This window comes from Eupeodes corollae, chromosome 1 (assembly GCF_945859685.1).
Source record: "Eupeodes corollae chromosome 1, idEupCoro1.1, whole genome shotgun sequence".
NCBI classification, from domain to species: Eukaryota; Metazoa; Arthropoda; class Insecta; order Diptera; family Syrphidae; genus Eupeodes; species Eupeodes corollae.
The window spans coordinates 15,380,539-15,500,423 of record NC_079147.1 but is presented as its reverse complement, the minus strand read 5'-3'; the positions used below and the strand labels follow the sequence as shown (position 1 = coordinate 15,500,423).

General features: G+C 34.4%; 5 protein-coding genes across 7 annotated transcripts; 3 read left to right on the top strand and 2 right to left on the bottom strand.

Moving 5' to 3' along the window:
- Positions 1 to 22,835: 22,835 nt before the first annotated feature.
- Positions 22,836 to 25,250, top strand: LOC129952560 (actin-87E). The gene is made up of 2 exons (XM_056065197.1): positions 22,836 to 22,992; positions 23,819 to 25,250. Exon 2 carries the CDS (start codon positions 23,841 to 23,843, stop codon positions 24,969 to 24,971), a length of 1,131 nt encoding a protein of 376 aa, XP_055921172.1. The 5' UTR covers positions 22,836 to 22,992; positions 23,819 to 23,840; the 3' UTR covers positions 24,972 to 25,250.
- Positions 25,251 to 39,442: 14,192 nt separating this feature from the next.
- LOC129940379 (band 4.1-like protein 5) lies at positions 39,443 to 92,386 on the bottom strand. 3 transcript variants are annotated; one of them, XM_056048695.1, is made up of 11 exons: positions 91,514 to 92,384; positions 62,136 to 62,283; positions 61,876 to 62,052; positions 61,593 to 61,801; positions 60,746 to 61,530; positions 60,478 to 60,600; positions 52,885 to 53,004; positions 52,558 to 52,712; positions 46,920 to 47,059; positions 46,181 to 46,609; positions 39,443 to 40,111 (listed from the first exon to the last, which is right to left on the bottom strand). In XM_056048695.1, the coding sequence occupies exons 1-11, from the start codon at positions 91,682 to 91,684 to the stop codon at positions 39,980 to 39,982; spliced, it is 2,589 nt and encodes an 862-aa protein (XP_055904670.1). In that variant the 5' UTR covers positions 91,685 to 92,384; the 3' UTR covers positions 39,443 to 39,979. The 3 variants fall into 3 exon arrangements, with proteins under 3 accessions (XP_055904670.1, XP_055904673.1, XP_055904671.1); XM_056048698.1 differs by lacking the exon at positions 46,181 to 46,609 and having other exon boundaries at positions 91,514 to 92,386; XM_056048696.1 differs by lacking the exon at positions 52,885 to 53,004 and having other exon boundaries at positions 91,514 to 92,386.
- Positions 92,387 to 98,648: 6,262 nt separating this feature from the next.
- On the top strand, positions 98,649 to 110,534 carry LOC129940956 (WD repeat domain phosphoinositide-interacting protein 3). The gene is made up of 5 exons (XM_056049490.1): positions 98,649 to 99,197; positions 99,301 to 99,734; positions 99,795 to 99,983; positions 109,725 to 109,950; positions 110,016 to 110,534. The coding sequence occupies exons 1-5, from the start codon at positions 99,131 to 99,133 to the stop codon at positions 110,120 to 110,122; spliced, it is 1,023 nt and encodes a 340-aa protein (XP_055905465.1). The 5' UTR covers positions 98,649 to 99,130; the 3' UTR covers positions 110,123 to 110,534.
- Positions 110,535 to 116,688: 6,154 nt separating this feature from the next.
- LOC129938503 (signal peptidase complex subunit 1) lies at positions 116,689 to 117,279 on the top strand. Its single transcript, XM_056046115.1, has 3 exons — positions 116,689 to 116,835; positions 116,904 to 117,050; positions 117,109 to 117,279. The coding sequence occupies exons 1-3, from the start codon at positions 116,812 to 116,814 to the stop codon at positions 117,214 to 117,216; spliced, it is 279 nt and encodes a 92-aa protein (XP_055902090.1). The 5' UTR covers positions 116,689 to 116,811; the 3' UTR covers positions 117,217 to 117,279.
- On the bottom strand, positions 117,262 to 118,406 carry LOC129938502 (tRNA-uridine aminocarboxypropyltransferase 1). Its single transcript, XM_056046113.1, has one exon. The coding sequence runs from the start codon at positions 118,273 to 118,275 to the stop codon at positions 117,310 to 117,312; it is 966 nt and encodes a 321-aa protein (XP_055902088.1). The 5' UTR covers positions 118,276 to 118,406; the 3' UTR covers positions 117,262 to 117,309.
- Between the last annotated feature and the right edge of the window lie 1,479 nt (positions 118,407 to 119,885).

Genomic DNA, 119,885 nt, shown 5'->3' with positions numbered 1-119,885 from the left:
TTACTTAGTATTGAAAATAAGTTTAGTAAAGTAAGTAAGTAAGTAAGTAAAGTAAGTTTTTTTATATTGTACGCGCACTTAAGGGGATATGATACCGTTATAATGATTATACACAGTGCGAGTAATTAGGAAGGAAGGATAGGAAAGCGATGCACATTGATTTTGAATGCCTGCACATTGTAATAATTGGGAAATATTGAGTGTGGTAAAGCAATCCACATTCGTGTAGTGCGACTAAAAAAAGAATCACTGTACTTTACAGTACGACCGAAATTGGGCTCAAGGGTAGACTGATGAACACTCCTAAGAACGAGTATTACGATTGAATTATTTGAATGCAACTGGCTTGGCTATTTCGTTAGATCATTGCTTATGGAAATTGCGATTAAATAATTAGAGCCATGAAACCATACGGCGGTGCTTGAGAGATGCAAAAGTTTCAGTTAGACAGCGGTCACCTATCATTTTTAAAGCTCTCTTTCGAATTCTGTCCAAGAGACTGAAGTAGGGCACCTGTCCAAATATGGGAATTGTACTCAAGTTTTGGACGAATATAGGCTTTATAAATTATAGCCAGATCAGAAGGGATAAAAAAACACTTAGAATCTAAAAACGAATATAAAAAACTGAGTGTACTGTCATCAGCTCTTTTGTCAGAAGTTTCAGACAAAAGATCATTATAAAAATAAGGAAGAGCGTCGGAGACATGACGGAGCCCTGGGGCACACTAACGTTTATTTTGTGGATATCAGATTTGAACCCGTCCAATACCACTTGAATTGAACGGTCCGAAAGTTAATTTCTAACCCAACAAAGAAGTGATTCATCAATACCAACTGCACACATTTTCGTTGAAAGAACTTGATTCCCAATTCTATCAAATGCGTTTGAAATATCGAGTGAAATAATCTTTCGTTCTCCAAGACTATGTAAAGATTTGTTCCACTGTTCGCAGAAAAAACCATGAGATCACCAGTGGACCTATTGCAACGAAAGCCATACTGCCGGTCATTAAGAAGCTTCCGTTCTTCAAGATATTTCTTAAGCTGAAAATTGATCAGCGTTTCCATGACCTTGGAAAGAATTGATGTATCTGCAATAGGACGGTAGTTAGATGGTGAGGACGATTCGACGTTTTTAGGGACAGGCTGGACAAATACAGTTTTTCATCCACTCGGATTGTTTTTCAAAGCATTATGTTATATGGCTCTAATATTTCAGTTAAATGTGCTAACGAACTTACTTAATTTGCCATGGTACATCTCTACGATTGATCTACACGCATTGGCCAACAGGAAAAAAAAATAGAACAAAAATTTGTTCAGATCCGGCTTGAAACTGCAGGTCCACTCCATCTCTGACAGCATTACTCGCACATAGGAATGGTTGAGAATTGAAAGTTGCTAGGCCCTAGTTTTCAAAAGAATGTTGCTCCACCTAATTTCCTTATTTAGTTATTTGTTAGACATTTATGCATTTGTTTTTTAATTAGTTGTTTAACTATTAACTAATTAACTAACTTGTACAATTATTTATTTTTATAACGCTTGCTTACTTATTTGTTTATTTATTTTTATATGTATTATAATGAACTTAACAAAGGAACTTTGAAATGGTTCCGATTTGTCAAATTGAAAATTTTGACATTTCTCGAAGTTTTATGGTCTCTGAGCCGAAAGAAAAGATTTTTAGAAAGTTGTCTGTGGGTGCACGTCCGTACGTTCGCGACGTTTGTTTTGTCGTGGGTGGTTTCTTACCATAGAAGTTCAAAAACAGGTGAACATTTTGATTATACTTAAATATCTCACGAACCAATAGCGCTAGAGACTTACAATTAAATTTGATATTGTATATTGTAACGTGATACCAAATTAATATGATTTTGGAAAAAAATCCAATCCAACAAACGGTTTTTTATAAATCAAAAAAACTGAAGTAAAAAGTTTGTCACCTCGAATTTTACGAATAAAAAATGATTTCATCATTTGCATTGCAACGAAAAATAACGTTTTTAACACATGGTACAATTTTGAGAAAAATCAAATTGCAAGTTTTTTTTAATAAAAAAATAAAAACCTGAAAAAAACAGTACTAAAATATCTTTTCAAAAATGTATAATTATAGCTTCTAACTAGTTTTAACTTATAAGAAATATTATTTTCAACATTCGGAAAATGTTTGGTAAAAATCGAATTGACAGTTTTTTTTACAAAACTTTGAGATATTGGCTTCAAACTAATTTTATTTCACAGCAAATATTGTTTTCGATATTCAGTAATTTTTTTTATAAAAATCCAACAGTCCGTTTTTTCATAAAAATATAAATCTTCAAAAAATAGTACGCAAATTTGGTAAAAATTGATGATCGGTTCTTAATATCTCTCAAATTAATCTCATTCATCTAATTTGTATTTGTTTATATGAAATAAAAAATTTAAGAAATGCTACTAAGATTCCTAAAAATTTGTTTTCGACTAAAAATCTGTTTAACAAAACTAAACTATTTCATTATATGAATAATTCAACTGACAACTTTTTGTATTTATTTATTATTCATCAATTTATTTGACTTAACAATCTGCTGATAACAAAAAAGTTGGTATTTACATTAATTAAAATTTACTTATCCTACCTTAACTCAAGAATGAAATATATTTTGAACTATATTTTTGAAATAATCCCTATTCATAGAAAGGTCGACTTCACTATAGATAGAGTTTTACAATGTTAACGAACGGCTCCCGGAAATAACGCCAGAATTTTTTTTTTGGAAAAAACGCCAGAAAATGTTTTCTGCTTCAAATTGGAAAAAGAAGCAGAATTTTTTGTGGAAAATAAGCCAGAAACATTGGAAATTGTGCCAGACAGAAATGGAAAAAAAAAACAGAAACCAAAATGGAAATTAGGCCAGAAAACCAATTGATATATTCTGGCCTAACTTCCTAATATCAATTTGGAAAAAAAGCCAAAAAATGTTTTGCATTTTAAAAGTCGCTACTTGGTCAATATTGTAGACATTTTATCACAACAGGAAAAAACAGCCCCTGACATGCACCCGCGGGGAGGGGGCGGGCGCGGCTTGGCTATGGCGTTGCCGACGCGGCGCAGCTCGGCTAGCCGGCGCGCGTGGCCATGGCGTTGCGAACGCGGCAACAACACAACGACCTGACATATAATACATAATATTACATCTGCGAAAGCAACTAAACAATAATTCTTCTAGAGACAAAGAATGTGTAGTAAAACTGTTTATTTATTACAACAATTCATACAAAATACAGTTTTTTCCCAAACATGAATTATTTTTTTTCCTTTTTTCCATAGCTGTAAATGAAAAAACGCCAGAAAATTTTTAGGAAAAAATGACTGAAATTCCGAAATTTTACCAGAAAAATTTGTGATTTTTTCCTAGGAAAAAAAGCCAGAAATTCGTATGAAAAAAATCCTGGCGTAATTTCCGGGAGCCTAACGAACGAGTTACAGGATTATTTAAACCATAATTTGTACGATGAATGGGAACATAGAACAGATCATTACGAATTGTTAGATTTCTTTCTGAAGCATACTAAGAAATTAAACATACAAACATACAAGTAGTTCTACGGATTTTTTACAATTACTTAAAATGTCTTTAATAAAAAGAACGCATTGAACTTGTCTGCTGATCTAAAACTTATGAACGCATATCTTGAAAAGTAAGCAGGCATTCCTTCGGACCATATCAAATTCCTTACGGAAACAAAAATTGCATTCAAAGTATACTCATCTTTAAAAACGCTTGAAGTTCGTTTGAGGAAACCTAACATGGAATTAGCTTTCGAAACAATAAAATCGATGTGGGCAGAAAATGTGAGTTTGCAATCAAAGATGACAACAAGATCTTTCACCGCACTGACCCTTGCGAGTGATACCATTTTAAATTTATAATTAAATGTTAACGGAGTTAAGGTTCTGTAAGCACTAAAAAATTTTACATTTTGATGTGTTGAGTTCGAGATGGTTATACGAGCACCAACTTAAAAATAAATCAATATCATTTTGAAAGTTTAAAAAATCACTATCTGAAGATATTTGACTGAACAATTTAACGTCATCTGCAAACATCAAACAGTCACAAAAATAGAAATTTCTTAACACAACACGAAAAACTACAAGCTTTTAAGCAAAACAAATCGACAGACGGGATGAGAAGTTATCAGTGTGGGTCGCATCCCAGGCTCTTTTTAACATCCCATAGAAAGTTATTGTAATGGGTCCGATTTGTCAAATTGAAAATTTTGACATTTCTCGACGTTTCAAGGTCTGTGCGTTCGTGTGTACGTACGTTCGCGACGTTTTTTTCGTCTTCCATAGCTCAAGAACCAGAAGAGATATCGATTTCAAATAAATTTTATTATACAGATAATAAGGCAGAAAGATGCAGAAAGGGCTCTCAACAAAATTGCGTGGGTGGTTTTTTTATCATGGCAGTTTAAAAAAAAGGTGAAAATTTTGGTTAACCCTAAAAATCTTACGAACCAAAAACGCTAGAGACTTGAATTAAATTTTTTATAATATATTGTAACGTGATATCAAAGAAGTATATTTTTTGAAAAAATCCATTTAACGGTTTTTTGTATAAATCAAAAAAACTAAATACGACTAAAATACGATTTCATCTCCAAAACAATTTTGCGCAACGAAGAATAATGTTTTTGGCATGTGATACAATTTTGAGAAAAATCGAATTGAAAGTTTTTTTTTATAAAAAATAAAAATCAAAAAAAAAAGTTCGTAAAAATTGAAGATCGATCCAAATATCTTTTCAAAAACTTGAAATTTAGGCATCAAGCTTATTTTATCTTATAAAAAATAATGTTTTCAAAATTCTGAAAAATGTTGAGAAAAATCGAATTGACAGATTTTTTTACAAAAAATAAAAACCTAAAAAAAAATGTATAAAAGTTGGTAAAAATTGATTTTCGACTAAATATCTTTTTAAAAGTTTGAAATATTGGCTTTAACTTACTTTTATCTTTCAAAAAATCTTGTTGTCAACATTCAGTAAAAAATGTTGAAAAAAATCGAATTGACAGTTTTTTACAAAAAATTAAAAACCGATAAAAAATTAACAAAAGTTGGTAAAAAATGATTTTCGACTCAAATATCTTTTATAAACTTTGAGATAATAGCTTCTAACTAGTTTTTTCTTATAAGAAATGTTGTTTTCAACATTAGAACAGATTTAAAAAAAAAAATAAAAACCTAAAAAAAAAATGTATAAAAGTTGCTAAAAATTGATTTTCGACTCAAATATCTCTTCAAAAATTTTAAATATTGGCTTCAACCTAATTTTATCTTATAAGAAATATTGTTTTCAACAATTGGTAAAATTTAAGAAAAAATCGAATTGATAGTTTTTTTACAAGAAATAAAACTCAAAAAAAAAAAACAATACTAAAACTTGGTAAAAATTTACTTTCGGCTCAAATAGACTTTCAAAAATTAAAAATATTGGCTTCAAACTTATTTTATTTCACAGAAAATATTGTTTTCAATATTCAGTAATTTTTATATAAAAATCCCACAGTTTGTTTTTTCATAAAAAATAAAATCTAAAAAAAATAGTACGCAAATTAAAAAAATTCGCGGAATGAATATTATCATTCACGCTACATTTGCCAACTAGATTCAATGAGTGTCGATGTTTTATTAAAACAAATATATTGCTTTTTAGTGCCTCTTTAAACAAAAAAATAGTAGTAAAATATTTCAATTCGAACACCTTTAAGTCGAACATTAATTTTTAGATACACGTAATTCGCGGAAAGTTGAATTTTGCATACCGGAGGGTTTAGGAAAATTCAACTTTAAGTACGTTGTGTCGAAAAATACGATTCAATATTTCTGCGGCAAAATTCATTTCGCTATTTTTCGCTTGTTAAACTAAAAACGGACTCGTGGAAATTAGCTTTCGAGTTTGAATTTTGTGGGGCCAACTAATTTTTGGTTTTATTTTTGGAGTTTATTAGATGGTACAGTTTGAATATCGCGTTTTTACGGTTTAAATTTTGTAATGGGATGGGGCCCTCGTTTCCGTGGGGCACGGGGCTGCAGTCCCATTAGTCCCGTATTTATCCGGCACTGGTTGCAGGGGCTGCATGTCCGCCATACACACTCCACTGTTGCATACAGCTAAAATCCCGCCTACCATTATTACTATCAAAATATGACCACAACACAAACATTAATTAAATTAAAATAGTAGTTGTGGTTATTTTTAGTTTTCTCAAAAACTAAATTGCCGCTCCTATCTTAATGGGGGGATATAGACCTGAGTTATCGTAATATAATATAATTAATTATCGTAATATAATATAATTAATATATTATGTATATTATGTATGTATGTATTTTAATGTTTTATTCATTGCCTTCTTTTAAATATTTTTTTATTTGATATATTTACACGTAAGTCGTAATTAAGAATATTGTTCCAAATAAAAAATTAACAAATATAGAAGATCTAAAAATATTTGTATCTTTTTAATTTACTGAATCAATTAGAGTTGATAATTATTTTCGTGGATATTTATTTTTAAACATCAAATTTTTTCCATAGGATTTCTTCATAAGAAAAAGAAAGCAACAAAAAGTGTCACAAGTAAAAATTCGCAAAATGGACAATGCCTATTTTTGGGTACATTGCGTACCTCATGATATTGTTACCAAGTGAAAGTTGATGTATTGGTTAACACACGTTGTTAATATTTTAAAAATCTATAAAAGATATTTCAAGATATTTGAGCTCGAAGTTGAAGTAGTTAAAATCAAGAAAATTATAGTTTTTCTACCATATCAGCTCATAACTTTCGATTAATAGAATGCATTAAAACGATAACGATACCAAATGAAATATCTTAAAAATGGAACAATATTGATAGATTGTACTCGTATACCAAGAATATGTTCATATAAAAAGCTCAGACTCTGCTGGAAAAATTATTTCAGTTTCTTTTTACATACTGATATTTTTAATAATCAGTGGCGACTTATGTATATTTTTGTTTTTGTTCCAATGATTAGCCTAAATTATAATAAACGTGAAAAGAGTAAAAAAAGATGTACAAACTTATCAAATAGAAGTTTTTTTTTGCTGACATCAGCTTTCATTTGATACCAAACTAATTTGACAGGCACTTGGCCCAAATTTCTCTGAAAAGTGGTCTTTGGCTTTTATGTTAATTTGAATCAGCGTGAGGTTGGTCGCCTTAAGTTCCCATATAGCAAAAATGAATTGCTTGTTAAGTCCTTTTTACCGCATTTTAACCAAAACGATTAGACCTACAACATTAAGATGAGGTACCAGCGAAAAAGGTACGAATAACTGACTCAATATTGAGACGAGTCTAAATTGTAAGGCAAACACCAGTCACCTGTTAATAATGATTTTCAAAATATTTTTGCATACAATTTTTAAATTATAAGAACAAAAATCTAAGTTCACAAGTTTAAAAACGAAAACATATATTTTGTTCCATTTCTCATAAAAACTATTTGTTATGGTTGTACACAAAAAAAAAAGGTGAAAAAGGTGTATTTAACTTGATTTAAAGAATGCCGCCTCATCACACAAAATTTATAATTTGTTCCAACTTTAAAATTCGCTTTTCTTAGTAGATTCTTAATCTAATTTGATTTTTTTTAGAAATTTCAAAAATATTCAAAAAAAGTCCCCTAGAATCTTAACTTTCGATGTATGAATGCGCAATCGAAGTTCTCTATAACGAACTTCACTATAAAACAGTCCATTTTGGTCCCTCTCCCCTAAATAAGTATAACAGACGAATTAAGTTCTTTAAAATGAATACTAGATGAAGACTCGATTCCATTAGAGATCGTTAATAATCGAGAATAATATCAACTTTAATATAGTTTTACAAGTGATGATAATCATATTATTACATATGATGATTACGTTGCAGGATTTCCAAATGATTCTAACATGGACTTCTTTCAGACGAAACAACTGAGGAATGGCTTTTATTTGATGATAATGCTGAAATCTAATTTATTCGTAATAAAATCCAACGATAGTTAAATGAGAACTACATTTGATAATTTTCCAAGTTTTTTTGAAACAAGAGATGAAAGCTCAGCTGATGCAAAACTTCACCTTTCTTAATCGGAAGATTTTTATAATAAAATAAAAACCTAAACTGTTTATTTGTAATTCAAAATTGACATGTTTTTAATTTAAAATAAAAATGTATTGCTTTCTTTAAAATAATTCTTTTTTACTTTTTTTGAAATTTTAAAAGAACACTTGTAGCAATTTTCTATTTAACGAAGTTTTTATAAGACATCTTTAAGACGAAGCAATTTTGTATTCCCTTGAATGTTCGTTATAAAGAAGTTGGCTGTATTAAGGTTAATACATTTCAAAGGAAAACCCTTTGACATCGCCAATTTTGAAATTTAATTTTAATTTTAATGTATAATAACTACTACTAAAAATATTCTTTGAAAAAGTGAAACAAATAAAATAAGTACTTGAAATCAAGAGATCATTGTTCTTTTTTAATTAAAATAGTTTTTTAAAATGTATTTCAAAGTCAATTTCTCGATCAAGTTTCAATTTTTTTCAAAAAAATGTGCTTTTTTCAATGAAAAAAATAAACTACACTATTTAAAAATAAATCCATCATCCATATAAACTGTGGTACTGTGGTGTATACGTAATAATTTATTACTATTAAAATTTAAATTGCCATCAGATGTTCAAATAAATTGTAAATTAATTATTTCTAATGATGTCGTATGTTTTGTTTTGTCTATGGTGGTCTATTTTCGAACACTTCCAATAGTTGGACCACATCCCGTAAATTGTGGCGGTTGAAGAGAGTTAAATAATGTCAAAACAATACAAAATTAACTAAAAATTGTTCAATATAAAAAAGTTAGTAATAATCTCTTTATTCACAGCACAAAAAGCGAACAAAATATGTTGACGTCTTTGAAAAACGTAAAACAACTTATTGAAAGACATCTTTTAATGTTTAAGCTTTATTTAATATCAACGCCTTATTATATTTTTGAAGGCTAAGATAAAATACTAAAGATATTGTGATTTAGTAGTCCAAATTTAATCTGATACACAGATGCTATTCGAATTCAAAAATGCTTAAAAAAATAAACACTTAATCTCAAAAAAATATTGAAACTTAAACCGATTATGTATAACACTTTTTGTGACGTCAAATCAATTTTTTGAGGGTTAATTAGGAATGTTAAAACTTCTAAAATTATTTGCAACTACACAAATAATTCTATTAGTTTATTTATAGTATGAAGAGCATCAATATTTTTAATGAGTTTCTGTGAATATTATAATTTTAAGTTATTTTTAGACGAATATCTTATTTTCTGACCTAGTTTCGATTAAGAGTTAATATTATGTATTTATTGACTTTATTTCAGAATGTTTCTCTTTTAAAATTCGTATTGATATTTGATCATTTTAAATTAAGCACTTTTATAATTTATTAATTCGCAACACAAAATCATAAAACTTTCGTCATATTTTAAAAATACTCCTAGAAAAGAATGCAGAGTTTCTTGTTTGTACTAAATTTGTATTTTGTTTATTAATGTTGTTTCCTTCTCTTTTTTTGGTATTTTTGAATTCTGAATACGACGCCGACGTGATATTCAAACTACAGAACCACAATTCGAAAAACACACCAAGCTTTTTATGGTCAGATTAAATATAACACCGAAAATTTAGGTATATATGCAACACCAACAAAACACACAGCCTTAAACAAATAGAAAATATATCTCGCTTGAAGAAACATCAAGGAACCGTCAAAAGAACTCAAGGCAAATATTTGGGGCAAGTTAAAGAAATTTGTCAGTTTGTTTTCTTTTTTATTTTGAAATAAATGCAACAACAGGTGTCAAAAATTCGTTTAATGAGAATGTTGACAATTATAAGATTTTGCGATATTTTGATCTCAAGAATGCAATAAGTTATTTAATCTTAATTAAAATATTTGTCTTTTAATTAAAATTCAAAATAATACAAAAATAAATTCAAGTTAAGCTAAATTATTAGAAGCAATACAGATGATTTCAGACCAACGATCGACAATCAAATGGGAAGATGAACTTTAAAACAGTCCCGAAGTCAACGAAAGTTTTGAAAAATCAAACAAAAAAAAATAGACAGAAGAGTGGGGGATACGTCGTCGTTTACTACCCCTACACTTTTTAAACACCATCAAAGCCCATATGGAATATCAAAATTAAGTTTCGAAAGAAAAAACATAATTCCACCGAACAATACATTCCAAAGTTCTAAAAATATCAACCTAAAATCAATAGATACGCGGCGGTGTATCTGTCAGATACTTTTTAAAAAAGACAGAACTTAGGCATTCTCGACGATCGCTGATGCTAAGGTGTGGGAGAAATTCTTTGATTTCCAATACAAAGAATCCAAAGAACCCAACATGCGCACCAAAAACCATTACACCACCTCATCGCGTCTCGGTAGCCTGAAATGGCTTCGATGGAGATTCTCAATTCTAAAGTCAACCATCAGCGCAAGTGGAGAATGTTTTTTTTCTTTTTCAAAAATTTCAATATTTCTAAAAATATATTTTCAAAAAATTATCATCACATAGAAATCTCGCTTCTCGTTTGTATCCGAGTTTACTTATAGACGGATATTTTTATAACCACACCGATGACTTCCTTCGTGTGCTGATTTACGTTCATTTATGGTCAGATAGAAGCAGATTTTGAATGAAATCACGACCCAAGTATTTGTTGGGCGGAATTTCGCAAATCTATCTCGAATCTCACATTAAGCATTTAGAAGAAGCATCAAAATACATCAGAAGTCAAGAAGCAAGATTTTTTAGTGCGATATCCAAAACATAAAAATAGAAAACATTGCCGAATACAAACATGCCTACTATTCAAAAATATGACTAACAAATTGCATGCACTTATGTGTATTTTTAAACCGTCAAAAACGTCTTGTTTGTCTTATTATTATTATTATTTACGTTACCGGCGACGACGGGCGGTGGACGATAGAAGACGGACGACGGTATGATGTGTTTTGGCAGTGCTGGCAAAAGGTGAATGTATCCTTAAAAGGTGTGCCTGAGCCTGTGTGCGCTCTATCTCTATGAGATATTCAAATGCATAATAAACGCACTGCACTGCATTGCATTGTACTGCACTGCACTGCTGTCTCAGATGTAAAAATAAATTGTGGCAATCGCTTAAGAAGTTTGAATTATTCATAATAATTAAATTATGATGCTAGAAAATTATTATTATTATCTTTTCAAAGTAGGATGCACCTTGTGGCTTTTTTTCAGTGAGGTGCATTTCTAAGCACTTGTACATTGCATACATCAGGCTAGAAGACTGAATCTTAGAGCATAAACCATAAGTCGGTGGGAGAATTGCCAAGAAAGTATTCAGCGTGAATATGACTAAAATTGATTGGACATGTTTTTGGCGCAGTTCCGCTGGGCGTGCATTACATTAGACATTATTGCGAATGGGCTACTCTTAATAAACAATTAAACCTAATGGGATAATTTCGTGTTAGCGAATTTATCTTTTTAAAATAGTTGACAGGACAAGACAGCGAACAACAATTGATACCTTTGGGTTTAGAATTAATTTGGAAGTACATAAATGTAATAATTTATGAATATGTCTTATATTTTAGGCTCTGGGTGGTCTTGTTGATGATCAAATATGATTATTTGGGGAGTGTTTAGGGTAAATGTAAATCGAAAAATCACTTAAATTCAATTTTACAAAAATTGTGGGACATAGAAAGATTTTTGATGATTCGAATGTGTTTGAAATTCAAGTTAAATTACAGATTCTTAAGGGCAACATCATAAATAACTGAGAACAGAAAATATGTCTAACGAATTCAATGAACATTTTTTTCCCTCTATAAAGCTTCAAGGTTGCTTAACTATAAATAATATAATATATTACGTTATTTAAAGTGCTTTTCAAAAAACTAGAACACATTTTTTCAATAAAGCGCCACAGATTTCAATCATTAGCAACTTATTTCTTATTGCAAAACGGCACGTGTCATTAGTATAAAAACCCTAAGGTTATACCAGTAATGATTTTTAACGAAATAATACCACTTTAACTAAATTTGTATTGTTAAGATATAAATAATATTTAAGTATTGGTTAAATATATGGAAATAATGGAAAGTAGTACCCGTGACATTATGATAATAGCGTAGACGGTCATGCTAGAGTCCTGGCTTCAATTCCTGTCTTAATGATTTTGATCGCAGGTACTGCCTCCTCCGTTAAGTTGATAAATACTCCTAGAGTAGTCCTTGCCATAAAAAGCGCTTTCTCAAATTAGACGTTCGGAATTGACATACAAATTGTAAGTTCCCTCCAACTCTAAAACGACTCTCACACACAAATTTTTAAAAGCTGTAAGTCACTAGGCATTTGTTCTATACCACTGTTGTGCCAACTAGTTTATTTTTAATTATTTAAATACATTATCAAGGGTGTGTCTTAACGAAACGAGATATATTGATAGAAAATTTTATAAAAATAAATCTAAACAAATTCCACAAAAATTTTAAACAAAAAATTGTACTTTCGAATTGACTATATGTGCCACTTATTTATTTAAAAAAAAAAGAGTTAAGTTATTTTATTGTTTAAAGGGACGATAAAAAACGAATGGTATTCCTACATTTTTTAGCTTAGGCTTTACACTTGGTTAAACTTTATCACCCTACATATTAAACCTTAAATAATTGGAGTCAAATGTTTGGGGAAAAACAATTGCAATCTTTTCGTGATTATTAACTATTACCTTCCTTTTTCTAAGTTGTTGCAAAATGAATTCAGCCTTGGCTCCAAAGAACTTTTTCACTATACTCATATATACTCATACTTTGTGTGGGGTGCTTTCACAGCATTTGAAGTGGGAAAGTAGATGGTTTTATGTATTGTTATTGGAATAAGTCTGTTTTGGAACAACATTTTAAGTCATTGTTTTGGAGAAAGTAAGATTATTGCACTTGATATTTCAAAAGCATTTGATAAAGTTTGGTACCAAGCTGTCTAATCGAAAATGGTGCTTTTGGTATTAATGAATCTCTTATTCGTTGGATTAGAAATTACCTTTCTAACCGTTCAATACAAGTTGTATTAGATGGTTTCAAGTCCGAAATTCATAAAATAAATACTGGTGTCCCACTGTTTCGCCATTAACTTAGAAACTTCTACCTTATGTTGATTGTGCAAAAACTAAGAAAAGTATTATTGCCAACCAAAATCACTCCTCAGGCAAGCTACAAGTCCAACGCCATTTGTATTTTGTATTGTAAAGAAATATAACTTATAACTTTTCCAATTTGACAATTAACCTTTTCACACAAAACATTAAATGCAGATTCGTTTAAATAAATAATTCATAGAGTAATATAGTTCAGCTCCAAGTTAATTGAAAAATCATGATTAGCTGTAATTTTCAAATAAGTGGGCTTGACTTGATAGTTAGGGTGATTTTTCTTGACCATCTTTCCAGTCAACTTTCCAATAAAATTGCCTTAATTAGAAGGCAGTTTTTCGGCAGCTGGCCTATCGAATACTTGAAACTTGAAGTCGAAAATTAAGTTTTTTCGTTGTCGAGATGACTACAGGCTTTTAGGATACCAGTGATGGCCCAACGAAATATTAATGTCCGTCAATTGTAGTTAAAAATTTAATTTTAATAAAAATGCTCATTTTGTATGTAGACTTTTGTCAATAGTTTTTAAGTTTATAGACAATACAAGTTCAATTTCCTAAAAAAAAGTGATGGTTTTACTTGCAATGTCAACAAAATGGACAGTGTAAACGTTCCTACACTTTCGTAGGGCTCTGTATCCTTGAGATTTTATTAATATAAACCAGACTTCTTTAACTATTGCATGATAATAGCTGTCGATACAAGTAAAAAATGTCTATTATACAGCACATATACAGCACAATTGGTGCGCCACGATAAGAAATACAAATAACTTTTTTTGGAATCAGTGCAATAGTTACTCGTTTTTGGTGCAGTTCCGTCTCTTGGAGCATTTTTGGATTAGATTGACACCAAAAACGGAAATTTAGATTGCTTACATTGCCGTTGAGGGCAAAATCATAGAAAATGAAAAATGGACTATTAAATAAGAGAGATAGATATTTTTGAAGAAACTTGTTACCATTTAGTATATTGAATTTTGATTTAAATATAAAAAGAGTATTACTTAAAGAATGGTAAAAACTGAGTTTAATGTATTCCTAAAACGTTAGCTATAGGATATAAGTACATATATCCTAGTATCCTAGACTGAAGTCAGTTGAAATACGTGCTTCATTTTTAAATTCTATAAAAAGATTAAAAAAAGTGAACACATTTTAAACAAAACGATAACTCTTTTTTTTTATTTTGAAAAACGAGATTTGAAATTAATAATTTTGGCCTACAATATTTTTGCGATACAACATCTCCTAAAATTTTGAATACAATCTCCTAAAACTTTGCGATACAACATCTCCTAAAATTTTGAATACAATACTTTGATCTAGGTCTTTTTAAAAAATTATAAAGTAATGCATCTTTCTCCAGTTCAAAATTAATGCTTCAAATGCTTTTAAATATGACCAACAAAAAAACGAATTCCGAACAAATTGATGTATGGAAACTTACTTGCGAGTTGGGAAAGATACTTTTGTTTATCTTTTAAAAATGTCATTATTGTTGAATCGTTCTCTTAAGTCAAACTTATTCTAAAAAATATCGGGGTTTTAATTAGTTATAAATATTAGGTCTTTTATGATATTCTGATTTAAAAGATCATTACCTTAAAGTTTATTTTATTTATTGCTAATTTACCAATTTAAAAGAGTGTTTTCATTCGGGAGGTTACATAGTTCGTAAGGTCATCATACTTGTGACTTGTACGTTGCGTAACATGTATCTCTCTAAAAACCATTTATTTATTTATTTATTCATCAATATGAGATTTTAAAATCTACAATTAGACTACTAAATAAATATTTACATGTGTACAATTTATTAAATAAACTTAAACCAACTTAATACTTTAAATATAATTAATATGAAAAGTATATAAAAATAAAATATAAATAAAAATATATAATTAAATTTTTCATACATAATCAAAATATAAAATCAATTAAAATGAATATACAATAATAGTTTATTTTTCAAAGAAGATCTACTTAATTGAAATTCAAAATCAATACAATTTAAAATTAAGTTTGTTTCTTTGAAAGGGTTATAGGTTCATTTTTCGCGTAATTAACTCTGTGTACATCTTCTCGAAACAAACAACGTATTCGAAGTTTACGCGATGGAGCATACAAATTTATTAAAGACAACAAAAAGGGGCATTTGATATGGTATGATAAAATATTACTTATAAACATCACAGAAAATATTTTAGTCTATTTTGAAGTGATTGAATAGCTAAAAGTTTGCATCTAGTTTTGTATAATGGAGTTTCGATGTTCCACACAAATTTTTGAATAGGGAATCTTGTAATTTTTTTTTTGGACCATTTCAATTCTTTTAGATTGAATGTTATAAAAAAGGTTCCAGATTACACAACAATATTCGAAGAATGGTCTTACATATGAGTTATAAAGCGATTTGAGAATAAAAGGGTCTTTAAAGTCTATGCTATTGCATTTGATAAAACCGAGCATGGAATTTGCTTTGGTTACACTAAATTCAATGTGTTTTACAAAGTTAAGTTTAGGGTCAAAAACAACACCAAGATGTTTCTTCTCACTTACTCTTTCTAGAACTTGATTTTCAATATTGTATTCAAAGATGATTTCAGAAAAGTTGCGGCAAAAAGGAAAACTTACATTCGAATGAGCGTAACTAGATTCAAAATAGTGTGCGAAGGAATCACAAATACTTGATACATTTGAAAATGTTGACCCAAGGTAATTCATACACCTGGGAATACCAATCGATTTTTTTTACTCTTGATGTAGGACCAGAATGACTTACTATTTTTTACTTGCGACATATAGGAACTATATGGCAAGTTTTGCATTCGTGCAAAATTTCGAACTCGAGATTTTAATCAAACATGATATTACGATGGTAGAGAAGCCGAAAAAAGTGGGTCCCGCGATTCCGTCCGGTCGGTTTTGTCTGTCTGTCCACGCTCCTACAGCCTAAACCATTGGGTCAATTGACTTCAAACTTGGAAGTTAAGGTTTTCAGCAGATTCGCGTTAGGCGTTTTTTTCATTTTTTTTTAAGATCAAAACTAACAGTGGCCCCCATACAATTTTTTTGGTCAAAAAACGATAATTCAAATTTTCTCAAAAACAAACCGATAGATTTTTCTTAAATTTTCTCTAAAATTTTATTTTTTAACTTGGCTTCTTTTAATAAGAAAAACATATTTTTGTATTGCTCAGGAATGGTACCGCTCATAGAACCGTTATTTTGTTTTTTAATTTTCTCAGCAACTTATGAATTGATTTCAATAATTTTTTTTCTAAGTAAGCTCTTATATAGCCTTAACAATATGTGATTATTAAAAGTGCAATTTTTAATTGTTTGAATTTTTAAAAAAACATTGAAATTTTTTTTTCAAAACTCAATATCTCAAAAACAGGTCAACATTTTTTTACAAAATTCAAATGTAAGGCGTATATTTTTATTCTCTAAATAACTGCATACCAAAAATATTTTTAGAACAAAATTGAAAAATTTTATAAACAAAAAATTAATTTAAAAAAAACCGCTCTAACGATTTTCAAAAAAATAATTTGGAAAATCAACGGTTTTTTTACTTATAAAATGGCATTTGAATTTTTGAAGACAAACTTATTTTTCAGGTAAAATTTTGAATCTTAAAAAAAATGTTTTTTTTTAATTATTTTTACTGTATTTAAAGTAAATTATTTTGACAAAATTTTAATCACATTCATATCTTTTATCCAAATTAATGCATTTGGTTATTAATGTATTTTTATAACTACAATTACTATTGTAAATACCAACTATGGCCGTGTAGCGCCACTGCATCGGATTAACGAATATGATATGTTTAATCAACAATCTGTTTTAAAGTGTCTATCAAGAATTATAATATACTTTTGTATATTTATATGATTTTAAAATATTATTCTTTTGCTTGCCTCCGCCTAAATAAAAGAATAAATACTTAGTACAAATTAAAGAAACGGGCCACAAAGAGTATTTTCTATTAGAATCACTTTTTCAACGTGTACACATTATACCTACCTACTTATAAAGGTATTACGTACATACAACTTCTACAACTACTGCTTACGTATCACTTCATCACTAAAATCCAAAACGTCCAAGAGCCTGACTGTAAACAACACATGAATTTCTTCTACCTGATCCTATACTTGTTTCTTTTAAACTTTAACGAAAAAAATAAACTGACCTTAATAACTCCATGTTTGCGCTGAAAACTTATAGGAAATGCGAAATGGGATTGGATTGTAGTAAGAACCTTCCAATTACCAATAACATTCCTTCATTATCATCATAAACATGGCTTTATCTATCTAACCTTACTACCTAACTACTCAACCAATAGGAGGCGATCGCCTTATAATTTAAACATTCATGGTCTGCCTCTTTCTTATCTTATTTATTTTCCATCCTGGTTCTTCTTATATGAAATTACAATAAAGCTATCTAAAGGAAAAAAGCTTAGAAGGAACAAGTTCAATCTATATGAATCGCATCGTAGCTTTATACATAATAGAAACCATTTTTCATATACAAAGATCGTACCCAAGTAAAAGCAGACTTATGAATGTAAATAACAACAAATATGGGTAAAAGATCCTAAACAGCTGACGTAAGCATGCAAAAGTTTGTTTCTTCCCTTTATTAGATACAATATTAAGCCATTTTGTTTGTTATATAAAGTGCATTGATATAAATAAAACAAAAACAAATTCATAAACCTTCATATGGGTGCTCTTTATGTGAAAACATATACAAGTGTAGACTTTTTGGGTCGAAAATTAATTATCTCCCTTATTCTGCTGGCTGCTTATGGGAATGGAAATAATATTTTTCTCTCGCTCCCGCTGAATTTCTCCACATTCGATACTAACGCCAACGACTCGGTATCGGACATCGGTATCTTGTCGTCCTAAAAGTTTCGGCTCATGAGAGTACTATGGTTTTCATATACAAAGATCGCGCGGAATTTTTTGAGACAAATCAAATGGCGTTTATATCTTTGAAGACAAACTTATTTTACAGGAATATTTTAAAATCTTATATAAGTACTTTCTTAAACATACTCTTAGCATACAGGAGCAAGTTCGTGCGACCCAGTCGTGCATTTTATTTTAGGTTAGATTCAATTGATAAAATCTGATTTTAAAATAAAAATTTGTTAAGAACATCAAATTCTCGTTCCAATTTAATTTAGGCTCCAGTTATAGCTATTATTGGTTTTCATCATTGAAAAGAAACACAGGAATTTTTTTGACAGGCCCTTTATAGCCATCATTGAAAATTTTTGTCATTGAAAATTTCTGTCAGTGAAATAAATGAAATCATTTTTATTTGTTTGTTTCTTTCTAATGTTCTTAATAAATAGATTGCAACAAATATTAGAAAATAAGAAAAGAGTTTTTAAAAAATTATTAACGTACAAAAAAGAAGGAAATTATTTTTGTTTTTGGCAATATATCATGCATTCAAAAATAAAAAAAAATTACCAAGTACATTCTTTATATCGTGCCCAAAATCTACACGGAGAATATTTTACATTATCTTAGCGTTTAGAAAAATACCTAAATGAAATTTTACGAATATTTTCGCATCGCTAAAGAACAATTTTACAATTTTTATTTTAAATGAAGTGCAAGATGATATTGCACCAAAGAACAATCTTTTTCGAAAAACGATGGACTTAATAAGCTCAAAGGAAAAACATTACCTCACACTACGAAAAAAAAAACAAATTGTACGCATATTTAATTAAAAAATATTTAATTGCTTGATTTACTAACAGATTCCTCGCTACTGCAGCCAGTTTTGCTGATTTGGCACTCCGATTTTTGATGGGAAAAACAACTGTTCGAAATCGCATCATTGAAACAATTTCTGCTATCAATAATCGTCTCAAGAAAATCTATATGCCTATGTCTCAGAATCCGATGGAATGGAAAAATATAGCAGATGGCTTTTTAAAAACCTGGAACTTTTTTATTTACTTAGGAGCAGTTGATGGCAATTATATAAGAATGTTTGCTCCACAGAGCTCAGGAAGCTTCAATTTTAACAACAAAAAGTGTTTTTCGGCAAATCCTCATAGCTTAGTGGACGAAAATTACAGATTTGTAATGATTAGCTTTACAGCTCATAGGTCAAATTCAGATTCAACAGTATTTTCTTCTTGCTATTTTGAAAATCACTGTATAAATAACCCAGTTAAAATGAAGGTACCAGCTGATACTCCATTCCAGGGCACAACTGAGCCACACCCATATGTTAATATGTACTTGTTGGTAATGAACAAAAACAGCTGATTTAAATTTATAGCAATTCAGATTTAATGTATTACAAACAAATTATTTTGTAGATACAAATTACTTTGTTGTTTTCAGACATTCCAGGGCTAGAAGAATAGAAAAGAGCACATTCGGAATCCTTGCCCATACTTGGAGAATTCTCTTAAAACCCCTCGAGGTACAACCATCAGTTGCGAAGCATTTGCTATTGTGCTGTTGCATTTTGCACAATTATTTGTAAGCCAAACCCACAGCCCACGAGCATTGTGACTTGCGACCTGCCATTTGTTGATCATGAAACAAAAATGCAACAACCAGCTTCAAATGCTGTTAACATTAGAAATAAATTTGCCAACTGGATAGTTAATGAAGGAAACGTAGAGTTTTCTAAACACGAACAATTTAATCCTTTGAAAATGTGAAAATAATACAAAATACCTACTAAACATCATTACTTTTCTATTTTATTTTTTTCTTAATATCTTATAGCTAGTGATATAATTAATAGGACTTACTTAAATAATAGGAATTTCATTTTTTTTAGCCTAACTTACTTTTAAAAAATATTTTTTCTCACATAAAACTAGTAACAAAAAATTATTAACTTCATTTTCTATAAATTATTTACATATACAAAAAAATCACTTCCTGAGAAAAACACACAAAAATATCAGAGGACTTTCAGGTATTGCTCATCTTCCAGAAGCTCTTCAGCCAACAAGCGCAACATTTTTCTCTGAAAATTTATTTGTCGTCGTTTTGGTTGAAGTGTTCCACTTTGTTGAGCAATGCTCTAAAAATTTCTCCATCGGTTTCTTCTTTTCGATCGCTGTTGGGACCCACTTAACCGGTTCATTCACGGCAGCATCAGAGTATCGGTTCCTCAATTTATTTCTTTTAGAGGTCGAAGGTTCGGAATTCGAAGGACCTGGCATATTCAATGGTGCTTGAGAGCACAGGGTTTCATCATAACCGCCAACAATGTCTATCATTTCTTTGAGTGCGTTCACTTCAACCTGACTTGGATCTTCGCTGTAGTTCCCATAGTCACTTTAAAACAAAAAAAAAACTTAATATATAAAAACATCATTGAAGTGAATAAAGAAAACATACTCAGCTGGAACCTTTGGAAATGGACCCAATTAATACTGCCCGAGTAATCTGAAATATCCCATGGATCAATAACGCTAATGACTTCAATTAAATTTTAAATTATGCATTGTAACGTGATACCAAAATAATGTTTAAAAAATCAATAAACGTTTTCTTTTAATCAAAGAATCTGAAAAAAAATATTTCTCAATATTACCTTCAGAATAATTTTATGCAACGTTTTTGATAAAAAAAAAAAAAAAAAAAACAATTTGAGAAAATCGTAGCAACGGTTTTTTTTACAAATAATAAAACACTTAAAACAACACTACTAAAAGTTATTAAAAAATTATTTTCGGTTCGAATATTTCTAGAATATATAAATGTATTGACTTCAAACTTTTTCATAATGTTCTTAGAAAAATCAAATCGGTTATTTTTTTGTTAAATAAATACAAACTTTCGAAGAATGCTTCTTAGATTAGTAAACATTGGTTTTTGTTTAAAATTGTTGGAAACAAAAAAAGATATTATAATCAAAGTTAATTAATCATATGGAAAATATTGCTTCTTTTTAGTTTTAAAATTCAAGTCCATTATTCGCATTTGGAGGATTTTTTTCTGAATTTTAAAAGCGACCATAACTGCTTTAAACACATGGGCTAGGAACTTTAGCAGTTAGTTTTGTGTGCTATGGCCTCCGAACTTATCAGATATCTTAAAATGATTTTAGCAAAGGGTTACACTAAAAAGTATACATATTTGTAAGAAAACTGAGATTGATTTCAAATTTCTATCAGGATAATTAACCATGTCAAAAACTATTATAAACTAGTTATTTAATTAATTATTAAAAATGAATCTTAAATATATTTAAGTGGTCACAATTATTCACAATAATAAAAAATTAAATCTTTATAAAGTTATAGTTTCGATTGAATTAGCTTTTCTTTAAATCTTTGCCATAATATTTCAGAAGAACCTTTGTTTGTATTTCAGAATTTTTTATTATATTATTCAAAATTTTCAACTTAATTGAAACTCGTACGTACTTTATTCTTCCAAAAATAGCAATAATTTCGTTAAAGGGTAGATAATACGTCATATTTGTCATTTCATTTAATTTTACACTCTAAAAGTACACCTGCATAATTTGTTTATTTAATCTTCTATATCCAAATAAATGGGATTTAAAAATATGAATATGAAAAACACCTGAAATGACCTTTTGATTTACAATGTTGGACTCAAAAACCAAACCAAATCGATTAGGTACATTTATGTGGAAAAAAAAAACAATCGAAATTTAGTCTTCAAGTGCCTAAAAAAATTTCCATAGAACACTTAATAACCTTTTTAAAGTGTAATAATCCCAAAAACATTCAATAATGATCCATATTGCTCAATTATATAATTCAATACATAATTACGATCCCAAAATAAATCTCTATAAGCTAAGTGCAATCATTTCCAAATCTTACTTAACACACCCACATGAAAAATCAATAAACAATTTGCCCGCCTTTCCTTTTATAAACATAAAACAAACAACACCAACAAATTTCAACCCAAAAAAGTCTTTCCCTGGAACAAAATACAAAAAAAAAAATCAAGATTTTTCAAAAATGACTTCCAATAGATCTTCCCTTGCATTTTATGCAACTCTTTAAGCAACCAACCTCATTATCCTCACCTCATATAGGTATACCACTCTCAAGTCCAAAAAACCAAAGCCAAAAAAATAAATAATTACATTTTTATTTTTTTGATCATTTATATTATTTAATTCGATAAATCTTTGCAGTGGGAAAAATATCTAAATTTAATTTTTTGTATATTTTACATTTGTTTGGTTTATCTTTAATTTTGCATAAGAATTATAGATACACTAAAATAAAAAAAAAAAACGAAACTATAAAAATTTTGTATATTTTTTTCGTTCAATTTTCCACCCGATCCATGTATGGGATGCTGAAAAATTAATTTTCCCCGCCACTTGAATCCAACGGATACAAAATCTGTATCCGTCGCATATTAATTTTTTTATATTTTGTATCTTTGTGTTTGTAGGTATTGGGATATGCGCTAAGATACTTTTCTATATTTTTGTTTTTGTTGTATTCTTTTTCTATTTCAGATACACGATGCGCGCGCATCTATATTTTGAAGATGTTTAGGAAAATATAGACTGAGGAGGAGTTTTTCAAAGCTGGGTATAAATATTAGAACAACCGTGTCCAGTAATCACTCGCAGTTCTACAGCGAAAGTGTTGATTAGTCTCTTAGATTTCTTTTTTGTGAAAACGGTTAGTATATCTTAAAGATTAATTTTCAAAAAAAAATATACATTTTTAAATAAAAGTAAAGTAAAATTGTGCAAAACTGAAAAATTTTAAAACATTTTTTCTGGAAATTGGATACAAAATATAAATATTCAAACTACGCTAAAGGATTATCAGTGGATACATCTTTCGTGAATTAATCGGATTTTGATTTCAAAATTTGGATACAAAACTTACGAATTAACGTGATCAGTGAAAATTATTTTGAAAAAAAAAATCAAATTCGAACAAATTTCTTTGAATTTCACGTTTTTGAAACATTTTTGGATGAAATATTTCCAACTAAGATATTCAAATCGAATAGAAAAATCATTTTGTTATTTTAACGGTAATTTGATCCATCGTAAAAACATCCGGAAGGTGTTCAACAATTCGTATCTAATAGTGAATCAATATTTTGTTTATTTTCATTCTATCGTTTTCTGATAGATATTTTTTTTTAAATTCCTAAAATATCTTGCAATTTTTCACGGTTATTAAAATTTATATCGGTGTAATAAATTCTTGACATTCACTTTTAATAATCTTTGATATTTTCTTCCCAGAAGATTTTTACGTCATTTTATAGTTAATCATTATTCAGTCTTCATTGGCTCGACGTACTTTTTATTCTTGATTTTCACGATCAGAAAAAAAAAATATCATAGTGAAAATCTTCTCACGAGATTTTCATTTTTTTCCCACTAAAACTTTCGACGCAATTTTACGTGTACTTTAAAATACTGAATCTCTGATTGCCGTCGTATTCAATTCCTAACCGATATTTTTTTTCTTCAATTCAAAATTCCAGAAACAACACAACTCCTAACAAAATGTGTGACGATGAAGTAGCTGCATTAGTCGTAGACAACGGTTCCGGTATGTGCAAGGCCGGTTTCGCTGGTGATGACGCACCACGTGCCGTCTTCCCATCCATTGTCGGTCGCCCAAGGCATCAAGGTGTCATGGTCGGTATGGGACAAAAGGACTCCTACGTAGGAGATGAAGCCCAATCCAAGAGAGGTATCTTGACCCTCAAGTACCCAATTGAGCACGGTATCATCACCAACTGGGATGATATGGAAAAGATCTGGCATCACACTTTCTACAATGAATTGCGTGTCGCCCCAGAGGAGCACCCAGTTCTTTTGACTGAAGCCCCATTGAACCCAAAGGCTAACCGTGAGAAGATGACCCAAATCATGTTTGAAACCTTCAATGCCCCAGCCATGTATGTTGCCATCCAAGCTGTTCTCTCCTTGTACGCTTCCGGTCGTACCACCGGTATCGTTTTGGATTCCGGAGATGGTGTCTCCCACACCGTCCCAATCTACGAAGGTTACGCCCTTCCCCATGCCATCCTCCGTTTGGACTTGGCTGGTCGCGATTTGACCGACTACCTCATGAAGATCTTGACTGAACGTGGTTACTCATTCACCACCACCGCTGAGCGTGAAATCGTTCGTGACATCAAGGAAAAATTGTGCTATGTCGCTTTGGACTTCGAACAAGAAATGGCCACCGCTGCCGCTTCCACCTCATTGGAGAAGTCATACGAACTTCCCGACGGTCAAGTCATCACCATCGGTAACGAACGTTTCCGTTGCCCAGAATCCCTCTTCCAACCCTCATTCTTGGGAATGGAATCATGCGGTATCCACGAAACCGTCTACAACTCCATCATGAAGTGCGATGTTGATATCAGGAAGGACTTGTACGCCAACATTGTCATGTCCGGTGGTACCACCATGTACCCTGGTATTGCTGATCGTATGCAAAAGGAAATCACCGCCTTGGCTCCATCAACCATCAAGATCAAGATCATCGCCCCACCAGAGCGTAAATACTCCGTATGGATCGGAGGTTCCATCTTGGCTTCCCTTTCCACTTTCCAACAAATGTGGATCTCCAAGCAAGAATACGACGAATCCGGCCCAGGCATTGTCCACCGCAAGTGCTTCTAAGCATTCAATTGACTATCATTATAATAATATTATATTTTTAATAATTATTATTTTAATTTTTCTATTAAATAATAATATATAAAAGAAAACAAAACAAAAAATGTTACATAAATCAACAACAAAAGTTATATTTTTTATTATTATATAATTTTATAATTTAACAAAAATGAAAAAATAAGAAAAACACAAAAGAGAAATGAAACAACATCAATAATATCTTTGAAGAGCTAAAGAGAATAAAACAATCAACACCTTAAATTTAAAAAAACTAAACAACAACCATCTTTTTATTTGCAATTAACAATTTACAATTTTTGGGAAAGAAAATTACAGTTTTTAAACATATTCGTATATATTTTTACATATTCTTCATTAAAAATCAAATAGCAAAACATAAACACTTTAATTCTTTCCAATACCCATTTCGCCTAAAAGTTCCAAAAACTTTTCATTTCCTCAAAGGTTTCCCAACATAAGAATGTTCATTTCAGATTTCGAAAAAGTGTTTTCGAGTTCAAATCATAGCAAAGGTTATATTTTTAAAAAGTATGTTCTTGTTCCAAATTCTAAAAATTGACACAGGGGGCATTTTGGGGTCTCATATTTTTGTGTATTCAAAACTGGGGCAAGTTTTTTTCATGATTTCGAAATACATGATTCCAAAAATGATACTCTAATAATTTCGAAATAACGAAATACGGTGCGAGGAAAACATTGATTTAAATTTAAAAACACACCGTTTTTGTTTGTTGTAGTTTTAAGAAACTAAAAATAGTTCATTTTTTTGGTATTTTGAAATCTTATGGAACAATATTGAATTTCAGATTCAAATTCGGTGATGATGCCACACTGCTACTGGGTGTGTAGCGTGTTTAGTATGCTCCGAGGGAGGATTCCAAATTTAGTCTTTGTTGTTTTGGTAATTTGTTTTCTTTGTTTGTTTCGTTTTCCAAAATTAGAAGATGTTATTCGAGTATAGAGTAAATAAATGCTCCCTTGGAGAGCTCGGCGCGGCGCCGCGACTTGCCATCGGTATCGCCATCGCCTTAGCCTAACCAGCGGTTCTGATGGTTATGTTATTTTACTGCTGCCGTACATAAGACTTTTCTTTGAAGAAAATTATTTTGCAGAATACAACTTGGACTTGGATGGATTTTCTTTTTCGTATGGCAGATGTAGAATCTATTTTATAAATACCAAGAGCAATAGTTTTAAGTTTCTGAGAAATAGAAAACATTTTTGACTTCTGCTTGGTCGTTTATCTTTTTATATACCTGCGTGAAAAATAGAAGAGCGTTGGTCTGTCCATAAGATAAAAAAGTCCGGGGAGGGCAAATAGATTTGGTTTGATCTTAATGTACACTGGCTAAACAGAAAGATGTTTACTTGGCTTCTATCGTAAGTGTTTACAATAAGAGGTTACATAATATTAAAATTATATCTGATGTTTTGAAAGGGATTTAATGATTTATTTACCAAAGTACTTGATCCTTTTGAAAAAAGAACAAGAAAAATACTTGAAAAATTCTTTTTATCTTATTAATGAGCAGATAATGCTTTATTTGGAAACGTTAAAAAGGAACTATAACTCTCTATAGACAATTTTAAAAGCCCAAAGATGGAACTTGTTTCCGAAAATAGGCGCTATTTTTTAAAATTTTAAGTTTAAAAGTTGTCTTAGTTAATGGTAGTTAATAAATAACATATCAATGAATAATTTATTTTGCTTTTATTTATTTCTTAATATTTATGTATTTTTCTAAAAACTACAATCTTAAAGAAAAACTGAAACAAAAATTCCAAATTACGAGTATGTACAATGAAGAGTGGATTCATTTTAAATTGTAAATGATCATCATCAGAAAGAAACCGAAATTCATTTTTTAATCTAATTGGGGAAAAATAATTGTTGTGTGATAAGATCATGTGGCTTCAGGTACTTTATGTCAGTGTATTTTATTGGTCGACAAGGTTTTCTTACTGGCGATAAAATTGCACTATTTCAATGGGTTTTCAAAACCTTAATTCAAATCAGATTTAAAAAAATGAATGTATTATTTTTGAGATATTACTTTTTGAAATAGGAAAAACACTTATGTAGCGCTTTTTTTAGGCTATCTACATTTATGAAGTAGCTTTTTTCAATAAAAACCACGTTGGTTTTCGAAATCTATAATCCATTTCTTTAATATTAAGTTAAAATATTTATATTATTTTATATAATATTCGGAAAATCTTTCAAACAAAAAAAAACAATTCTTTTTTCTTTTTTAAATATATTTCAACAACTTTTATCAAGTTTTAAAAAATTAAGAAATATTATTATAAAATATGAAATATTATTATAAAATATGAAATATTATTATAAAATATGAAATATTATTATAAAATATGAAATATTATTATACAACAATATGTTTAAAATGGGTATTTTTAAAACTTGACCAAATAGTCAAACTTTGGATTCGATATCATCACTAAAAAATAACCCCAAAACTTGTTTTTCTCAAAACATCATATAGAGTCAACTAAAGACTCATAACTAATGAAAATTTCCGGGAACTTAGTAACATACTAAACTGATTTAATTGTAACTGTTTTTTTCAAAAATAATAATGGCCGGGAAAAACTTTAAAGTACTCAGTTTTTGAGTTTTACTCAGCTATTACAAAATTATTCATGGCATTTTTATCTACGCAAAACATTAAACGTGTTTATTTAAATACTGCATTTTGAAAGTTGACTGGACTCATAACCAAGACAATTTTGAACCGATTGGCATGGAGTTTTAAATGTTTGTAATGTATTTTCCACGATACATAGGATTTTTTTATAGTCTTTCGCTCCGCCTAAGACCTTTATTTATTTGTGTTAGATGTAATGAAAGGTTTTAAATGACTTGAGCCTAAAAACCACTTATAGCTAAAAGCACTGGTCAGCAAAATAAAGCTTTCTCTAAATATATTAACATTTTTTTGTCAGCAGAACGAATTCGTGACTATTTCAATTTATAAGGCTATCAATGTTGTTTAATTTGTCAACAAATTGGAAAATGCTTTGACAAAATTTGAGATACTAAACAACTTAGCGCAAACGGAAAGGGCTTACTAATGATTTTCAAAAAAGCCAACAGATAGGAAAAATTGCCTCTTATTGACAAACCCATTAAAATTGTAAATACTTACAAACTTTTGGGAGTGACAACAGCTAGTAATCTCACAATGGAACCGCATCCAAAGAAGAGATTAACAAAATCAAAAAATGCCATACAAAAAATTGAAATCAGCTAACTGAACATAGTGTTAAATACAAGGTTGTTCAAGCAGTATTAGAATCTGTTATGATCTACGTAGTACAAATTTAGGGATAGTATAGAGAATCTTCTCATAGATACTTCATAAAACGATAAAAATTCATTTTGTTGATAAGCTGATACTTTTGTGTTCAAAAGTGAAACGAATCGTTCCACTGATTTGAGTTCCAATTGTACACAATTTCAATCAGGAAATTTTTTTCAAGACTGAAACTTTAATCATAGCTATAAACGGCCAGTCAAGAAAATTCCAATGTTCGTTTTCAATGATGAAAGCCAATGATAGCTATAACTGGCGACTAAAGGACTAAAAGAAAGGAACAAGCTCTGGTACAGAAAAAAAAAACGAAGAGCTGGCAACACACTGCATATTTTAATTAAATTTAGCTCATGGAAACGAGGTAGGTAGGTAGAAATGGCGATCTCAAAGCAAACTAGCCTGAGATCCAATTAGCGCTGTAGTGCGCCGTTTTGATACTAAAAACTCGTTTGACCTGTGATAGAAAGGAAAAGATTTATAGAGAAGCTTCATAGTGATTATGTTAGAGCCATTTTGTCGCATTGAGAAAAAAGATTAGGTCTCTAATCTTTGTCTCAGATAGCTCATCAAATTCGTGAAAGAATGCTTTTCCAAATCATTTCATTCTAGTGTTTGCCAAAGCAGGACATTTGCAGAGTAAATGGATTATCGTTTAACTTTCTCTTTGTCCACTACAACTACGGCAAAAGGTTTTGTAAGAGATACCCAACTTCTCTGCATGAACTCCTATATGCCAAGGTCCGGTACAAACCGCAACAATCCTGGCTATGTCTTGCCTTGGCCTGCATAGAAGATCGTTTGTACGGGTTTTATTATAGGTGGGCCATATCTTCCTAGATATAATGCAGTTGGGTAAATTGGTCCACCTTCGGTTTGATTCAGTTTGGTAGATAGAAAAGATTTCACCCTTCATAGCACCAAGAGGAATGTTAACCATTTCCCCAAGTGAACTATGAAGGGCCGATCCTTGCCTGGCTAGCTCGTCAGCCCGTTCATTTCCCACGATACTGCTATGGCCCGGAACCCAAATCAGGGTGACACCGAGGTTAATATTCAGGCTCGCAAGCTCATCGCGATATTGCTGGACCAATTTAGATGAGGATGTGGCCGAGTTAATGGCTTTGACAGCTGCCTGACTGTCTGTAAAGATAGCCGCATTTCGGTTTTGGTTTGAGCTTTGTTTAAGTATCTTACATGCCTGCCTTGTTGCCAGCAGTTCAGCCTGAAAAACGCTAGCAAAGTCAGGAAGCCTAAAGGATTTAGCTACATTTAGGGACTCAGAAAAGATCCCAGAACCAACTCCCCACTCCATCTTTAAGCCGTCAGTAAAGATGGTTGTGTCGAAACCTATCGACACGATGTCATCCTCCCAATCTTCTCTGGATGGGAAAATAACCTTAAAACCCTTACTAAGGCTCAAAGTAGGAGTGCAGTAGTCAGTGTCTACTGAGATAATATCTGAGGAATCAATTTCGTTGTGTTGCCGTGACCATAAGGTTTTGACAACCAGCTGTTTGATTCCTTCAACCTAATAGCGCTGCAGGAAACTATCTATTTAATAAAAAGGTCGATTGGTAGAAGATCCAAAATAACGTTTAAGGCGTCCGTTGGGCAACTACGCATGGCCCCTGTGGTGCCCACGCAAGCTGTTCTCCGAACCTTCTTTAGCTTATCAATATTATAGGCTTTGCTAAGCGCAGGCCACCACACAATCGAACCATATGTTAAGATTGCACGTACTACGGCTGTGTACGTCCATAAAATCATCTTCGACTGTAGTCCCCACTTTTTGCCGAAAGTTTTGCTGCAGGCGTAGAAGGCAACACAGGCCTTCTTAACCCGTACTTTAATATTTAGTTTCCAGTTAAGTTTAGGGTCGAGTATAACTCCCAAATATTTTGCACTCGAAGGAAACGAGGTACTAATTGTTAAACTATAGATGAACTACACAGGTTGGATAACGTAGATATGGTTTATTATTATTAATTCATCCTTTATTTCTTGACATAGAGACAAATAATGTTCCAACATGAGCAACCAATTATAATATCCTTTGTATCTTCAAGTGTAAGGAAACTCTTTAAGAAGTAAAGCCTGCGAATTTCTTGTAAGATTGGGTACACAGCTAGAAAATGATACACGTTTTCGGTTTCATTGCGGTTGCACAAATTACATATCGGGCGGAGGTCAGTTCTATGATTTAAACAAAGCATTTTAGTCCTTGCTTTAACGGTAACACTCATTTGATGAAGAGTGAGTTTTTGGTTAAAATAATTTCGAATAAAAAGTGTGTGGTTTAATTCTTTATATAAAGCCTAGTTGTCGATGTTTGCAAATAAAGGGAATCATCTATTTTAGCTATACAGCTGTAGAATAAGTCCTGCCAATTGGTATGGGCTGTGTCTGAAAGCTAGATCATTCCATTCTTTGATAGGCGATATTTGACCTCTAAGTGCATACGTATTTTAATATCTGATTTTGAAGATTTGAGTCAGACATTTTCATAACTTTTATTATATAATCAGCATTTCATTTCAGATTCTTTAAAAATACTTGTAGCATACCGGATTCAGTATGGATTGCATATGTAGGTGTTGAGTTACTTCAAAGTTTTCTAAGTTTTGATAGCCAGCACAGGCATGTTTTAATGGTTGGATCAAACATTCTTAATTTAGCACATAAGAGTTATTGCCGTTTTGGCTGCAGTTTATTTTTCTTTCATATGTGTGCGAAAATCAAGGTTACGAGTTATCAAGATTAGATTTAGATTTAGATTAAACATTTTATTTCTTAAAATCCAAATAAAAACAATAAGATGAAACCTAAGTATTTGAGCTGATTTACTATTTCTATTGGTTCACGTTCCGAAAACTATTTCTCTTGGGATTTTGTTCTTCGAAAAATTATTTAAAAATCATCATCAAATTTTAAATAATTTTTCATTTATTTTAAAGTATCTTGCAACTCTTTCATTGAAATTGGCCCATCAAGTTCCAGGATTTTCACTAAACTTAGAGTATGTTCAAACGTTTGGTGAACCGATAACGGATTCAAAAGAACATTAAAGTGAATAGCAAGTTTTTCAACTGCCAACACTGAAGATGCCACATTTTTAAAGCCACCTAACAACCTCACCTTTGACCAAAATGTTTTTGAGTCCTTACTTGATAAGAGGCCGGATGCTACACCACTGAAATAAAGTTTCCGTTTTTGAACTAAAAGCTGTTTATATTGTTTGTTCGCATCTAAGTTAAGTGTTTTGAAAAACACGGAAATGTTCTTCCTAAAAAGGTTTAGAAGAGCTAAACCCTTTTTGCGAAGTTTCATGCATTCCCAGTCAAAACATTCAGCCACAAATATATGCCACCACCTTGGGTTTCTTTTCTCATACTAGATGCTTGTCGAACAATATCTAAAATATTTTCACTAGCCTGGTCATTACTTAAATTTTCTCGTTCAGGCAGGTAGCTTAACTGAGAATCAAGTCTTCGTCTGTACACTTCCACGCGCTCCTAATTGCTTTATTGGTCCCCATCGTCACCACTGGCAATATGAGAGAAGTTATTGTTGGCATATGACCAGAGTAATTCGCAGTTTGAACCTCGAAGTCACTGATATTACTTAGCCAATTTCCTCTCGCAAAACAATAATCGATTACTGAGCTGCCTTGACCCGATACGAAAGTGAGTTCGCCATTTTTGTCTGCTTTAGTTATTCCATTTAATACCATGAAACCAAAGCCGTCAATAAATTCTAGCAGTAGCCTCCCGCATCTATTAATTACTTCATCCATAGATTTACTTACACCTTCGAACACATGAGAAACATTTTGTACCAGTGAAGCTAGATTCTACAAAATAATAGATATGGCTTCATCATCTGTTCACTGATCTACATACACAGCCAGGTTCCCAAAATCGAAATCGAAATTGAAAATCGAGTAAAATTGTTTTCATTTTAAAATTTAAATGTGTTGTCCGTTCCCTGAACTACAAATAAGAAGCTGGAACTTCTCACGAACCAAGTGCATTACATTAAGAATTTAAGGTTTATTTGCCTTAAGTTAAAATACTATTATTTTTAAACAATTTGCTTTTGTCGAATTTAAATCACAAAAACTTAATCTGGCCAAATTAAAATCACTTCAAAATTGCAAATATCGAATGTAGAACACGAAAATTCATTTCGTTTTGAGTTCCAAACATACTTAAATTCATATCGACAAAAGTGAATTTCATCTGTTCTGAAACCTTTCAACTATTAGCGCTGTTCGAAACACAAGCCATCGGTCTTCCCTCATCAACAAAATAAGAAACAATTTTACTAAACAATGCTTTAAACAAGATCAAATTTGGTTACCCGGGAACATTGGAATAAATAGGAATGAAAAAGCAGGCATGCAACACAGACAACACAATTGATATCCTTCAACAAAATCCGGCTTCCAAAAGCTAGCTGATACTAACTTTTGGCAGAAACGCCTAATAACTTCCTAGCTGCTTTTAGCTCTAGTACCCGTGGCATAATGGTAAGTGCTTTGGACTGTCATGCTAGACGTCTTGCCTATCCCATTTAAAGCTTTTTTTCACGGGTACTGCCTCTTGTGAGGAATTGACAAATTCTCCATTCTTGTCAAGAAAACCCTTTCTCAAATAACCCGTTCGGATTCGGTTAAAAATAAACTGTAGGTACCCTCCAACCCTGACAACAATGCTCGCACACAGGAATGGTTGAGAGTTGTAAGTCACTAAGTGAGCCTTGTTTGGATTACAATTAATTAATTTGTAGAAAAATACTAATTTTACTAAATTTTGAAAAATGATCCGCATTTGCTTTTTTAAAGTTTAAACACAGTGCGAGCTTTAAAAAAATAGAGAAGAATTCTCAAAAGCCTTGAATATAAAATTGTCAGGCGTAACAGAGTTGGGTAGAGCATTCTACATTCTTGATGTGTGGTACAAAAAATGCCTATATATGACTGACAGTACGTCAGATCTTGAGCTCCAGGGTAAAGTCAAAGGCATTCCTGGAAGTACGAGTCGAGTTGGACGACTTAATTGATTGAGGACAGAAAATGGGAAAGGCTAATTGGACAGAGCATTGTTTGTTAAAATATCAGTATGGCAAGGAAAGATGTGAAGTATTGCGACCCGGCCGCGTTCAAACAATGCAAGTGTTTCTGTTTTATCGACTATCATTTGCAAAAGCTCTTGATATTCGGGGTGAGTTAAGCTTTAACGACATTGATTATCATTGATTTTGTTTAACTAAAAGAATAATAAAATTCTAACAAACAAATTACGAACATAGCTTGGATATTGCCATTTGCCGAATCGTAAAGTCACCATAGTTAACTTGAAGAGATGCGATAAAATAGAAGGTTATTACTGACTCCAAAATTATGACCATTATTATAAGCTAAATCATTTCTATTTCTCAAAATAAATATTATTGCATTACTTGACGTAATCTTGGTCATCAAAAAATGTTGCATTTTTAAATTAATAATCTTAATAATTAATAAAGAAAACTAAATAAATTCATTTTTCAAATGTGTATATTTTTTATAATAAGGCATCGTTATGGTAATAGTAGTTAATTGCTTTATCTAAGTACATTATATATATATTTTTTTCAACTAAGAAAATAAAATAAGTCATAATTAAATAAAATATTAATTTAACATTTCATAGTTAGAAATATGTAGATAGGTATAGAATAAAGAATAAACAACTTGAAGTATTAAAAAGTTTACATCATAAATATAATAAAACTTTACAAAAGAAAAGAATACGACTAAAAGTGTACATTGATAGATAAAGATACAAATAATTATTTTATTTTAAACTTAAAGAACATACTTTAAATTATTATTATTTATTTGATTCGTACAAAATGTATGTAAAAAATTTCTAATACTAAAAAGTACGATTTATAATTTATTTACTTATATTATTTTGAAAAAAAAAACGGATTTTATTTATGATATTAACACAATATTTTATTATTTGATTATTTTCTATTTTAATGGCACTACACACAAGACAACGTGAAGTGGTAGTTTTTGAATGATTTTTTAATGTGTTTTCACAGTTTTTTAAATTACTTTTTAATCAGAAACTATTTTCTTTTTTCAGTAGAGAGTTACAACATTAAATAAATTTAATTGTTAAAAAACAATAGTTTAAAGGAACATTTTGAAGTTTACAATTTTTTAAATTTAATTTCTCGGTATCATACTCCAAAAAGTGGTAAACTTAAGTCTTTTTTACATACTTCAAGTATTTTTGGAATTCCTCTCGCTTAAGTAATGTATATCTTAAGCAATTTCGAAGACAGTCAACATCATTATTGTCAATATATTCATTCGCATCATTTTCAACTCAAGATATCTACAAGAATAAATACAATCTTGAAGTCTTAGTCTTAATTTAGATTCTATAGCAATTTTTGCAGACAATTTGAATTTCTTTTCTTTTTCAGGATGAGAGGACAAATTTGCTTTTCCTCAGACTATTTTATTTATTCTTCCATCAACACAGCCATGCAATTACAATGATTTCAATTAAAATTTAAAAATAGATTTTTATGGAGGGCATGGTGTTTTACTTTTGTACAGTCAAAACTCTAGAAACTGATTTTTAACGTTTGATGACATTTTTTCGTGCAAGAGAATAAAACAAAAGTCAAGTTAAATTAGGTGCAATGGGTTCATGGAAAAATGTTCTTACTTAATTTTGTATAAGATTATTTTATGTATCAGTCTTGTTTAAAATTTTGTTATATACAAATCTGAATGTAAGTAATATAAGCAGATACATATATGGTAGCTGCATGGTGACGATAATATGTATAATTCATAATGGAAGCTACAAAATGTGAGGCACTATGTTTACAGTCTTATATAAATACATTTTGAATACAAGAATGAGACACAAGCATTATAAAACAAGTCAATTTTGAATTTAAGTTCATAAAGAAATGAATTTATAACAGGTTGTGATCTTTTTGAAACTATTTTCTTAGCTGACCTAATATTAAACCATTTACAGAGTGAAGAACTGAAGAGATTGGTGGTCACTTTTCAAAGCTTTTTTTGTACAAACATCTATATTCTTAAAAGCAGAAATAATTTATCGTTCTATTGCTGATCCATTAAATGTAGCCTCTATGTAAAATTACACAGTAACACAATTGGGAAAGTGCGATGCTTCCCACAATGAGAGATTTCACTGTTCATCCTTACAATTCTCAAATCTCCATCCATTTGGATGTTTTCTTTCGTTTCCCGTCTATTGCATACATTTTGGATAAGAACATTTATTTTTATAAATGCATGTACAAGATGCAGATATCTGTACTTTTAAAGAATGTTTGGAGTGTGTTAAGAGTTCGAATAGTTTAACCTCGGCGCGTTTTTCTTGTATGTTAGAGGTCTAATTCCGTTTTTGAACTTTTCGGCGCGCAAACTCATCGAATCCTTTCGATAGTTTCGTTTATTTATTTATTCTTCAACTTATTAAAACAGAATGCATTCATTAGATGTTTGGCAACCGTTTTTGAATTCATCATATTATACATATGTATGTATAATGCACAATGCACATGTGCTGTGATTTATTTTTAACATAGGATAAATTGGAGTTTTAAAGACATCGTCAATTAAGAAAAGAGAAGATATAAGATTGGAAATCTAAAATATTGGGTGTGGTTTTCATTCATAAAAAGATTTTGTAGAATTTGAATGTATCAGTTAGAAAGATATCTATCTATCAACCAAAATCAAGCATACAGGAGCTTTAGAAGGTTTCTAAGTTACAACGAAATGATAAATTTAAGTCATGAATTTTAAAAACATTATATATGAAGATGTAAGGCCTTGGTAGTCATTTTAGTATGGCTCCTGCTAACTTAAAATAGGAAATATATATATATATATATCCTCTAGGGTGATTGCTCTCCAAAGGTCATAATATTGATAGCCGAAGACTCTTATTATCCTTGTTTAAGTAAACCTTCACCTTAATAAGCTTAGGTTATATTAAAATTTCTTAAAGTATCACTCTGCCTAAAATGTCTAGGTCGTTTTTAAATGTATTTCACTAGTTATGTGTGAAACAGAATATGAAAATTTTATCACAGGCTTTACAAAGGTTAAGTCCATCACATCTATACTTTGACTAATATATCAGTGTTATCCTAGTTATTTTTTTACATCGTCAGAAACTTAATGTCCTCCTTTTAACTCTCAAATTCTTCGATGGATTAAAACTGATTGTCGGGCTTTATATCAAAATAGTCATAAACTATTAAACTAATAATCGGTTAAGGCCCGTAAAAAGTTGAAAAAGTAAAAGTTGAATGAATGAATCTCATAATGATTCATCGTCTTTTTTGTGGATGAATTAATTTAAATGAAATTTAAGGTACTTATCAAAATTTTAAAATAAAAAATAAATTGGGTGGCACAACAGTCCGTTGAGAACTAGAGCCTAGTGACTTACTACTCTCAACGATTCTTGGATTCGAGTAATGTTGTCAGGAATGGAGGGGACCTACAGTTTATATGCCGAATTCGAACGGCTGATTTGGGAAAGCACTTTTTTATGATAAGAGTTACTCTTGCCTCTGCAAGAGGCAGTACATGTGAAAAGACTTTAGATGCCATAGGCAAGGATCGAACCCAAGGCCTCTGACATGACAGTCCATCGCACTAACCAACATGCCACGGGTACTACTATCAAAATTTTATATTTGATTATGTTGAATTTCCAAAGAACCAATGGAAATACTTGTCTATAGAACTCATGGATGTAAGTAATCTGTTAATAACTTATTACAGTGTTGTCAAACTGCAAGTCAACTCAATAACTATTGTTTCAGTATAATTATATGCTCTTTAAGGTCCAAGATTAGGTATATTTAATAATTAATCAAAAAATCGTTTAAACTACATGTTTGGTACATTTTTTACTATCCTCGGAAGCTAGTATGCTCCCATTCTAATGGTCATACTGTCAAGGTTAAGGACTCTTTAGAAGTCCAAAATATTGGGTTAAATTATATAATGAGTTCATAAAGGTGCCTGTTATAGTTATCGTTGGGAAAGTTCAGACAACTTTATGAGCCCTTAACAGAATTCTTTGGATGCAAAATAAGACCAAGGTAGCTAAATGTAATTTTTCTGTTGTTATTTAATTTAAACTTGGATTTTAACTTGATTATCTTTTACTTGCAGAAAGTAGCAAAAACACTATTATCTACAAAAAAAAACTCTTTATACAGGTTAAAAGTCCATCTTAAGTTGTGTTTTGCTTTGCAAAGAAATGGTCCTTATTTCTTGTTCCTTTTTATTCCAATGTTACAGCTTTTGAATAAAATTTTAAAATAATTTAGGCATTAAATTTATAAATCACAAAACCATATCGCCCAAATTAAAAATGTTGTTAACATTTTGTTGTTGAACGATTTGGGCAATATTACCGAACCCTTGGGCATTAAAACTTTTTTGGGTTTTATGACTTTTCAAATAAAAAGAAGTTTTCGGTCTTATTGTCCAATTAAATAACGCCAATTAAAAAAGTCATATCGTCCAAATCTTTTTCAGAACAATTCAGAAGAAAATGTATCAAACTCCAAAATCAATGTCATATTATCCTACTCTATTTTCAAATCTCATTACATCCAAATTACTAATTGACTTATCGCTTAAGAGATGTCATGCGTTTCAACATTTGGGCATAAACGAAAAAAAGTAAGCTCGCTCTAAAACTTAACAAGTAGATTATTTCACTTTCAGAAAGCAAAATAATGCCAATTTTCAAAGTGCTTGCTCACAGTGCTAGAACTCAGCATTATGGCTTAAAAACAGTGAAGTACGTATGAAGGTATGCTGCCCCCCCCTTTGCTCCACCCCAGGAGGTTTGCAGGGGAGCAGCATGCCGGACCCACATGTCGCATTGTTGTTACGCGTCTCAAAGGCCAACCACCCAAAATGGTTACTAAATACAACAATTGGGCTTTATGACATTTCTTAATTTGGGAGTTATGAGATTAAAAGTTGGCCTGAGTGATATGTCATTTTATTTCGGCTCTTTTTGGGCTTAAGGTCAGTTTATGATCTGAGTTGGGGTACAAGACATAAGAAATGATAGAAAACAAATCGTCGTAATGCCCAAAAAAGTTTTAAAGCCTAACCCCTATGTTATAAAATTCAAACTCAAAATTCTTTTAGGAAAAATTTATTTCGGCGCTACGACATTCGCTTTGGGTTTTTTTTTGACGATTAATTATTTACTTTTTGGGCTTTCTGACAAATTTTGCGTCTTAGGACCTTTCAGCTGAATGAAAAATAAGAAATTTCATGACATTCTTATAAAGTTGCTGAAGTGGATGAGAAATATATTTTAGCAGCTTGCCAATCAGATACTAGAAATTTGCATTACCTTTAAGTCCTTTACGTTGCCCAAACTTGCTAATTAGTTTTAGATACATAACATAAGTGTTAGATACATTTTGAACAAGATTCAGTATCAGAACTATAATATTTCAAGTTGACAGCTTGAAAACATCAAAAATACAGAGTATTTCCAAAGGTTGAAAGATGCAGCAAGTTTTCAATATTCCATTACATTTAAGAAAAACGCTGAAGAGAATGATAACGTTTTATCTTTCTTTAATATTTAAAAATAAAATTATGCATTTATCCGGAACAAGCTACAGTTGTAGAACTCTTTGATTGACTTTGTATACAAATCTTGTGTAACTTTACTTTTATAATGGAGAGTTGAAAAAAATTCCAATCAAACTCTCAACAATTTGATCAGTACGATTTTTAGAGGGAAATAATTGATACATTTTGCAGTGATATGAATAAAAAAAAACATACATTTTCAAATAAGAACATTTAATTTTGTTAAAATTATATTTTTGCGAACTTGACTTTTATCTCTTTCACAAAGAAGTCGCATTTAAGTCTTTTTATTTATAAGTCCAAGAATAATCAGTATACATTTTTTTTTTAAGTTTAAGTACAAAAAGGTTTTCTTTATTCTTTTAACTATATTATATTTTTCCATATAAGGCACTGATTTTGATTATTTAGATTTTTTTTTAAAGTTCAATTTATAAATATACAGTAATAAGTTTCGCTGCAACACATTCGATGTCTTATTTAATGTATCATTTTATAAATTTTCAATTTTTTAATATTACCTAAGTATTTTTTAAAGATATTACTTTAAATACTAAACATAAGCAAACTGATTTATATTCATAAAGAAAATAATAAATGTCAGTTTTTGTTTTCGTTTTATTTATACACATGTAAATATTAACAGCCTAAATAAAATAAATATTGTATGTATATAGTATAATATGTTTTATGTATATATAAGATAAATGGATGTTTTTTTTGTTTGTAGATAAATGTAAATTTTCCCGTTCTTCTTTTATTAAATAGTAATTACTTATGTAGTATTATTATAATTTATTCATTAAAAATATTGCGAATAATATTTTGTTTTAATTTTTTCGAATTTCTTTTTTCATTTGATTGTATCTCATTTTTTTTTCGTGAATTTAGATAAAAATAATACCTTAAGTAGTTGCCGGAATAAATTATTATTAACTTTTATAGTTTTAAGTCATTTTTAATTACAATTGTGTTGTAATGACTGATTTACGTATAATTGTTGGCTCTTTACTTTTAGGAGCCGAAACAATTTCGGAGGACACTAGCCATGGTGAGACCATTTCATTGGGTGGGTTGATATGGTTAATGGAATTCTGAAAATAAAAAAAGGTGTTAATTTGTTAATAAAGTGTCTTAAATAACTGAAACGATTATAATTAAATTAAATATAATTAGTACCATGTTACATAGTCACTTTAATTGTAAATGTTAAAAGTATTATAAGCAACAATAATTAAATATACAACCCACATTGATGAAATATGTAAACAAGTGAGTGATATTAAGAACCATAGAGATTTAAAAAATCAGCAGCAAAAATAAATTATATTTGTATAAACATTGGACACATTTCTTGTTGTTCCACGCAGGCAAAGTAATGGTATGGCGATTAAATCGAAGACAAGGTAATTCTTTACATCACAGATCGAGTTCAATACTTCTTTGTATGTATATTTAAACATTAATTTAAATAAACAAATAATTCCTTTTTGCGACCTTGTTTGTAAGTAAATGTTCCTATGAGGACTTCACAACTTAAAAAAAACACAAACCATTTACCATTGGCTTGAAATACGATAAAAAAATGTATGAATGGAATCCCAATTTGATCATATGGCCACCGTGGGCACACACTAATATATTACTGTCCAATTATGCAGACATAGCGTGAGCACTAGGACCACTAGGAAAGGAAGAAAGGGTTTAAAGGAGATGCAAATTGGTTTTGAATTCCTGAATTGTAATAACTGGGAGAGACAGAGTGTGTAATTCCTAAAAGCGCCAGTATTACGTTTAAACTGGGACTGCTTAAGAGGATGAATGCAGCTGTATTTCTCTAGAATATAAACCATTCAAATAACGTTTAACAATTGTAGGTTAAGTTAGGTTAGGTTAAAGTGGCTGCGGATTTAGAATCCACACACTTAGGCCAAAAGAAAAGGCCCATTGTGATACCACATGAATCTAGAGAATTACTTCTTACTAGTCCACCCATTTTGAGCTTTTTATAAAGCGAAGAAGATATTTGATATCTTTTTTAGCTAGTTCACTGCGATTTCAAAAGAGTAGTCTCCCAGATGAAGATTGCGTCTTGGTGAAAGAGCAGGGCAAGTGCAGAGAAGGTAAGGGGTTGTTTCTTCTTCTCCTCTCCAATACATCTCCTGCAGCAGTCATTTGAAGCTACACCAAGTCGTATTGCGTGTCTGCCTATAAGACAGTGTCTCGTAATTACACCTATTAGGGAGCTAATATGAAGTCTGCTTTGAGATAACAAGTCTTTAAAGCGCTTTAGGTCCAGTGAAGGCCTTATGAATTTTGTGGCTGCGCATGTTGGTAAATTGTGCCACCTAGAATTTGCTATCGCAAAAGCTGAAGCTGTTTTAGTTTCTTCCCCCTTTCAGGTGAAATAGGCATGACGGTTCCATTTTTAGCGAATGGATACCTGGAAGTTTTTCCAAATTGAGGTTTTGGAATAGTGTAGCTTACGTACTTTGGTATAGAACCAAAGAGGTTCAAAATGATGGAATGCCCCATTTTGTTGTTGGTCCATTGAGATGAGGGGTGGAGTCTTATAGCTGTACTCGCTGCCGTTTGTTTGCTAAAGATGTCGAGGGATGTCAGATGGAGGAGAGTGTCTAACGCTGCTGAGGGTGTGGTTCTCAATGCCCCGCTTATGCAGAGACATGTAGTGCGTTGGACTCTGCTGAGTTTGTCGTAGTATGTGACTTTCTCTAGTGCAGTCCACCATACTGCAACCCCGTACATAAGTATTGGTCGGATGACCAATGTGTTTATAGCCCGCAGGTTATGTGAGGTTGAAAACTTCATTTGCTTCCTATGGCTTTCTTGCATAGGAAAAGAGCTACTGTAGCTTTCTTAACTCTTTCCTGAATATTAGGTTTCCAACATAACATGGTACACCTTTTATTGAAGGAGGTACAATTACTGGGATCTTGTATTTTCGTGTAAAAAGGACGAGGTCTGTTTTTTTGAGGATTAAGTCCCCAGTGATAAGTCTATCTAGTGAGCATATTGATTGCGTTTTGGAGGAGGCCTCTCAGTGTGTTAGGAAGTTTTCCTGTGACGGCGATAGCTACATCAACAGCATACGCAACCACTCTGTAGCCTTCCCTCTCAAGGGATATTAGTAGTTCGTTAACCACTATGTTCCACAGGAGAGGGGACAGAACATCACCTTGCGGAGTCCCTCTACCGACAGACCTTTTCGTACAAAGAAAAAAATTGTAAGACAAGAAACTTTACGGCGATGTTCAAGCGACGTAATTGAAATTATGAAATTATTATTACCAATAAATTTAAATGATCTACGTTCAATACATCTAAGAGGACATCTCTATCGACTGCCATATGTATCGACTTCGCATATGTGATGGTTCCACAAGAGGTAGTTGGTGATAAACATACCGAGATGTTCAGATGATCAGTCTCATTGATGCAAGTGCCATACATGGTAATGGCAAAGGAGGGAGGGATATTTCGATTTTATGATACAAGACAGTATTTGGGTTTCCGAAACACTAGATTCCACGCGGTTTTTATTCTCTATTGTACAATATGTGTTTTTTCGTCGTTGCAGTTTCACATCCGAAGAAGACGGATGTGAGCCTGAAAACGAATATAAAAAGCTGCTGAAAGGATCATTAATAAAGAGTGTTGGAGATAGAACAGAGCTTTGCGCCACACCAGCATTTATTTTGTGGTTTTTAGACGTGAACGTATCCAATACTAATCTTACTAAACAATTTAAAAGGAATTTCCAATGAAGGAGAGTTTCATGAAAACCAAGGGCAAGCATTTTTGTATGCTTGCTTTTGAAATATTAAGTGAAATAATCGTACTTTCTCCAAAACGATATGGAGATTTTCTTCACTGTTCGGTGCAATGAACCATAAGATCACCAGTGGTACTGCGAAAGTCGTACTGCTGGTCAATAAGAAGCTTTAGATCTTCAAGATATTTCTTGAGCTGATAATTAATCAGTTTCCATGACATGGGAAAGAACGTACGTAAGTGAAATCGGTTGATAATAAGAGGGTAAGGAAGATTCGCCTTTTTCGAGAAGCTCACGCAGTGGTTTGACCAGCATTAAAGAATACCTTTTCACAAAAATGCGATACCATCCGGGCAAAAGGATTTATGTATGTTGAGATCTCTTAGGACTCTCGCCACAGTACGAGTGCGAAAAAAGATTGGTCTCATAGAACCACCAGCGCACTCAAGGACGGATGAGTTCATAACACTCACAAGCAGCGTTAAATTAGTGGCGAACTGCTTAGCAAAGAGATTAGTTTTCTTAGAAACATATGTTCAACGTTAGTTTTGAGCTCTTTCGAAATCGTCGGCTTGTTGGCATAAGTCAATGACTTCGAATAAATGTTATTGTCATTCTCATCATCGTTTATATGTCCATAAAAGTATTCCTCAAGGAACGCTTTTTTAGACTAACGCTAAAGAAGTGACCTTCTTTTAGTTTATTTGTTAAAAAATTCTCTGATGTACCTATTAATGTCAAATGTTTCTGAAAGCATGTTCGTTTAAAAATAATTGATGAATATTATTTACAGCATGTGTGATATTGGAATATAAGCAATAACTCAACAAAGTGTCAATCAAATTGCTGAAAGAACTGAAGGGTGTATTAATTTATTGGGAAGCTGTTCTTAAAAGTTTGTCATTTTTGAGATTTTGTTATTTTGTATTTTTGTATGAAATATGACAACGAACGGTAATAATTCCCCAAGAGGTAACCCAGCTTTGGTAAATTCTTCTATAGTCACTCCGACTGAATGGCAATCGTGATGCTATCAATAATCAGAAACAAGATTAAAAAATAGTTCAGATTCAACAAAACGGACTATTGCCTACAAAACACGAACGAAGATTGGAGCATGGAATGCTTGTTCCCTGTACGCACCAGGCAGGTACGAGCAGGTAGAGCGTGAGTGATTGAAACCAAATGGAGAGGAAGAGCCGATTATACTGCAGAATCGGCAAAACGAGAATGTTGTACTCTGGCGAAGAGGAGGTAGACAGAGGTCCAAGACTCAACGGTGTGGGCATCATGTTGACTAAAGAAGCTACCAAAAGTCTTATATCCTGGAAACCGATTTCGGAAAAGATTATGACGACGAGGTTTAGCTCATAAATCAGAAAAGTCACCATTATTCAATGATACGCTCCAACAAATGAGGCTTCAGCGGACGAAAAGACCTCTTTTTATACTTATCTGCATTCGGTGTACATCGGTGTTCCAGGGGGCGATATCATTATCATCATTAGGGACTGATAACGTAGGCCTCGAACGAGTTATGGGTAAGCATGGCTTAGGTCAACGTAAAGAAAATGGTAATATGCTTGTCGACTTCTGCAACGCTCGTTAACGTGTGATTATAGGGTGCTTTATTTCGCACAAGACATGTCTAGAGAGCTAGAGATTCCTGGATATCCCAAGACACCTGGGAACAAATAACATATCGAAGAACACTTAAAATTAGAATCAATTGATTCTACAAAACGAGTATAGACCATCTCATAAGACAGTGCAGCGGTGTTTGAGATGCGACAAGAGGGCAAGGGTGGACAAACCTGTGAAAAATGAACATGCTGCAGGAAGAGGGGACGCAAGGGAGCTGTAGAAAATCACTAATGACATTGTCATTTGTGCGTCGACCACATCAACACCTTGCGAATCATACTCCAACAATCATCTGATAACCAATCACCGCTGTACCGAATGTTTGTAGATTTTGAGAAGGCGTCAAGGAGCGGGACAAGGAGATGTCTTGTCACTAATTCTGTTTTTGCTGGCGATTGACGATGTGATGACTGCAACGTTTTATAGCTCTCGATGTCGGAACGGACGTGGATGTTAACATTAGAATAAACAAAGCCCGTAGTGCATTTCTAATCCTGTGTGGAACTCTAGCAAAATATCGCTACGCACACAAAGTTGAAACTCTTCTAATCTAACGTCAAACCAGTGCAGTTATATGCTTCTGAAACATGGAAATGCTCTGCCAACATCTCTAGCAGACTACAAGCTTTCGTTAAACGTTGCCTGCACTCAAATCTAATGAATCGGTGGCCACAAACCATTCCTAACGTTGAGATGTGGAATAGGACCGGACAGCAAAGGAAATGGCGTTGAATAGGCCATACACTGAGGAAACCGGACTACAATATAGCAAAACAATCCGTCCAATGGAATACATCGAGGTCATCGATTTTGAAGGAGGCTAGGTCTCAAGGTATTCAATCGTGGCCACAGCTGAGGTCAGTTGCGGTGAATCGGGATAGGTGAAACGATCTTATATATACAACTTATATATACTTAAAAACAGCCTAGTGTAGATTGCTCTAGAAATTCAATGGTTTAGTGTATTTCAAATACAACAAATGCTGTTAATGCTTGAAGCACTTTTTAACAATGCTCGCTTTTTCTATTCCTTAACTGGACATGTGGCCACAATTTCACTTGAGAAACGAAGTACGATGAGAAGGGATTGGTATATAAGTGTTCTTTGGAGAATCCGGAAAACAAATAGATTTTAAATCGTTCTTCTTCAAAAATAAGAGGTCCCCAAAACGTTGAAAACATTAAACCATATAAAATGAGATCATCGAATACAAGGAAGCAATCCTCTTATTTAGCTGGGAATAACACTTAACACCCAGAACTACTCTTACGTGTCAAGATAGAACATTGAAAGTTACCTAAAATTTAAGTCAAGTCCGATTGGTTTATTTGAAAGGAGTTTTCATAACAAAAGATACTCTTGGAAGAATTTGTCAACTCCTCTTAAGTAGCACTCGCTGTAACAATCTGGGATTTAACTTAAAACTCTCGCATGAGAATTCTTAATATGCATCCACTATCACACCACGGGCAAAAATGCTTCTTCAAAAATTTAAGATCAGAGATGCAAGATTAACTCATTCAAAGTTTTAAAAAAACGTCTATTCTGTTGGATAGTAAAATAGCACCCATTAATGCAAATAACATTGTTTTAGCTTAAAAAAAAAATCAAATCATTTTATTAATTACATACTACAAATTAAAATATATCACTCTACAAATAAACCAAACATTAAAAAGCACCACAACCAAAGGATATATTTTATTTTTTTACTTCAAAACTTACTTTCTTTTCCCGATAGTTATTTTCATTCAGTTCCCTGTTCTCCTTGTTTTCATGATTTCGTTCTTGATTCGAAATTATATTGGACACATTTGTAACCGGCGCAGCCGGTGGTGCGACCACTTCCTTGCGCTCGTCGACAATGCTGCTAATATTATTAATGAATATCTCATTTATAAGTGAGTCCGTCGTCGAGACAAGGGTCGATGGAATTTGAGTTGGAGTTAGCGGTGGAGGTGGACTGCTGGGTGTTGTTGCTGTAACAATTGTCGTTAATGTTGTAGAAGCAAAAGCATTGGTGGGACTACTAGGCGACGACAATGACAACGACGACGGTGGAATCGGTGACGATGTAGTAGTAGTTGTTGTTGTAGGCGATGTCGATGATGATGGTTTTTGTTCGGTTATGCTTAATGTGAGCTTGTCACCGCCCTACGATGATGCAGTCAAGCAATAATACAAAACAAAAATAAAACATACAAAACAAAACGAAAAAAAAGAACACAAAAACAACAACAAAATTGCATCATGTGGACAAATAAAATAAAATTTTTAAAATTTAAATTACATTTAAATGAACAACAACATTATTATTTGAAAGAATAAAAGTAGGTGAGAGAAAATGCGTGAATTAAACAAAATTATTCTAGCATTTAATTATATTATTACACGCTTGGGTAGTAATAATTATTTTAACATAAGTTAAGAACATTATTTGAAAATTAAATTTAACGTTACTTACGACTGATATGTAGGTAGCATTGATAGAATCTGGTCCATCGGAATGATATAAGCTGTTGTTCAAGGATGAGGCTGCAGGAACAAACATCTGATTTGTTAGCTTAGCATTGTTAGCTGCTCCAAGTTCTTCTTCGACTCGGGCTAAGAGAAAAAAAAGTGAAACACATTAGTTGATGATTTCTGAAATTAAAATTGTAGAATAATAAACATATGCCGGAAGGGGCTCAATAGGCTTTTTTGTTGCAGACCAATAAACATCTCGATAATTTATTTATTCATTTTTGCGTATCTCAGATGGGGACGATGAGGGCTTTGTTTTTTTTTTTTAATATTGTCAAAACTTTAAGGATAGGCGCAATCACAAATAAGCTTTGCTACATAACAGCTTATTTATTTAATCTACAAGCTAAAGACACAACAAATGCAGAAAAGAACAAATACATAGGTACGAGTATATGCAAAAAATAAATAATTTACAATTAATGCTTAATTTCTTAAAAATAGATAATACAAATCAATTTGGAATTTGTTTCTAGGCCATGCTATGTCAATGTGACTAATTACTTCGTTGAACTCCCTAATTGACGTTAAAACTGGTTCATTCTTTCCATCCTATGTTTAGATTGAAAAAGAAGGTATCTATCTTTCTCTCAATGGTCTAATCGGGGCATAAATACAAATTAACGATAAAATGTTAGGACACTTTATATGATAACATAAAATATGGCGCACAAATATTATATCATGAATAGTTTTTCGAGATTTGAGAGATTTCAGACCCAGAAGATTAGGTCGAGCTTGAGAATCTCAATAAAAATTCCAGCGCACTTTACAAAACACATATTTTGTGAAACGATTCTGAACTTTTTCAATTCTATCCGAAAATGTTCGTTGGAAAGGATTCCATATGACATTAGCATACTCAAGTAATGATCTAACTAGTGAGTTATATAGGATGAAAGCGTATAGGGATCCGAAAAGTCAGTTGAGTTTCTTTTAATGAAACCAATCATAGAGTTGGATTTAGCGACAATAGCATCCATGTGCGGAACAAATGTAAACTTGGAATCAACCAAATCCTTTACTGTAGCAGTTCTCTGAACAGGGATCATAAGTTTTGAGTTTCCTAGAGAGACGCAGATAGCGAAGCATTTCTTGACATTAAGTTTTAGACAGTTAACCAAACACCAGTTTGGTCTATTTGGAGATTAAAGTAATCATAAATAGAATTCACTTTTAAATATAATTAATTTTTAACATTATTTTTCGAACCAGACTTATAAATTGGAATCAGGAAAGAAGATTTCCATTTATCCAAAAATATTCCGGACGATAAAAATAAGCTGAATATAATTTGCAATGGAAAGCATACAGAACTAGAGCATTTTTTTAAGGCAAGATCAAGAATGCCATCGACACCAGGAATGTGATTGTGTTTAAGATTCTGAAGACCATTTAATACAACAGATAAATGTAAGTATATTGAGCCAAAAACTATTTTAGGGGATATATCAGAAAGAAAATGCAAGTTTCCTTGGGAAATGGAGTAAACTATTTCAAACAATTGAGCAAAAAAATCAAGAGTTTTATTAATGTCACTAGAATTATCACCTCTAAAATTCATCGTAGTGGGAAAGCCAATTGATTTCCTTTTAGAATTAGTAAAACTCCAGAATCGTTTCGGATCACTTTTTAAATTCAGCTCATTTATTAAATTAAGCTTGGATATTATAAACAAATATCAGCTATAACATCAAATCGAACCCAACCATTTTTCCATCGATTTCATCGAGCTGTATAGGGAAATGTCTAGTTTTGGCATCCCCGCCAAACTTGTCCTTTTGTGCAGGAGGAGTATGGAAATTAAGCTGCTCTATAAAGGTTGAAAACAACTTAACAGAACCATAGCTCACACGTCAACACTAGAGGCACTATCTTTTAAAAGTCTGTCTAATTACTAGCATATGTTGATGACATTGACCTAATAAGAAGAATTCAGTGTTTTAGAATTTTGAGGTTTCGCTTGGAATGACCAAATGGTCTTCCTATAAGTTTGTCGAGTTTCAGGAGTTTTCCATCAGGCCTGATGGCAGCCAGCAAGGTAGTTAGCAAGATTGGGCCTTTTATGAGTATTGAGGCAGATGGGAAAAAATGGGTTAAATGGTTAATGAGGGCAAAACAAACTACATGATGTCATCAAGAATGGATTTACAACACCGATGTCTCGGTCAAAACGTCACCATCAATAGACGTAACTTTTAGGTAGTAAAGGACTTCGTCTATCTAGGCTCGGCTATGGACGAAGAAAACAACACCAACGCTGAGATCAAACGAAGAATAACTCTTGCTAACCGCCGTTTCTTTGGGCTAAGACCCTCATTATCCCCGTCCTGTGTTACAATGCAGAAGCTTGGAATATGACAAAAGCGGATAAGAAGCACCTTGGGTCGTTTTGAGAGAAAAGTTCTTCGTGTGATCTAAAGTCCCGTATGCATAGAAAGAGAGTGAAGAAGAAGATGAAAAGACTAGCTGTAAGGGCTGCACAGCGACGTAGACGACTTAGTCAAAAGGGTAAATTTCAAATGACTAAAATGGTTGGGTCTCGTAGAGCGCATGGACACCAATACTCCGGACCGAAAGGTCTTCGAATCTACACCCACAGAACAGCGGAGTAGAGGAAGACTACGGATCAGGTAGAGCGCACAAGTGAAAAGTGACCTCACCCAACTTGGAGCGCGAAACTGGAGACATCTAGCTTAGGACTTAGCTAGATGAAGAAGTTTGTTGGGTGAGGCCCTAGTAAGGCTGGAAGGAAGACTTCTTAGCGCTTCATCGTTAGAGCTTATTATTTCATTGATAATCATGCCTTTACAAAAACTAGCATTCTCAAACTGGCCAAAACCGGGACATTTGGAGAGGAATTAAATCATCGTCTTCTTTTCTTGTTGGTACTACAACTACAGTGGGTGTTATAAGAAATGTCAGCATCCGGGATACATATTGCAGTATTACTGGATTTATTGTGGATGGGTCTACCATACATAAGAGATAGTAAGGAAATTTAATTATATAGATGACGTGTTGCTTGTCTCCATGTTTGCTATGTTATGTATTTGTATGTTTATTTTTAAAATAAAAACGATTATAGGTAGTTTTCTTAAAAATTTTACAATTTATTAAAACTTTTATGTTACAAACAATTTTTTTTTAATATATGTAAATAAAATTAGCGACGCGTTTCAGAACTCATGTTTCATCATCGGGCTACTGTTTACTCAAGTAAAAAAAAATCAAAAAATTGTTTGTAACACAAAAGTTTTAATAAATTGTAAAATTTTTAAGAAAACTACCTATAATCGTTTTTATTTTAAAAATAAATATACAAATACATATATCTTTCTATATATATTCTAGTGATTTATACTCGAAAAAAAATTTCGAAAAATCGAAATGAATTAGCTTTTCATAGTAACAAGAAAAATGCTAATCGTTTCCATAGTGACCCATGAAGGGTCAATTCGACAGCCTCTTCAATTGACTGCAACGCAAATATTAGTGACTGGGTGGTTGATATTCAGACTATAGTTCTTATCGACATTTTTGTGGGTTTTTTAATTGCTGTCAAAATCAGGTAGCCTAAAAAAATTAGAAATATTTAATGAATCGCAAAAAATTCCGAAATCAACTGTTCAGTGTGCACTCCATTTTTAAACCAGCATAGTTATAGTGAAGCCTCTTCTAACATGTCTTCTAATATTTTCTGATTAAAAAAAAATACTTTCAAACCCTTACTGAGGCTCAAAATAAGCAGCACAGTCGTCGGTTTTTGTCGCAAAAATATCAGATAAAATCAGCAACGCACATATGCAGTTGGTTTTTGGTTTGTTTTAATTTGTATTAATTACATAGCGAAAATTAAGAAGAGGGCTTAAAACGAGGTTTTGAAATTTTCAACGAATATATTGGAAGAAGCAGGGCTAACCAATATTGAGGAGAGAATATTTATAATTACCACTAAGCTGTTTGCAAAACTAATTTCATCCAAAAATTCGATAATAGATAACAATGTCAAAAAAGCGTCATCGCACTTTACATTTAACAGTTGACAAGTCTTTAATATCGGAAGCGCTTTAAATTTGATTTGTTTTTGTTATATTTAAATCAATTTAAATCATACTTGTACACTTTACATAATATTTGTATGTATCAAATAAACATTTTTATCATTTTTGTGAATAAAGACATCCCCTGAAGAAGACGGCAATCACCTTCGAAACGTTGGGAAAAATCAGATGAAAACTATTTTCATCTAATCATCAGAAAGCTCAACAAAGCCGATGAGAATCACCACTTTAATTGTTCTCAAATCAAACAATAACATCTACCGCCAACTCTTTCGAGCAATGGATGGAAGTTTATCTTCACTGATGGTTCGAAGTCAACGAAAAAAAAACTCATTTGCTGTGACACATGAAAACAGGTTAATAGCCAGCATTGGTCATCAAAACCCCAAAAAAACAGTGAACTGATATCTGAAATCATATATTAACAAATTACATCGCCAAAGAATGTGTTATTGTGAATTCCTGGACATGTGGGAATTCAAAGTAACGAATGCTGATATTGCAGCTAATTCGACCAAAAACTCTCCTGTATTCATCTTCAATACCCACAGCAAACATATACAAAAAGCAACTAAGATCAAAATAAGACACCAATGGAACTTATACCACCATCCCTACAAGAAAGTTAACCAAGATAAACTCATCCCCGTATACGCGACAAACAATTCCAAATACAAAATCTCTAACTTTGTACGACTAAGACTTGGATACACTGCTCTGTGTTGACCCAAAACCACTTGGTGTAATCCAACAAAGAGGTGATTCATATAAGCCGAAAGCACTCATTTTATAAAAGAGAGCCTAATACTTAACCCTATAAAATGCTCTCGAAATATCAAGCGCAATAACCTTAATTGCTCGAAAACGATGTAAATATTGTTTTTGTCAGGAATCATGAGATCACCAGTGTAACGGCTGCTCCTCTCGCAAACAGCACAGTCTACTGACAGAGTTTTGATTATAATGACAATGGGGCTCTGTGGATAAAAATTCCCAAGAGATTTTTCTTTCCATTCAAATTTCAGAACGTGAATAAAGTCGAAAATATCTCTTGAAATTTATTAGGATCGAAAATATAGTATCGAGAAGACATTGGGTCCTAATGGAAAAACTGTGGAGGTTTTACTCCCAATATTGCACTTCACCTACATCGGGACAGATTGCCAAGAATTCATCAATGTTGCGTCTCCGGAATCCAATTCATCAAATGTGGGAACAGGAACCAATGAGGCTAAGAGAACAGAGTGCATTTTACTAAACACTCTAAACCAGGATCCATTATTGTGGGAATGCTTACAGCAACATGGCTCGTAGACAGCGTAGCGTCTTAGAAGTTATAAAGTAATATTAACTCTATGAATATTTCGATGAAACTAAAAACGTAGACATGTTACTATTATTACTAATGTACACATTAAATTTTAACTTATTCTATCAATATTCGAGAAGTTTTGAACACATAAGTTTAATAATAATTTTACGAAGTACAAAAACAGCATAAACCGGCATTCTTACCTTTCAAAATATTGCACTTAATGTGCCCAGGCGGCAGAGCTCCAGATCCAACATTTGCCATTTTCACTTGGTTGTTTGGTTTTTCGTTGTTATTTGATAATCTCTTTAAAGTTTCCGTATTATGTTCCATATCAGATGTTTTATTAATTGTAACTCTGTTTTGTTTTTATTTATGTAAATAAATAAGAAAGTTGAATTAAAAGTAAACAAATATTTATTTTTATATTACAAAAAAAGCTTCTACACAAAAATAATGAAAAAGCATTTGAAAAAAAAAGAATTATGTGAAAAATATAACAAAACAAATAATTATATGATATTATCTACCTGATACTGTTAGCATCATTAATTGCTTCGGTAGCTAGGATTGATGGGGATGGATCTTTTACAATAGACTTAAGCAATGAATCTAGCTCCTTATCTTTATCCGATAAGCCACTTTTTATGCTGTAAAAGACAGATTTATTTACAAGAAACATAATTAAAAAAAACATTAAAAGAAGTCATAAACTACAAGCAAAAATAAAATGATAAATTTAACTTTCAAATACTAATTACTCATTTTCAATAATAATACTTTGTATAATCTTTTGTTGTCCGAAACAACGAATAAATTATAAATTCAACAAAAAACAAAACAGTTGTTATTTTGTAAAACAACACTAGAAAATAATTAGTAGTGGACAGAACAAGCAGCGACTGTAAAAGACAATTTGAACAATTGCCAAATGTTTATTTAGCGCGACATCTATCGCTATCGGTAAGCTGTTTAACGCAACGCGATCATCATCGGGTCCATTTGTCATGTATTTTGAAATTTTGTTCTCTGCTAATTGCTCTGAAACAGGGAACTCAGAGAAGCGTTTAGATAGATTGTGTTTTGCCTTCTTGACAAGAAAATACAATATGTATTGTAGATTGTGTTTCTTTTTGTTATAATTTTAATAAACTGTACCTTATAAAAACAAGATGGGTATCCAAATTCAAGAAAGTGAATCCTTTAAAAAAAGGAAACAATTATTAAATTATTCTAGAGAACAATAATTGTCTTCTTCATACCACTCATAACAATTTACTGAAATTTATAGGTGGGATTTAAACCACAATGTAGAAGGTAGACGCATGTACGTGATATAGATCGTTATTCAAAGATTACAAATTACGGAAAAAGTGAGTGTCGTTGCTTGAATTAATTGGTTCAGATAATTCATTCGTATTTTTAGTGGGAAGCAGATGGCAGATGGATTATTAACTCGACCACGTAGTTATAATTTTCAGATATAGTTTTGCATTAAAAGCCATGTATAAATTATAAAATCTTACAGTGTGTTTTAAAAAACTGTTGATTTTATCGACGTTCGTAGCATGTTTTTAATTTCATTTCAATACTTGTGTATTTAAGAGGTCACAAATGTTCATAATTAATGCGTGTCAAAACATTACTTCTGATATAATTAAAAATATTTCACACAGTTGTACCGCTTCCCTTGTTGGCAGTGATTTCAATGTTTAACACAATCTAACTTGATTTATTAGAGAGAGAAAATTGAATTGAAGTGAATTTGGAAATGGATCTTTATCTACACTAATATTATAAAGAGGAAAGATATGTATTTTTGTATGTAACGAATGAACTCAAAAAGTACTGGACCGATTTTAATAATTCTTTTTTCTTTAGAACGCTACATTATCGCTGAGTAACTTAGGATATGCAAACGACGCACGTTGCTATAGCAGTTTCAGGAAAGCATCTTAGCACCCTAAAAGAACTCTTACAAAATGTCTTAGACAGACTAATTCTTTAGGCTGATCAGTGTGGACTGGGTGTTAACACAGACAAAACCGATTTGGCTTTATTGTCAACCCTCCCTATATTAAAGGAATCCAATTTAAATTCTCAGACAAGGCTAAATACCTGGGTCTTGTTTTAGATAAAAAACTAAATTGGAAATTCAACGTAGAGAAACGAGTCAAAAAAGCTACTGTAGCTCTCTTTTCTTGCAAAAAAGCTATTGGTAATAAATAGGGCTTACAACCCAGAATCACGCATTGGCTATACACATCGGTATTCAGACCGATTTTTACGTACGGTGTGGCAGTATGGTGAACTGCTTAAGAGAAAGCTTTAAACAGTGACAAATTAAATAAAGTCAAACGTTCAGCTTGCCTATGTATAAGTGCATCGCTTCGTGCGATCCTATCTGTGGCACTGAACAACTTACTCCAACTAACAACTCTTGACATATTTAGCAAACAAGTAGCTGCAAGCTCTGCTATTCGCCTCAAAGCTTCGTCGCAGTGGACTTACACCAACATTGGCCACTCCGTTATTCTTAGGTATTTAGAATCAATTCCAGAGCACACAGACTACACCATCTCCCAACTGCAATTCGACAGAAATTTCAAGATTTCTATACCTCCCAGATCTTTTTGGGAAGATAGGAAATTGCCTGGAAGACGGAAGTGTGTACTCTGAACAACTGAAATTAAGTCTCTCATTCTGCCTCCCTAATCATTGTAGCGTGGCGGAACTATTGGCGATAAAAGAAGTCTTGTCCTGGCTAAAAGGAAACGTGATATCAACATCTGATATCCGTATTTTCTCTGATAGCCAGGCCGCTATCAAATCTCTGGCCTCTGTCTCTACAAACTCTATAACAATCCATAACTGTCGATCATCTCTAATGCAGATGGCATAACAGTTAAATATTCACCTTTGCTGGGTGCCGGGCCATAGAGACATTCCAGCTAACTGTAAGGCAGATGAACTCGCCAGGAACGGTACAGTATAGCCCATCCTACCACGTTTGGCAAGTACTGGCATCGCTACTTGTAAACTGTTGCTAATGCAAGACGCTGTGAGGAGGGCAGGCTCCAGGTGAAACAACATCACCACGTGTCAAGTCACACAAAACATCTGACCAACGCTGGATTTCAAACGTTCAAGTTTCTTGCTCTCTCTCTCTAAGCAGATCGCATATAAGCTCGATAATAAGTGTCATAACCGGACACCGTCTAACAGGAAAGCACGCCACGACACTAGGCGTATTCTCAAATGACTTTTGCAGAAGCTGTATGGACGAGGAAGAGGAAGAAACAGTTCTTCGCAACGCAAGAATTACCTAGGAGAATTCTTCTTTAACGATCATTAAACTGGCCTAAGTGTGTCCGTTTCCATCTTGGACAGCCACTATAACCTAGCCTAACCTAACATAGGATATATTTAGTATTAGATTACTATAGAAATCTATAGAAATTCCTATTAAAATCCACCGAAGGTGTAAAAAAATTAGGCATAAAATGTCTTTGATCGCATACGCTGCCAAGAGTATTCCTGATAAGACAATGAATAATGACAAAAGTTTAGGAGACTTTTGATTAACTTCTCCGAATCGCTCACAAAAATTAGTTGAAGCCATACCGTGCCGTACATACTCGTATGATGTTAACGGGTTGTCAGAATTGGTCAATTCAAACCTAACCAAGTTAGTTAGTATTATTGAAAATGTGGAAAAAACATTGGTTAAATACGTTTTTGGACGCGCCCGGTAACACGGGTAAGACCTTTCTTGCCAATTTAGTACATATTGTCAAAAGTACAATTATGCGGAAGAAAAGCGGCTTCGTCAGGAATTGCTGCAACCCTATTAAATGATGGGGAAAACGGCTCACTCTACGCTTAAATTACATTTGGCTGTTTCTTTAGATCAACAGTCTGTATGCTCAATCCGTAAAAATGGTCCAGCTCTTACAGGACACGTCGTCGCTGATTGTTTGGGGTGAGTGCACCAAATGCCATAGGGCAGTGGACCGCACATTGAAAGATATAAGAAACTCATGCAATATGATGGGTGGCGTAACTTTTAGTTTTCGCTGGAGACTTTGGCCAAACTCTAACTGTAACAAAAGGTACACATGCCGACGTTATTAAAACATGCCTCAAATCATGGCTATCAATTAAAGCTCTCAATTTGCACACGAATATGAGAGCACATTTATGCAATAACCGCGGTGGTAATTTCTCAGAAAATATACTTAAATTAGGAGACGGAAAAATTACTTATCCAATTTCAAACAGCTCCCAAGTACTGTTGGATATTGAATTGGCTTAAACTGTTCACAGTCTTGAAATTCTTATAGACACAGTCTTTCCCAACATCAACAATCTTACAGTAAATTTCCATTGGCTCTGTTCGAAACTTGAAACAGTGCACTACTCACAGGAATTTTTAAATTCCCTCAATCCTGCTGGCTTGCCATCTCATGAACTTAAATTAAAAATAGGTACGCCTGTTATGCTTTTAGGAAATTTAAGCCCTCAAAATATGCGTCATCATGGTAAAAGACTATTGATCAAAGAATTAAGAGATAATGTGATTGTAGCAACTATCATTACGAGTCTCCTGGCCGGTCAACTCGCACATGTTCCGCGGATCCCGATGATACCAACTGATTTGCCCATATCTTTTAAAATTTTACAGTTCCCTTTAAAAATATCCTTTGCCCTAACAATAAATAAATCCAAGTAAGAGGTGGACCGGAAATTCTTTTTTTTAGCATTTTAAGTTTTTGATTGGTGTAACGTCATTTTGTATGTCTTTTATTTGTGTAATGCAGACAACTTGAGTCAAGAACGACTGCAACGTATATGTGGTAGAAATGCAATTGATTTTGCGCAAACAACAGTCCTCCAAACCCCAAATTAAGGGATGTTGGGTCACAGTAATGACTCCTCATTATCAATTTATTTAAGCACGACAGAGAATAAGCACAATACAGTTTATTTCATGACAGAACCCTTTTAGAAATGAAAATACAATTGTTCTCCAACTCTATTAAACGTAGGTACACAAAATTCAAAGATGAGCCGTTTTGAGACTATTTTTGTTTTAAGGAACACAATTTTAAACATATTTTTAAGTTTTCTTAGCAGATACTGTTATATGTATTTGCATTTGTGTTCGAAGTATCGTTTGTATTCGTTAAAAGAAATTTTCTGAAGATATTCAACCCCGAGCAGGCCCCATTTGGCTTCACTTCCAAAAATCTACCAAAATTTAGCTTGAAATAAATTCACTGAGCAATTTATTAGTACACTTAATTTTAAAAGCCCAACAAACTTACATTATGAAACAAAAATATCACCTAAAGCTGTGCACCACTTGGCTAAAATGCTTTTGTAAAATTTAGGTTCACTAAGTTTTGCAGAACCGTGGAACGTCAACAATCCAACAGAGCTTAATATAGCCAACTTTACATAGATTTATAAACCAAACAATTTGCAGGGAATTGTGATGATTTCAGACATGCGTCAAACATAAACTAATGTTATATACTTCGAATCAGAAATTGTGATAACAATTAATATCGGTATACTCCGGCGGGCATATCACTTTGCTCATATGGACTTAGGTAATCTGCTAAGAAAACCTCCTGTAACAATTATATGCCTGCTGGCGTAGACCAAAAGATCGAATCACTGGAACGTGCAACTGGAAGTTTTAATTAGGGGGGACACTTGTTGAAGGTGGATAGGGCCAAACTACCTTATCGGGAAAATGATGATTGGCGTTGGACGTATACCAACTAATAAAAAATATGGGATACTAAGACTTTAAAATATAATGAAGGAAAACAAGACAAAATTACTAAGAGTTTCCATAATAGTAAGGTCTTAAAAATTTCTTTTTACGAGTTGAGAACACACAAAACCTTTTTTTGGGGAAAATATAGCTTTTGGTTCCATATTCTCTTCAATATCATTATTATCGACCTCATAAAACAAGTCTCCTCATTTATCCCAAACGCGAACGGCTTCGGGCGTGCTGGTCTACGCTATCTCTTCCTGACATAAGAAGTCAACAATTGTTTGCAAGACTTTCCTTTCGAACGCGTCTAAGACTTAAAAGTCCTTTTTATTAAGCACTCAGGTCTCGGATCCATATGTTATTACTGGCAGAACCATCTCCCTGTACCACAGCAGCAGCTCAAAAGTTATGGTAAGGTTAGTTCTAGCGTGTGGGTCAACCGGATCCTATATATTTGCTGCACGTTGTGACATCTTTTTTCACTTCACTCGCGTAGTACGGCTAAAGAACTAATCTCTGCACTTGACAGTACGACCAAAGTTGGGCTCGAGGGTATATTGATGAGCATTCCTAGAAGCGCGAGTATTAGAGTTGAACTGTTTAAGGGGAGGAGTTCAACTGGCTATTTCTCTAGAGCATAAACCGTTAAAATAACGATAAAAGAGGGTGAGACAAGAAACATTTCGACAATGTTCAAGCGACGGAAATGATCTTATGATGGTAATATCACTAATCAATCTAAATGCTCTACGTTCAATACTGCCCAAGAGACTTAAATAAGTTGCATTAGAACCAACTCAGATATGAAAGTCATACTCAAGCTTTGGACATTATAAGTCTTGTAGATAACAGCCAGATCAGAGAGCGAGAAAAACTTCTTGCATCGCCTTAGAAAACCCAAACATCTTGCGGCATTTTTGGCGACAATGTGATCGTTCCAAAAAAGCTGGTTGGTGATACACATACCGAGAATATCGAGATGTCCAGTCTCCTCGATGCAAGTGCCATTTATGGATAATGGCAAGGGAAGTATACGTCGCTTTAACGATACAAGACAGCATTGGTTCTTAGAAGCATTAAATTCCATTCGGTTTTTTATTCCCTATTGTACAATGCTGTTTAGGTCGGAATTTAGTGAGCTTATCATATCTTGTTGTTGCAGTTCCACATCCGAAGAAGAGGGATGTAAATATGAAAACGTATATGGAAAGCTAAGAGTACTATCCTCAGCAAAACAATGTATTGGATAAGAAGTTGCAGACAGGAGATCATTAATAAAAATAAGAAAAAGTGTTGGAGATAGAACAGAGCCCTGGGTCACACCTGCATTTATTTTGTGGTTTTCAGACTTGAATCCATCCAATACAACTTGTATTGAACGATTCGAAAGGTAATTACTAATCCAATGAAAAAGGGATTCATGAAAACCGCTATTTTATAAAGTGGTAATTTTGAAAACTATTACTACTAAGTTAGATCACTTGTATAATTAAACAAATCTAAAATTATTTGAAGTATGCATTGCAGAAATTTTTAAAGAATTTTACGGCAAATTTAATCAATTATTAAACAGAGAGCTGAAAAAAAGATCTAAAAGGATTTTAAAAATCTATCGATCTTTTTGTTGTCTGTTTATAAGTCAAAAGGGTCTCTGAAGAAATAGTAGTTTTCCAAAAAAAAAAAAAAACAAAAACTCAATCGCATTATTTGCACAAGATGATTAAGATTTCGCATATTTCCTCAAAAGTCGCAGCAATCAACCAAGTCTCTTCCATCAACAACTATTCCATCTTCCTACAAACATTTTTGAATCTGTTGGACGAAGTGAAGATTGTTTACCATAATCAGATTTTAAAATATTAAATCTGCACATTATGTATAACATAACTTACATGTATCATTTTGACATAAAATAAAACAATATTAATGCTTTAAAAGTTTTCTTTTCTACTTATTGGACTTTCTAGTTTAAAAAAAAAAACTAGTTCTGCAACCCAACACAAACCTAGTCACTCACTCTCTGTCAACAAAAGTGATTAATTGTATTGTTTATTCAAATTATGATAGTAATCTATCTTCTTTTTGATTAAGATCTCATTAGTTAAACAAATAAAAATAAAAGCCAAAATAACACTCTTACACTTCACACATTACCAATGAGCGCGCTCTGAATCAACGAACAACACTACAAAAGCAAAACTACGAAGACAAAAATAAAGATACAAAAAACAAATTAGTAACAAAATGATAAACTAAACTCGTTGCAGGTATCTACGGTCTATGATCTACGTAGGTACCTCTACAACTTACTTGATACAACATACAAACATACCTAAATGATGAACTTATGGAAGCCTTTCCAAACGAACCGTGATGAGATTGTGTCCTAAATGGATTAGTGTCTTCAAAGTTCTTCGTGGTCGGCGATGGGTATGCTGGTGTCTCAGGTTCCATTCTGAACCACCGCGTACACAGGTACGAAGAAGCACAAACAATGAAAAACACAAAGCAACATAAATAAAAAAAAGAGAAAAAGCAACAAAAATGTTTTAAAATCTTTTCCGTATGTGCGTTTGTGCATCTACATTATCTCTACTTACTTTACAGTAAGTCCAGCTTTACCAAATGAACCAATTTTACTGTAGCCAGGTTCTTCGGTGCTAGATGTTGACTTCATCGAGACGTGACCCAGCGACGCGCACGTGTTCATATGGCCGGAGTTAATTGATGCCGCACAAGATGTGTCCGGTAGCTCACAGATTGAGTTGTGAATTACCGTTTGCACAGATGGCGATGGAGTGATGGTAGACATGGATGGAGAATCAATTTGAACAAGGCTATTGTCTGTCATCGGTGGTAGTGGTATAAGGCTTTCGTTGGCTTGATCGATTGAATTTCGTGCAGCGATGGCTGCTACTGCCGCTGCAGCTGATGCTTTTTGCCGTTCGCGCAGCAGGTGCGATTGCCGGCTGGCGAATCTCTGCGATGGGCGCCGTTCGAATTGCACAGTCCGGCGGGCTCGACTCTGGGCTGTAGTCTGGAATTCTGTTCGACCCGAGTACCGAAAGCGTGAACCCATTCGGAAAAAATTCTGTCGGGCAGATGGCCCCTTAACGGGGGCGCGTAGACGGAAAAACGTATGATGTTCCACGGCACATTTCCAGAGGTGCTTGCAAGCCTTTTCATTGTACAGTCGAAAGACAAATGTGTGCTCCTGTTCTCGACCCTCGTCGTCGTCTTCGATCACCACCAGAGTTAGTTTCTTCTTCTTGAAGTCCAGCTTACTGATTTTTGGCCAGAAAAAGAGACCTATTTTCTGATCACGTTCAAAAACTAGTATGCCAGTAGGTGTTAATCCTAAATGGTATTCACAGCCATCTTTTCCCTTTCGAAAAAAATAAGAAAGTTTTATTTGATTTAATGGAGAAAAAGAATAACACAACTTACTAGGACTGTATGCATATCAACTCCGTACATGTCCAGCCATTTGGCTTTGTTTAAGTATGCTGTCTCGGCTTGTGCAGGCGTCAAGCTGCGACATCCCTTATACTCTTCCAGAATCGCAATTTCCAATTCTTCCGTTTGTTCAGGAACGAAACGAAATTCCGATACTGTTGCTGCTGTATGCACTTGTTCATCATAGTCACCCAATTCAGCTATGACAATGAAAAACCAAGAAGTTCATTATTCATAAGACTCATTTATGATGACGACCTTTAATGTAACTTACATTGCAAAGCTAATGCACACAATTCTGTAGCTTTGTCATCGGGACAATCTAAACGACCTTCTAGTAGATCTTGTTTGAGTTGAAGGAAAAACAAATAACGTGTGAGTTCTTCTCGGAGGGTATTTGGCTCAGATGAATAGAACTTAACCTTTAAACGGAATGTATAAGGTGGGCCAACTAGATGTTCAAAGAATTACAAATAAAAATTAGTTTTATGACCTTTTTGATGATGATTTTTAAAGTTTATTAAGTGTAATTACTTTTGACTTGTTTTTTAATGGCTTTTGTTGGATCCAACCAATGTTTGACATGATTAGCATCGGTAAATTGAAGACCAAAGTAGTCCTTTTCTGTGAGATCAAGAGCATAGAAAACTTGTTCGTATAGATAGCTACCCATAGCTTTTTTCTAAAACAAAAAGAAAATGTATTGGTAATTAGTTTTGATAGTAGAAGACTAAATGGGTTAAAGAATTAGATGTACAAAAACGTGTTTAAAATAACACCTTAATAAAAATTATATAAAGAAAAACTACTGAAAATTGTTTTCAATCTCGAATATTGAATTCACTCACTCAAGACTTCAAGATTGTGGGTCAAAACATAGCCCTATTTAAGAAGACATTAAAATTGCGAAACAATTATAAAATCGCTACGTAATTTTGGTTGTAGGATCGGTAGTCATCAAACCTTTAGTTGTCATGTTAGAATTTTGAATCCAACAACCATAGATATTAAAAAAATAAAAAGAAAGCATAACCACCATATAGCTTCGGACTCTGATTCAATTTTAACTATGTGCTAAAAATTTAAAAATACCCGGTTCAAACATTATTTATATTTATAATATTTATTTTTTCAATATACGGTACCAGAAATACATAAGTATAAATACAGCCGTTTTCAAAATGATCAATATGACGTAAAATCCAGTTTTTATAATAGCCAAAGGTTTGATAACTTAATTATCTCGGCATAGAATTTATCATGTTTTGAAGAACTTGTTCGTTGATGAGCTCTGCTACTGGCCATTGATCCCTGAAAATTTTCGATGGCATTAAGGTCAGGTAGAAATAAAAAGTATGTGTTTACATCAACTACCAAATAAAAAATCACCAGGTTACGATCTAATTACTGCTCAGGTTATGAAAGAAATGCCATTGAAAGCCTTCATAAAACTCCAATATATAATAAATGCATGCCTTAAGCACCGGTATGTCCCGCACCATTGGAAAATTGCTGAAGTAATTGTCATACCAAAGCAAGGTAAACCACCTACAGAAGTGACGGCTTACAGACCAATATCGCTTATACCAATTATGGCAAAAGTTTTTGAAAAACTGCTTCTGAAGAGACTTAGCAAAATCATAGAAAAAAGAAGAAGAAAGAATCCCAAACCATCAGTTTGGCTTTAGAAATAAACATTCCACGATAGACCAAGTTCATAGAATATCGGATGTTATAGAAAAAGCAAGTATACAAGTATGTTCAGCTATTTTCTTAGATGTTGCTCAAGCTTTCGACAAGGTTTGGCATGAGGGACTTGAGTACAAACTGCAAAGGGATCTTCCAGGCAGTACTTTGAAATATTAAAATCGTACATCTCAGACCGATTGTTTAGAGTAAGGTACGGTCAAGAATACTCGGAATTGAAGAAAATAGAAGCCGGTGTACCACAAGGAAGTGTCCTAGGTCCTACCCTGTATTTACTATACACAAGGGATATTCCAGTTGGTAATCACACCATAATGACTACTTTTGCAGATGATACCGCAATTTTGGTACCTGACAAATGTGTCTCTAAGACAGCAGTAAAACTACAAAATGCCGTCGACACAGTGAGAGCTTGGACCGAAAAATGGCCTATCAAACTCAATGAAACAAAATCTTCACATATAAACTTTACAAATAAAAAGATAAACAATATTCCAATAATCATTAATAATCAAGCTGTACCTTACGCCAATACGGCTAAATACCTTGGAATGACTTTGGATGCAAAGCTTAAGTGGAAAGAGTACATCAAAAAGAAAAGAGAAGAACTAAACTTGAAATATAGAAAAATGTACTGGTTGCTTGGTAACTACTCTGATTTATCAATCCAAAACAAAATAATGCTGTATAATCAAGTACTAAAGCCTGTTTGGACATATGGAATCCAATTATGGGACTGTACAAAGAAAACAAATACCGTAATCATCCAAAAATTCCAAAACAAAGTCCTTCGTGGAATAGTTAATGCACCTTGGTACATAAGAAATACCGATCTACATCGTGACTTACAAATAGAAATGGTTACAGAAGTTGTTAAAAAATACGCTGTATCGCACAACCAGAGACTGCAAAGTTATACTAATTCTGAAATGGAGTCCGTCTTGAATATAAGAAACTATGTTCGGAGATTAAGAAGAACCAAGCCTCATGAGCTTATGGTCTAAAAAAACATGGGAAAGTATTAAATGTTTAAACTTCCCCCAAAGTGATTGTACAAAATTAAGAAAGAAAAATCGGAAGTCGATCCTTCAAGATTGGTCCTGATGAAGAGGTGATTTTTAGTGGTTAAAAGTCCCACACTACTTGGTGTCGAATACTGCCAAGTGTCTTTTGAAGATTTCCTCCTGTCAAAAAAAATTAAGGTCAGGACTACATTTTAAGTTGCACAAACTAACTTCATCATTTTCTAATTTTTAAGTTTAAGAAACAGAAGCCGTGTTTTTGTATGTATTTTTTCGCAAATCGTGCGCTACTTTTCGTATAATAAAAACGAATCACCTTTTCTTTCAAGAGAAATTAGCTATGTTTAACGTTACCTTCCTAACAAGTGCGGTATAGCTGTCAAATTCTGAGCTGAACATTTTTAAAAATCTATCGAAAAATCTTGATCTGTAGATTTGATGCCCCATGAAATCAAATTTGTGTTTTGACAGATCTAGATCAAGGATAATTATAATTTTAACCGTGGAAACCCATATCAGCTTTTTTGTATATTAATTTGAAAAAAAGAGGTTTAAAGTGATGTTTAAAGAATGTTTTGTTTTTTAGTAAAGTTGGATTTTTGATCCATATTTTTTGAAAAAAAGGGTGAATGTACAAAAACCGTATTAAATGCATTTTTCATAATAATTAATTTTTAATAATTCAGCATTTTTGAATGCCTTAGTAAACACAAATATTTTTAAAACTAAATAATTTAAGACTTGAAGTTGTCAGTTTTTAATATAAAAGCCACATTTTGAAGTTATTTATTTGAGATTGTCTTATTAGTGAAGGCAAATCACGGAGGGAAGTTACTTTGCAGTTACAGATATCGCTGCGTATAACTCGCCATTGAACTTCTTCTTTAAAAAAAGGCAAACAATAAGATATTGAAAGAAAACGCTTTGATCTCTGGATTAAGATTGATGGGTCAATCATTTGTATTTCAACAGGACAATGACCCTAATCACACGTCCAGAATTTGTCGAGATAACCTCAAGGATAGAGAAGACAAATAAATCTTAGAAAACCATGACATGGCCACCGCAATCACTGGATATTTATTCTATAATTATTGTGGGAGCACCTCTTAAATTCCTCTAAAGTTTTACGTATGTATAATTATTTTTTCACTTGAATATTTTTTTTCGATGCTAGAATTTCCTTCGTAAAATAAGAGTGGACTCAAACTTTGGATCTGCGGTGTATGTTGTTAAATGAACCAATTTTCGTAAATTAAAAGGTAGCTTAAGCCACCATCTTTTGATTTCTACAAGTAATAAGGGGTTATTATTTTTTCTGAAGCTATGCTAAGAACAAATACAGCTTCTTTTGTTTCTGGCAAACAAATTGCACTTTTCCGTTGGGGTTTAATGAAATGAATTCAAATCCGACTTCAAAATGGCTTTACCACGTCAGGTTTTTTGAGATATCACTTATAAAATTCGTAAGATCAACAAGACAAAAGCTGTTAGCTTAATTTGTTGACCATTTAAATATAAGGTACCCCAAAATATGGATTGTATAAAATAAAAACATAATTTTTTTTTTTGACTTATTGATAAAGTGTTAATATTGAACATTTATTATATAACTTTATTTTTAGCATACGATTACTTGTTTTTTATTTATTTATTTATACAGACTAACATAGTAATCTTAAATTGCTAAGTTAGTACAAAATTTAGAGAGCACAAGCTGCATAGGCTTTCGGCTCGCTGATAAAGATTTATAATTTAAAGTTAAGTTTTAAAATTAATTTTTGAATAGTTTCTAGGTTTTGTACATCTATATTTTTAAGTAGTTCGTAAATGTTAACATTTTTGTTAGATAAAAGTCGGTTTATGTGGGCTATTAGGTGTGGCATGTCCATTGTTACTGTGCAAGTAGAGCAGATCGGTGGGTTTACTTTTTTAGAAGATGTTAGTGAGTTAAAGATGTGTGGCCTTAACGAAGACGAACGAAATTTGTGATAGTTTCCTTGGGTACAGTAGCTAGGAATATAGGTTTGGTTTTGCTAATATTGATTTTAGAGTAGTGGTGGGTATATGTCGACCATCTTTGCCTCTGGATTGTCTCGATTTTATTTCTGATGGTTCTTATAAGATCCGACTCATCGAATGCATTGAATAAGAAGGAGGGGGATTTGTTGGCAGAATTCGCAGCTTTGTCAGCATATTCGTTACCCATGATGCCGATGTGGGCAGGGACCCACATAATTTTTGCTTTGTTTGCTGTCTTGATAACAATATCCCTAAGAATTGTGATTGATGGGGAGCTGTTATTCAAGTTCATGATAGCATGGATGACCGAGAGGCTGTCTGTACATACGACCCAGTGTCCTTTGGTGTTTCTTGCATATTTTAAAGCTTCGTAGACAGCTAGAGCTTCTGCGGTAAAAACTGATGAGTATTCAGGGAGGAGACTTATCCTGAGTAGTTTGCCATTATGTGACGTTACAGCAAAGCCTGTGTGGTGCTCTGTTTTAGAACCGTCAGAGAATATGAATATCCAATTCCTGCTTATGAGTTCATTTTCTATGGTGTCGAATACTTTTCGGTAAACGATTTTTGGTGTATAGTCTTTAGAGTAATTGGCCAATCACAACTCAAAAGATTCTGGTCTGCACATCCAGGGAGGGTATGATAATGTTCGAATAATGGAGGTTTTAGTGGGCAAGTTAAAGGTTGATATGTGGTTCCATATACATGAAATTGCTGATGGGATTCTTTTTTGGCGTGTGGATCGAAGGGCTGAATTAGCATCTTTGTTTATATCGGATCTGGAGGGGAACAAGAGCTTTGTAGCTGATTTTAAAATCGTTTCCTCATATCTCTCATTAAGTGAAGGCAACCCGGATTCAGCTAATATGTTTTTGATTGGTGTGGTTTGGAATGCGTTGCTTGATCGTCTTGCAGCTTGATGGTATGTAGGTTTTATTATGTTGAGTGTTGATTTAGGACAGCTTCCGTAAATGTTGAGCCCATAGTCTATTTTATTTAAGGGTCGACTCCGTTGCCTAGATGTTGAACCGATTCAATTCCTGGGCAGCAGAGCCGTTGTCTGTGAAGTTAATATTGTGTTTGTATGATTGTCCGTTACTATTTGTAGGTCAGGTATTTTTTTGTTGTTTGTCACATGTGTGGTTGATATCGATTCAGTTGGTGGTGAAGAGGTAAGTGTGGGGTTAGATTGTTTTGCTTTACTGGCAAATGTGTCTTGATTTGTATTTGTATTGAGTTAGCATGTGGAGGAAGATTACATATCTGGCACATGGGGGTACCGTTGCATCGTTTGGTGGTGTGCCCAAGTAACTGGCAGTTCCGGCACCGCATGGGATTAGGAATATATTCAGTGACCCTAGCATTGTACCAGCCGATTTCAACAGTATTGGGAGTTTGAAAAGTGTCATAAGTGAAAAGCATCAAGCCTGTTGGGAGTTGGTTTCCATCTACTTGTTTTGTAAATTTGTAGACATCCGTCACTTTTTGCATTTTCATTTCCGTTAATAAGACAGGGAGCGTAGACTATGCCTTTAGACGAGTTGAGTTCGTTATGCAAGGTGATCGTGACAGGACAAAGGTTAGATAGATTTTTTGTGGAAATGGATCTGTCTGCGACAGTTTGATTTTTAGTAAGGATTAATATTTTACCGTCTCTGAGTTGTGAGATCTGCTCATATTCAGTGACAAACGAAAATTTTTCAATCAATTAAAAAAACAAATGTTTTGCTTAAAGTGCATTAATTTTTTTTTTTGCTAATGCATCTTTTTGGAAGAATGTATATTAATGTCGTCCCTTAGAAAAATCGTTCTAGAGCTGACTTGAATGCCAAAATGTCAGCGCAGATCAAAATACAAAGTTTAGCTTTATCTTTTCTTTTTAAAATTGCTCTTTAAAAATTAATGGTCATTTAGGACAGATATCTTTTGTATTCTTCAGATTTTTTTATGACATTATATTAGAACTTGCCCCTATTTTCCTAAAATGACATTACTTTGGTTTTAAGGGGAGTGTTTCGCGGTATGTATTACTATGTGACATATTTAAATAAAACATAAACTTATTAACTTTAAAATTAATCCCAGATCAAAAAGCCTTTCAAAACATTTGACTGTACTGTGTAATTAAGTGACAATAAAACTCAAAACTAAGAAATGGTTTTAACATTTTAGCCAAAGTTGTACATACAAGTAGTAAATAAAATAATGTATTTAAGTATGTTTTAAAACTGATCAATAGCCTAGTCACTAAGTATAGGATACCGTCATCAATCAGAGAAATCATGGATGGTAGACTTGGAAGCCGTACAGCTAAATTTTGAAATCAAGTATACATAATTGAGCGCATTTTCTTGAAAAATTGAGTAACAGCTGAAAAACTGTCTCTTGTTTGTTTGTTGTTCTTCAATTCATCGGTCTTGTCTTAATGCCTTGTGTCATATCACCCCATGTTCTAAGTTTCTAAGATGCAGTATCTCTCAGTTTGTATAATGTTGTGTAATTTTCTTAATTGTTTCATCTTTTTATTTGTTTAACATACATCTGTTATGTTGATGCACTAGTTAATGAAAAGATCACCATATCTAATAAACATACATATGTACATGCCTTTGAAAGTAGTTACAAATTTGTACTTCCTTTTTTTTCTCGACCCAAAACAAAGAATATTACCTCAGCTTGAAAATGAACTACAAATTAACAAAGTTACTCAATGATTGATATATTATCATACTCCAGCTTGTTAGATGAGATTTTTAAGTCATCAATTAACACCGATTGACTAACTATTTAAACTAACAAATTTGGCATTCGCAAATATAAATAAATCAAGTCAAATAGACAAAAGCTAAATAATGTTGCTAAAATGTTTTGTTTAGTTTTTTCTCAGTTATTTATTGTTGTCGCATTACATTCAAGGACAAATTATTCTCTGTTGTTTTTTTTTTTCAATATCAACTTTCATATCAAAAGTATCTTAAGACCATGGAAAATAAACGTCAGCGAAATTATAGAAGAAACTTCAAGTGCTATATATAGCGGTACCGCACCTCAAAACGATTGTTTTCCATTCGACAGCAATACAGCTGCGCTGCATTATGACTTTTTGGTGTTGGGTTTGAAAATTGAATGTGGTAGTTTGGTGAACGCACAAATGCAGGCGGGCGACCGACGCACGTACTATGATGTTGAAAAAATTCCATCCAATTTTTGTAGGCTCTACAGTTTGATAGGGTGTAAAGTCTTGGGAGAAACGTTCATTTAACATTTTCGGAATGAGGATTTGATACCGATAGCTTCTATGCACCTATCGAGTTTAAAATAACCAAAGTATGAACACTAAAACACACCTTTGCAACTATATCGCTTAAGTGGAGCGAAACTTGAACATAGTTGCTAATATTGCATTCCCAAGTGAATGATGTGTTTCCAAAACAATGCAAAGTTTCAATATAAATTGCAAGCAAAGTAATGTTTCAGTTATAATGTTGGGGGCAGAAAAACAATTGTTCAGCGAATTAATCTTATTCTTTGATTTTTTGAATTTTCCTTTTAGTTGTTAAATGAACAAGCTGTACGGGCTTGGATTTTTTTTGGTTAAGTTATTCAAAATATTTATATTTATCGAGATATGAAATCGTTAGTTTAAAGTGTTGATAAATCTGAGTGATATTTAAGCATAACAGGAGTTAGACAAGGCTACCCACGAAGCATTGATTTTTTTGTACTTTTTATTGGAGAATTGGTTTGTTATCTATCTGGGTGCATAGAACTTGGGGACTGTAAATTAAAGCGATGATGTCAAACTCGCCTGAAACTCTAGGCTCATTGTTCAATAAGCTCCAAGCTCCAGCTGTAAACTGAGGAATCTCGTGATAAATCTGGACAAATCCTCAAATGTTTTCTAATACGAAAGCTAGATAGAATAACAGCAAGGCAGAATTACCGAAAAAAAGAAATGGTTCTACGAACGGAATGCTGTCAAGGGTGTAAAGGAATTCAAATGTGTTGGGGTATTATTCAATCAAAACGCAATATGTAAATGAATAAGCATTTAAAAGAAAAACTAATTTAACCAAAAACTGCATTAATAACAAATATAATTTCCAATATATGAAGTAAATCAGGAATAATTTTGCAATTTAATACTGAAACTCGAAAACTGAAAAACTTAAAGGTTTTACCCGGCATAATCTTTTGGAGCAGCATTTAAAATTAAAAAAAGAGGGTTTTTGAAAAATCTATAATACCCTCAATTAAGAGGTAACAAGTAAATCAATTTTTCTAGGAATAAAACTAACCTTTAACATGTTTGGTTTTTGGTTTTCATGAATAAAATCAAACAGTGAACTAAAGGGTTTTTCAATTGGATGGCGTGGGTTGATTTTCGTGCCCCTTGGCGGCCATTTTGTTTTGGTGACATCTGTCAAATCTTTTGTTTTTTATTCAATTGTTTATACCAAACTATTCTGGCAAGTTACACGATTAAACAACACGTTTAAATAACGAAACTGAACCCGGTTCAGTAAACAATTAACCAAAACCCGTATGTTCATGGAAGGAAAAATCCGCCGGAAACATCACCGCGGTCCATGAAAGTGTACTGCAGAACCCGAGGCAGTCTATTTCTCGCAGCACGCAAGAACTCGGCCTTTCGCAGACTTCAATGTGGCGAATTTTGAGTCGGGACTTGTTCCTACACCCGTACAAGGTCCAACTGAAGTTAATGACCATAGATAAAGCCGTTTGTTCGTTGACTGGGCTTCGAATCGTTTGGAAGAGTACCCCAATTTTGGCCGAAAGTTAATGACCATAGATAAAGCCGTTTGTTCGTTGACTGGGCTTCGAATCGTTTGGAAGAGTACCCCAATGTTGGCCGAAAATCATCTTTAGTGACAAGGCGCATTTTTGGATGAATGGCTGTGTCAACAAGCCGGATATGGGACGACACCAACCCACGCGAGGTTCACCAGGTTATAATGCATCCGCAAAAAGCCGTAGTTGGTCCGTAATTTTTTAAAAACGACGTTAGTGATTCGGTCACCGTCAACAGCGAACGCTACATAACGATAATAACTAATTTTTGATGGCCCAAATTGAACCATATGGACTTAGACGACATGTGCTTCCAGCAGGGCGACACTACGTGCCACACAGCAAACGCCACCATTGACATTTTGCATGAACGATTTGAGAGTAAGGTTATCTCTTGCAGGGGTGATGTGAATTGGCCACCAAGGTCATCCGATTTATTCCCGCTAGACTTTTTCTTGTGAGGTTTCTTGAAGTCGCTAGTCTATGCAAATAAACCACAATCGACCGATGTCCTCAAAGTGCACATAAAACAGGCCATAGCTCAATTTCAACTGGATTTATGCGGAAGAAAATTAGACCACTCGGATCCATGACACCGTAAGGAGCCGAGAATGACGTTTGAATGACGTCATATTCTACATTTCATGGCATCCATGCGCCCTTCAAATAAAAAAATAATTTTGTTAATACCTCACAAACAGCTTGTTTTATTTTATTTCAACATCTACCCGCCCTTATTGAAAAACCTTTTAAGAAATAAATTGGATGGCGCAACAGTCCGTTGAGAACTAGGGCCTAGTGACTTACAACTCTCAACCATTCCCTTGTGCGAGTAATGTTGCCAGGAATGAAGGGGACCTACAATTTATATATGCCGAATCCGAACGGCTAATTTGAGAAAGCACTTTTTCATGACAAGAGTTACTCTTGTAGAATTTGTCAATTCCTCGCAGGAGGCAGTACCCGTGAAAAGTACCACCTTTGAAAAACCCTTTACTTAACTTTTATAAACATATGTTTGGAAGGAGATTTGAAGTTTAACAAATAAACCTTTTACAACAGTATAGAACTTTTACCTTCTGCTTTTATACGAACAATTTAATACATATTCAAAGTTTCTTTAATTTAAGATGTTTTAAAAAAGCTATAACTTCTCTTAAAATGTTGGTATCATTTGAATTTCGATTTCATAAGACGTACAATTAAAATACATTTTAAAACATGTCATATGTTCACAAATTTAAATTTTTCAGTATGATCATAAGTACTTGTACATTTTCTAAACTATCTGATTTTGGACAAGTAGTCAATTAAGTGATAATGAAGGGCTTTACACAAGCTACTGAGGTTATATTTGAGTTTATATTTGGCTTTTCTTCCAAAACTATTAGTTTTTATGAAGCCTGGAACAAACGAACACAAGATCTTGATAATTAATAATAATTTTTAAAAAAAATTATAAGTTTTAGATGTTCGCGGAAAACAAGATATAAAGACAATTTTCACCAAACATTAGAAGGTCACACTACTATTATTTTTAGAGCTTAAAGCTATACAATGTTATCTTTTTTCCTCAACTTTGCTTATGTTTTTATCCATTCTTTGCAATTAACAAAGTTATAGTTTCATCTACTTTTTGACATACACACATCGGCTGGCCCAGATAGTACCATCCTATTTATTCTGAAAAGGTGTTCAATAAAAACAGCAAACCGTTAAGCAAACTTTTCCTACTCTAAAATTCTCTTTTTGAGCATATGAAAAACAGCATTTGTCCAGCCTGTTCCTTAAAAAGGTGAATCTTCCTCCCTCTCTCACTATCGTCCAAATACACTCACGTCCCTTCCTTCGAAGCTCATAGAAACACTGATTAATAAAACTGAAGAATATTGCACTTGCAAGAGTTCGGCACCAAGCTCTTTTTTTCGTAGGATTAGAAACTATCTTTCTATTCGTTAAATACAAGTTGTATACAATGGTTACAAGTCCGAAATTCATGCAACAAATGCTGGTGTTCGACAGGGCTCTGTTTTGTATCCCACTCTCTTTCTTATATTCATAAAAAATCTCTTGTCTGCCACTTCTAATCCATTAAACTATTTTGCTTATGACAGCACCCTCAGCTTTTCATATTAATTTCTAGATTCACATCCTTGTCCTTTGGATGTAGAACTTCAACGGCAACACGGTTAAGAATTGAATTGAATGCTTCAAAAATCCAATGCCTTGTGCAACAAGTGGCACTTGCATCAAGGAAACTAATCAACTTTCAGTACTCTGTATGTGTATCGCAGATCACCTCTTATGAAATGATCACATAATCGAAATTGCCAAAAATGCTGCTAGGTGCCTAGGATTTCTCCAACGATGTAAGAAATTTGTCAACCCTACTTATCTGACTGTATATTACAAAGCTTTTATTCGTCGAAGGCTTGAATATAACTCCCATGTCTGGACTGGTGACCCGAAAACAAGTGCGATAGAACTTTAACCGAAACACTTAGATGTTCTGTCGAATAACCTAGTTGTAATCCCTCATCAAATAGTCCAGCCGTAATATTCGCACTTTCCGCAATGCTTACTAGTTTAAATTTGAGCTTAATTTCGGACGTACTGTCAAGTACAGAGATCTTTTTTTAAACCGCACTTCGAGAATGTGGAATGCTTTTGCCAGCTCTGTTTTTCCACCAACCAATGTGAACCGGTATCTCCTCTTAAATCATTCCCTATTTTCCTAAACCTCGCACTGTGTTAATTATTAAAAGAAAAAGTCTTTGACTGAAATTTTGAATTTTGAATTTTGCTTATGACAGCACCCTCAGCTTTTCATATTAATTTCTAGATTCACATCCTTGTCCTTTGGATGTAGAACTTCAACGGCAACACGGTTAAGAATTGAATTGAATGCTTCAAAAATCCAATGCCTTGTGCAACAAGTGGCACTTGCATCAAGGAAACTAATCAACTTTCAGTACTCTGTATGTGTATCGCAGATCACCTCTTATGAAATGATCACATAATCGAAATTGCCAAAAATGCTGCTAGGTGCCTAGGATTTCTCCAACGATGTAAGAAATTTGTCAACCCTACTTATCTGACTGTATATTACAAAGCTTTTATTCGTCGAAGGCTTGAATATAACTCCCATGTCTGGACTGGTGACCCGAAAACAAGTGCGATAGAACTTTAACCGAAACACTTAGATGTTCTGTCGAATAACCTAGTTGTAATCCCTCATCAAATAGTCCAGCCGTAATATTCGCACTTTCCGCAATGCTTACTAGTTTAAATTTGAGCTTAATTTCGGACGTACTGTCAAGTACAGAGATCTTTTTTTAAACCGCACTTCGAGAATGTGGAATGCTTTTGCCAGCTCTGTTTTTCCACCAACCAATGTGAACCGGTATCTCCTCTTAAATCATTCCCTATTTTCCTAAACCTCGCACTGTGTTAATTATTAAAAGAAAAAGTCTTTGACTGAAATTTTGAATCTCATAAATTTGACAGTAAATTTTCTCACTGCACTGTATTGTATGCATACGTTTATTTACATAATAAATACATTTTAAGCTAAAAGACATATTTATGTAAATACATTTGTAATTGTTATCAAATTATTATATGACTGATGACAAATTGAGCAAATAGCTAACAATTACTATCAGCAAAGCACGTTCCATTGTGGACGTTCTTTTATCTTCTTTTCATACTCCTAGTTATCTATTACGTACCTAAAGCCATTCAAATAAAAATAATTTACATTGAAAAAGTCAATTAAAAATGAACAACATTTTTGACATGTGTTTCAAATCGCAACATTCTAATAGATCGGCTTTTTTTATGTTACATTTAACATACTATTTATCTCAATTTCAATGTTCATGTAAACAGTAACGGACAAAACAATGGGACCACCTTTTTATGTGGTAATTAATTAAAATTTTACAATTCTCCTAAATGCTCACAGAAAAGACATAATCGAGTTGTGATTTTCTTATTTGACTTTTCTAATGAAATCTGAATACACACAAAGTGACCCTATTGTTTTGTTCATCACTGTTAAAATGTATCTAGATACTTTAACTTAGTTTAACAATAATTAATGTTGTAGGCGATATTACAAAAAGTTCATACAAACTACAACAAACACAAATAATCTGACATTGAAATGTACTGACACAAAATGCAACTTGTGTAGATCGTAATGTCTTTTTCTTGTCGGTAACGTTCACCAATGACCACGATTACGATGAACCAAAGGCTACAGCTACGGCGATAGCTACAAAGTAAACAGCTCTAACAACGGTATACTACATTGTTATAATATATGTACCATACGACGACGACGACGTTCGATGAAAGGGTCAGTTCCAGTTTGCCACACGTGAATTGTGTAACAAACAACACACAATAATTACAAATTACAATACGCGCGCCGCGCCAAGCCGCGCTGCTAACGGAGGCGCCTCACATTTCAACGGCATTGCTCTCCGCAGTCTGCTCAACTTGTAATTTATAATTATAAATCGTAAAAATGACTTTTATAGCCGCGAAGAATGAAGGAACGAGTGCATAAAATACATACCTACAGTTAGCGACAAGTGGTTATACACACGCAACAAAAAGTTCAAACATAAACATAATATTTTATTCTGTTATGATTTTTAAACAATTTTTAATCTAAATAAGAAGTAAGATTGGCTTTTTACGTTGTATTATGGTTTTCTTTTAGAAGTTTAAAGCTTGAGACATGGATAACTACTACTAGTCGTCATACTTAGGTATAAAGTGCATTTGACTTTTTCAGAGTTGTTAAGACGATATAAGAGATTTCTCATGCAGTGAATTGCATTCTTTCAACAAAAAATCAATGTTGGAACCTTACTGGCCAAAGAACCCACACCAATTGGATCAATAAAAATTACAATGTTCAATCGACAGAATCCTGCCGGGAAAGTTTGGAACGCATATTGAATACCTTATTAACGGGTTGCAATCATAATGAAAATAATGAATCAGAATTTGTATCATATTCGGAAAATCTAATCGCCACCGATACGTTAACGATGGATAGTATAAAATGGACTATAAGCTCCTTTACACCATTCAAATCACCAATTCCTGACGGCATCTTTTCTATGATTTTGCAAATGGATACAATCTTGCATTATAACAATTTATTACATAATAGCCTAAGATGGGAATATATTTCCAAGTTTATATGACACGAAGTCAGAGTAGCTTTTATATATCTAAAGCTGGTAAACCCAGACACACTAGTGTTGAAGATAACAGACCAATTAGTCTCACATCGTTTATCCTTAAAATATTGGAAAGAATTTTGGAGTTGGATCTACTTGTACTCTAACTTTCACGACTTTTCTGGATTCTGGTCGTGGGCGAAGCCTTTACCAAAATTGAACACAGTGGTGTCAAAGCAGTAGCCTACTCTGATCACGTTAATAGATCTACTGGCCATTAGGATTTTCCTAACCACTATAAGCGTTGCCTTATCCATTATTTGTATATGGACAAAAAACTGTGGCTTGACGATGAATACCCTTAAAACAGACGTATTACTTTTAATTCTAGAGTGGATGTTCACTGCAATCGCCAGACGAATGCGTTAGAGAAAGATACAATTCTAAAAATCCTCACAAGGTTACAGAAAATGACAAGTAGAAGTAGTAGTAGTAGAAATCTTTATTGATTGCATAATATAATATAACAATTGTTTTTAACATAAGATTAATGTGGTTTAGCCTCAGGCCGTTTACCAGATTGACATTTCTTTTTAATTAAACTTAATATTTAATAACTTTTTATATCTATATAAAACTTCCCAGCATAATTTGCCATTCAAAACGCACAGGACTTCGTTTATATCATTGAAGGTTTTCCAAAGTGTCTTACTCGGAATTCTCTTAGAATGGGACATTTTCCAATTAGATGGAATACATCTTCTCTCTCCTTAAGATAACAAAGGTCAATTCAGGCCGATATGGAATGTAATTGAGCTTAATTAATTCTCCTCTTAGTTTTAATATTAAAGTTATCATGCTTAGTGGAAATCGGTTTAGAAAGTATGTGTTTTCATGAAGATTTAAGTTTAACTGGCTGTAAGTCATCCTGTGTTGCGAAGATTGCGCTTCCAATAAACAACTATTATTCATAGAGCGACTTGCTCCTTCCAATAAATTCTGAAAAACAGTTCCTCAAGTCACCCGGGCTAATATCAGATTGAATGCGCACATTTTCCCCAAATCCAGCTCCTAGTTCCTCCCACTTTGTGACAAGATTCCCTTTTGATAAAATGATGTTTTTCGGGATCAGCTTTGGCAGTCGTCCCTTTTCCATCTCCAAGATTTTCATTACATAATCGAAATGTAATTTAAGAACGTCCAAAAATAATGGTGAAACCGATGTCTCTAGATGCAATATGTAATTAGGTGTATTCGAAGGTAATCGAAAAATCCGTTCAAGAAAGTATCTACCTTTCTACATCATCGAATTTGAATTATCCCCATACCTGCGTACCATACAGCAAAATAGAGACTGCAGTTGCTCGGAACAGTTTGATCTTCGCACTATGGTCGACGTTTTTATTATCGATGCAACGACACCAAACTGCTGAAATTGCTCTTTTCGCCACCGATAACTTAAACTGAAATTGTTTTTTCATATTAAGGTTTGGGATGATCAACATACCTAGATATTTGTACTCCCGTACAATTTCAATATTTCGACCTTTGTATTTCCACTTTACATTCCGAGAATATCTGCCGCCACCATTTCTGGAGTTCATCATTTTCGATTTTTTCAAATTAACTGAAAGAATCCAAAGACCGCAATAGCTTTCGAGCCGTTTAATCATTTTCTGCATTCCATCAACAGACTCCGCCAGGAAGACTATGTCGTCGGCAAATAACAGACATGGCATATTTGACCAAGCTCAATTCCTCCTCCAATAGCTACAACGATATCATTTATAAATAATATAAAGAGCAAGGTGCTCAAAACGCAGCCTTGTTTAACACCCATTTCCGTTGCGAAATCTTCTGAAATGAATTCACCATCCCAAACATGAGATTTCCAACTTGTACAACTTATAAAAAAGTGCCCCACGTGCAATTGAATCAAAAGCATTGCGAAAATCTACGAAAAAAAGCATATAGCTTTTTACTCCTTCTTTTGTAACTTTCCGCAATATTAATCAATGAAAATAGTTGATCTGAAGTTGACCGGTCTCTCCTAAAGCCCGCTTGAACCTCATTAAGTATTCCCTTATTATCCACAAATCGCGTCAACCTATTGAATATCAGGGCACTGAATAACTTTACCGAGGTGTTCAAAAATAAAAAATACCCCGGTAGTTTTCTGGATTATTTTCTCCCTTTTTATGCGGTGGGTATACTATTGCTGTTTTGAACTCATTCGGAACGTTTGCTGTTTCAAATATTCTGTTAAATTCCTCGGTTCATGCGGACACAAATTCGATCGTACAGTTCTTGTAGAATTCCATTGATATTTGGTCATCTCCTGGAGCTTTTCCTGCTTTAGCCTTTTCAATCACATTCACCACTTCCAAAGCTGAAAACGGTGCATCAAGAAGTTCGTCCATGAAAAAGGGGCTGTATACTGTGGAAGCGTTGAGAACCGCGGGGTGTTGATAAGCTTTTCAAAATAGTTTCGTAGGTCTACTGCTTTCAATGAGGAACTGATCATATTGGTTCTACCATTTATGGTTTATACAGCTTTCCAAAATCCTGCGGAAGACCTTGCACTGTTTAGGGTATCTAAATTTTGTTGTTCATATTGCCTCTTCTTCAAAAAACAGAGTTGCTTGTAATATTAGTTTGTTGCTGCATACATTTTCTTGAAAACAGAAGAGTTGAATTTTTTTTAGGATTATTAATAATGCGAAGGACTTCTTCCTTGCTTGAGCAATGCAGTTCATCAAGTCGTAAAATTAAATTTAAAGAAAAATGGTTTGATGCACTCTGCATCCTGAGCGTTGAGAACGACTCCTACTGCAAGAATAGGAGCAATATTTTTTTTAACCCTGGACCTAAATATACAAGAAAATGCTGCATGGGATATACACAAGTTCTACAGAAGTACATAGGGAACAATATAACCACAGACTAGATAAAACGTTTTAGTTCTATCTTCCCAAACCATAAAAAGAAAATGATGCTTATAACCGATTATATGTGCATAGGCTGCAATTATGAGAAAGAACAAGAAGATACGGCCCACTTCTTGTGCCACTTTCCAACACTATGCACACTAGAAACAAACTCTTGGGCAGACACTTCTTCAATTATCTTGAAGAACTTAAAGAGATTTGGTGAAACAGAATACCTTTCTCTCTTAAATAATCTTCAGGTATGAGGCTCATTTATTAGAGAGTATACAAAAATGCAGAATTGTCATTTTTTGAATAAGGACAATCCTCATGAGTCTATTGGGATTCCATAGCCATTTTTGTTAAAGATTAAGAGGATAAATGGTTCCAACAGAACAGCAAAACGTTTGTTTGTTTGTTTGTTGAATTATCTAAAGAAATGGAACCGTAAATTCACCACCTCATTCGTGCAATTTGTCATCTTTGGACCTAACTGGTATGATTTTACGTTTTTGGGAGGGGTTAGTCTACCTTATGAGGGTAAAGTAGGGGAACACACGTAATTGCTGCATTAACCTCTCCTCACCAAAGTGAATATGCCGACTGATATCTGAACGGTGATTTTTTAAAAGCTATAGCAAGGTTTTTTAAAAAGAAACACATAAAATCTTTATTTGAATCGATAGTACGGTCCATATAATTTAATGTTTGAAGATTATTCAATGCAAATGTTGACCTTGACTGCGCCTCAAATGGTCCATCCGGTTAGTCCAATTTTGGCATACTCTTTCCACCATTTCGGCCGATATCTCAGGAATAAATTATTCAATGTTGTCCTAATGTTGTCCTCCAATGTGTCAATTGAAGCGGGCTTGTCTGTATAGACAAGGGCTTTAACAAAGCCCCATAAATAGTCTCAAGGCGTTAAATCGCACGATATAGGCGGCCAATTGACCGGTCCCGAACGTGAAATAAAATGTTTACCGAGCTCGCCTCTGAATAAGTCCATTGTTGCGCGTACTGTGTGGCATGTGGCACCTTCTTGTTGAAACCCCATGTCATGCAAGTTAAGCTCTTGCACTTTGGGCAAAAAAAAAGTTGGATATCATCTCACGGTTCGCATCATCTTTGAAGAAGTTCGGTCCAATGATGCCACCAGCCCATAAACCGCACCAAACTGTGACTTTTGGCTGATATTCCCTCCAAAATCGACAATTGTACCTATTTACGTACCCATTGAGACAAAAATGGTAAAAAGTGTCGTTCGGTCGTGCAGTAGGTCGTTCGGCTGCAATTTTTCCACCAGCTGTATTTTGTAAGACATTAATAAATCCTTCCGCAAAATTGTCCACGTTGTTGAGTAAAGATGCCCAATTGCTGCGAACGGCGACGAATCGATAATTGATGGTCATTATTACCACTGGCCGGTACAGCTGCGATATTTTCTTCAGTTCTCAATCTACGTAAATGTGTTGGTGGTTCGATGTCTAACAATGTAAATTTGGTGTGAAATTAAGTCACAATTGCCCGAATGGCGAATAGCCACTTCACTGAGTCAATTAAACTGACCATAAAATAGCTAAAAAATCCCTCTTTATAAAAAAAATTCGGGCTACAGCTCGCAGAAACTACACCCACGCCTTTGCCGGGCTCTGTCATGAGACTCTTACCAACCGCCCCCATTAACCAAACCTTGGGTACTTAAATCGTTTCCAGATTGTTAGCATAAATTGGGGCTCCCAGGCGCCTGCGCCTAATTTTAAACTTCAAGAATATGAATATTTGATACGATAAAGGTTGGTTGTCACATGGTTTTCCAACCCTAAATCAACCAAGTCTAAGTCTTTGATTTGAGTAAAAAGAATTAGCTAGCATGGCTCTGCAACTCATACCGTTTACTCAACTTTATTTTCAAGAAAAACTGGTTCAACGATGCGACCATATCGTAGCCATCTACCGAACTCTCTTTGGTTGCTTCTCATCAATAACGTCCAGTTAATTGTAATTACAAATGCTGCAATTTAATTTTGTAACTTAGTCGCTACTATGAAATTGCAACTTGACGTTTAAATTGATGGCGAATTGATATTTGTAAAATGAATCTAACACTCTCATAAGTAATCTAACTAACTTACTTAAAATCACTTTGGATGATTTATTTCGAACAAACCTTCTTTTCAAAAAACCTACACTTTGGAAATATAAGTTTTAGATATTTCCCCAAGCGGAAAGCACCTCATTTTACCTCGCGGAAGTATGATTATTACCGTCAAAATAAATATTTTCTCATTTATAAATTTTTTCAAATATTAAAAAAAAACTTCTTCTCTTAAAACACCAACTCCAAATAAAGTCACCAAATAACTTTTTTGATAATTTTACTCCTACGTTTTCATCAACAAAAAAAACCAATTGGTCATAAGGCAGCCTTTCTGATCAAAAAAATTAATATCTTGTAACAATACAGACTTTTTTATAAAGTTTTTTTCACTTGAAGAACAATAAATTGTGAAGTGTACCTAACAAAATAAACCACACTGTATAAAAAACGAATTCAAGCAAAGTTAGCAAAAGTCGTCTAACAATTTGCATTTTGCGCATTTTTGTTAGTATTTATTTATATTTCTTTTTTTACTTATGTACACCTTTTTTATTTATTAAGTTTATTTTTTTAAGCTCATTTTAATTATACACTTAGTTGTGAACAAAGCAATTAAAAGAGGTTTTGAGGGGGACTGAGGGTGGGGAATGTGATGTTTTTTATTGTAGGATTGAACTAGTTGCTGTTAGTGTTGCTTTTGGTCAAGTGACCGTGAATTTGATTAAAAATGTGGAACCTTTTTTGTTATGTTTTCTGTTTGCTTTTTTATACCCTCACCTTCTTTCACTTCGGTGGTTTGTGTGAAAACATATTTCAAACAAAAAAAAAAGAATATGAATGAAAATTGTTTTGCTCGTTCGTTTTTTAATTTCAGTTCCACAACAAAAAATATTGAAATTGAGTTCAATGTTCTGGTTGAGTTGTTTTTGGGGGTGATATCGGTTGGTTGGTAATTTAAGTGCAATACCTTTAGTTTGTATCTACTTGCAATTAATATTATTACCAATATCAATGATTAACATGTTTTTCCATAAATAAGTTGGTAGGTTGGTTTAGTACCTAGATACGAGTATATCTGACTTGATACCGTGAACAAGCCCATAAGTAAGTCCAAGTAATGGAATTCCAACCAGTTTGATATGTGAAGCAACATTTTTGCAAATTGACGCATGCCATGTAGGCAAGGTATAAGCCTACTATTTTCTATAACGGACTTTTTTAAACGAGTTTTAATTTAATAGGAAAATAGGAAAATGTTAACATAATGATTAGTCAATCTTAATGTAATTTACTATTTTATTTTATCTGTAGATTGAGCGATTCATAAGATAATTTACTCCGAGCAGTGTTTCTACAACTTTTGACACACAATTAATAAGCAGTGCCAAAGTAGGCAAATCTGTTAAACTTTTTTTTAGTTTTAAGTCTTTGTTGCTTCATTACTCAATCCACACCACCTGCTTTTATTGCTTATGTCATCATGCAGGAAGAAGGTTATTTTTGTTTAGGTTTTTTTCTTTTTTGTAAAAAAATGTTCAACCATCAGAGTTGACGTTGCGAGGTGGTTTTGTTTCACTAGGTACTCGCAATTACTCGTTGAATCATTAAATTGATCTTCATCGCGCTATAACAATGAAAATGAATATCAGATGGGGGCTTCCAATCCAATGACGACGATAACGACAAACGACACGACGTCAGACAACCCACATCTTGTTTGTATGCCATCTAACTTTCTTCATTCCTTTTATGTAACTTAGAGATTTCTATAAGAGTATCGGATATAATTACAATTGTTTTATAATATTATTTTTTATTCATTTATTGTATTTCCTTTCAACAATTAAACAAGTCTGGCGGGAGTAAGTAAGCTATCAATTACACCTTAACCAAATAAAAAACATTTTTAAGCACGAGGTGAATTAATATGCAAGTTAAGATAGATTAGATTTATTGTTTATTTTTCAAATTTAAGTTTACAAAAAAGTATTATTCTTTAATTTTAAGACATGACTATAAAAGCCGTCTGACCGAGTTTAACAAAATGTACATAATAAAGTATTGTAAGAGGTATGTTAAAAATGTTCTTCAATTATAGCTCTTCTATATTTCCATGATTTTTGACAAGAGTTGTGCAATTTTTCCCAGTCAGCTCCAAATAAAATCTGGTTCTTCCACTTCTACTTACTTACTTAAGGTGGCGCTACAGTCCTGTGTGAACTAGGGCCTCACCCAATAAACTTCTCCATCTAGCTCCGTCCCTAGCTAGACATCTCCAGTTTCGTTCTCCAAATTGGGTGAGGTCACTTTCCACTTGTGCGCGCCACCTGATCCGCGGTCTTCCTCTACTGCGCTGTCCTGTGGGTGTGGATTCGAAGACTTTCCGGGCTGGAACATTGGTTTTAATGCACTCTACGTGACCCAGCCATCTTAGTCGTTGGACTTTTACCCTTCTGGCTAAGTCTACGTCGCTCTACAGTCCTACGGGACCGTAGATCACACGAAGAACTTTTCTCTCGAACCGACCCAAGGTGCTTTCATCCGCTTTTGTCATAGTCCATGCTTCTGCACCGTATAGCAGGACGGGGATGATAAGGGTCTTATATAGCAACACTTTAGTCCCTCGAGAGAGGACTTTACCACTCAATTGCTTTCTTAGTCCAAAGAAACAGCGGTTAGCAAGAGTTATTCTGCGTTTTATCTCTGCGCTGGTGTTGTTTTCTGCTTTTATAGCAGATCCTAGGTTACTTCTATCGATGGTGACGTTTTGACCAAGACGTCGGTGTTGTTGGTCCATTCTTGACTACAGCATGTACTTTGCTTTGCCCTCATTAACCATTGAACCCATTCTTGCCGCCTCTGCCTCAATACTCACAAAAGCCCCATTGACATCACGCTGAGTTCTTCCGATTATGTCAATGTCATCAGTATATGCTAGTAATTGGACAGACTTTTGAACGATAGTGAATCTAGTCCTAGTGTTGACCTGTGAGCTCTGCACTATTCTTTTAAGCACGATGTTAAAAAAATTGCATGAATGCGCATCACCTTGTATAAACCTTTTTTGACATCGAAAGGTTCTGTTAAGTTGTTTCCAACCTTTATGGAGCAACGTGAATTCTGCATGGTCATCCTGCACAAACGGACGAGTTTGGCAGGGATGCCAAAACTAGACATGGCTCTATACAGCTCGTTACTGTATATGCTGTCATATGCGGCCTTGAAATCGATGAAAAGATGGTGGGTGTCGATTTGGTGTTCTTGGGTTTTTTTTTTAATGTGAATATTTGATCAACTTTGGACTTTCCTGGTCTAAAACCACACTGATAAGGACCTATCAGGTTGTTGACGATGGGCTTTAGACGTTCACAAATTACGGCGGAGAAGATTTTATAGGCGATGTTAAGTAGAATGATTCCTCTGCAGTTTAGAGGGTCTCTTTTTTTCAGGATCGGGCAAACAATACTGAGATTCCATTCATCGGGCATGCTTTCTTCCGGCTATATCTTACGGATAAGTTGGTGCATGCTCCTAAACAACTTATTTCCAGCTGCTTTAAAGAGTTCGGCACTCAAGCCATCCGCTCCAGCGGTTTTTTCAGATTTCAGCTTAGATATGGCAATTTTTATTTCGTCTAAGTCAGGAGGACTATGTTGAATGGATCATCCTGCCTGACAGCGGAATTCGGTTCGTCGTCGCCGTGAGTTTTGCCTTGGGTCTGGAAACCCGAAGTGCTACCTTGATTACAGCGAGGTAGTGGTCCGAGTCGATGTTAGCTCCTCGGAAAGTTCTGACTTCCATGGTGCTGGAAGCGTGTCTGGCGTCAATCGCAATATGGTCAATCTGGTTGACGGTAGATTGATCTGGAGAACTCCAAGTTCCTTTGTGGATGTTGAGGTGTGGAAAACGCGTACTGGCTACCATGACGTTTCGCCCCGCAGCAAAATCTATGAGCCTGAATCCATTGTCGGAAGTGTTGTCGTGGAGGCTGTTCTTCCCGATTATTCCACCAAAGATGTCTTTAATTCCTAGCTTTGCATTAAAATCGCACAGGACAATTTTAATATAGTAGCCTAGGACACTGCTCATATGTTTTGTCTAAAAGCTCGAAGAACATTTCTTTGGTGTTTTCGTCTTTCACTTCTGTTGGGTCGGCGCGCATATCAGGCTAATGTTGCCGAATTTAGCCTTGATGCGTATGGTCATGAGGTGCTCATTGATGCACCTATAGCTCAAAACTTCTTGCCTAAATCTGGCTCCAATCACGAAGCCGCATCCAAATAAGCGCTGTTGCTTTTCGTTGTAGCAGTCAACATAGTAAATATCGCAGTTTTTAATCCTCTTTTTGCCCGGCCCATCCCTTCGTATTTCCTGGATGGCGGTGATGTCTGCTTTATAGCACTCGTTGTCCTTAATTCGTTTGCGTTGGTTGTCAACAGTAAATCCGTCCGTATCCGAGGCTTGTTGGTGCTTCGCAACTAAAGGTATTTTTTACGTGGCCAGGAAGTCAACCCGACGGCACAAACCCTAACCTGGAGGACCAGATCCTTAGAATAAATCCAAGGACGGGGAGCCGCATAAACTGCTCCTCACAGGCCTGGGCTCCGAATAAGTCGAAGAAGCCCTATAAGGTGTTCACTAAGTAGTTCAACCTTACTGGAACTGTAGACGCCACCGTTGATTCCATCTCGGGAGTTCCTCCGCTGCCGTCTGGATAAGGAGAGGTGCCTTAGTGGCTGGCATATATTTCGCGATGGTTTGTAGTTAGTGCTTTCCGTTCGCATTTTTTCATCCACCGCTTTAATTAAATTATCTAACTTTTCCTTCCATTGATGGATATTATCCATAGTAATCTTTAAAGTCTGACTAGCGTTCATAAAACAATATTCTCTTCTCTATCACGTAACTTTCTCTTCGTTTGGTCAATCTTTCTTCGTCCAGTACCATAGTTTTCATAATAAAGTTGAAATGAAGTCGCAATGTTTCTATGAATAGTGGTGAAATTCCTGTTTTAACAAATAGCATATGGTTTGGTAAGGATTGTTAGGTTAGGTTAGGTTAGGTTTAAGTGGCTGTTGGTTTGGAAGTCCAACACGCTTAGACCAAAGTATGGTCCGTTGTGATACCACCGATTGGATCTGCGAATGAAGCGTATGAGAAAAATAATGTCAGAATTTTTCAGATCGCTGCGCTGGTATCGTTGAAGTAGTAGTCTCCAAGGTGGATTCTACGTCTTTGTGATAAGGCAGGACATGTGCACAGAAGATGAGAGATTGTCTCCTCCTCCTCCTCTTCCTCGTCCATGCAACTCCTACAAAAATCATTTGCAGGGGCTCCAAGTCGAGTAACATGGCTCCCTATCAAGCAGTGCCCAGTCAGGTCACCAATAACGTAGCTAATGTGCAATCTACTCAGAGAGATTACTAGTTTTGTGCGCCTGGCGCTAAGATTAGGCCAAATTAGTTTAGTCGCTAAACTGGTTGTGGTTTTATTCTACCTGAAGTTTGTTTTCTCTATGGTATGGCATGAGTTTACATGTAGCTAAGGGGATACTTATGCTAGCATTGTGAGCCAGCAGATGTAAAGTTGTTCGGCCTTTTTTCAAGTTCGTCAGCTTTGCAATTTCCTGGAATGTCTTTATGGCCCGGCACTTAGAGAAGGTGAATGTTGAACTGTGTAGCAATCTCCGTAAGAGATGATCGACAATTTAGGGCTGTTAGTGAGTTAGTGGAGACAGATTCCAGAAACTTTAACGCGGCTTGGCTATCCGAGAAGATGCGTATATCATTAGTTGATATAACGTTTTCTCTAAGCCATGATAGGACTTCTTTTATAGCCAGGATTTCAGCTTGGAACACGCTACAATGATCGGGTAGACGAAAAGAGAGACTTAAGTTTAGTCTATCTGAGTATACGTTTATTTGCTGAAAATGTCCAGCGGTATTAGATGGAACAGAACATCAAGTGAGGCGGAGGGGTTAGAGCGAAGTGCTCCTTCCATACACAGGCAGGCTGTTCTTTGAACTTTGCTGAGTTTATCGCGATTTGTTACTATATCTAGCGCCGTCCACCATATCGCTACTCCATAAGTAAGGATTGGCCTTATGACCGAGATATATAGGCAGTGTGTAATGCGGGGCTGTAGGCCCCATTTATTACCAATGGCCTTTTTACAGGAGAGCAGGGCTAATCCAAAATGAGACCCAAGTATTTTGCTTGGTCAGAGAATAAATACTCTGTAACCCTCTCTTTCTGGAGTAATAAGTAATTCATTTATTGCTAAGTTCCAAAGGAGAGGGGATAGGACACCACGTGGCGTACCTCTGTTGACACCCTTTTGTGCAGTAAGATCGCCCAGTTTTGAATTGATAATCCTGCTTATCAGCATCTGATTAATCAATTCGGTGATCGACTTATCTACCTTTAGAGATGTCAATACACGTGAAATTGCAGATGTGTCGACATTGTTAAATGCACCTTCTATATCTAAGAAGGCAACTAATGTGTACTCTTTATGATAGAGGGAATATTCGATTGTACGTACTATACTGTGTATAGCCGTTTCAACAGATTTTCCTTTGTTGTAGGCGTGTTGAGCCTTTGAAAGGAGGGACTTATCAATACTTGCCCTTAAGTGGATATCGATCAAACGTTCAAAAGTTTTGAGAAGGAATGATGATAAGCTGATAGGTCTTAGGTCTTTAGGGTTAACGTGGCTGGATTTTCCAGCTTTTGGTGAGGATTGTAGAAGCTTTAAGAAAAATCGGAGCAGTTTTTCTACTATATTGTATGATTTGTATCCCCACACTAGAGCTCCATAAAGCATTATTGATTTGGAAACTGCCTGAAATAATTGGTATTTGATTCTAATCGATAAACATATGTTTATCTTCCAGACAGATTTTCCATGCGACACTTATAGCTGATTTAGATGAAGATAGCTTCTCCTGAAAGTGTTGTTCCATGTTCAAGTTGCAGCAGATATTTATTCCCAAGTATTTATACGACTTTACTGTTTCTAATTCCTGTCCAGCAAAAAACCACTTCTCATTCCTAGCATTCAGCCTCCATTCATCACAGTATTTTTTAGCTGATTAATCTTTCGCTGTAAGCGTTCTGGTTTGTCCGCAAGGAGCACCAAATCATCTGCATACATCAAAACTTTAATAAGGATTCCCCCAATTCATACACCGCCACATAAATAATTGGATATATCGTCTATAAACATTATGAATGCTTGCGGACCTTAATAGAATCCTTGTTTCACAACTGTAACCTTTTTAAAAAAAATTTGACAGTTACCATCCCAATCTTGCCAAATTTTCTTGATAGACCTACATTGTACTATTTATAAAAAAGTGCGCTTCTGTCCACCGTATCAGATGCAGCTTTTAGCTCCACAAAAACGCATAGAGCTTTCTCTTTTCTCTAATAAATGCCTGCGCCGTCGTATTCAGAATGAAGATTTGATCTATGGTCGAGTAGTTCTTACGGAATACTGCCTGGAATTTGCTTAATCATCCTCCATAAATATTTTTAGCACTGAGTTTAAAAATGAAATGCCTCTATAATTATCAGCCTGATTAGGGTCTCCTTTTTTAAGGATTGGAAAGATACGCTCAACTGGAAGCTCATAGGGACGTTTCCAGTTTTAAATATTCAATTTAGTTCTTTAGTAAGAATTTCTAAAAAATCATCATGAGTGATGGGTTTATCCAAAATCCAAATTAGTACTTCTTGTAAGGAATCGAGAGGATTCAGCATATTATTGAAATATGTTTTTAGCTGTGCTGCATTGATACTAAGTCCAATTCTAAATTTTCGTCCATTTATTTGATTAAGCATTTTCCACAGAGTTGCCGAGTCTTTGCATTGCGAAATTTAGGTTGTTGTGATTTTTTGAAACTTTGTTTTCTTGATTTAGCAGTTGTTTTTGTAATACATAAGCTTGTAGTTGAGTTGCAAGTTACTCGATTGAGAACCATGTCTGAAACCTAAAATTTACCATCATTAAACAACTTTAACTTCTCTCCATGCTGAGGGAATATGGACCAGGTAAAGTGCAATTTTGTCAGTAGTTTTTTGTAGCTCGTCTGGTATTGAGGACCTAAGTAAAAGTAAGTTACTTTTATACAAAAACAGCTGTTAAAAAATTGCCAAATTGAATGAACTTTATTGCTTCGATTCTTACAAGTATTTCGTACCAATTTTGGGGAACTGTAGCTTAATACTTTTGTGAAGAAATTAATTGGTACCACTTGGAGTGAAAATAAGTGGTATGTTAACCAGATCCTAACTTGTTGCTTAGGAACGAGTCCGAACAAATACTCGGCCCAAATTGATTTGACAAGGTCCTAGTACTTGTGGGATGATATGAGTTGATAGCAGTTGATACGTTGGGGATTTGTTATGGTTTTTCCCCTACCCGGCATAAATCCGTCCTATTCTTACAACCGATTTGAAAAATTATTGTAAATCTAATACTGGCCCAAACGCTGGGACTTTGTGAAGAAATTGGCCCTAAGATTTCTAAAATTTTCTTTTTCGGTTTAAAGATATTTTTTGCAAAAAACGATTGAAACATCATTTATTTTTGGTATCTCTTATAATGGGTTAGTTTGGGTCTTTTTTGGATTATTATTATTATTAAAGGTATGTGAATCATCCCGTTACACAATTTCTACTTTAAATAAGTTTACTTTCTTTTAATATTTGTTTTATTTATTTAAATGTTAGCAAATCTCCATATGTCCGAAGAACTCAATTGAGAAAGTGGATAAACGTAATACATAAGTTCTAAAAATTTCACTGTCTTAATTACTTTAAAAAAAAAACACACAGACACTTCCTCAATTAGATACTTTAAATTCGATCAACACAACAAACACAAACTCCATCTATACATTTACTTATATTCATAGGTAGGCATATCTCTATCCAAAACAATATTAAAGCTTGTTCTATTCAACTTGCAAACTCAACACAAACAACTTCATGTAAAATTGAACATAAAAATGGTCTTGGTAAAAGCTGTTAAGATATTCATTAAGATAAGTTCCTAGGTCAAAATGAAATCCAAGTAAGCAGCAACGTCGTCGTCGTTGTCTGTGTTGTTGTCGTTATCGTCGTTGCAGTCAGTAAATTTGTTGTTCACCATTCAAATTACATTTTGATTTACTTATTAAAAATAAAACACAAACAACAACTAAAGAAGTCTGCTCATTCAGTAAACACGAATAAAGAATCAAAACATCGTCAAGTTGCAGTTGGTAGGTAGTTGGTAACATAACACAAAACAACTGTTACAATAGCACAAATAGAAGGAGGCGATACCATATGTTGATTTCCCCCATAGCCAAATAAGAATGAACCGACAAAATAATTCTAATAGAATTACTGCATTGTCAACCAAAACCGAACCAAGAAAAATGCCAACCCCTGTCGGTTGTCGTTACAACCCAACGACGACGACGACGCGACGTTTCACGTTCCCTAACAAAATGCAATTCATAAATAAACAATTTAGACATCAACTCGCGCAATATTGCGATTGCATTCTCTTCCTCTGCCTGCCACATCCACTCCACTGAGTGCAGGGAAGTTAATCCATAAGTTTAGCATAATTTGCCTGCTGCCTGCCCTGGAAGGCCTTAGCATGTCGTGTTGTTTATGCATTTTTTTACTCTATCCGTATTCATTGACTCGACAAAGAAGACGACTAGCCAAGACGTTTGTCGTTGTCGTTGTCGAGTTGATTAAAATGAATGAGAATACACAAAACTTTACAACCAAGAAACATTTGAATCGAATTAGGAAATAGGAGTAACGACGAAAGTGAGTTGATGGTTGCTTATTGAAGGCTGTGAGGGGAGAGCTTTAATGACACCGGGTTCACCTTTCAGATCGAAGAAACCACAGAGCAAACTTGAAAGAAACCACCCAATGGCCTCGCACTGAATTTCAACTAACGTGCAAAATGAACACTACTGTCCTCATTCTCACACACCCCATGGACCTTTAATGACAACCATAATGCATTTAGTATAACCACAGCAGCACCCCTGACTCTCTCAACAAAGTTAGAAACAACAAAAATAAAAACTATGCCATCCTAACTTACCGATAGCTCAATAGAGAGGTCTGTGTTGTCCAGCAGAATGACACGGCAATCGATTTTATTTTTATTTGCTGCGATCCGCTGAGACTTGATTTGGGAGCTGCTAGTGGCACTGCCACCTCCGCCGTCTGGAGCCGTGTTCCGGACTTTTCGTCTGCTTAGAAACCGCAACATTATTATTCCTGACCGTCCACGATAATAAAAAAAAAAAACAACTACGACGAAGAACGACGACGAGAACTACGACGAAACCGCTTTGTGAACAAATCAACGATGGATGAACGAGAACGAGCAATGAGGAACGAGAAGCAACTTAGAGACTGCAACCAGATGCACCTAAAGATGCAGATGCACTTGAAATTCTCGCTTTGAGAGATCACTTCACTTAACTACAACTTTAAAAAACCCGACTCTCGAATACTAGATAAATTCTATGTGCCTTTCTTTTACTAACTTCTGGTTATTTATTTTTCCTTTTTATTTTTTTTGTTAATACGGGAGCTCTTATTTGTCGTCGTTAGATGTCGAACTCCCGAGGCAAAGGCACAGGCACAGGCACGAAACAACTTTCTTTTCTCTAAAACTCTTTAAAAAAATAAAATAAAACCAGAACCAGACAGAAACTACTTTGGAAAAACTTTATTTTATCACATTAGATGGTGGTTATTTTAATGAAATTTGTATTTGTAGAGGTGGTGGATGGTTAATTCATTGATTTTTAGTTATTTTATTATTTATTTTATTGGATTTTTATGAGAAAAATTATAAATTGAACGGAATGTATTTTGACACAAACTCATCACGAAAAGTCACAGCGAAAACGTAATGGCGAAGGCGATGGCAAACACCAGCGACAACGACAAGTGGTAGTAGACAAGAGAATTAACCAACGACAGCGCCGAGAAGTGGTTTCGCTCAGTCTAGAACGTAAATAGTGATGCCAAGTTATCCACAAAAATATATGTCAGAAATAAACACGATATATAATCTGATGGGTGGATTTTACTTGAATTTATTAAAAAAAGGTTCTTTTCTTTACGTATTTCTGCTTTTTTTTTAATTTTATATTTAACCCGAGTTAACTTGTCTAAACTTTTGTTAAGCTTTAAATAAATAATATTTATTGCAATTTTAGGAAACATTTATTTATATTCTGAATAATTATCAAGGTTTTATTATTTTATTAATAAACCAAAAATGGTTTATTTTAACATTTCTTATGTTATACCCAATTTTTTAGAAATTTCTTTAAAATTGTTCACATTTTAAGATTTTTTCTGGGAAATGATTGTACTTTTTGAGGAAATTTTCTTTTTTTTGTGTGTTTCGAACAAAAAGCAAGGTTTGCTGGAGAGAGTTGTTCACTATAGGCGGTTGCTTGTCGACTATGTATAGTTTAGTTCGTCAAACAAAATTCAACTCTTACAGACTACTTTAAAAATTTAATATTATAATTAATTAATTTAAATTTAAGTGTATGTTCAATAATAATAATAATAAATAAAAATGGTAGCAATGGATAAATCTTTATTACAAAACAAATTGCGAAAGCAAAGCAGGTATAACATTTTGTTTAAAAACATCTCTTGAAAAACATATTAGAAAAAATATCTATAAAATCAACAACAGAACTCGTTTCAATGCAAAGTGCAAACGGTTCGTTTTTATTATAATTTCTTCTATAAAAAGTCTCTCGCAAATGAAAATTATAGCGGAGAGTCCTTGATGGAAAGTAAAAAAGTAATCGTTCTAACAAAAAAGAACATTTAATACGATTGCTTATTAAATCTCGTACAAACATTATTAAAAAATATTGTCTCCTTACTTCAAGCGTTTGAATGTCCACAAGCAGACATCTAGATGGATAAGATGGTACTTCTATATTTATACTCCAATTTGATTTAAAGAAAGCATGCCTAGTAAAACTTGTTTGTATTTTTTTCAATTCTAAAAGAATGCTTGATATAATAGGGGTTCTAAACTATGATGCAATATTCCAGTATTGGCAACATTCAGGAACAACTTGTTAGATTCACACCATTAAGCCAGTTTTGGATATCCTCTTGTAGATAAAGACAGTCTGTAGAAGATTTTATAAGCCGGAAAATCTTGACATCATCGACATACATAAGATACTTCGAGTGTTTTAAATTTACCGGAATGTCATTTATAAAAAGGATAAATAACAAAGGGTCAATATGACTTCTCTGCGCAACACCTGACGTTCCATCAATACTTTTGGATTTAAACTTTACATATTTATCAAATTGAATCCAATTATTCTAAATAGGACGAAATCCACTTTATGAAATTAGAATTTCAACCAAGTTTTAAAAGGTTAAAAATAAGTATACTATGATTAACTCTATCAAAAGCTTTTGCAAAATCTGTAAAGATAATATCAGTCTGTAAACCATTTTTGAACCCGCAAAGTACAGTTTCGCATAGCATTCAAAAGTTTGTAGCAGTAGATCTTCCAGAAACAACACCGAGCTGCTATTCGGATATTAAATCCTTAACAAAAAAATATAATTTTTTATAGACAAGTATTTCGAAAATTTTTGCGATCACTGGTAATTTGGAGATAGGCATATAATTGGTCACATTTAGCTTCGAGCCAGACTTAAATATTGGTGTTCTATAAGAGATCTTCCAACAGTCCAAAAACTAATCACTTTTTAAAGACTGATAAAAAATCAAGCAGAGCGGTAATTCCAAAGAAACAGTGCAGTTTTTTATTGGCTATGTTATCTGGCCTAGCACTTTTATTTACATCCAGACGAGCTAGAGCTTCAAAAACATCAGAAACAGTTAAGTCAATACTTCCTATATCAATAGCATAAGATAGCGAAAAATCAGAGGGTTCACAAGGAGCAGAAGGCAAATAAACAGATTTAAAATAATCGGCAAATAAATCGCATATAACGTTCATATCTTTAGATACACAATTGGAGTACTTCATACAGTTTGGAATCCCTTAAGACTTTCTTTTAATAATTATAAATTTCCAGAAGTGTTTCGAATCTTTTCTAATTTTTAACTCAGCAGAGAAAATAAAATTATTAAAAAGCGGAGCAGCAGAGTTCCATAAGTTGTGCAAGATGTATAAAATACAGTTTATATCCCATATTAAACACAAGCTGGCTGCATTTTGAAATAAAAACTATAATGGTCTTCAAATGCTTTTATATAATAATGGGTACCATATACTCACACTTACCTCAAATCCCATTGTTTTGTTCCCCATTCTAACGATTAAACAAATTTGACATACGCGTGTACAAAAAAGGGTTTAGAGCGAAAACAAACCATATTGTTCTGATTTGACGCTATTTTCACACCTCAATATTTGCATTCAGTTCTATTAAGACCCCCACCCAGGTTAGGTTAGGTTAAAGTAGTTGCAAATTTAATCCACACACTTAGGCCAAAAGAAAGGCCCATTGTGATACCACATGAATCTAGAGAGTTACTTCCCACTAGTAGAACCGTTTTGAGTTTTTATAAAGCGAAGGAGATATTTGATATCCTTTTTAGCTAGTTCACTGGGATTTTTAAAAGAGTATTCTCCCAGATGAAGTTTGCGTCTTAGCGAAAGAGCAGCGCAAGTGCAGAGAAGGTGAGAGATTGTTTCCTCTTCTTCTTCCGCCATACAGCTCCTGCAGAAGTCATTTGAGGCTACACCAAGTCGTATTGCTTATCTGCCTATAAGACAGTATCCCGTAAGGACACCCATTAGGGAGCTTATATGAAGTCTGCTTTGAGATAACAATTCTTTAGAGCACCTTCGGTCCAGTGAAGGCCATATGACTTTTGTGGCTGCGCAAGTTGTTAAATTGTGCCACCTAAAGTTTGCTATCGCAAATTTTCTGTGATGCCTCTGTGGCCCGGCACCCAACAAAGGTGAATGTTAAATTGCTGTGCCATCTCCTTAATAGATAACGTTTGGATATAACGTTTTCTCTTAGCCAGGAGGAAACCGCTTGGAAGACGCTGCAATTGTTAGGGAGGCGGAATGAGATGCTTAGATTAAGTTTTTATGAGTACACACCACTACCAACTCCCTCATTTGTCTTGGATCCATCTGTATAAAAATAAATACTTTTCTTATCCAGGAGTTTTTTGTATTCCCATTTATCTCTGGATGGAATGGATACCTGGAAGTTTTTTCCAAATAGGGGTTAAGGAATAGTGTAGTCTACGTACTTTGGTATAGAACAAAAGAGGTTCAAAATGATGGAGTGCCCCACATTGTTGTTGGTCCATTGAGATGAGGCGTCAAGTCTTATCGCTGTACTCGCTGCCACTTGTTTACTGAATATGTCGAGGGGTGTCAGATGGAGGAAAGTGTCTAACGGGTGTGGTTCTCAATGCCCCGTTTATGCAGAGACATGCAGTGCGCTGGACTCTGCTAAGTTTGTCGCAGTATGTGGCTTTCTCCAGTGCAGTCCACCGTACTGCAACCCCGTACATAAGTATTGGTCGGCTGACCGATGTGTATAACCAGTAGTTTATGCGAGGTTGAAAACCCCATTTGCTCCCTATGGCTTTCTTGCATAGGAAACGAGCTACTTTAGCTTTTTTAACTCTTTCCTGTATATTGGATTTCCAACTTAATTTTTTGTCCAATATCAGACCAAGATAATTGGCTTCATTGGTAAAAATTAGTGGTATACCTTTTATTGAAGGAGGTACAATTACTGGGATCTTGAATTCCCGTGTGAAAAGGACGAGGTCTGTTTTTTGAGGAGTAATACTAAGTCCACAGTGATCATATTGAGTGCATTTTGGAGGAGGTCTCTCAGTGTATTAGGATGTTCCCCTGTGACGGCGATAGCAACATCATCGGCATACGCAACCACTCTGTAGCCTTCCCTCTCAAGGGATATTAGTAATTCGTTGACCACTATGTTCCACGGGAGAGGGGATAGAACACATCCTTGCGGAGTGCCCCTATCAACAGACCTTTTCGTACAAAAACCCACATCTTAGAGTTGATAATCCTGCTTTCTAGCACCTAACTTTAAAAAAAAAAATATTAACGTACTGAAAAATGTGGAAAAAATATCATTTAAATAAGCGTCTCAAGAAAATACGAAACATGCGATTCGTTTAAAGTAATTTCAAACACAACTAAGCTTTTCAACTTTATTAACGCTTGCACTCTCTTCAATCATTTTTACAATTTTACCGATTACTTGCGTGGTCGTTTGATTTTGACATCCATAACTATCACTTGATAACAATAAATGAATCTATCAAAAATATAATAATTCTCTATTTACAATACTTCCAAATTTACCCCAATAAAATCAAAATAGATTTATATGTGTACTGTACAGTTTTCTTAGAGAATTACTCTTTTTAAATTTTAGGAATTAATTACGAAATATTTAATTTCGTTTTCGTTAGCGAATTATACAAAATTATTCTTACTTTTATCAACATTTTATACATTCTACATCAAGACTTTTTGTTATTTTTTCTTACCACCATCAAAACCAATATTTTCAGTTGTATTGACATTTGACTCTTGACACTAGTTGATTCTCCGTAGAGAAATTTGACAGGTTCAGGCAACACAAGATACTTCATTTGCAGTCAAATTCACTATTTGAAAGTAAATTTTGGCCAAGTCAACTGTTAGTTTGTTAGTTTCTTTGTGTCGTGAATTTCAAATTCAAAACTTCACTTCACAAATAACTACTTTAATTTCATAGCACTAAAACTTCCAAAAACATTATCGTCTACAAAACAATCCTCGAGCAAGCTACAACTCAAGAAACAAAACTTATTTCTTTTCCAAAATGACAAGGAAGCCTTCTACAGAAAACATAAATGAAGTTGTGCAGAAAATAAATAAATGATAGAGTAATCAAGTTTAGCTTTCAGTTGAAAAAACACGATCAACTGTCATTTTAATATAAGTGGGACTTGATTTGATAGCAAGAGAGATTTTTTTGACTAACTTTCTAGTCAAATTTCCATTTGAAGTTACCTTCCTTAATTGGAAGGTAATATTTTTGGCAACTGGCCAAACTTGCTAGAAACTTGCCTTACTTATCCCTTATGGCTTCTGCAACTACAACTGCAAATGCATTTAGCCATTTAATATTTCCCAATTCTGAGTACTTGCTTCGTAAAATATGTAAAAATATATTTTGACAGATAACTTAGCTGCAATCGAAAGCATAGTTTTCTAATTGAAGCTAACTTGTATCTTATTTCTATTGAAATCATTCTTTGTTTGGAAAAGAAAAACGAATGTCAAGATTTAAGCACGCACGGCGTAAAATTATTACAACTCAATAACGCCTCTATTACTAAAAGTCTTATTTATAAAGAAATACATGAGTATTAAAGGTCGAATAATTCAAATGTTGTTCACTTCACATAAGTATTAAAGCCGTCTAAGCATTTAAATGTCATCGTGACATTTTAGGATAGAGTATGGGAAAATTTTTCATAGTTTTGAGAAAATATGAGTGATTTTATTGAATTTGTGAATAATTTAAATACTTAAAAGTGCTTAACTACGAGAATAAAAGAAGGAAAAGGCAGTTTAAAACCCGTTTTAATCAATTGACAATGGGAATGAAGATGTTCATTTGAAGTATTTAATAATAAATTGACTTCATATTTGGCTTATATCCTTAAAACTAAAACTAATACTATAAATGCATTGTTCACTTTAAATCTAATTCCGATAAAATTACTGACAGTCCACTAATGCACTTACTGTCTGCATCTTATTCCAGTCAGCGACGTTCATATGATGGTATTAACATTTAAAGTTTTTGACATTTCATGACTTTTCTTAACTATTAATGAACCGTCAAATTGAATTGCTTAAAGAAGTTGCATGATAATGTTTTATGTGAAAGAGTGGACTTTGAAAAATTATTTTTTTAAGTGTTTCCTTGATCTAACATTGCTTATATTGTTATTGCATTTCTATGAAATAAAAAAACCTTGTGTGAAAACTCGTTTCTTTAAACAATTTCACCTGCGTACTCCTCCTTAAACTATAAATTATGTTTTTCTACCTATCCTCTCATAATCACCCTGTACTAATTATTATTTCAATTTTATCGTACCACACAAATGTCAAATCGGACAACTGCAGCGAAAAATCGCATTTTTATTTTTGCAAAGATCTCGCTCACATTCGCTTTCGCATCGCAGCAGTCTCGAAAGTCGAAACAAGAAACAACACAAAAGCAGAACAATTTTTATTTGTTATCATTTATTTTGTTTGTAAAGAAAAGACCAAAAATCAGAGAGTTCCCGAAACAAAAATACGAATCACGACACGACGAACAAGAACCATCAAATCAAATCGCGAAGAGAAAAAGGGCGACAAAAAGTTAATCATTTCATTGCATTGAGTGCAATTGAAGTTCATCCGAACAATTTCAATCTCCAACAAAAAGAAAACCCTCCTCTAATCCGTCAATCATCGTCCGTCGTTGTCACAAAAGCCGCAGCCACAATCCAAAAAAGAAAATAATTTAATGAGATAAATCAAAGGTAAAAGCAAAAGGAGCCACACAAAAATCAAGACCAGAGCCAGCGGCAGCGCCAGAGCTAGAGCTAGAGCCTGAACCAGACCAACAAAAAATGAATCTAATCGACACAAACCCTTACGGCAATGGCCTCCTGTATGCCGGATTTAATCAAGATCAAGGTTGGTTTTCGATTTGCGTTGTAGTTTATCAGTATTTCTGTCGTTTTCGGTCTTTTTATTTAACTCGAGATTGTTTTTATTATCTCTTTACTTTGGAATACAGGGTGCTTTGCCTGTGCCACGGATACAGGTTTTCGCGTCTATAACTGCGACCCGCTTAAGGAAAAGGAGCGCCAGTACTTCTCGGAGGGTGGACTGAGCCATGTGGAGATGCTGTTTCGTTGTAACTATCTTGCCCTGGTTGGAGGGGGCATCCGTCCATTGTATCCCCCCAACAAAGTGATCGTCTGGGATGACTTGAAGAAAGCGCCAGCCATTTCACTTGACTTCAATCAGCCCGTGAAGGCGGTCCGCTTGCGTCGTGACAGAATTGTCGTGGTCCTCGAGGGCGTTATCAAAGTGTACACATTCACACAGCAGCCACAGCAGTTGCATGTTTTCGAGACGAGCACCAATCCGCTGGGATTGTGCGTCCTCTGTCCACATAGTAATAAAAGTCTACTTGCGTTTCCCGGGAGGAGAACTGGACATGTTCAGGTGGGTCTTATGAAATTCATGGAAGTAAATTGGTTTAATTCTTTTATTTCTTTTTTAAAGATTGTTGACTTGGCCAACACAGAACGAGCTCCTCTGGAAGTTGTTGCTCATGAGGCATCGATCAGTTGCATTGCATTGAATTTACAGGGCACTCGCTTGGCTACCGCCAGCGAGAAGGGCACTCTCATTCGCATTTTCGACACTGACAATGGCAAAAAAGTCGCAGAACTTCGACGAGGAAGTAATCAGGTAAGAGTTGGCGTTGAATGATTTTGATTTTATGATTTGTTTCACATGTTATCTATCGAGTTTCAAGACACAGAGTTTTCCAACACAGTATATCATATCAGAGCAAAATTCCGATATTGCTATTTTGTCTTTTTTATTATTTTTTTTGTTAGTATTGTCACTTTTCACGACCTCCGTGAAATGTTAGTTGTAATAACAAGTTTCGAGGCTCTTGATAAAGATTTTTTCCTTTTTGAAACTAATGTAAATATAGCAGAACAATCTAAAAAAACAACAACTTTGTATTGCAGTATTCGCATGTGACAAAAATTAAGATATTACAACAACATTTTTAGGAAAGAAAAATTCCTGCCTTAGACATTTTCCTTGGTAAAATTCCACTCATAAAATACTAAGGATGTGTTTTTATGAGAGTATTATCTTACGATCATTAAAAAAACCTTCCTTAAAGCGTGAAGTGGTTCATTTTTCTGTCTACCTGTGATCAAGGAGTATTTTGACGTTACAACCCATGGGCTTTCCTAGAAAATTATAATACCCAGAGTATGGAAAGCCCAAAAACAAATCCACATTTATGTGATGTTTTAATGGTTTTGCTGAAATATATGTTTATTGTCCAAGAAAATTAATCCCCCAGTTTGAAAATGTTAATGTGCTGCGAAAGGATCCGTTCGATAACCCAGGTTTGAAAAGTGGTTCATAATTTTTTTTCTGAATTATTTAAAATAAGTTTGAATTGCGTTAGCGTCAACGAGTTAGTTCCCAATACTTCTTTCTATTATTTTGATGGTAGTCCAAACTTCCATTGATAATGGAACGGTTTATGTTGTCTTTTGAGGCATTAATTATCCGTCCTTATGAAAACACCTACAAGAAAACTCTTAAATTAAAAGTTAAATCTGACCTTCGAAGATTAGTTTACATGTTTGTTGGGTACTTTTTTTAGTTTTCTTTTTTCACGTGACAATATTTTAATACACATTAAACTGGTTGACAAGGTTTGTTATCGACTGTAAAACTATTTTTTTCAGAAGAGTTTTGATGGCCTTAGTTTTTGTTCGACTTCAAATTCACGTCAGTCTTTAGAAATATCATCTTTAAAAAATAATACTTATGGCCAAAATAATAGATACCCTCTCTAGTTTTTGATAATATTGTGTATAGTACTTAAAGTAGGCAAATATTAAAAAATAATAGTGTTATATATTGATAGTAAGTATGTTCTTAATCTATTTTATATAAACAAATTTAAAAACTAAAAGAGGTGTGCAAAATTTCGTAGTCCATTTACTTTAGGCTTCCCAACAAGTTGGTCATAATAATAGCAACACTTGATTAATTTAACACAAACCAACACACTTTAATAACCAATTAATTTTTTTTATTTATTAGCAATGAATATTTAATATTTCGTTGAAAACCCTTTATTTTTCAACACTGCATCCATTCGATTTGGCATAGAGTCTACCAAATTCTTGTACTTTCTTGTGGAATCGAATACCACACATTTTGGGCTTACTTACTTAGGGTGGCGCTACAGTTCTGTGTGAACTAGGGCCTCACCCAACAAACTTCTCCATCTAGCTCGGTCCCTAGCTAGATGTCTCCAGTTTCGCGCTCCAAGTTGGGTGAGGTCACCTTCCACTTGTGCGCGCCACCTGATCAGCGGTCTTCCTCTACTGCGCTGTCCTGTGGGTGTGGATTCGAAGATTTTCCGGGCCGGAGCATTGGTTTCCATGCGCTCTACGTTACCCAGCCATCTCAGTCGTTGGACTTTTACCCTTTTGGCTAAGTTTACGTCTTCTCCTCCACTCCCCTTCAATGCGTACGGGACCGTAGATCACACGAAGAACTTTTCTCTCGAAACGACCCGAGGTGCTTTCACCCGTTTTTGTCATAGTCCATCCTTCTGCACCGTTAAGCAGGACGAGGATGATAAGGGTCTTATATAGCAACACTTTGGTCCCTCGAGGGAGGATTTGACCACTCAATTGCTTTCTTAGTCCAAAGAAACAGCGGTTAGCAAGAGTTATTCTGCGTTTGATCTCAGCGCTGGTGTTGTTTTCTGTGTTTACAGCGGAGCCTAGGTAGACGAAGTCCTTGACTAACTCAAAGTTACGTCTGTCGATGGTGACGCTTTGACCAAGACGTCGGTGTTGTATGTCCTTTCTTGACGACAACATGTACTTTGTTTTGCCCTCATTAACCGTTAAACCCATTTTTGCCGCCTCTGCCTCAATACTCATAAAAGCCCTATTGACATCACGCTGAATTCTTCCAATTATGTCAATGTCATCAGCATATGCCAGTAATTGGACAGACTTTTGAAAGATAGTGCCTCTAGTGTTGACGTGTGAGCTCTGCACTATTCTCTTAGGTACGGTGTTAAATTACATGACAGCGCATCACCTAGTCTTAAACCTTTTTTGACATCGAAAGGTTCTGTTAACTTGTTTCCAACCTTTATGGAGCAGCATGAACTTCTTGGACAATTCTCCATATATCCGCTTTGGTGGTAGGTTTATGCTTACTAACCTCAATCTTCAGTTCATTCCAGTGGTTCTCAATAGAATCTAGATACGTTGATTGAGAAGGCCACTCCAAAAAATCAAATCAAATGGGGTGGCGCAACAGTCCGTTGTGAACCAGGGCCTAGTGACTTACAACTCTCAACCATTCCTGTGTGCGAGTACTGTTGTCAGGAATGGAAGGGACCTACAATTTAATTTGAGAAAGCACTTTTTCATGACAAAAATTACTCTTGAAGGATTTGTCAATTCGTCGCAAGAGGAAAATTATTATTTTTTTTTTTTAATTAAGGTGGCACACGCAGGGATTGAACCCAAGACCACTCCATTATGTCCAATTTGTTTTCCTGACACCAGAGCTTTGTTGATTTTGCCGTATGCTTAGGGTCGTTGTCTTGCTTGATACTCCATTTAAGTGGCATATTTTCGTCAGCAAACGGAAGCATAATATTTTGCAGCATGTCCACATACGACTCCTTTGTCATTATGTCATCTATAACGAATATTGGACGAACGCCCCACCAAGAAATACAACCCCATAACATTATACTGCCATGCTTCACGGTTGGTTTTGTGTACCGCGGATTGTAGGCCTCGCACTTTGGGCGACGAACAAACTGTTTTCCATCCATTCTGATACATTTATTTTCGTTTCGTCGCTCCAAAGCACATTTCTGTTTTACCTTTCCTCACCAACGTAGCTTTGTCTCTTGCAGTCATTTTAGACGGACGCCCTCTGGTTTCTTCATCATTTTTGGAGTTTATAGCAAATAGTTAGTCCACAACTGAAATCTTTTGCTAATATCTTGTTTTTGTTTTTATTTATTCATCATGCTTTTTTTTTTATTCATTTTTATTAATTCATTCTTAAACCTATCTTAAAGCTAGACAAAAATTCATAAAACTAGCCTAATTATCCATAACTTACAACTAACTTAATGGTCCCATACGGACACTCTAAGTTAAAGTATGATACTAACTAAGTTAAACTATGATACTAACTACTAATGCCTTTCGGCCCTAAGATCTATTTTACTTCAATTTAAATTGTATTTATTAGAAAATTATGAGAAAAAACTAATATCAAGGTCATTTTTTATTTTTACTAAAAAACTACTTAAAATAAGGTCCTTAATATAAAACTTAAAACTAACTTAAACTACCTATTCTACCTATAAACTACTTAAAACTAGAACAACCACAGCAGCAAATCTAACATTTTTTGTTTTTATATTTTATTGTCTTTTTTTTAATTTTTATTTTTTTATATTCCATGTTTTTTTTTTTTATTATTTCAATTTTTTGGGAGTCGCATATCCACGGTTCTTCGTCTGACGTGGTATATTAACGGAACTGCCAATCTATCCTGTATCAGATCATTTATATGTCTGTCGAAACATAAATACTGATCTAACCAGATACCGAGGTACTTCACTACACTTTTGCTCGCCAATGGCTGCCCGTGAAGATCAACGATGACCATATTGCACCAATTCTTACACGTATCCCTCGTGGCCCTAGCCAACGGAGTCCGGAACAGAATTGTCTCTGACTTCTGGACATTTATTTTCAGTTTCCAGTCGTCGCAATATCGCTGAATCTTGTCGAAATCACGCTGCAAGAGAATTCTAATAACCTCAACCTTTCGGGCCGTTCTGTACGCAATTAGATCGTCGGCGTACGCAATTGCCTTTGTAAGACTATCTATCAGATCGCTGGTGTAAATGCTGAATAGAATCGGCGAAGTCACCGCTCCCTGTTGAAGACCATTTTTAATTGAGAATGTTGTGGTAGAAGTTACATTGCCACTTTTGACAACAAACTTTCTACCGTTAAGCATATCATAAAGTATATACAACAATGGCTTGCTTATGCCAAGCCTGCTCAGTTTTAGGTAAAGACCCTCTAACCATACGGTGTCAAAGGCCTTTTCCAAATCAACCAGAACAGCACCTGTGCATTGTTGTTTTGATTTATTCCATTGGATATCAGAAACGAGTTTAGACGCAGCATGAATTGTGTCATGACCCGCCTTGAACCCGAAGTGTTTATCCGGAATTATTTTGTTGTCCGCAGCCCACTTAGTCAGAGCCCTATTAATGATTTTTTCGAAAACTTTGCTGATGCTCGGAAGAAGACTTATCGACCGAAGATTTGATGATTTGGAGATGAGCTGAAGCTCAAACTTCGTCACTAACAAGGGACTTGGTCCCGTTTGCTCGGCGATTATGGCATTTGCCAAGGAATCGTCATTGAACCGCATGAAACCGCGGTTCTCAGATCGCCATTGTGTCATATCATTTCGAAGGTAAAAGTGATTAAGTAGGGCTGTGTTTTCTAGATCGTGGTTGGGGCGAATGCTAACATTCACCTTGTACACTTGCTGGAAAGCAGCTCCCACCGCCTCCACTTTTTCCTTCGGATTTTCAATTGTGTAAAAGTCATCGTCAAAGATGGCTTCCTCTGGATCTATTTGCGCTGTCCTGAGTACGTTTCTGTTCTCTTCAGTTCTTTGGAGTTTAAGACACGGAAGGTCATTATCGTTTTTTTTCCTGAATATCTTGTTGATTTTGGGGAACATACTGGGGTCACTCGAAATAACTGACCGGATCTTGCGGTCCCAGTACTTGTTAATTGATAGCCTGTAGTTCTCCTTAATCAACAGATTGGCATTTTTTATTGACGACTTCAGTGTCCTAACCTCTAAGTCGTGTGGGTCTGTAAGTCGTCTGTACAAGTTTTTGAGTCTTGTCAGTGAGCCCGTCCCGTTCTTTGTACAGGCCAGCGCATCTTACTGTAATTGTAACAATGCGTTGCAACGTATTACTCCAACTCCACGCGTTCGTTCGGAATATGCATTACAGCAGCCAGTGATCACTGTCGTACTCGACTGTCTGTAAGCAGTTTCGCGGGTGATTACCCACTTTGTCTGAAACTGTCAGTCTGGTGTCGTACAGCAAAAGGTCCAGAAAGGAGCTGCTTCTTGGATACGATGGCCTTTCAGTAGCCAGCAGGTCGACGCCATATTCAACGCTGTAAAGATTCATCAAATTAAAAAGATGATTACCTCTGGGATTACTATGTTGGTTTCCCCAATCTTCATGTTTTGCGTTCAAATCACCGGCCAAGATGAAATAGTTTTCTTCCAAGCTCAGTTTAAGTTCCCTAAAAACAATCTCGAGTTCTGATGCAAAGTAAGTGACCTGCGGAGCTCCAGCCGCATAAGCCGCAATCATATACATCCGCTTCCCTTGAGAGAGAAAGATGCATACAACGCAAACTTCTAGCGTCTTGAGCTTTCGCAATTCATTGTTGTATATGACTTTATAATTAATGCCTTTTCGTATAAAGAGAGCTACACCGCCCCCTTGAGTGGAGTCGGGCCGGTCTCTTCTTACAATATTGTAATTTTTATGAGTCAATTTGTGTTTGTGGTTTAGCTTAGTTTCGCTAGCCATAAACACATCGGGACTGTAGTCTTTCAACAGTTGGAACATATTGGCTCTTAGTTCAATCCTAATCAGTGAATTTACATTCACAGCTAGTACTTTAAGGCGCGTCTCCGGCAGCGCGCCCATTATGGTCTAAATTGCGCCAGGCAACAAAGAGTAGAGATGATCTACCCTTTTGCCTTGCTCCTTTATCTGACTTTGCAGTCCTGTTAGTTGATCTTGAATGCTCAACAACAAGGCTACAATGTCAGGCTGCACCTCTGGTGCCTTAGGCACAGGGACCTTTGGGGCAACCGTTGGTGGAGCCTGTCTCGTGTTCCCATTCCCTGACATCATTTGGGCGTAGGAAAATTTGGGATCTACGAATTTTATTGTTAAAGCCTGTCGAACTGTTCGACTTCTTTCGGCAACCCCTATAATTAGCCGGGTGCCCTCGGTTTCCGCAAAGGACACACTTGAGCAGGGTCAAATTCTCAACCCGCTCATTCCCCAGCTTGCACTCTCCTTCTTTGTGGGTTTCTCCGCACCTGACACAACGCAACTGCATATTGCAGTTGGCATTGGCATGGCCAAACCTCTGGCAGTTAGTATATTGTAAAATGCCGTCGTGCCTTTTTAATGTATCCCAGCGTGCAGCTTGATGGTCGAGAGATTTAATTTTCTTCACACTCTCAAAACTCGATAATGTTACCAAGAACATTGGCAGCCTATAACCCTCTCGCCTGGACTTCACCGTATTGAAAAGCTTGACCCCGATAAAATCGAGATCGTCCGTGGCTTTTTGACGGAGCTCATCTAAGACCTTCAGAAGGACCGTCTTGAATTGTTCTCTCTTAGGCGTGTAGCGGAAGAACTCAGCGGTAGCTTGTTTGAGCACGCCTTTAAGTAAATTGTATTCGGCCAGTGAGAAGCACTGTACCGAATACAGCTTTTCTTTTTCATTTAGAATATTAATTAAAAATTTGCCCTTAGTGGCCGACTTACATACCTGTTTCAAGTCTTGCAGGTCAACCCGGTAGGTCCTAATTGGTGGCACCTTCTCCTTCTTGGGCTGTGGTTGTTTCTGGTGTTGCTGTTGTTGTTGCTGCTTCTGCTGCTGTTGTTTCTGCTGCTGCTGTTTCTGCTGCTGTTGTTGCTGCTGCATTGCTTTAGTTGAGGTCGATAGGCCCTCAACATTTGCCGCTCCTGTATTTTTGGTACCGGGCTTGGTTTGTGGTTGGTTTTGCTGCTGTGGTTGTTGTTGCTGCAGTTGTTTTTGCTGCAGTTGTTTTTGTTGCCGTTGAGCTGCCTCTTGTTGTCGGCGCGCCTCTTGTTTTAATTTAAGCTGGCTGAGGAGGGTCTCCATTTCCTCCTTGAGCTTTCTGAGGTTTTCTTCGAATTGGCTTATGGTTGCTTGTTTGGCTCGCAGGGCCTTTAAAAGTGTTGTCTCCTCTTGGAGGTCCGCCTCTCCCTCCAAAGCCTTCGTTGTCGGCGGGACTGGCTCTGGCTCCGATATGCTTAAATCCATATTCGGAGACCTGAAGAGCCCCTCTCCACCTTCGGAAACATACTCTGTTTTCTCAGACTCGGCGTAGACTGAGAACTCACTCTCGGTGGTAATTCCTCCTTTACCACTCTCCATTTCTTTCCGCATATCCCTCCGCTTAGCGGAGTTGGCCCTCTCCACTTCATTTGGGCTATGCTTCTTGATCTTCCTTTTTTTATTGGTTGTTGCCTTTATCCATTGGTCAGATGCCTGACCTGATGTTGTTGCGGTTGCTTGCGGTACCGCTGCTGGCACCACCGCAACATCGCCCGATGTGTTGGCAGAGGTATCTTTCGATACCCCTGCTTTCCTCTCCTTCTCCATCAGCTTTTCTTCCCAATCAATGAAGTCCACAATTTCTCGATTGTGGAAAAAAGCAAGAATATTTTTCGTGCACTCCGCACGGGATTCGAACCCACGACCTCTGGATCCGTCTTCGGATGCCACTTTTCTTTTTCAAATTCATTTTTATTTATTCAATCTTAAACCTATCTTAAAGCTTGACAAAAATTCATAAAACTAGCCTAATTATCCATAACTTACAACTAACTTAATGGTCCCATACGGACACTAAGTTAAACTATAACAATTAATACTAATGCCTTTCGGCCCTAAGATCTATTTTACTTCAATTTAAATTTTATTTATTTTTGTATTTATCAGAAAATTTGAAAAAAAAAACAATTTTTACTTAAAACTACTTACAATAAGGTTCTTAAAATAAAACTTAAAGCTAACTTAAACTACCTATTCTACCTATAAACTACTTAAAACTAGAACAACCACATCAGCAAATCTAACTATCTAACATTTTTTGTTTTTAAAATGTTGTTGTCTTTTTTGTGTATCTTTCTTTTAATTTTTTTTTTATATTCCATGTGCCACCATGCCTTATCTACTTAAAACTAAACCATAAAACTATAAAACAAGTTTGTAAGCCGTCCAAGGCTTAAAACCCCATCCCGATCAGGTGCCGATTGAAGCCACCAAAACTGGTTCTCCTGCTTCACCCTATCAGTTCGGTCCCGTTCGGACACAGCCCTGCTGAACCGATGAGCTCTGCTCCGCCTTGTGTCTTGACGTCCCGATTAGGGGAACTGCCAATCTATCCTGTATCAGACCGCATCTGTCTCAAAAGAGGAATCCCTCTGGTGGAATGACGCCGCTCAAGCGTGAATTTTCAAAATACTCGTCGTTCAGATAGAACGCCCCGAAAATTAAATTTTTGGTCGAAGACATAGCTCTTGCAATGTGACCTCTAACGAGTTTTATTACGAAATCGTCAATTCTGTTGATTCGTGCCCCGTAGTATAGGACCTCGTTGGAATAGTAATGCACGTAAGACGATTCGGCGCCATAAACACTGCAGCTCCAACACCCGAAACTTCTTCATCTGGGAAGGGGCAACGTTGAACCAAACAACCATAAACGATCATTGCCCTTATGAGGGCAATGTATCAAATTACCTTCACTCTGGGGTCAAGCCGACTGCTAAAAAACAGTCGTTTCGTCAGAGCGAAGGCTCCTATGGCCCTGGTGAGAGCAGCATTTATATGTCTATCGAAATATAAATACTGATCTAACCAGATAGTCCAACGCACAATCACGCTACCGGTACTACAAATTATGAATTACAAAATTATATAAATTAAAGTTATCCAACATTGTTATTATTTTTATCGCATAAAGTTTTCCGTTCCATTGAGCCTTTTTTTAATTTACACAGGCTAAATGATTTATCATTCCCCTTGATATATCGTGAGATATACAGAAGAGAATTTAAGAAAAGATACCGCACATTGGTCTTAAAGTTCTGAACTTGCAAATGGCACAGAAACAAGCACATTCTTGAAGTGCTGTTGAAGAAGCAATCTCTTTACCTTACACTAAAAGAAATTAGGTAGCGCAACTTCAAGCGGGTGGTACTACTTATCTTAATATTATTTCAAAAGTTAAGATCAAGTGTAAAATGATGAGAATTCCTTTACGTTCGAGTGTTACGAAAGATTATTGAAAGAAGGGGGAATTGTATTTTCTTTCTTCAATTAAAGTTTTTATATAAAATCACAGATACAAAAAGAAACGAAGGAAAACTTAACGCAGGTGTACAAGCGATGTAAAAGTTTCGGTGGTATTTCTATAGAGTTTAATTTTAAGTAAATGAAAAAAAAAAAAAAAACTGTATACATTTTTTGACATTAAACCCGAACTTGTATTTATATTTTATACTTATCAGGCAACGATTTATTGCATCAACTTTAATCACCAATCTACAATGCTTGTGGTATCTTCGGATCACGGAACTATACATGTCTTTAATTTGGAAGATCCGAAGCCAAAAGAATCTTCAATTCCTATCATACCAAAATATTTCTCTAGCCAATGGAGTTTCGTCAAATTCTCCATTCCCCAAGGACCGCCCTGTGTCTGTGCATTTGGATCCGACCCAAATTCCGTAATTGGTAAGTTTTCTATCTCAAAGAAGACTAAAATTGTGATTAATTATTTTATTTTCTTCCCCCAACAGCGATATGTGCTGATGGACATTATTATAAGTTTGTTTTTAATAACAAAGGTGATTGCAGTCGTGATGTTTGCACGCAGTTTTTGGAACTTACCGATGAGCATTCTTAATTCAAAGAAAGAGGAGAAAGCTGAAGAGAAGAATGTTAAGAAGAAGTAGAAATCTAAAACGTGATTTGTTTTATTAAAAAAAAATATTAAATATTTTACTATATTATTTACTTAGTAACATTTATATTGATCTTACTCAAAATATATTATTTTTATGGTACTAAACAAAGGTCTGACATTAACTAACAAAATCGATTTTTCTCGTTCCAAGATTGAAGACTATTTACGATCAAGTTTATCTTTTTTTGATATAACTCTTGCCTGATAAGAGATTCACATTAACGTTATCCCAAAACCAGTAAACATTTAAATCGATTTAATCAGACTTTTGTCTTAGTATCACAGATTTAAGACACTCTAAAGAAACAAACAAACAAATATAAATAGAACAAAATCCCTTAAACAACACACATCCATGCTTTAGGTATTTTACTTTAAGCTTTTAAAAAAATACCTATGTACCCCTCTGCAGTGTGTAGTATCAATATTCACAACAACAATTTATTGTTTGTTTATAATTTTATAGAAGTTATCATTTCGTAAACGTTGGCGTTTAGATATCAAAAATATATAAAAACAAAATTGGTTACTTGATTCGCCTCTGATAATAAATTATCAGTATATGAAATTTATATTTTATTTTAATTAAAAATTTTTCACATTTAAATTTATATTTATATACACAAAGAAATATATATTTAATTATAAAGAAACAAAATATTACAAGTAATATTATAAATTTAAGGAAAGATGTCATAATGTATAATTACAAGAACAAAACAAACAAAAAAAGTAAAAAATATTATACAAGCGGTTATGAAGCAATAAAGAGTTATTACAAATTATACCAAAAGAATTTTGGTTCTTCGAAATTTGTTTGAGTTGTTTTTTGTTTCATCCTAGGAGTTGAAAAATAATTTTTAAAGAAGCTCTACATTGGAGCCTTAAAAGGTGAAAATAAAGAACCATCATGAAACAAAGACTCTCGTTTTGATGGAGCTTTAATCCACCTTAATTCAAGCTTTAAATTTTATCTAACGTTAAAACTAAGTAACTCTTAGCTATGGATGAGGCTGATGAAAGGTACAGTTTTGAAGAAGATGTCTTAAGTAATTAGTGCTTACTTTAAAATGAATAAGGTTATCATTTAAATTGACATTCCGTAGAGGGTGATTAATGGATTCATTTGAGCTATCAAAGCTGCGGTGGTGAGTATTTATCAAATTACTGGGGTTATAGTTAAGGTAAATGGAATTATAAAGATAAGAAAAGTTAATAGATCCAGAAAGTAGTTTATGGATAAACAAGATCTAGGACATCTGTCTACGTTCTTCCAAAGTCCTTAGATTAATTAATTTAAGGCGTTTTTTATATGGTGAAAGCATCATGCTAAAGAAGCGTCTTGAACGCTTTCAATTGAATTGAATGTGTTCTCCTTGGTAAGGTGATCATACTTAAGAGGCGTATTCAAATAGGGGAAGGACAAAGGTGATGTAGAGAGATCGGGTAACGAAGGAGTTGAATAATTATTTTGACCAACGTTTTGCAAAGACGAGTGTTGAGCACGGAAATGTATGTCTCTGCCCAAGTTCGCAAATAACCTCAAGGAAGGAAATAGGTTGGTTATGGAGACATCATTGACGGAGTGAAGTTTTTACTCGTTTTCGTGAAAAAGTAATTAACTAAGAAACCTCAAGGTTTAGTTGAATAAGGTAAAAATCATGCGTCGACATAAAGGATTTTAACAATTTTGTGCCATCGGCATAGAAATCAACTTCATTACAGTTTTGGTAAAAGACAAATAGAATTGGACATAAGTGGGTACCTTGTGGTACGCCAGAGTTAGCAAGAAAAGTGTTGTAAAAAATGGATCGGAAAAGAGAGGAGGCTAATTCGAAGTTGGCCTTAAGCTAAGAATATTTAGAGTTATTTTAAATTGGAATTCCTTTAAATTCTTTATATTGTGCGCATACTCAAGTGGTAAAACTTTAAAATGATAAAACACAGTGCGACCAGTTAATAAAGTGGGCATGAATTAAGATAGAGTAAATCATTTTACATTCATATTGTAAAGTTAAGAAATAATCTCTGTACGTCCGATACTGAGATGAAGGAAACACTTTGGAGGATTCCAAGAATTACGGGTATTACAATTGAATTGTTTGAGGGGAGGAGTGCATCTGACAATTTTAAAAGAAACTTTTCTATGTTTCCACTAAGGCACATCTCCTTATCTAGACGGGTTTTACTCGCTTTCGTGAAAAAGTCTGACATTTGCTTATATTTAGTTATCACCAGGCTGAGAAACCCCAAAGCCTAGTTGAATAAGGTAAAAATCATGCATCGACGTAATGGATTTGAAAATTGTTTTGCGATCAACGTAGAAATCAATTCCATATCATTAATCGTAAGGAATAAATACAAGAGGAGATAAGTGGTTACCTTGTGGTATGCTAGACGCTAGAGCATTTAGAAATATACTTAGATATACTTCTCTATGTGCCACAATTAGCTAGAAAAGAGTTGTACAAAAATGGTTCGGAAAAGAGAGAGAGAGAGAGCGAATCCAAATTTAAAAGATATCAAGAATATGGTGTTAAGCCAAGAATTGTTATAGACTCGTATATGGTTGGCCAAGATATTGTCCAAGAACTAATCAAAATGAAAAAATAAAGTTAGACAACTTTTTCAGAAGACGACCTAAAGAAAATTCATGGTTTGATTCGAGCTGTAAAGAGTTTATTAGGATTAATGAAGTTAGTTTCCGGATTTATAATGCCAACCCTACTGAGGAAAACCGGAATGTTCAAAAAAGCTAGAAAAACTCGTAACGGCCACATTCGACAAACCAAAGTTTTACATGACCAGAAATTAAGGCAAAAAATACGACAATGTCCTAAAGGTAGTAAAAATTTCTGGTAGTTTGTAAAAAACGTACGAAACACCGGAGAGTGTCAAGAGTCCTTCTGTTCTTGAGAGCGTAAACTATTCTATGTTATTCTATGAATCCTCCTCTTCCTCTAACTATCGTCTAATAGCACTCACGTCCCTTCTTTCCAAGGTCATGGAAATGCTGATCAATTTTCAGCTTAAGAAATATCTTAAAAAACGGAAGCTTCTTAATGACCGGCAGTATGGCTATCGTTGCAATAGATCCACTGGTAATTTCATGGTTTATCTCACCGAACAGTGGAATAAATCTTAACATCGCTTTGAAGAAAGTAAGATTAATTCACTATTTGAAAGGCATTTGATAGAGTTTGGCATCAAGCTCTCTTATCGAATATATTGATGAATTTCTTCTTTGCTGGGTTAGAAATTACCTTTAGGACCTTATAATTATTGAAGTAGTATTGGACGGGTTCAAATCTGGTAGCCACAACATAAACGCTGGTGTGCTCCATGGCTCCGTTTTGTCTCCAACTCGTTCCTTATATTCTTTTGAAACTTCTAACCCACTACATTGTTTCGCTTATCTTCATCTTTGTTCTTCGGATGTGGACTACCAACGGCAGCGTATGATAAGTTCATTAAATTCTGATCATGACAGAATTGTTCAATGGGGATTCAAAAAACGTGTAGAATTTAATGCTCCGAAAACGCAATGCTGTCTACTGTCACAGAAGCGTAACCCTCCTCCAATGCCACTATCCATGAGGGGTTCTTGAATCGAGGAGTATGTGCATCACAAACTACTTGTTGTGGAGTGATCAAATATTTGACATCGCCAAAAATGCTGCTAAGTGTATCATTTTTGATAGATCTTTTAGATGCCAGTCATTTTTAAGTGGTATACGCTGGTGCGCATAAGATTATATCATCTATGGATGATGGGAGTTGAAATAAGGAAACATTTCTAGTATTTGATTGGCCAGCTGCCAAAAAATTCTCTTTCAATTAAGGATACTCAAGTCAAGTCGCTTTATGTCAGAATGAAAGAAAATAATAATAATACAGTCTTATTTAAAAACGCTGTATAGAGCCTACATATAGATTATGTAATCTCTATAATGCCTCTAAACGCAAAAATGCTATTTATAAAACTTATGCAAGGTTGCATAGTCCCATAATAAGCTAAACGCGTTTTGAGGTTGAATAGAGCCTGCATAAGGAAATTATTGTTGTTATTATTTCGTAAATGTCATTTTGATTTCTCTCCATTATTTAAATTCAAAAGAAAACAATAATGCCTTTCCAATTTAGCTCATTTATTAACGATTTTAATAATTTAAATCGCGTTTTACCAACTCCGAGAAGTCGGAAAGTTTATAAAAAAAGGTTCAACCCAATGAGCCTAAGAAATGAAGAATTTAAAAAAATATATAGATTTTCAAAAAGGAATATAATAAAAATAATTGAAATTATCCGTTCGGATCTCAGCAGCGATAATAGAGGAGGCCACATACCCATAGATATCCAAGTAATGGCTGCAATAAGATATTGGGGACGGAACGAGGTAAGTTTGTACTAAATGTTCACACCAATTCGAAATCCTAACCTTTTATGATTTGTTTATAGATTCAAGACGATGGAGCAGACACCCATGGATTTAGCCAACCTACGCTTTGCCAAATTTGCAAGCGAGTGGCAAGAGCATTAGCTACCAAAAGACCTTTGTTAATTAAAATGCCAACTTCTTTTTCGGACCAGATATGAACTATAAACAAGTTCTCTCAAATACGGGAGTTTCCAAAGGTGGTTGGGGCCATTGACTGTACTCATATAAGGATCCCAAAAGTAGGTGGCCCATCAGGGCAGTACTATATTAACAGAAAAGGGTACTACTCGCTGAATACGCAAGTAGTGTGCGACGCATCCCTTAAAATTAATGACATTGTTTGCCGCTGGAGAGGGAGCACTCATGACTCACGAATTTTTAGGGAAAGCAGAATCAAACAACGATTTGATGATGGGGAGTTCAATGGTCATTTGCTTGGGGATGGTACTAATATCCTCTTTACCCCCGTTTTGAATCCTCGAACGGATTCTGAAATAAGATACAATATAGCTCATATAGCTACTCGTAACACGGTCTATAATTTATTTATTTTGTGTACACTTCTAATTCCGTTTAATGTTTTGTGAAAAGAGAATTTGAAAATCCTGAGGAGTGTCTTGTATACAATTATGTTTTTTGTAGTTTTTTGCAAGACTGACTAAAGGTTTGCATCCTACGAACTAACCATTAGACCACGGGTACTACAGAGTTTTCCGATAAGAGTTCTTAATTTGAATAGCCCACTTTTTGGTCAGTTGTCAGTTTTTGACACTTGAGAAGTACAACTATAACATTATTAACAATGGCTGCGTTCAATCTGAGACAGATAGGGTATCCGGATACCTTTTTGTTAAAGTTTTACGTGTAAAATAACAGCTATTCAAAAACAGCTGATATGTCAAAAAAGGAATCCAAAGGTATCCAAGAATGTCTGGCTTATTTAGGTATCTGACAGAACAGCTGATTCAACAAATGCTTAAATTTAAAGAAACTTAAAAATTGATTTCAGATTTTTGTATTTGTTGGTAAACAAAAAGATACAAAAAGTTAGTTGAAGATGTATTTTAGGACGTTCTGTACATAATAGACGATAAAGAAGCTATTTGCCTCCGAATTTTAGAGGGTAATTATTAACTATATCTAGGTATTGTCACTTCATAATAGTCGTCATTTCTGTTGTATACGTGTGTAAATCGTTTAAAACCGGAGATTTCGCATGTAAATTATTAAACGTATAGAATTCCAACTAAGCTAAGAGGAAATTAAACATAGATTACAGATTAGGGTTATCTCGTATATATTAAATTATTACGTACCTATCAATTCATCATCGTCTGAAAAATCAGTTGAATTATCTATTAAATGTTTTATCTTACAATAATTTTGACTTCGAAGCTTAAAGTTGTTTTTTTTTGACAGCTATCTCATTACAACTCTCCAACTCGTTCAACAAAGTATCTAAAAATCAATTATTCAGGATACCCTATTGATGCTTATTACTTACTTACTTAAGTTGGCGCTATAGCCCGGGCGGACCTGGGCCTCAACGAACATTTTTCTCCAGCTGTCTCCAGTTTCGCACACCAAATTGGTTGAGGTCCTCTCCCATCTGGGTGTGCCACCTGAGTCGCAGTCTTCCTCTACTGCGCCGTCCCTCGGGATTGGATTCGAAGACCTTCCGAGGTGTTGATTATGCTTATTATGAACATAGAAAATTCAAATAGTTTGATGCGTAACTTAGCAATTTCATTTCATCTATTTCTCTAAATTACTTATGGTTCAACCGGGATCGAATAAAATACATAACTGACCTTTACCCATCTAGAACTTCATATAAGAAATAAGACGTTTCAACATAATTTGTATTGTCAGGCTACATGTCTGCTTTTAGTTATTAGAAATGTCACACAAAAAAAACCTCTGAAAGTGCCACCGTGCGTAGTCTATATCATTTTAATAGATGGATATAACCAAATCAGTGGCCTAAAGTCTCTTCGTGTGAAATAGATACTACTATTAATCTTGTGTTTCCAGCCTTACAGAATTCTATTCCAATTTTCATCTTGGCTGTCAACCATCGCTTTCTGTCAAACATAACTTTTCTAGCTGACGTGTTGACGCCGAAATAATTCTCAAATAAATTTTGAATACGTTGGAAAAGTGTGTTAAAAACAAAAACTAAAAAAACAATATGTTCGACATTCAAACACACATGGTGCGATAGTTTAAAAATGGAATAAACCGCTAAAGTTTTCATTAAAATATTCAAATTTTTCCCCACAGGACTTTGATGGTCAGCACAAAGCTGAAAAGTACTCTCGCTTCATCATAACACTCTTCGGCATCGTTGGCTTGATTTGGGGTGCTATCATTCAACAATTTTCACAGACTGTGTACATCTTGGGCGCAGGATTCTTGCTCGCTGCACTTGTAAGTTCTTAAACCAATTGCAAAAAAAGAAATTACAATAAAACTTGTTTGAATTTAGCTCACCGTTCCACCATGGCCCATCTATAGACGTCGTCCATTGAACTGGCAAAAACCACGTCCAGAAGTCACAACCAACGGCGAAGAATCAAAGAAAAAGAAGAAATAGTTTTAAGATTTGTAGGCATTCCGAAAAAAATAAAAAAAATCTTCCTCTGAGAAACGAAAATAACGAAAACTTTTTATTATTCTTTATGATTTCCTATATCGGTCTCTTGTAGGATTTCAGCTCATTGTGGTCATAGTACTTGTGGATTAAGTCGTACATGTTCGAGAAGAAATACAACAAGTTATCGTAGTGCCCGTTGTAGGGCCCCGTGGGGCTCATATCCTCCACATCATGATCAATCACACTCGTGATCTGGAAGCAATCGTCACAGATCTCCAGATTCTCAAATCCTCTATAGTTTTTGTTCAAACCCCAGGCATTCATGTGGACTTCAAGCATAAACTGATGGGCTGCTTCAATTGTGGCGAGGTACCACCGTGGGCTGCCTTTTTGATGACGCCAAAACTGCGAGCAACGATTTTGCAACACCACCGGCTTCAAACTACACACCCGTTTGTCCTTGTAAATGCTTCGACTTTGATTCCAGGTGCTGTCGATGAGAACTGCTCTCTTCACTGGGAGATTGTCGAAAGTATACTGATGATCTTCCTCCTTGCTGCCGCTTTCGGCATCTGTTAGAACCTCGGGCACCCTCTTCCTCAGAAGAGTGCCCATATTCCACCCGTAGGGAAGTCCAAAGTTGTCGTCGGTCTTTAACCTTACATTCTTGTCGAACAGCTGACCAACCGTCACACTTTCGGCTCCAGGGAATATAAGTACAACACCTTCCTCCTTCGAGTAATCAGGTATATCGGGGTATGTGAAGATCCGGCAGCTATCCGAGGCCAGAACCGCAGCGTGGATAGCAGTGCTCTTGCCATCTATTTCTTTCTTATGTTTTATGATATCTATTTTAACAGGAAGCGTGACTTTGGGCAGGACTGTGCCAAGTTCTCCCACGGGGACGTAACAGGTGTAGCAGAAGAATTTGCGGGAACGATAGCATTGGGGACAGGGATAGCGGCCGTCGATGGTGTCTAGGATTGAATTGTCGTCGATTTTCATGCCAACGAATGGATGCTTTCTGGGCGCCAGCACCATTTCGAGGGCATGACTCATGCGCTGGTTTGGATGCACGGTGACTTTGTTTTATTTAAAATTGTTAAAGAAAAATGTAACAAATTTACTGTGGAATAATACAAATGTTGATATTCCAACTTTTGGTTAACAGTAGTTCAGTTTGATATATTCGCCTGACAGTTGGATGATATGACATTTAGCAAAACATTGGGCGTGTTCAACGGGAATCTTATGTCATTTTCTAGTTTGAAGTAGGGCACTATGGGGTAAGTGCGATCACTACAATGTTGACTGCTGTATTGCTAGAATTTTCCATAATGCAGAAATTAATAACTTCTGCGTTTTGGTCTTTTCTCTCTATCTGACAGCAGCATTTTTATATATAGCATCTTTTTTTGCGTATGGCGTAACAAGTTAGGCACTATCTTTTAAAAGTCTATCCAATTACTCGTATATGATGATGACATTGACATAACCCAAACAATTTAGCGTGATGTCAACTTGGCTTTTGCGAGTTTTGAGGCAGATGGTGCAAAAATGGGTTCAGTGGTTAATAAGGTCAAAACAAAGTGCATGCTACCATTAAGAAAGGACTTACAACACCCACGTCACCATCGATAGACGTAACTCTTGCTAACCGCTGTTTCTTTGGGCTAAGAAAGCAATTGAGTAGTGAAGTCCTCTGTCGAAAGACCAAAGTGTCGCTATATAACACCCTTATCATCCCCGTCCTGCTAAACAGTGCAGAAGCATTGACTATGACAAAAGCGGATGAAAGCACCTTGGGTCGTTTTGAGAGAAAAGTTCTTCGTAAGATCTATGGTCCGTATGCTTAGAAGGTGAGTGGAGTATATGATGGAATCCCGAGCTGTAGGGGCTGTACAGTGACGTAGACTTAGCCAAAGGGATAAAAGTCCAACGGCTTAGCTGGCTGGGTCATGTGGAGCGCAAGAAAACTAATCATCTGTTAAGAACACTTTTATACAACAACAAAATCTATGGATTAAATCAATTAAGATAACTTACAAAAAGGAAGTATGGAATATTATACTATTATATAGGTCAAGATCGCTTAGGGTAAGTGATTTTTTCGATATATTAAATGAATGGGTTCCAAGAAATATAGACAGCAGTAGAGAACACACAATAATAGCTGGAGATTTTAATATTGACTTTAGTAATATTAATAATTATGAAATCAGTTATGTTAATAATTTTCTTTACAATATTGGACTTAAACAGTTAATAAATGAACCAACGCGAATAACACCTACTTCAAGTACTTTGATTGATTATGTTCTTAGTGATTTTACCCTTAATGCTGATGCTAGAGTTAACAGAGATTGTAAAATTTCAGATCATGAATCTATACATTTAAAAATTTTTACAAAACAATCCATTAAATTTGAACCTAAACAAATTAAGTATATTAAGTATGAAAAAAACTGTTTTATTAATGAATATACTAAATATATAACTGAAAATGAGTGTTCTAGCGAAGATCTAAATGTTTGCGCGAACTTATTTGAAGGTGCAATAAAACAAAGTCTGTCGGTTTTAACCAGAAGTTATACTTTGAATGAAAAATGTGCAGAGTGGTTTAATAATGAATTAATTAACCTAAAACATAATAAAGTTATTTTATATAA

Excerpts from the sequence above, each read along its gene's own strand:
- LOC129938502 (XM_056046113.1), bottom strand. The coding sequence starts at position 118,275 with ATGAGTCATGCCCTCGAAATGGTGCTGGCGCCCAGAAAGCATCCATTC.
- LOC129952560 (XM_056065197.1), top strand. The coding sequence starts at position 23,841 with ATGTGTGACGATGAAGTAGCTGCATTAGTCGTAGACAACGGTTCCGGT.
- LOC129938503 (XM_056046115.1), top strand. The coding sequence starts at position 116,812 with ATGTTCGACATTCAAACACACATG. Across the intron at positions 116,836-116,903 it reads TCGACATTCAAACACACATG|GACTTTGATGGTCAGCACAA; the intron begins GTGCGATAGTTT and ends TTTTCCCCACAG. Across the intron at positions 117,051-117,108 it reads GATTCTTGCTCGCTGCACTT|CTCACCGTTCCACCATGGCC; the intron begins GTAAGTTCTTAA and ends GTTTGAATTTAG.
- LOC129940956 (XM_056049490.1), top strand. The coding sequence starts at position 99,131 with ATGAATCTAATCGACACAAACCCTTACGGCAATGGCCTCCTGTATGCC. Across the intron at positions 99,198-99,300 it reads CGGATTTAATCAAGATCAAG|GGTGCTTTGCCTGTGCCACG; the intron begins GTTGGTTTTCGA and ends TTTGGAATACAG. Across the intron at positions 99,735-99,794 it reads GGAGAACTGGACATGTTCAG|ATTGTTGACTTGGCCAACAC; the intron begins GTGGGTCTTATG and ends TCTTTTTTAAAG.
- LOC129940379 (XM_056048695.1), bottom strand. The coding sequence starts at position 91,684 with ATGTTGCGGTTTCTAAGCAGACGAAAAGTCCGGAACACGGCTCCAGAC. Across the intron at positions 53,005-60,477 it reads TCCATAAGTTCATCATTTAG|CATAAAAAGTGGCTTATCGG; the intron begins GTATGTTTGTAT and ends TGTCTTTTACAG. Across the intron at positions 47,060-52,557 it reads TAAGTGCAATATTTTGAAAG|CCCGAGTCGAAGAAGAACTT; the intron begins GTAAGAATGCCG and ends TTTTTCTCTTAG.